General features: G+C 52.9%; 11 protein-coding genes and 2 long non-coding RNA genes across 20 annotated transcripts; 9 read left to right on the top strand and 4 right to left on the bottom strand.

Moving 5' to 3' along the window:
- Positions 1-655: 655 nt before the first annotated feature.
- On the top strand, positions 656-4,436 carry Fis1 (fission, mitochondrial 1). Its single transcript, XM_046427165.2, has 5 exons — positions 656-848; positions 1,671-1,803; positions 3,305-3,381; positions 3,774-3,879; positions 4,123-4,436. Exons 1-5 carry the CDS (start codon positions 675-677, stop codon positions 4,218-4,220), a joined length of 588 nt encoding a protein of 195 aa, XP_046283121.1. The 5' UTR covers positions 656-674; the 3' UTR covers positions 4,221-4,436.
- Positions 4,437-4,958: 522 nt separating this feature from the next.
- Positions 4,959-10,710, top strand: Cldn15 (claudin 15). Of its 2 annotated transcripts, none has more exons than XM_046427164.2 (5): positions 4,959-6,470; positions 8,983-9,147; positions 9,971-10,052; positions 10,242-10,277; positions 10,356-10,710. In XM_046427164.2, exons 1-5 carry the CDS (start codon positions 6,254-6,256, stop codon positions 10,456-10,458), a joined length of 603 nt encoding a protein of 200 aa, XP_046283120.1. In that variant the 5' UTR covers positions 4,959-6,253; the 3' UTR covers positions 10,459-10,710. The 2 variants fall into 2 exon arrangements, with proteins under 2 accessions (XP_046283120.1, XP_046283119.1); XM_046427163.2 differs by having other exon boundaries at positions 4,970-6,470; positions 10,161-10,277.
- A 3,475-nt stretch (positions 10,711-14,185) lies between these two features.
- Znhit1 (zinc finger HIT-type containing 1) lies at positions 14,186-20,275 on the bottom strand. 3 transcript variants are annotated; one of them, XM_046427168.2, is made up of 5 exons: positions 20,143-20,275; positions 15,179-15,349; positions 14,768-14,847; positions 14,488-14,657; positions 14,186-14,399 (listed from the first exon to the last, which is right to left on the bottom strand). In XM_046427168.2, the coding sequence occupies exons 1-5, from the start codon at positions 20,159-20,161 to the stop codon at positions 14,378-14,380; spliced, it is 462 nt and encodes a 153-aa protein (XP_046283124.1). In that variant the 5' UTR covers positions 20,162-20,275; the 3' UTR covers positions 14,186-14,377. The 3 variants fall into 3 exon arrangements, with proteins under 3 accessions (XP_046283124.1, XP_046283122.1, XP_058429537.1); XM_046427166.2 differs by lacking the exon at positions 20,143-20,275 and adding an exon at positions 19,405-19,877; XM_058573554.1 differs by lacking the exon at positions 20,143-20,275 and adding an exon at positions 18,890-19,364.
- A 54-nt stretch (positions 20,276-20,329) lies between these two features.
- On the top strand, positions 20,330-27,240 carry Plod3 (procollagen-lysine,2-oxoglutarate 5-dioxygenase 3). Of its 3 annotated transcripts, none has more exons than XM_046427158.2 (19): positions 20,330-20,464; positions 20,816-20,907; positions 21,029-21,165; positions 21,271-21,434; positions 21,566-21,678; positions 21,833-21,896; positions 22,364-22,461; positions 22,634-22,735; positions 22,878-23,003; positions 23,110-23,231; positions 23,434-23,538; positions 23,651-23,776; positions 24,037-24,178; positions 24,290-24,403; positions 24,564-24,632; positions 25,488-25,610; positions 26,015-26,161; positions 26,435-26,560; positions 26,803-27,240. In XM_046427158.2, exons 1-19 carry the CDS (start codon positions 20,347-20,349, stop codon positions 26,956-26,958), a joined length of 2,244 nt encoding a protein of 747 aa, XP_046283114.1. In that variant the 5' UTR covers positions 20,330-20,346; the 3' UTR covers positions 26,959-27,240. The 3 variants fall into 3 exon arrangements, with proteins under 3 accessions (XP_046283114.1, XP_046283116.1, XP_046283113.1); XM_046427160.2 differs by having other exon boundaries at positions 25,506-25,610; XM_046427157.2 differs by having other exon boundaries at positions 24,037-24,403; positions 25,506-25,610.
- Positions 27,241-29,316: 2,076 nt separating this feature from the next.
- On the top strand, positions 29,317-31,359 carry LOC124081038 (2-acylglycerol O-acyltransferase 2-B). The gene is made up of 6 exons (XM_046427162.2): positions 29,317-29,474; positions 29,665-29,843; positions 29,951-30,155; positions 30,318-30,492; positions 30,593-30,777; positions 31,118-31,359. The coding sequence occupies exons 1-6, from the start codon at positions 29,393-29,395 to the stop codon at positions 31,270-31,272; spliced, it is 981 nt and encodes a 326-aa protein (XP_046283118.1). The 5' UTR covers positions 29,317-29,392; the 3' UTR covers positions 31,273-31,359.
- A 150-nt stretch (positions 31,360-31,509) lies between these two features.
- On the top strand, positions 31,510-34,709 carry Mogat3 (monoacylglycerol O-acyltransferase 3). Its single transcript, XM_046427161.2, is given in 9 exon segments — positions 31,510-31,909; positions 32,149-32,256; positions 32,342-32,412; positions 32,655-32,859; positions 33,145-33,222; positions 33,225-33,257; positions 33,260-33,296; positions 34,167-34,369; positions 34,457-34,709. Coding segments are annotated over 9 exon segments (1,005 nt in total). The 5' UTR covers positions 31,510-31,794; the 3' UTR covers positions 34,612-34,709.
- A 2,289-nt stretch (positions 34,710-36,998) lies between these two features.
- On the top strand, positions 36,999-44,900 carry LOC131423510 (uncharacterized). The gene is made up of 3 exons (XR_009225193.1): positions 36,999-37,566; positions 38,755-38,892; positions 44,122-44,900. It is a non-coding gene; the product is annotated as an uncharacterized LOC131423510 (long non-coding RNA).
- A 141-nt stretch (positions 44,901-45,041) lies between these two features.
- On the top strand, positions 45,042-53,799 carry Nat16 (N-acetyltransferase 16 (putative)). The gene is given in 9 exon segments (XM_046427170.2): positions 45,042-46,208; positions 50,019-50,276; positions 50,278-50,448; positions 51,169-51,201; positions 51,203-51,331; positions 51,819-51,931; positions 51,934-52,246; positions 52,248-52,315; positions 52,318-53,799. Coding segments are annotated over 8 exon segments (1,071 nt in total). The 5' UTR covers positions 45,042-46,208; positions 50,019-50,100; the 3' UTR covers positions 52,386-53,799.
- A 4,968-nt stretch (positions 53,800-58,767) lies between these two features.
- On the top strand, positions 58,768-61,885 carry Vgf (VGF nerve growth factor inducible). Of its 2 annotated transcripts, none has more exons than XM_046427087.2 (2): positions 58,768-59,020; positions 59,513-61,885. In XM_046427087.2, exon 2 carries the CDS (start codon positions 59,533-59,535, stop codon positions 61,384-61,386), a length of 1,854 nt encoding a protein of 617 aa, XP_046283043.1. In that variant the 5' UTR covers positions 58,768-59,020; positions 59,513-59,532; the 3' UTR covers positions 61,387-61,885. The 2 variants fall into 2 exon arrangements, with proteins under 2 accessions (XP_046283043.1, XP_058429525.1); XM_058573542.1 differs by lacking the exon at positions 58,768-59,020 and adding an exon at positions 59,037-59,385.
- Positions 61,886-62,737: 852 nt separating this feature from the next.
- Ap1s1 (adaptor related protein complex 1 subunit sigma 1) lies at positions 62,738-68,467 on the bottom strand. The gene is made up of 5 exons (XM_046427088.2): positions 68,351-68,467; positions 66,373-66,551; positions 65,675-65,783; positions 64,647-64,784; positions 62,738-63,487 (listed from the first exon to the last, which is right to left on the bottom strand). The coding sequence occupies exons 1-5, from the start codon at positions 68,351-68,353 to the stop codon at positions 63,440-63,442; spliced, it is 477 nt and encodes a 158-aa protein (XP_046283044.1). The 5' UTR covers positions 68,354-68,467; the 3' UTR covers positions 62,738-63,439.
- A 13,193-nt stretch (positions 68,468-81,660) lies between these two features.
- On the bottom strand, positions 81,661-88,160 carry Serpine1 (serpin family E member 1). Its single transcript, XM_046427089.2, has 9 exons — positions 88,017-88,160; positions 86,903-87,174; positions 86,069-86,302; positions 85,457-85,651; positions 84,193-84,391; positions 83,004-83,104; positions 82,806-82,892; positions 82,159-82,242; positions 81,661-81,857 (listed from the first exon to the last, which is right to left on the bottom strand). Exons 2-9 carry the CDS (start codon positions 87,171-87,173, stop codon positions 81,820-81,822), a joined length of 1,209 nt encoding a protein of 402 aa, XP_046283045.1. The 5' UTR covers position 87,174; positions 88,017-88,160; the 3' UTR covers positions 81,661-81,819.
- A 14,036-nt stretch (positions 88,161-102,196) lies between these two features.
- LOC124081022 (uncharacterized) lies at positions 102,197-108,909 on the top strand. The gene is made up of 2 exons (XR_006847934.2): positions 102,197-102,395; positions 106,837-108,909. It is a non-coding gene; the product is annotated as an uncharacterized LOC124081022 (long non-coding RNA).
- Positions 108,910-109,393: 484 nt separating this feature from the next.
- On the bottom strand, positions 109,394-113,062 carry Trim56 (tripartite motif containing 56). Of its 2 annotated transcripts, XM_046427090.2 has the most exons (4): positions 112,838-113,062; positions 112,652-112,721; positions 111,788-111,887; positions 109,394-111,673 (listed from the first exon to the last, which is right to left on the bottom strand). In XM_046427090.2, the coding sequence occupies exon 4, from the start codon at positions 111,670-111,672 to the stop codon at positions 109,405-109,407; it is 2,268 nt and encodes a 755-aa protein (XP_046283046.1). In that variant the 5' UTR covers position 111,673; positions 111,788-111,887; positions 112,652-112,721; positions 112,838-113,062; the 3' UTR covers positions 109,394-109,404. The 2 variants fall into 2 exon arrangements, with proteins under 2 accessions (XP_046283046.1, XP_058429526.1); XM_058573543.1 differs by lacking the exon at positions 112,838-113,062 and having other exon boundaries at positions 112,652-112,804.
- Positions 113,063-129,914: the final 16,852 nt, after the last annotated feature.

Consider the following 129,914-nt stretch of genomic DNA (forward strand, 5'->3'; position numbering starts at 1 on the left):
GGCCTGTGCTAGTTCCTGGAAAGAAGATAGAGTCTCTGCCCTCATGGAATTATTCCACCGTGTTCTAGAGCCCTGTGGGTCAGATGAGAAGAATGGGAAGTCTCTAACTACCCATCAGTGCACAGAACACGACAGCCTGAGGACTTAGCAGCATTTGGTCTTGCTCCTCTGCTAAACTTCTTACTGCCTGTGACCCCATGTGGCAGGCTTTCCACCTCAGGCACACCCAGAGGATGGTTTACCCAAATAATATTTGAAAGTTGGACCCTGCAAGGAATGGGACAATAGCTTTTCTTTAAGTTCCCATTGGTAGTGTTTGCTGTAAATATGGACCCAGCCGCTGGGCATAGATTGACAGATTCAGGTCTCCGTCCTCTTGCGTTATAAGAACCAGCAGCGGCCCTAGGACCCTAGTCCTAGTTGTGACTCTGTTGCTGGCGGTGAAGTCACCTACCTCCAGAGTCCTAGATTTAGTTATACATACATGTATACATGTATGTGCATGTGTACATATAACCCGGGCGCCCTACCACTGAGTTCCAGCCCCAGTCCTTTTTATTTTTTAATTTGAGACGGTCTCGCTCTTAGGTACTCGCTGATTTGCCGAGGCTGGCCTCGTACTTGCAATCCTGCCTCCGGCCGCCCGCCTCGCCGACTGCGCGAGGTGGGGCCGAATGGGCGGGGCCTCCCCCTGTCGGGGGCCGCATCCGCCGGACGCCGGAAGTGCCTCTCCGCCCCTGCCACTAGACCATGGAGACTGTGGCACAGTAGAGTCCGGTGTGAGGATTGTGGGGGCAGTGGCCATGGAGGCCGTGCTGAACGAGCTGGTGTCTGTGGATGATCTAATGGTGAGGCCTGGACCCCAGGAAGGCAAAGGGGAAAGTCGGAGGGCGGGTCCTGAGGAGAATAGGGCAGGGGATAAACCCTCTCCCCAGCCTCCGCGTCGCCGAAGGAAACGAACTACGGCTCCCGGCAGCCTCTGCGGCGCCCGGCTCCTACCCCAAAGCGCTCTTTGTCCCGGAGGCTGATGGGAGTGGTAGTTCTTGGGTCTCCTCACTTCAGGACGTAGGGCCTGGAGTCTTGACGATGGAAAGGGTGACGGGTTCTGGGTTCGTGCGGAGTTGTAGCTCAGGATGCTCCTTCCCTTGCCAGGGAATACAACTTTTAACCTTGAATCCCGCATGGTGCTAAGTTCACAGCGTGCCAGGTCTCACTCTTCGTAGCTCTAGGAGATAAGCGCTGGTTTTAACCGTGTCTTGCTAATAGGATAAGGTCCAGACCCGGCAGGGTGGGGCAGTGAGGCCAGCAGCCTCGGGCTAAGACCGCGTAGGCTGTTGTTGAGCAGTTGGGACAGTGTGTTTACTGTTCAGCCACTTGGGGTCAGCTGCTCCTGGAGCGGTGCCTGGATCTGCCACCAGGTGGCATCTCCACTAGATACCAGTAGGGGGAGGGCGGAGGAAGGGGCCCCTCGTCCAAGGAGGTCGTCCACCAACCCAGAGAGCACAGTACTTGGATCATGGGTTGGGGGTGGCAGAAGCTGGGGTGCTGGGTACCAAGACCTGCGAGGGCAAAGACAGGAATGGAGTGTGACTGGGACATGGACAACAGGTCCAGATAGAGTGTGCTTGCACCCTTGGTTTTTAAACGATTCCTCTCCTCTCCTACGGCAGAAGTTTGAAAAGAAATTTCAGTCTGAGAAGGCGGCAGGCTCAGTGTCCAAAAGCACGCAGTTTGAGTATGCCTGGTGCCTGGTGCGGAGCAAGTACAATGAGGACATCCGGAAAGGCATTGCACTACTTGAGGGTGAGGCTCTGGGCGGCCGTCGCTGTTCTCTGCTGCATCGGGGCCAGCCTTGTCTGCTGCCATCGGCCTCATTCGCCTCCTTTGTCCAAGCACTGGGATCCTTTCTATCAGGGGACCCTTACCTCACAATACAGTCACTTCATAGTAATTCCCAGCAGACTCGCTGTAGCAAAGGGCTGCACAGTTGGCCCTCCATATCTGCAGGTTCCACATCATGGATTCATTCAGATCAAACATTTGATATAAAACAAAACAACAACAAAAATATTTACTAAAGTGTACAGACTTTTTTTACTTGCTGTTATTCCCAAAACAAAACAGTATACCAATTGCTAATGTAGCATTTGTATTGTATTAAATATCATAAGTAACCTAGAGAGAATTTAAAGCACGCAGGAGGATGTGTAGGTTTTATGCAAATATTACAATTAAGAAACTTTAGCATCTGTGGGTTTGGGAATCTGATGGGGCTCCTGGAACCAATCTGCCAAGAATAACAAGGGACAGCTCTACCAGTAAAGGATGCTTGTTGTAGATCTGTAAAACTAAGAGTTTTAATGCAAATACCATCATTCTACATTGTCTGTTTTGCAATTCAGATTTTTCAGGTTCACCCCACACTAGGGCACAAAGGTAGAAGTGGTCTCTGGCCATTGCTCCTGTAGTTGAGGAGACATTAGGCTCTTGAAATTTTAAGCATCTGCAGAACTACTTAGTGAGATCCTGATGCTTGAGAACAGCCACACTCGGTCCTCTGGGAAGTCACTGAATTGGGAAGTAATCAGGTGGGTTTTTCCAGGGAAGTGAGTTAAGGAGGAGGGAATACAGACTCCACACACACACACACACGGGAATTGAATCCAGGAGCACTTTACCACTGAGCTGCATCCCTAGCCCTTTTTATTTTTCATTTTAAGACGGGATCTGGCTAAGTTGCTGAAGCTGACTTTGCCTCCTAAATTGCTGGGATTACAGGCGTGTGTCACCACACCCAGCTTTATTTTACTTTTATTTTTATTTTGAGGCAGGGTCTCACTAAATTGCTTAGGGCCTTGCTAAGTTGCTGAGGCTGGCCTTGAATTTGTGATCCTCACACCTCAGCCTCGGAGTCGTTGAGATCACAGGTGTGTGCCTCCACACCCATCTGTGCAAACATTTGTTTTTAACAATAATTGGGCAGCAGGTAATGGCATTGAAAACAATGGGTGCCTGAGTTAAGTAGAGTTTCCTTTTGACTTCCTGTCCTTAGGTTCCTGTGGTTCACTCCAGTGGACCATAGTGACTGTAATATTGATTCCAGGATGTCCGTATTGGGGTGTTGTGGCAGCCTCTGCTCATGGTGCCCCAGAGCTCTGACTGGGAAGCTGAGAGTGACAGCAGCTGACATGGAGGCCCAGGACTGGGACCTTAGAGGGATCTGGAGTGTGGCAGGGTCTGTGGGATGCGGTATTAGGAAAAGAAAGAAGCCGTTTTTTCACCCTCTTTTTTCTCCCTTTCCCAGAACTACTGCCCAAAGGGAGCAAAGAGGAGCAGCGGGATTATGTCTTCTACTTGGCTGTGGGGAACTACCGGCTCAAGGTGAGCTGCCTTTCTGCCCCAGGGTAGAGCCCTGGGCCTCAGAGAGGCTGAAAAAGGCAGTAGGCAGGGGGTGGTGTGAGGTCACTGGTGCAAGTTGATACCAGGACTGTTTCAGAGGGAAGGTGAGAGAGGATCAGGGTGCCAAGGGTGTGGGGACAAGGTGACGTCATGATTGGGGTGTAGCCTCAGGCTTGGGCTGTTATCTCCCCTGGCTTATCACCCCAACACAGTTGGGGTTGTTTGTGGACTCTACTCCATCAGGTGGGGCTGGAGGGAGGATGGGGGAGGTTTAGGCAGGGCTGGGGGCGAGAGAAAGGAAGACCCTTCCTGGCAGGAGGGGTCCCGGAGCCCCAGGGTGCAGGTGACTTGCGGTGCATTTCCCCTGAGTGCAGGAGTATGAGAAGGCCCTGAGGTACGTGCGTGGGCTGCTGCAGACAGAGCCCCAGAACAGCCAGGCCAGGGAGCTGGAGCGGCTCATCGACAAGGCCATGAAGAAAGGTGAACGCCTCGCCCTGGGTTAAGTCCTCATCCTTCCCAGGGCCCCATGGAGTGTCCATAAAGGAGCCCCTCCAAGCAGTCACTCCCGAGAAGGCCCCTGTCTCCTGCCCTGGAGCTCGTAGCCTTTGACTCTGTCGGGAGGCACGCGTCTTCTGTGGAGCAGCGGGGCCAGGGCGGTCCTGGCCAGGGTCCCTGTGGGCTGCCAAGCTCTGACGGCCTCCCTTCTCCTTCTCCGTTCCCTAGATGGACTAGTGGGCATGGCCATCGTTGGAGGCATGGCCCTGGGCGTGGCAGGACTGGCTGGACTCATCGGGCTGGCCGTGTCCAAGTCCAAATCCTGAAGGAGAGCACGCCTGCTCCTCTGCCCAGGGCACTCGGGAGCTGTGGTGGACACTCAGAGCAGGGCCCCGCCATCCTCACGGGCCTTCCCTGTTCTTCCCTCGCATCCTCATCATTGTCCTTTGCGGCCTTCAACCTCTGTCTCCCCAGACCTGTTGTGTAGCCCCAAGTCATGTGCCATGTGTGAGTGTAAATAAAGCTGGGCTGTGGCTTGGGAACCTCCTTGCCTGTGTCGGGGGGGTGGCACTGTGCATAGGTGGGCTCACCCCTGGCCCTTTCCTGCCCTGTGCCCTCTTGTTCCTGCCCTCCAGGCCAATGTGGGGGTCTCCTTTGTCCACGGAGCAGCTCAGTCCACACCCTTCCTTCCTCCCCTTCCCCAAAGCCATGTCCTTGAGCAGCAGCAGACAGAACAGGACATGGCCCAGAATCCTGGGAGAAAGCAGCCACCAGCGGGAAGGGCATCCAAGGCGAGGCTGGGATTTACGGCTCAGTCTCCTCTGACCCACTCAGCTGCCTCGCAGCACGTGGACTTTTCCACTGCGGCCCTTGGGCTTCCTCCACAACCTCCGCCCTTCCCTCCCTTTGTCTTCCTGCGCCTCCCCTTCCTCCTGCCCCATCCTCCTTAGGGAAAGGGGGGCCCCAGTGGAGAAGGAAGTTCTTTTGGTATGGGGGAGGCAGGGGTTTGAGGGGAGGCTAGGGGTAGAGAGTATCTGGGTTCCAGCTTATGGAAGAGGAGACAAGCTCCGCCCCACTGGGTCTGCCCCACGCCCCCTCGTGCCAGGCTCTGCGTGGGCCTGCGCTGCTTGCCGCATACCTCTCGTTCCTCAGCCCCCGCTAGGCCAGCAGGGTGGGAGGAGGCACCTGAGGGAGCATGAGGACCTGGCGCATTGGTGGGGAACAGGGCGGACACCCCCAGGAGTGAACTAGAGCTGTCCCAACCTTGGCCTTGACTCGGGGGTTTTGATCCATCATGATTAATTGAGTTGGTAACAGCTTCTGGTAACTCTGGAGTGCTAGGAGAGATTAGCCACAGGCTCATGTCCCAGACCTGTGATCTGCTCCTGGGGCCCCTTGGCAGCAGGATCAAACTTGATGCCGAGAGTCAAAGGTCAGCTCAAAGGGGGAAATTCAAGTTCAGGAAGTTTGGAGGAAAGTTACTGCTGGCCTCACCTCAGTCCTGCGGCCCTCAGATCTGAGACGGTCCCCAAGCATGGAGCAGTTGGAGTGTGTGGGGAGCTGTGATCTCTGGTCCCCGTTCTTATTGTGACCTGCAAAGCCAGTACCGGGGCTCCAGATGGCTAGCAGAAAAAAAGTGGAGCTAAATAAACGAGCCTGGCCACTTTGGTAACCTATGGAGTCTAATTTGAATCCAGGTTGCCGGACCCCAGAGCGCTGGTCTCTCCCACTGCCTTCACGTCATCTTGGAGACCCGGGGGTCCTAGAGGTGTGGTTCTTCCCATGCAGAGGGAGTGGCCCTGCCCCCAGTCCTCCATGGAAGGCATGTCTGTCTGGGTTCACTCCACCTCTTGTCACGCTCCTGTCTCTCAGTCCCCTTTTCTCTTCTTGCCCCTCTATTCCATTCTCTGGCCCCAGATGAAAGCTGAGTCAGAGACAGCCGCTTCCCCCTTGGCTCCTGAGTCCTCCCAGGCCCCTCCTTGGCCGGATCCGTTAGTCTTCTAAGTCCTCTCCCCCCCACCCTCGAGGGGCGGGGAGTCCAGGCCAGCCTAGAGGCTGGGGGAGGGGGTGGACTTTTGGCCTGTTTATTCCCTCCATCGTCAACAGCTGCTGCCACACAGGCTTGGCTCATTCCTCTGACCTGTCAGGAAGCAGAGAGACCCAGAAAGGAGGGAGTCAGAAACCTGGAGACGGAAGGACCTGAGCCCGAGAAGAAGCGGGCAGAGGCCACGGCTGGATTCCCCTCCTTCCCCTCTGCCTGCCTTAACGCTCCTCCTTAGCCAAGCCCCTTCCACTTCCCGGGGGGCTCCACCCCTGCCCCTCTCTGGGGCCCAAGCCCCTCAGGGGCCTGCGTCCCAGGATGTCGATAGCTGTGGAGAGCCTTGGCTTCTTCATGGCAGCCCTGGGGCTGCTGATGCTGGGGGTGACCCTGCCAAACAGCTACTGGCGAGTGTCCACCGTGCACGGGAACGTTATCACCACCAACACCATCTTCGAGAACCTCTGGTACAGCTGTGCCACTGATTCCCTGGGAGTCTCCAACTGCTGGGAGTTCCCGTCCATGCTGGCCCTCTCTGGTACGGGGTGAGGAGAGCTTCAGGGAGCAGAGGGAGGTGGGCAGGCTTGGAGAGACCCCAAGGGAAGGGGTGGCTGTCTTTGGTCTGATCTTGGGTGCCATAAGGATGCAGGAAGACGGGTCAAGCTCTGGGTCCTGGGCTGCTGTAGCCAAGAACGCTGGGCACTCCAGCCTGGCTCTGCAGTGAGACCTTGTTATATTTGGCCCCTGGTCTAGTGGAATCCTCCACCAGTGGTTGTAAGAGCAGGCAGCAGAGTCATCAAGCTGCCATGTGCAACTCCTGCCCTGGCTAGCTCTGTGCCTCTGGTGAGGAGACAATGGGCTTGGTATCGGCCACCTGCAGGCTGGGACCATAACAGCACCAGCCCTCAGGTGCTGGTGAAGATCACATGCAGCAAAACCTGTAGACCCTGGCTCCCTGTTGTCACATGTGCACTCTGTACATTTTATTCTGGGTGGGATCGCTGGGTTGGCAGGGTGAGGAGGCCCCATCTTGGCCTCTGGGCAGTTGATAGGCAGCAGGTCTCAGTGACCAACCAAGCATCCACACTGGGCCGCTGGTCTCCCTGCTGTGCTGAACTGTACAGAGCCCCCAGCAAGGCCAGGTTGCAGTGGACGAGCGGCCGGGCAGTCTGAATGGAGGTGGTGGGCACACCCGGGCACGTGTCTGGGGTTCTCCACGCCATGTGTTCTGAGGTTCTTAGAAGGCTAAGCCTGCAGCTCCAAGGTAGGCCCAACCAGTTCTTTCCGATGAGTGCTCCTCCTGCTGCCTGCTCACCCTTGACTGGCCATCTTCCCACAGAGCCTCCTCTCAGTCTGCCCCCGTGCTAGAGACCAAGAGTGAACCCTCTGTGGGCACCCCCACACACACTGGGTCCTTGGGAGTCTTCTTGACCTTCCTGGCTCTGCATGGCAGGTGATGGGTGGGCAGAGAGGAACTAAGGCCAGCACTGGGCAGGAAACAGGCAGTGAGACTGCCCCAGGAATGCTGGAGAGCCTCAGCTGGGCCTGGCTGGGTCTCTTGTGCCCCTCTCTTCCCAGATTCTTGAGGCAGCTGTAGGGGCTTCATGCTTTTCAGCCATCTCCCCAGGACCTGTGTGCAGGACAGGTGTCCCCCAAAGATTCCTAAAAGCTGAGTGCAGTCTGGACCAAAAGCCCAGGGTGCTGAGTGGCCAGAAGAGACAGTGGGGGCAACTGGCCCGGAAACCCAGCCAGCCCACTGCATCCATGCCTGGCGCACTGAGCCCCGGGAGGGACCCATGGGGCACTGCTGCTCTTGGCCTGCAAGAGATCCCAGTGCAACAATGTGCAGGAGCGTCTGGAGGGGAGAGCAGAGGGCTGCGGAGCTCCGGCCTGTGCTTCCCCGTCCAGCTGTGCTGTTGCAGTGGTCTGTAGTCACCTGCTGCTGGGTGGGGCATTGACCTCATTTCACAAAGCTGAAGAAATTCTGTAGGGTATAACAGCCTAGAGCCACAGGAGGTGAGGGCAGCTGAGACTCCAACTTATGGCGCCCGAGCCAGGGCCCAGTTGATTCCTCCATGGCCCATTGTGGTCCAGAGAGGGATCCTGGCCCTCATTCAGCCACCCACCAGCTGTGCACCCCAACTTCCACTTGGCCACCAGAGCTCCCTGAGGATTGAGAGTTGGGGTGGGGAGGGAGTGGCTGGGAGTCAGAATGTCCTCTCAGAGAACTTTGTCCCTCCTCCCTGCTCCCCAACTTCAGGCCACTTACCTCTTCCTGGCAGGGACCCAGCCTTTCTCCTTCAGTACCCATGCTGCTGCCCCACCCAGGAAAGGGGAGCAAGGTCCTCAGGAGCACTTAGCAATTATGGAAGACAGAGAGGGGAGGAGGGGCTGGCAGTTTCCCTCATTTTTGCAAAAAGGGAAACTGAGGCATCAATATGAGCTAGACAAACTCGGATGATCCTGGGCCCAGGTGTCCCACCTTCCAGGTCAGAAACTGCCCTTGACCCTCTGCCATAGGCCGCTGCTGCCCCCTTCAGGTTACTCTGGGAAGAAACTCTGTTGGAGGTGTCAGGCATTGTGCTTGAGCTCTGGGTGGGACTTGGAGAGCCCTTGGATGCGGGGTGGGGATGGGGAAGGTGAATTTTCTATAATGCACAGTAGAACATGGGCCTGATCTCATAGAGTGGCAAGTCTCAGCCAGCCTGGGTCTGCACTTTGCCTCAGGTTGGGAGGAGCGGGAGTTGCTACAGCATCCTGTAGGCAGAGGTCCAGGGTGCTGCAAAATGCTCCATGATGCATAGGACATTCCCTGGGAACTAGGTCCCCAGCCCAGAGTCAGTAGTGAAACCCATGGAAAAGGTACCAACAAAGTGCACCTGGCTGGGAGGAGGAGGGCATGGGTGGGAGGGGCGTGGATGCACAGGGAATGAGGCTGGAGGACTTCGAGGGACAGCAAGGCCTGTGTCTGAGCAAAGGCCACAGGGGCTGCTGTGGGCCATGGAGGTGGGAGAGATGGGGGAAAGACTGATGCCTGTGTCCCTCCCCAGGGTATGTCCAGGGCTGCCGTGCGCTCATGATCACCGCCATCCTCCTGGGCTTCCTTGGCCTCTTTCTAGGCATCCTGGGGCTGCGCTGCACCAAAATCGGGAGCATGGAGCTCTCCAGGAAAGCCAAGGTGGCAGCCATCGCGGGAGCCCTTGACATGCTGGCTGGTAATTGGGGGAAGGTGTTGGGTGAGCTTGGGGTAGCCCTTGGCCACAGACTACAGGCTTCCTGCCCCATGTCCAGCTCCCTACTCCTGGCACATGCAGCTCCTTCCACTTTGCCTTGACACCTGCTGGGCTCTTCCCTGGCTCCCTGCCATCCCACCCTCATCTGAACCTCCAATCCCATCTACAGTTCAGTCCTTCACCAACACACACACCCATACAGTGTAGAGTAACAATGCCGAGACTCGCCACTAGTGTTCCATTTGTACATTTTCACACCTCTCATCTCATGATAAGTCTGCAAGGTAGGGTGGGCATTGTCCTGTTCCAGATGTGAAAAGCTTTGAAAGGTCAGGTGGTTTCCTGGAAGACAGGCCCCCAGCAAGTGGAGTGGTGACAGCCCAGGGCTTGGTGGGATTTGGGATTCCAAAGGAAAGGGCCATCAGGGCAGTGGGTGGGGAGACTTGGACAACTGGGCTTTGCAGGCTGGGTAGGACAGATTCCAGGTGAGGCCAGGAGTGCTGGGGCCCTCAGGTTGGGATGAACAAGGCAGCTCTGAGGCCAAGGGGGGCCGGGATTGGATGGAGAGTGCCAGGAAGGGAGGTCAGAAGTGCTGGATTGAGACCTTTACAGTTGACTGCCAGGATGGGAAAGTTTATAGGCTGGGGCGGGAGAAAGGAATTGAAGTGAAATGGTTACCCTTGGACTTGATGCCCTCCATCCTACTCAGGAAGACCCCTGCCTGACCCTTCTTAAGCCCCCACACCAACCTCCTGCCTGGGCCATGCTGACCCAGGGCACTAGTGCGGTTCTCCCGCCTCCCCAGGGGCCTGCGGGATGGTGGCCATCTCCTGGTATGCCGTCAACATCACCCAGGACTTCTTCAACCCCCTCTACGTTGGAACCAAGTGAGTGAGGAGCTCCGCCCTCTGGGACAGCTCGGGTGGAACTTGGCCCTGTCCCTCTGGCCCGCGCTCACCTCCTGGCCCCCACCCCTGCGTCGCCCTTGCGTCCAGGTATGAGCTGGGCCCCGCCCTCTACCTGGGCTGGAGCGCCTCCCTGCTCTGCATCCTTGGTGGCATCTGCCTCTGTTCCAGCTGCTGCTGTGCCTCCCAGGAGGACCCCACCGCAAGGTGAGAGAGGGGAAGGACAGGGTGGAGGGCAGGGAGCAAGGGTCGTACCTCCCTGTGACGGCCCCCTTCTCCCCACAGGGCCCAGCTTCCCTACAAGACTTCCACAGTTGTGATGCCCACCGCCACCTCAGATGAAGGTGACAGCAGCTTTGGCAAATACGGCAAAAATGCTTATGTGTAGATGAGTTTGGGCCAGCGGAACCCATCTCCCTTCCCACTGCCCCTTAAGGACCCTGGGGCCCATCTTCCCTTTAAAAACCTGCAGCAGGCCACACTCCAGGCCACGCCCCTTGCCTGGAGACCACGCCCCATCCTGGACTCTTCTAAGGCCTCTCCCGAGGCTGGGCGTGAGGGGACGGAGGTGCCCCTCGCCCTGCCCTGTTTGTGCGTTCTATATAAATACATGCATAAATAAATGTGTTTTGTGACTGTTCAGGGTTGAAGGTGTCAGGAAGTGGGGGATAAGCAAGGGGGAGAGGTGGGGCCAGAGTCAGTTCTTGGACCCCTGTCGTTCTGTCTACCACTTCTGGGCTGTCTTGTCCAGCAAAACAGAGGCGTTGCTAGTGATTTCCAGAGGGTGGTACATAATTACTACCAAGAGTCATCTTGGACCAGATATGGGAAGCCCCACCTCCAGGTTCTTGGAAATACCAGAGATTCCCAGGATCAGCTGGCAGTGATAACAAGCCACTCCTGATGATTTCTCAGAGCTGCCTTAAGGGGACAGTTGGTTTGGAGCAGTTTCTTACCTGGGCCTGAGCAGGGATATCAGGAATGGGCAGCCCCTTTGGAGCTCTGGATCAAGTTAGCTGGGTGTGGTGCCTGTACATTTCTCTGGGGGGAGGTTCCAGAAGTTTCTGCAGGTACGTGCAAGGCTAGACGGTGTCCCCCTCAGCATAGGTTGGGGGCAGGCGTGGCACAGGCCCAGCTCTACTTGGTACCCATTCAAGACAGGAAAATGAGGCCACAGGACAGAAGCCTGGCATCCAGTGACAGCAGAGAATAGGGGCCCAGCCCAACATGTATCCCCTGCCACAGGACTTGGTGATTCCTGAGTCCCCTCAGCAGTCCCCTCCCTTTCTCTTCAACCTTATCCACTCACCTGAACCGGCTCTTTCCTGCAGGTCTCTTCGCACGCACCCCTTCCTTTCAGGGAGATGCACCCAAACCAAGTTCCATAACTGAGCACTAAGTACCATGTGCCTTAATACGGTGCTAGGCTGTTTCCATTCCTCTGGCCATCACATGGTCACATGATTAAAGAAGTTAGGGACATTTTCCCTTTTTCACTATATTTGTTGAGTTTCTTCTCACTAGAAGCTGGGGTGGGCACCAAAACATGGACTTTGCCCTCAAAGAACTCAAACTTGGAGCAAAGAGGAATGTCAACCAGAAGCTGCCATCTGATGTCTAACGACAAACCACTCTGGCTCTTGGGCAGTGCAGCAATAGCTGTCAATCCTGGGTGCTCACAAGCTGCGGGCACTGGGTAAGAGTTCTCCCAGTCCTTGCAATACCCGGGAGATGGCTGCACCAAAAGCAGAGGCAAAGGCACCTGCCCAGCTGCACAAGTAGGAAGCAGTGGGGCCGGGATTTCTCCAAGACTGAGGATAGCTGATGATGCCTCCCGGAATCCTCAGCTATCCTAACGCAACTAGCAGCAGTGCTCACTAAGCTCTTTAGGAATAAGTCCCCAGTCTCCAGCCTTCCAGAAGGTGGCACCAACCTCTTCTTCCTGTGTTCCCAGGAAGGGTGGTGCTACTCCATCATGACACTAGGTTTAACTTCTAGAAACTGTTGGAATAGTGTAGATTTCCCAAAGACCAGGGGTCTCCCAAGTCAGCAAACAAGTTTCCCGTTAAAAAAAAAAAAAAAAAAAAAGCTGGCAAATCTTGTTCAGGCCTTTCCTTGAGGAGTTCTCGTTTAAAATAGGGATCCACGCTTCTTAGAGAATGTTCTTGGATGACCAGGGGAGCCAATCGGCATCAGAGCACCAAGACGCCACTGGGGTTAAGAACCATCCTCACAAGGTCACTTGGGAAGGTGCTGGGAGGAGAGATCTTACACCAAACAGAACCTACATGACTCCATTTATAATAACAAAACATGAAGCAAGGCCCTTAAGGGTGGGAATGAACCAACCAAAGAGCAGGCTGCGCTGACACACTGAGTCTGACGCAGTGTTTCTCCACCAAGAAGGGCTTTTCTGGGCTCAGGACATAGCTCAGGTGGTAGAGCACTTGCCTCGCATGAACAAGGCCCTAGGTTCAATCCCCAGCACTGCACACACACACACACAAAGGGCTTTTCTACTTTCCTTTTCTGGCCTGTGTACTTCTTGGAGAAGAGGAAAGATGAATGAAAGGTTCTGGACCCCAGAGTTTCATTTCCTGGGAGAGACAAGAGGCCCAGACAGGAGTTGCTGCCAGCAAACTGAGATTCCTGGTGTCCTTGTTACTACTACTAACAAACCATCTCAAGACTCAGCAGCATAATTCCACTATTTTATTCTGCACACAGATTCTGTAACTCAGGAATCTGAACAGGCACAGCACAGCGAGGCGGCTTCTCTCTCTCTGGATGTGAGACAGAAAGCTGAAGGTGAACTGATGCCAGGGGCACAATCACCTGTGACTGAGGCTGGGCTGGCAGGATTTGAAGGCCTGGCCCTCCTGGGTCTGCAAGTGAGGGCACCTGCCCACAGCCTTGGTGTCACCTGGGCTTCCTCACAGAATGGTGGCTTCTGCTTCAGGGTAGCTGGATTTCCTATGGACAGTCTTGGGGACCCAAAAGCAAGTGTCCTAGCCACAGGGCAGGACTGTGGGTATCATGTTGGGGGAGTCATTAGCCGGCCTAGATTCTAGGGGAACACCCCACCTTTTGATTCAAGGAAAAACAACCTCACCTCATTTCTACGATCACCACACCTGAATTCTCTCCAAACCCTATGGTCACTACCAACTCCTGTGAAGCTGTCATTAATACCATCTGGCCTGCCACAAGTTTTCAGAGAAAGGGAAAGCAGGTCCCCAGAAAACACTGTCCCAAAGAGCAGTGAAGAGCCTGAGGCAGTGCCTGGCATTGTCCTGGTTGCCATCTCATTAACATCTTATTAAGGTCATTTGCTCAACAAATACTTCCAAAGCCCCTGCCTTGCTGTGGCTTAACAATGGACTCCAAGGAGCTTATGGGATTAGGGTTTGCAATCCTCAAAATGAGGCAGAGAAGGCCTGGCACCCCCGCATGCAGCGCCACCAGGCCAGGAAGCTCTACGCTGCAATCCCCACGTCTTCCAGGAACTTCTGGAGTCAGGGCTGCCAATAATTTGACACAATTGTTGTCACAGACAACAGGGGCTTCTAAAGACAACTGCTTTCTCAGACAGGGGCAGCAGGGACAAAGGCTCTCTGGCCACTCCCACTTGGCTAAGCTCCAGATAAAGTCAGGACTGGCACCTTCACAGTAGCATCCTGTACCCCGGCTCTAGCCCTCGCCCAGTTTCTGTTACCCAGCCCTGGAACCTACATGTACTTCAAAAATAGTAAGAGGAACCAGAGAAATCAAAAGCAAAACCAAACTAAATCAGTGCTGAAGAAGGAAGGCCTGGCCCCCCCGGGTCTGCAAGTGAGGACACCTGCCCACAGCCTCGGAGTCACCTGGGCTTTCTCACAGAATGGTGGCTTCTGCTTCAAGGTAGCTGGATTTCCTATGGACTGCGAAGACACATGGATCAGTTAAGAAAGGCAGAGGCAAGACGACGGAGTGGCAGGAGAATGGGACAAAATTCCCCATGGTCAGACACAGAAGGGCAGCGGCAAGTGGCAGGTCAGAGGAAGACAGCAGTAAGTAGGAGTGACAGGTGGCCCATGACCCTCACCCCCAAACACCCCACAACCAAGCAGGGAGGCTCCGGGCACCAGGCCTTTTATTACCACAGCACTCTGCAGGCTGGGCCCACCCTGCTGGATGACCCCAGGAGCAAGACTGGCAGTCCCTGCAGGGACAACAGAGCTGTGCTAGGGGAACACGTGGCTCCTCCCTCTGTTCAGGGCGCTTCCTTGGTGGTGCATGGAGGTCCTTCCTCTCTGGAGACCCCAGGCTCAGACAGTCCACTTCAGACACCTGCAGGCAAACAGGAAGGCCAGGAAGAGGAAGAGGTCTAGGGGGCCACAGAGGGGCAGTGAGTGTGGACAGGGAGGCCACAGCTCACCTGGTCTCTTGGTGGGTGCCCAGACAGCGCACCGTGCAGTACCGCGCTCCGCAGCTGACGCAGGTGTAGGGGGAAGGGAAGCCGCACACAGCACAGAAGGGGCGCTGAGGGCGGGACGGGGGCCCTGCGCAGGCCGTCAGGTAGTTGGGGCCCTCCGCCACGCTCAGGTTCTGCAGAGACAAGGCGGGCGGGCTCTGTGAGCCCCACACAGCCAACACCTGCCAGGCAGGACCTCCAGGGGCTCCCCCTCCCCACAGTCCCCTGGCAGTGCCCCTCTCACCTGCTCCTCCAGCAAGGCCTGGAAGTTTTTTCGGAAGCGAAGTTTAAAATGATCACCTCGAGTTTTCTTTTTTTTCTTTCCTAGGAGTCCAGAGAGATGAGTCACTTGACAATTGCAGAGAAGGAGCAGCTCTCTCTGGCTCCCCACAGGGGTGCAGTCTGTTTGTCCCGCCCTATCAGCCTTTGCTCTTTACCCCACTCCCCCAGTCAGGCCCCACCAGCTCCAGGTACCCTGACTGAGGCCCAGGTCAGCTCATCCACTCTGTCCTTACTCTGTGTACAAGAGAAACCGAGACGCAGTGGCTCACAGCCACAAGGGCCAGCAGATGTCCGGGCCAGGGGCCTCGCGGCCCAGTGTCCTTTCACAGTCCTGACCTGGGCCTGTCCCTCCCTTCCTCCTCGTCCGCCTTACCAGTGTCTGCATCATCATCAAACTGAGGCAGCCTCTTGCCGAGCTGGGGGAGGCCTGCGTGGGGGTCGTCCTGGAAGTTGTCATTCTCCAAGGCCTCGAGCTGCCTGTTGATGCGGCGCTGCCGGGCAGCCCGGTCCAGCACCCGGCGCTGTCCAGGGTCCTGGGAGCGAACTAGTTGGGGCAGGGCAAGAGTTATGGCCAGAGAAGAGGGACACAGGGAGGGAGCGAGTGTGGATGGGAGGCAAGACGACCAATTCCCCCCCAGACACTGCGGGGTAACTTGACTATGGGCAGTGGGTGGAAGATGGACACAGGTGGTAGCCACGGTCCTCTGGTCTTATCCCAGGCCCCAGGCCCGTGTCCCTGTTTCCCACTGTGTCAGACCTCTGGCTCTGCTTCCTCCCCAGCCAGCAAGACTCCTTTAATTCCTCACGCTGCTTCCCACATTTTCCTAGCACTTCCTGCTTCCAGTCAGTGAAGCCTCTCACTGTGCCAAAGCCACACAACTGTGCCCACGTGGAGGCACGGAGCACCAGGGTTCCCCAGCTCCACTGGGACGTGCCCCTTGACCAGTGTCCCTCCCCACCCCTAAAGAAGCAAAGAACACACACTCCCCCTTCAGACCACCCACAAACACTCCTGCTGGGCCCACCCTCTCCACTCTCCAGGGGCCTGTGACTGAACCCAGCCCTTCTCCTCCAGCTTGAGTCCATCCCTAACCTCAGCACCCTCCACCGGCCTCAGCTGGACTTTCCCTTCAGGAGAATAAATTGCTGCCAGCGTGTCTACGCCTCCAATGGCCTAATCTTTTCCCTTCGAGAGGGTCTGAGTGATGTCCTCACCTCCCACCTATTCTTCAACCTCTAGCAACCTGACTCCTGCCTGACTTCAGTGCAGGCCACGGGTGACCGCCTGGGGCCATTCCAGAGTGCATATCTAGCTCAGTTCTTAGTCTCGCATGTCTCTGCCCTGTGACCGTGCTGCCCACCCTCTTGGGGGTAAAGAATCCCTATTTCCTTGGCAAGGCTCCAGCTTTCCTCCTCCTCCCTCTCTGGACTCTCAGTCTCCCGTCTTGGCTGCCCTCCCTGCCCCTGAGCCTTCTCTGCCCACCCCTCCTCCCTCTCAGTCTACACCCTCTTCCACAGGGCTCTGCCTATCACCCACATGCAAATAACTCCAAACATGATCGTCTTGGCCCAGAATCCTCTCCTGAGCTCCAGAATTGGCTCCAGGACATCAGCACTGACCCTCTGATTATTGCACCTCAATATGGAACATCTTCCATCCAAGTCTGCCTCTCCCTGCGGCCAGAGTGAACAGACGCACTGCGTACATCCACACAGAGCCCTAGCAGTCCGCTCATCCTTTTTGTCACCCCATCAGCTACTCGCCAGGTTCTGATAATTCTACACAAAATATCTTTGTTTATCAGACAAGTACCAAGCGTGTGTTCACCATGACAATAGCAGCAGCGCCAGCAGCCACCACTTGCCAGACACATACTCTGAGCTAGGCACCATACAGTTGGTCCTCCCTGTCCACAGTCCCACATCCATGGATTCATCCAACCCCCAGATTGACAATATTCAAAATGCACCTGCACTCAACAGGTACAGACTTATTCCCTAAACAACACAGTGTTAACAACTAGTTCAGTAGCATTTACATTGTATAAGGTATTAAAGTAGAGATGATTCAAAGTAAAGGAGAGGATACACACAAGTTATGTGAAACCATTACACCATTTTATATGTGAGACTTTAGCATCTATGGATTTTGGTATCCAGACAGAGGCGGTGTCCTGGAACCAATCCCCCATAGATACTGAGGGGTGACTTACTAAACAATTAGCATAAACTGAATCATTTAATCCTCACAACAACCCTTTGAGATAGGTATCAGTTCATCTCAACTTACTGATGTTTGGAAGTTAAAATGTTTCCAGGGCTAGGGTTGTGGCTCAGTGGTAGAGCACTTGCCTAGCATGTGTGAGGCACTGGGTTCGATTCTCAGCACTGCATATTATTTAAATAAACAAAATAAAGATCCATTGACAAGCAGAATATATATATATATATATATATATATATATATATATATATATATATATATATATATATATATTATACAACTAGAAAAATATATATATAAAGAAATATTTCCAGAGTTTGCACAACTAGTAAATGGTGGCCAGGTCAGAATTCAATCCCAGAACCAAGCAACATCAAAACACACATTTTTTTTGGTTTGTTTTGTTTTGGATTTGGTGGTATTGGGGACTAAACCCAGGGGTGCTTCACACTGAGCTACACCTTCCTCCCCACCTTTTGATTTTAGAGATAGGGTCTCATTACATTGCCCAGACTGACCTGAAATTTGCAATCTTCCTGCTTCAGCATCCTGAGTAGCTGAGATTACAGGTGTGTGTCATCATGCCTGGCTTAAAACACATGGTCTTGCCGGGCCTGGTGATGAACATCTGTAATCCCAATGGCTCAGGAGGCTGAGGCAGGAGGATCACAAGATCAAGCCAGCCTCAGCAAAAGCAAGGTGCTAAGCAACTCAGTGAGACTCTGTCTCTAAATAAAATACAAAACAGGGCTGGGGATGTGGCTCAGTGGTCAAGTGCCCCTGAGTTCAAAAACACATGGTCTTGATCACTGCATGATGCTGCTTCCCTCCGGGGTGCCGAGTGCCAGGCAGCGCCTGAGCAAGAGCATACAGTCTTGCAGGAGCACAAAGGATTTTAAAGAACAAGCATGTTTGGTTAGGAAAGTACTAAAGGCTTCGGAGCATAAGACAGAAGCCCCCACTGCGGCCCTGGGGTGGTTAGGGAAGGTAAGTCTAGCTTGAGGCCCAAGTCATCCGTAGGCTGGTTGGGGGAACCAAGAAAGCTGGGTGCCTTTAACAAACTGAGGGAAGTTCAGCAAGACCAGCATGTAAAGCAAGTGGGGTGGAAGCTGAGATGAAGGCATGCCAGGTCCTCAGAGTTCTACCTCTAGATATTTAAAGGAATTTGAACTTGGGGATTTTACAGGTGAGAATAATGGAAAGCCAGTGGGGAGGTGCAAGTTAATTTAGCAGTGTTGACGGTTACTTCCTTTCCCTCGGACTCCTCAGCATCTCTTTTTTAAGTGACCTTCCAGTCTCTAGACCTGCTTTCAACAATAAACTGATCACACGTGGTTACTTATATTTAATCTAATTATGAGAAAATAAAAATTTAAAATTCAGTTCCTTGGTTGTACTAGCCACATTTCATGTGGCCAATAGCCACATGTAGTGAAAGTCCTACTGTGGATTGAACTCCAGAGACACTTTGCCACTGAGGTACATCCCCAGCTCTTTTTATTTTGAGACAGAGTCTCAGTAAGTTGCTTAGGGCCTTACTAAATTGCTGAGGCTGCCCTCCTCGAGCTTGCAATTCTCCCACCTCAGCCTCCTGAGTCCCTGGGCTTACAGGCAGGCCACCACCAAGCCTGGTGGAACACCCCACACTCAACAGCACAGATTAAGAACATTCTCATCATCACATAAAGTCCTACTGGACACTATTGCAATCCATCTGCCTCGCTGAAGCCAGAACTGCCTTTCTAAAAGATAAACCTGCTTGGTCACGCCCCTGCCTTAAAAGCTTTTGATGGCTCTCCACTGCCTCTCCATGGAGTTCAACTTCCTCGGTGGTGTATGGAATGCTTTTCAAAACTTCACCTTTTCCCATTCCTCTGGCCACTGTTTGCTTGTAAGTTCCAAACTTTGAACAGGCTTCCTAAGCGACTTGCTTTTTCTTGCTCCTCTGCCTTTGCTCGCGGAGTGCCCGGCACCTCTGCGGTGCGAAACCTTAACCCGCCTTTCAAGGCTCAATTCAAGCGTTTCTGTTTCCTTCCAAGCCTTCCAGGTCTCCCTTTCCTAGGAGTTGGGGCGGGTGCCTGTGCCCAGGCGCCGTGCGCCGCTCTGCCATGGCACCTATCACTCTGAAGGGCAATGCAGGTCCGGGTGTCCGTCCCGCTTACAGAAAGCCAGTTCTGGGGTAACAGGGCTCTTTCTCCTCTCCATCCTCAGCGCCAGGCTTAGGGCAGGCATCAATAAAACTGAATGAACGGTTTAGGGGGCTGCCCAAAAGACCTGAGAGTCGGTGAAGAGATTTGAGACAAATAACTGAAAAAGTCCCAAGTCGGGTTTGGACTTGGGAGGCCAAGGGGTCTAACCGCCGGGGGCTCACATACCCGAAGTTTTTTTCTCCACCATTTGCGCAACACAGCAGCCGGATGAGCCTACTGCGCACGCGTACTAAATCGGCAGCAGTGGTTTAAAAAAGAAAATCCTACCACTTCCGGCAGCGTGCGTTTGTGCGCGTGCGCAGAACCAGCCCCCACCGCTTGTAGACATTACGTGGTGTTCCCTTGGAGACAAGAAAGCTTTCCGCCATGTTTTATAGGGGCAAAGCTACTTCCGGTCTCAGTGTACTTGTGCAAATTTAGTGAAAGACCCGAAATCGGAGTCTTTCGAGAAATATTATTGTCCTTGGGTCCTTCAGAAGATGCTACCATCCCAAGGACATCCCCTGAAGTATTTCCCCGGGGCAGTAGATGGGGCGGCCTGGACTGCGGAGGAAAGCGGCCTGGCTTGAGTGGGCCGACTGAGAGGTCCTTGCTGACCGTCTGCCCCAAATCAGCCTCCAGCTTCCCAGGGCCGCAGTCTCGCCGCGGACTCCCCGGCCTTCTCCCTCCTTGCCGCCCTTGCGCCTCGCTGCCCCCGTCTTCCGCCCGACGGCCGCGCCCGCGTCCCGCCGGACCCTCCGCGCCGGGTCACTTCCCCTCCGCGGTTTCGGCTCCCCCGGCTGTCGGGCGGGAGGAGAGCGCGGCGGGCTCGGGCCGCAGCCTCCCCCCCTCCCCGCCCCGCGGCCGGCCGCCCCCTGCGCGCGCCCCGCTCGCCCCGCGCCCCGCGCCCCGGACAATCCTCGCCTTGTCTCGGCGCCTGCATCTCCAGTTCTCCGGGGCCTCGGGTTACGCCTTTTTTCCAGGGCGGAGCCCCAGCCCCGCTCCTCCTCGAAGCGGGCGGCTCCGCAACCCGGGTTCCCCGTTCCCAGAACCTTCTCCCGAGTTGGGATCCAGACGCGCAGCCCAGCCTGGTGCGGGCCCGCGTGCGGCCCCGGCCTGCTCCCCGCCATGGCCTCGACCGGCCCTGGCCCCCGGCTCCTGCTGCTGCTGCTGCTCCTGCTGCTGCCGCCGCCTCCTGCGGCCTCCGCCTCCGACCAGCCTCGGGGCAACAAGCCGGTCAACCCAGGTGAGGACCCCGGAGCGCCAGCGGGCCGAGCGGGCGCTGGATGGACAGTGTCAGCCAACCTGGCTGGGGAGGGTCGGGCCTCCAGCCCCGCACGCGCCTGGGGGCGGTGTCACGCGGCCCCTTGCCCACTCCCCACCCTGAACTGGAGTTTTCAGCCTCTCCAGGCAAACTGACCCCGAATACCTGGGTCTCACTAGGGTAAAAAATGTACCTGGGTGGGAAGAATTTAGAGGGAACTGGAAAGAAGAGGAAAAGGCCGAAGTGGAGTTAGGAAAAGGGATAGATGGGGTCCTGCAGAGAGCCAGGCACGTGGCTGGGAAGTCTCAAGTACGCATTCCTGGCTGACCTTAGAGAAGCTGCTGGTGATCACCGTGGCCACCGCGGAAACAGAGGGATACCGGCGTTTCTTGCAGTCTGCTGAGTACTTCAACTATACTGTGCGGGTGAGGAGGGGACCCTGGGTGAGGAGTGGGCTGAGAACTGGTGCCGGGCCCCCACGGTGAGCCTGGGCAGCCCTCAGTCCTTGTTGATTGGATTCCTCCCTGGTATGTGGATCTCCCACAGACCCTGGGCCTGGGAGAGGACTGGAGAGGGGGTGATGTGGCTCGAACAGTTGGTGGAGGACAGAAGGTCAGATGGCTAAAGAAAGAAATGGAAAAGTATGCAGACCAGGAAGACATGGTCATCATGTTTGTAGACAGGTAAAAGAGCCAGGAACTGGGAGAAAGGAGAGGGTGAACATGAGGAGGGATAAAGATGCTGAGGTTCCCAGCGGCCTCCTGTTCATCCTCCCTTTCCTTGCTCAGCTATGATGTGATTCTGGCTGGCAGCCCCTCAGAGCTGCTAAAGAAGTTCGTCCAGAGTGGCAGCCGATTGCTGTTCTCTGCAGAAGGCTTCTGCTGGCCTGAGTGGGGGCTGGCAGAGCAGTATCCTGAGGTGGGCACGGGCAAGCGCTTCCTCAACTCCGGTGGTGAGTGGCAGAGTGCCTGAGATAGAGGGGCTAAGAGTGTTCCAGGTGCCTGGGGGCTGGAGGGACAGTGGGGCCAGGCCTATAGGGACTTTGGATTTTGAAATCACCACCTCCCCTGCCCCCTCCACCAGGATTCATTGGCTTCGCCCCCACCATCCACCAAATCGTCCGCCGGTGGAAGTACAAGGACGATGATGATGATCAGCTCTTCTACACGAGGCTCTATCTGGACCCCGGGCTGAGGGTAGGTGGGGCCGGAGAGGGGAACTCAGCCTTGTGCCTGTGGGAGGCCTCTGCCTGGGGGAGGCAGACGGAAGGGGGTTTGGAGGTGTAAAGAGAAGAGGGTGGGAAATGATGTCATCCCACCTCCCGTTCATCTCCCTGCTCATCCCATCCAGGAGAAACTCAGCCTTAATCTGGATCATAAGTCCCGGATCTTCCAGAACCTCAATGGGGCTTTAGGTGAGGAGGAAGGCACTGGACGGTGGGCAACGAGGGGCCTACTGCTCGGGGTCCTGATTGGGAGGGGCTCCTGGTGGCCTGTGGCTCCCCTGAGTAAACCGCACTGGGCCAGCCTCGGTAACGAAGCAGCAGTGGGGCTTGTGCCGAGGTACCAGCCTCCGAGATCCCACAGGGGAAGGTGCCTGGCTGTCCACCCTGTACCGATCCTCGGCCATGTGGACACTGGATCCTGAGGGCTAGTGGCTCACCCCAGGTCACACAGGGAGCAGGTGGAGCTCCAAGGGTGGCAGCGCCTGGTCAGAGCTCTGGGGAGAGCAGAGGTTCCTGTCTAAGTGGAGCCACCGTCTGGGGGCCTTGCCGCCCAGGCACCCTCATCCCCTTGAGAAATTGGGACCCCACATTTAGAAGAAGCCATTGTTTGGCAACTCCCAGAGAAAGGGTGTGTAAAACCTGGCTTTCCTCCCCAGACGAGGTGGTTCTGAAGTTCGATCGGAATCGTGTGCGCATCAGGAACGTAGCCTACGACACGCTCCCCGTCGTGGTCCATGGAAATGGTCCCACTAAGGTGCCCTTGTCTGCCCCATGCCCTGGGCACCCCCAGCCCCCTCCAAGTCCCTGAGCAGCAGAGGTGCCGGGAGAGCTTCCTCCATACCCTGCTGCCCCGTCCTCTGGGCCGACCTCCCTCACATCGCCCCTGCACTCCTCCACCCCAGCCGCTCCCCGTCTCTCCCTCACAGCTGCAGCTGAACTACCTGGGAAACTATGTCCCCAATGGCTGGACTCCCCAGGGAGGCTGTGGATTCTGCAACCGGGACCGGAGGACACTCCCGGGGGGGCAGGTGAGGAAGGGAACCAGGTTGGGGTCCCAGAGCACCCTGAAGTGTGTCAGGCAGGGGAGCTCTTGGGAACCCACTGGCCGGCAAGGGCTGAGGGGCAGAGAGGCCTGGGCTCTCCTCTGAGTTCCGCTGTTTGCGCCCCCAGCCTCCCCCCCGGGTGCTGCTGGCCGTGTTCGTGGAACAGCCCACCCCGTTCCTGCCCCGCTTCCTGCAGCGGCTGCTGCTCCTGGACTACCCCTCCGACAGGGTCACCCTCTTTCTGCACAACAACGTGAGAGCCCCAGCCTCTCCCCGGGCCCTGCCCTGCCTGCAGCCCGCTCCCCTTCCCGCCTCGCCCACCCCAGCAAGCGCTCAGCCCGCCTCTTTGCCCGCTGCAGGAGGTGTACCATGAGCCGCACATCGCGGACTCCTGGCATCAGCTCCAGGACCACTTCTCAGCTGTGAAGCTGGTGGGGCCAGAAGAGGCCCTGAGCCCAGGCGAGGCCAGGGACATGGCCATGTGAGTGAGACCTGGTGGGGAGGGTGCGGGCCGCCATCCTGGACCACTCCATGGCCACCTCCACAGACAGCAGAGACCCTGGGTGGGGACAGGACCATCCCTTTTCTTCCCCTTGGGGGTAAAGAGGGGCCCCACACACCCCCTAGTCCCCTCCCCTCTCTGCTCCCTGTTGGGCTCATCTGTGTGGGTGTGTCTCCTCCAGGGACACTTGTCGGCAGGACCCTGAGTGTGAATTCTACTTCAGTCTGGATGCCGATGCCGTCCTCACCAACATGCAGACCCTGCGCATCCTCATTGAGCAGAACAGGTGGTCCCGCCCGGCTGGGCACCCCACATGCCCTGGCACCCCCAGCCACCCCATCCCTTCCCCCTCAAGGCTCCCCAGGCCTCTGCCCAGCCCTCACCCCACCTGTCCATAGGAAGGTGATCGCCCCCATGCTGTCCCGCCATGGCAAGCTGTGGTCCAACTTCTGGGGGGCCCTGAGCCCCGATGAGTACTACGCCCGCTCTGAGGACTACGTGGAGCTTGTGCAGCGGAAGCGCGTGTGAGTCTTCCGGGGCAGGGATCCCTCCTCCCATCTGCAGAGATCGGACCCTCGCCCTGGCCCCCACTCTCAGGTCCATTGTGGCGACTAGGCAGCTGTGTCGTGGCTGCGGGGTAGGTCCCAGCTGTGGATCAGGTGGCTGAGACCAGCAGTGCTTGGCAGGTTCCAGGGCTAGGGTGTCCCGAGGAAGGAGCCTCTGGGATGGACTGGGCAAAATTTGGGGTCTCCCACCTCGCTGACCCTGGTATCACCACCTGCAGGGGCGTGTGGAATGTGCCCTACATATCACAGGCATATGTGATCCGTGGGGAAACCCTGAGGACAGAGCTGCCCCAGAGGGAGGTGTTTTCGGGCAGTGACACTGACCCGGACATGGCCTTCTGTAAGAGCCTGCGAGACAAGGTGAGCAAGCAGGGCCTGGGGTGCAGGGCCTGGGGCTGGGCGCTGGGAGGCCAAGGGCAGCCACCTAGCGTCACCTCTGCCCCCTCTCACACCCACCCCACCCTGCACCAGGGCATCTTCCTCCACCTCAGCAATCAGCACGAGTTCGGCCGGCTCCTGGCCACCTCCCGCTACGACACAGACCACCTGCATCCCGACCTCTGGCAGATTTTCGACAACCCCGTCGTGAGTGGCCCTCCCTCGGGGAATGCTCCTTCCCTGCCCTTGGCTAAGGAGATCACCCACACACGGGGGCTCCCGGGAGGGTCCCATGTTGCCGGGGTGGTGGGGTGGCCCAGGGAGGGTGGGAGGAAGGCTCCTCTCAGGCACCCCAACATTCCCCCAGGACTGGAGGGAGCAGTACATTCACGAGAACTACAGCCGGGCGCTGGACGGGGAGGGGCTGGTGGAACAGGTGAGCTGCTCGGGACTGCCCACCTGGAGGCCCTGCTCCTGGGTCCTCCACTAGGACTGGCAGTTCTCAAACTGAGTTCCCAGGGACCTGGGGGTGCTCTGCTCAGACAGGAGGGAGGCAAAGGCTGAGCAGGTGGGGCTCTAGCCCCAATCCGGGTGTCAATCACAGTGATTCTCCTTTCATCTTTTAAATACATAGATGTTTCTCAACTTAGGATGGGGCTGCGTTCCCTTAAGCCCATCGTAAAGTCCTCCGTCGTGAGTTGAGGACCCTCCATGTTGGTGTAATCATACCTTTAGAGAGGGCTGCACTGCTGGGCACAGTGGCACAAGCCTGTACTCCCAGCGACTCGGAAGGCTGAGGCAGGAAGATTGCGGGTTCAAAGCCAGCCTCAGCAACTTGGTGAGGTCCTAAGAAAATTAGTGAGACCCTGTCTCAAGATAAAAATCTAAAAATAAGGGCTGGGCTTGTAGCTCAGTGGTGGAGTGCTTGCCTGGCATGTGTGAGGCCCTGGGTTCGATTCTCAGCACCTCATATAAATGAATGTATGAAAAATAAAGGTCCATCAACAACTAAGCAAAAAAAAAAATTAATAAACATGCCTGTGAAGGCTGGGGAGCTCCGTGGTGAAGTACCCTGGGTATGACCCCAGTACCAAAGAAAGAGGAGGGGACATGCTGCTGGGAGCCACTGTGCCAGTGTCGGTGGGGGGCTGGTCCCTCTTGCCATCTGTGCCCTGCTCCTCCCCCCTCTCTGCTGACCTTTCTTCTGGCCTGGCCCCCACTCAGGTGGCCCTCCCTGCCCCTCTGCCTTTGCTCGCCTGTGTGCTGCATGTCCCCCACGCGCATATCCCAGCCCCGTCCCCCTCTGCAGCCATGCCCAGATGTCTACTGGTTCCCGCTGCTGTCAGAGCAAATGTGTGACGAGCTGGTGGAGGAGATGGAGAGCTACGGCCAGTGGTCTGGAGGCCGGCACGAGGTGAGGGGAGAGAGGCCGGGCTCCCGCAGGCGGACACTGGGTCTGACAGAGAGACTGTGAAATCGGGAGTGGGTGCAGTGAGGGGGCCCAACTGGGAGGGAGGCCCAGAGGCACCGTGGCGTCCACTCAAGGCATATTCAGTGAGCTGCTGGCCCAGGTGGCTCAGTGCAGGGGCCAAGCCCACAGGCTGGAGCCAAGCAGGGGCCCTTGGCCATCCGTGGGAGGAATCTGGGGCCTTCATTGCAGAGGCCACAGCTTCCTGAGACTCCGGGCATCAGCGAGTCAAGCTGAGAGAGAGACGAGAAAACTGTTCAGGTGGAGGGGACATGAGCGTCAAGGCCTGGGGACAAGGGAAGGAAGGAGGCCGGCGCTGCCCCCAGGTGCTCAGTGCCCACCGCCCACAGGATTCAAGGCTGGCTGGGGGCTATGAGAACGTCCCCACCGTGGACATCCACATGAAGCAGGTGGGCTACGAGGACCAGTGGCTGCAGCTGCTGAGGACGTACGTGGGACCCATGACTGAGAGCCTGTTCCCGGGCTACCACACCAAGGTGGGCCCCGCTGTCTCCCCCAGTTGGGGGTCTCCTGGCAGGGCACTCAGCCCCTGTAGCCCCTGGAACCCCATGGACTTGGGTCCCAGCAAGGAGCTGCTACAGGAGGCAGCCCAGGGCGGGAAGCGGCCAGGCGGAGCCCCAGGGCTGGCCTTGATACTGGTCAGCATCGGGCCCTTCCTGGCCCCTCCTGGACAGGAGCTCCTGTCGTCCTGTCAGAAGAGTCTGTAGACCCCCAGCCCTCCCTGCAGCCTCTCCCTCGTGTCCCCACAGACCCGGGCAGTAATGAACTTCGTGGTCCGCTACCGGCCAGATGAGCAGCCCTCTCTGCGGCCACACCACGACTCGTCCACCTTCACTCTCAATGTCGCCCTCAACCACAAGGGCCTGGACTATGAGGTAAGCCGCAGCCAGCCCCCCACATACCCGCACTTTACCCTGGGCCTCCTGCCCCTGCCTGGGCCTTTGGGCAGTTCCCCAGGTGTTTTGTGAGTGTCGTCTCCTGGATCCCTTCTGGGGGCGCCTCCCTCTGTCCCCCTGGCCTGTATCACAGCCCTGCCTGCCAGGCCCCCTCGGACCTGCTCACCCCTCCATCCCCCATGGCTGCTCACCGCTCATTCTCTGTCCCCTTCCCTCCCCAGGGAGGTGGCTGCCGCTTCCTGCGCTATGACTGTGTGATCTCATCCCCGAGAAAAGGCTGGGGGCTCCTGCACCCTGGCCGCCTCACCCACTACCACGAGGGACTGCCCACGACGCGCGGCACTCGCTACATCATGGTGTCCTTCGTTGACCCCTGACGCTCAGCCACTCTGCCAAGTCTTCCCTGCCACCGTGCCTTGGGGGGCCTGCCCCCCCATCCTTGGAGAGGCGGCTCTGCCCATCTCCTCTCTTCCTGAGTATGTCCCTTGTGCCTGGGACGGAATGTGTCACCTCACCCCACCCAAGGCCCTCTCAGGAAGCCCCTGGAGCCCCCACTCCACTCTGCAGCCCCCGGGGCTCATGGGAAAGGGTTCCTGGGGTCCCCATGTGATAAATTATTAAGGTTTCTCAGCCCCCTCCCAGTAAAGGAGGATTTGTAACTCTCGGGTCCATGTGTCATCTTTCTTCTACCTGTTGACCTCGTCCCCCTTCCTGGCACCCAGAGGAGAGGGGAGACCCCTGATTTCCTCCAGAGGGAGGAAGAGAAGCGGGGTGTTCTGCCTGTGGAGGGGCCTGGCAGCTTCCCAGGGGACCACATCCTCTGTCCCCTTTGCTGCCTGAGCTGGAGAGTGCTTGAGAAGGCTGCAGCACCAGAGGACACAGGGTCAGACTCAGGGTCAGGCGCAGATGAGAGCCCTGAAGAGGGAGGGGTGGCGAGCACTGAGCCAGGCTCCAGGGACAGTGCTGGGGAAGCAGATCTCTCCAGAAGCTGGTCTCCAATAAGGAAGGACAGGGTGGAATCCTGCCTGCCACCTGCCAACAGCTGGGACCTACGCTTTTACTGGGACAAGATCTGGAGAGCCCTCTGGAGGGAGCCCCAGGAAGCTTCCTGGAATAGGGGAACTTGGAGCACACTCAGGGAGGGGAGACTCCTGAGAGCAGGTCCCCAGTCCAGCCTTCAATCCTTAATCCTCACAGCCAGCCCAACACTAAATCCTCTAGATTTATCTCCCTTTGAAGCCTTTTCAAACTCAACAGGCTTGTTTACCTATTCTGGGACCTTCCTGCCTCTGGACCTCTCCCCACCCAAAGCTAGGATCCTCCCCTCCCTCCCCCTGCCCAGCCTCCCTCCCCCTGCCCAGCCTCCCTGAAAACCTCACTACTGACACCTTCCTTACTGGTAGGGGGGCTGGTCATCGCTCCCCATGGGTGAACATCTTTCTGGCCAGACTTCCAAGTCCCTCTCACTTCATCTGCCACCACCCTCATGCTGTGACCTGTGGGTGAAAGTGGGCTGGGCAGGGACAGGAGAAAACACTCCTGGAAGGGTCCCTGGATGGGGAGGCCTGCAGGAGAGTGAGGCAGGCAGGGACAGGGACTGAAGGAGTACACCCAGGCTTTGTGACAGGGCCTGATCACCGGAAGCTGGCTGTGTCTGTCTTCTCCATTCATTTATTGACACCTGAACTCTAGGTGCTGAGTGAGTCACATGATGGGCATGATAGCTGTCCTGTCCTCTCCTCACTTAACAGTCTGGAGGAGATGACCTTAATCGGAGAATTGCCCCAGAGATGGGAAAGTATTTTATGGTACAAGAGCATGTAACAAAGGCACCTGTGGGGGTGGGGATGATCAGCCATCCCTAAAGAAATGACATTCAGCAGGATGCCTGGTACATCCCAGCAGCTTGGGGGCTGAGAAAGGAGGATTGTGAGTTGAAGGGTAGCCTCAGCAATGGCGAGGCGCTAAGCAATTCAGTGAGACCCTGACTCTAAATAGCATACAAAATAGGGCTGGGGATGTGACTCATTGGTCAAGCGCCCTGAATTCAATCCCCAGTACCAAAAAAAAAAAAAAAAAGAGAGAGAGAGAGAGAGAGAGAGAGAGAGAGAGAAGTGACATTCATACTAGCAGATCAGGAGGCTGAGGCAGGAGGATTGCAAGGTCAAAGCCAGGCTCAGCCCAGTCCAAAAAAATTAAAGTGACATTCCCTCACTCATCTCCGCAGGCCTCTGGTCAATATTGGGGATAGGTCAATACTCTCATGGTGATAGGATGCTCAAGAGCATGTCCCACTGTTTAGAAGGCCCTGTCTCCAGGGGTTCACCAATCTTTAGCCATTCCCACAAAGCCCTCCTCTCTGGAGTGACTCCCCCAACTGCCCCAGAGGCCTGAGCTGCTCCTTAAGGAATAGGCCCTCCACAGCCCTGCCCCCAGGATCAGGGCTGGTGACTATAAGATTTTCAAGTTGTTCTCCCTGGTGTCCAGAGCTCTGCCCTTAACAGCATGCCGGGATCTCTACCGGCCTGGCTCCTGCAGAGGCCTGGGCTCTGACCACCAGGACACTCAAGGCCTTTCTCCAGGCTCCTGGCCACACCCCCAGTCATTTAGGTGTGGTCCTATTGGTCATAGCCTGTGGGCTCAGGGACTGATATTCCTTCTCATTCAGGCTCCAGAGGCTCAGGGGGCAGGTCAGCAACAAGGGCGGAACTTGGGGCGGAACCAGGACCAGGGGTCAAGGTCAGTGGACTGAGCCAAAAAGGAGGTCGGTAAGCGTTTGTACATTGTCCCTATGTGACTCCCCTCTGCGGAATGGAGGCCTCTCCCAGCCTCCTTTGCCAGAGTCTCCAAGCATTCGCCGTCCTGCAGTGGGTCTTCTCCTTCTTGGGACTGGGTGAGTCCCCAGAGCCTGAGGATACAGGCAAACCTGGCACTTGGGCTCTGCTTCCCCGTTCTCCAGAGGAAGACAATGTAGGGCTCTTTGGGCTCCTGAGGGGAGTCTGAATGCAGCGGAACTAGGAAAGGGCTGACGGGAGGCTGGGCTTGAACACCTGAGCCCTGAGTGCGCCTCCCTTGTTCTCCAGGCTCCGTGTGCCTGGTGGCCCTGCTCCTGGCTCTCCTAGGCCGGGCCTGGGTCCTGGTTGTCCTTTACCTGATCTGGCTCTATGGAGACAGAAGCACACCCAGGGCTGGCGGCCGGCGCTCTGCCTGGGTCCGCAACTGGGCCATCTGGAGACATTTCCGAGACTACTTCCCCATATCGGTGAGGCCTGGGAAGGTGTAGTGGGGATGGGGCTTCAGGACACTCTTGGGACAGTCATCCCCAAAGCCCAGTCTCACCTGCTGGATGGGGTGCCCTCTGCTCCCCAGCTAGTCAAAACCGCAGAGTTGGATCCCTCCCGGAACTACCTCTTTGGCTTCCACCCTCACGGCGTCCTGGTGGTAGGGGCCTTCGGCAACTTCTGCACCGAGGCCACCGGTTTCTCCCGCCTCTTCCCTGGCCTCAGGCCACACCTGCTCATGCTGCCCTGCTGGTTCCAAATCCCTATCTTCCGGGACTACATCATGACCAGCGGTAAGGAGGAGGAAGTCCAGGCTCAGAAGCCTGAACCCAGGCCCCTGCTGTCATTTACCATTTTCTCCCCTCCTCTCCGGGCTACTAGGCCCAGCTCCGCCTTCCCAGTGTCTTCCCCTGAAAACCCAGGCGTCGGGTCCCCTAACCTCTGCCCTCCTCCAGGATTGGTCTCCTCTGACAAGACCAGTGTTTCCTATCTGTTGTCCCGTCCTGGGGGCGGCCAGGTGGCCGTCCTGGCCGTGGGAGGGCCCCTGGAGGCGCTGGAGGCAAAACCCGGAGCCTTGAGCTTGCGGATCCGGAATCAGAAGGGATTCGTCAAGGTGGCCCTGGAACACGGGTGAGGAGCGTCGGGTGGCTGGGGGGTCCACCCGGGCTGCCCACGGGGAGGAGCACCGCGCGCCCCGCGGCCGGGGTCAGCGGTGCGCCTGCCCCTCCAGGGCCTCGCTGGTGCCTGTCTTCTCGTTTGGGGAGAACGAGCTCTTCCGGCAGTTCCCGAACCCCCGGGGCTCGTGGGTGCGGAGGGCGCAGGAAGCGCTGCAGTCACTGCTGAGCGTGGCCCTGCCGCTGTTCCACGGCCGCCTGGGCCTCCTGATGCCCTTCCGCTCGCCCATCCACACCGTCGGTGAGCCCGGCCCCTGCGCTCCCGGCCCGGCGCCTGCTCCCTGCTCCCCTGCTCCCCAGTTCCCCGGCGCCTGCTCCCTGCTCCCAGCTCCCCGGCTCCTCTGCTTCCCAGCTCCCTGGCTCCCTGCTCCCTGCTCCCTGCCCGCCACGCGCGGGTTAGGCCCTGGTGTCCCGGCTGGCTCTGCCCCACGCGTCTGGCACGTCGATCTCGTCCTCCGGGCCGGCCTTTTGCAATCGCCCCAGGCCTGAACTCTGTCCTGGCCCATCCCCGTGGCCAGCGGCGGGGGCGGCGGGCCAAGCATCCTAGCGACCGGCCCTGTCGCCTCGGGTTCCTCCCGCAGTGGGCGCAGCGATCCCAGTGCAGCGAAGCCCGCGGCCCAGCCGGACGCAGGTGGACGCGCTGCACGCGCTCTACGTGGAGCGCCTCACGCAGTTGTTCGAGGAGCACAAGGAGCGCTACGGAGTCCCAGCAGACAGGCACCTCGTCCTCACTTAGGCGCCCTCACTTAGGCGCGCCCTGCTGGCCCTGCCCTTTCCCCTCGGTGACCGCAGGTGGGGGAGTGGAATTAAAGATCGGAACAGACCCGCGCGTTTGTGGTGTTTGTGCCCGGTGGGGAGGTCCAGCGCGTGCCAGCTCTCCTGGGGAGCCTTGACTCCCCTAGGGACCTGCAAACAAGTCTTGCCAGGGGCCCCTGCTCGGCTGCAGTGGAGATCAAAGTCTCAGCTGGGATCCAGGCTCCCCACTGGGACCCAATGAGGGGGCTGGCCAGCTCCTACCTGCCCCCTGCCCACCTCACCTCCTCAGGCACCGGGTGCCGCTCCTCCCCCTGCATACCCACTTCCCCGACTCCCAGCCCCACCCAGAGTCCTGCCCAGACCAACTGACCGGAAGAAGTTCAAAGATTAGACCAAAAAGCCTAGAGACTGCTGAGGCTCCAGGTCCAGAGATCTCCCCACACCCCGAGGGGTAACTGCTAGCAGCCAGAGTGCCCAAACCTTCATCATCGGTCCTGCTGGGATGGGCCGCTCCCAGGTCCTTCAGTCCTCACCCTCCCTCCAGGGGAAAACCCTGCAGAAGCAGGCGCTAGAAGTAGCGGGTGCCTACCAATATGTGCTGACCTTCATCTTCATGGGTGAGTGGGCAGGGTGGGGCATTGCTGCAGGGAACCAGGGCACAAGGGCACTGAGGGTGGATGGCTAGGGCCAGGCCTGGATGCCCTGGGGCCAAAGGACAGGGCCAGGGCCAGAGGAGAAGGCCAGGGCTTGGTGTTGGAAGCTGGGACTGTGGGTGGGAGCGGTGGGGAGGGGAGAGGCTGGACTTCATGACAGAATTGCAGAAGTCAGTCTGGTTTTCTGGGTCACCTCCCCCCAGGCCTGTTCTTCACCCTTCTCATGGTCTACCTCCTCTTCACGTCTCTCTGGGCCTTCTCTGTCCTCTACTTGGTGTGGCTCTACCTGGACTGGGACACACCTAACCGAGGTGAGCTCTGGACAGGGTCCCCGGTGGTGACAGAAGGTAAGCAGGTGCTGCCAGGGACCCTTCCACCCCCATCTCTGCCCTGCAGGTGGAAGGCGCTACATGTGGATGAGGAACTGGACGATTTGGAAACACCAAAGAGATTATTTTCCAATCAAGGTGATGGGTCACCACCCAGAGAGATGGTCACCTCCCCCGCCACATGCCTCCTCACCCCTCCCCATCCTGGATCCTGTACCCTGCTGCCAAAGCTCAGGCAGTGGCTAAGAGAGTGGGCTCTCCGAGTCCTTGACCCCATCCTAGGACCTTGACCTCTGAAGCCTGTTGGGGCAGAGGACACCTCTTCTTAGCTGGTGACTTACCTGCTGTGCCCCCTCCTCATCTTGCCCAATACCCTGCAGCTAGCGAAAACAGCAGAGCTGCCCCCCAACCGGAACTACGTGCTGAGCTCCCACCCACATGGGATCATGGCCAACGGCATCTTCTGTAATTTCTGCACCGACAGCAACAACTTCTGCCAGCTCTTTCCTGGGCTTCGGCCCCACCTGGCCACGCTGGCTGGCCTATTCTGCCTCCCAGTCTTCCGAGAATACATCATGTTCCATGGTGAGCTTGAAGCTCAACGGGAGGAGGCACACAGAGGCCAGAGGGCTCTCCCCGGCCCCAGAACTCCCCCCACACCAGGACCCCCACTCAGGACAGGGACCCGGCCTGAGCATTGGCATGAGGTCAAAGTGGGCCCCAGTTGGGGATGCTGGTGCGGGGACGGGGAAGGTGGGGTTTTGAAGGAACGGAATGTGGGGCTCACTCTTCCGGTACTAAAGGGTGGGGCTGAGGGGCTGGGGAGTCTTGGGGGAGGTGGTGACTGCCCCCCGCTGCTCATGTCCACAGGATTGTGTTCCGTGAGCCGCCAGAGCCTGGATTTCATCCTTTCACAGCCCCAGCTTGGGCAGGCCGTGGTCATCCTGATTGGGGTGCCCAGGAGGCCCTGTATGCAGTCCCAGGAGACGCAAAGGCTTCGTACGCCTGGCCCTGAGGCACCGGTGAGTGGAGGAGCAGGAGCTGGTGGCTGGCTGAGGGACCTGTGCTTCCTCAGCCCCTGATATAGGGGTCCCTGTAGCTGGGAGTCGTGTCCCACATCTGGAAGCTCCTGTCAGCCCTGGAGTATCTTTCTCTCTGACCAGCGCTGTCCTGATTCCCCCAGGCCCCCCTGCTGCGAGTCAGGCTGGGTCAGAGTGCAAGTGGCAGGGCCCTGCAGCTCAGAAGCCCTGACCCTCTCTCAAAGGTCAGACCTGGGACTGAGCAGGGACATTCTCTTGCTGTAGGTTGTCAATATAAAGACCAAATGAGAGAAGGAATATGGGAAGGTCACATGCCACACGACCACATGCCAAGAAATGCGAGCCCTTTCTTCTAACTCATGTGCTTCGAAAGGCCCTGGAATGTGGCGTCAAGAGGCCTGGGGAGGCCTTGCTGCCCCTCAGGGTGCTTGTGTGGCGGCTGTCCAGGAGCTCAGTCACCCACCCTGTGTCAGTCAGCTATCCGTTGCTATGACAAATTATCACTGAGATAATCAATGTATTAAGAGAAAAGGTTAATTTGGCTCACAGTTTTGGAGTTTTCAGCCCAGTATTGGTTGACTCCATTGCTGGGGGCCACTGGCGAGGTAGCACATCATGGCAGAAATATGTAGAGGAATAATCCACTTGCCTTATGGCCAGACACGAAAAAGAGGAAGGAAGAGGAAGAGTTTAGAGTCTATCTCCTTCAAGGCCATTGCCCCAAGACCCAAGACTTCCCACCAGGCCCCACCTCCTGAAGGCTCCCCTGCCACTCAATAGCACACTCTGGGGATGGAGCCTGCCACACATGGGCCCTTGGAGACACCTTTCCTCTCTTGCCCACCTTCCCAGGGCCTCCCTGGTCCCCGTGTATTCCTTTGGGGAGAATGACATCTTCAAATTGAAGACCTTTGCCGAGGACTCCTGGCAGCATCTGTGCCAGGTCACCTTCAAGAAGCTCATGGGTTTTTCTCCTTGCATCTTCTGGGGCCGAGGCCTCTTCTCGGCCAACTCCTGGGGTCTGCTGCCATTCGCCGTGCCCATCACCACGGTGGGTGAGTGCCATGTCCCGGGAAGAGAGTCACCCGTGGCTGCGTGGGCAGCGGAGGCCTCTTGCTCACCGGGGTCCCCTTTCCCTGTAGTGGGCCACCCCATCCCTGTGCCCCGGTGCCTCAGCCCCACGGAGGAACAGGTCGACCACTACCACGCACTCTACATGAGGGCTCTGGAGCAACTGTTTGAGGACCACAAGGAGAGCTACGGTGTCCCTGCGTCTACCTGCCTCACCTTCCTCTAGACCTGGCCTTGGACTCCCAGCTGAGCCCTGAGCCCAGGGTGCAAACACCTCTACTTCCTGCCACTCCATCCTCTAATAAACGCCAGTTCTAGAAGCAAGCTTGTCTAGCTTTGTTGACCCCTCGCCTCCCGATAAGCCGCAGAGCTGCTGTGTGACCTTGGATAGGTCTCTCAACTTTGCTGAGCCCCTCTGTAAATAAAGACAATGGCTCAGCTAAGAGCTGCCAGGCATCAGGACAGAGTTGGAGCAGGTCGCTGCACGGAGAGGTATCTTCGAAGAGTGAGCAGGATTTAGGGAGAGGGAGAAGTTAGGGTGGGTGGTGGGACCCCATGGGCAAAACCGAGCGTGATCAAGGACGCTTGGAAGATGGAGGGATGGAATGATCCCCGGGGTTGAAGAGAGAGAATTAAATACGAAGCTGGCTTCTGCCCCTCCCCCTCGGCTTTTAGATTTCCTGGGGGGCCAAGGATCAAGTGGAGACAGGATTTAATTTCCAGGGTGCTTCCTTTTCCTGCAGAGCCTGGGGCTCAGCAATTTGTGGACTCTGAAGATTATACCAATTAAGGTTTAAGGACCTGGAACAGAGAGGGGCCTACAGGAGGAGCCAGTTCTCCTCCTCGTGACTGTCCTCATTAAGACTTTATGGCCTAGCCAGGCATGGTGAGTCACATCTGTACCCCAGCAACACCGGAGACTGGGGCAGGAGGACCACAAGTTCAAGGTCAGCCTGGGCAATTTAGTGAAATCCTGACTCCAAATAAAAAAGCAGCCTGGGATGCAGCTCAGTGGTAAAGTGCCCCTGGGTTCAGTCCCCAGAGCCCCCCAAACAAACAAGCAAACAAAAAACCTTCAGGGTTTAAGATGCTGTGTGGCCTCAGCATCTGCTAATTTTTTTTTTCTTTTACTAGGGATTTAATGTAGGGGTGCTTAACTGCTGGGAGCCATTAGCCAAGTAGGTATGACAATTTCCTTGCCAGCGTACCCCATGTTGCAGTGACATTGAATGTACGTGACCTTGCTCAAGGACCAAGGCAGATTAGGGTGTTCCCGGTTTTAAGATAATCGTGTTTAGGGTGTTCCCAGTTTAGGTTCCAGGTTTAAGGTTTAAGATTATTCCTGCTGGGAATAGGGCGTATCCTGCTGCCTGAGTTCCCCTTAAGTTCTCACGGGATTCAGACAGTATATTTTGGAGATAGAAGCCCAGTGGAGGTGGATTTGGGCAGAGAACGTGGATTTGGGCAGAGAACGTGGATTTCTCCAGAACGTGATTGTAGACGGCTGGTGTGAGTTCGGGAATAAAGAGTTGCTGTTTGAATCTACAAGCTGTGCGGTGGCTCGTGATTGTGTGCCCAGCCAGACTGCGGCATTTGTGCCCAGCCAGACTGCGGCACTTAACCACTGAGCCACCTCCCCAGCTCAGTGATTAATTTTGAAACAGAGTCTCAGTAAATTGCTGAAGGTCTTTCTAAATTGCCTTGACTGGCCTCAACTTGCAATCCTCCTGCCTCAGACTCCCAAATTGCTGGGATTATAGGTGTGAGCCATCACCCTGGCTACCCTCTAACTTGTATCATTTTTTTTTTAAAAGAGAGAGAGAGAGAGAGAGAATTTTAATATTTATTTTTTAGTTTTCGGCAGACACAACATCTCTGTTTGTATGTGGTGCTGAGGATCGAACCCGGGCTGCACGCATGCCAGGCGAGCGTGCTACCGCTTGAGCCACATCCCCAGTCCTTGTATCATTCTTATATGCCGACTGGCTTTGTGTTTGTAGCCAGGTCTAGAACAAGAATAAACTTGTCAGGATGTAATTGGAACTGTACCTTCGCTTGCCTTCCATTGACCCATAACTTGTGGAAGAACTTCCCCTTGTCCCTGGAGGAGGATCTAGCAGTTCCCTGACTCTTCTGCTCAGCCTCAGATACCAAGTTCTACGTTCACTTTAAGTTGGTGCAAAGAAATGGTCAGTGGATGTGGTCACCCGCACACTGATCTTTTTTTTTTTTTAAGAGAGAGAGAATTTTTTAAATATTTATTTTTTAATTTTCGGCGGACACAACATCTTTGTTTGTATGTGGTGCTGAGGATCGAACCTGGGCCGCAAGCATGCCAGGCGAGCTCGCTACCTCTTGAGCCACATCCCCAGCCCCGCATGCTGATCTTCACCCCAGGAATTGTCCCCTGGCTCACTAGGGCTGGTTGCCAGGAGGGACAGCTGGGGAGGATAGAGTGGAAAGGGGTGGAGCTGACCTCTTGACCTCTTTCCTCCTTTCCCTTGCAAACTGCCCTTACCCAGCCCCCTGGGGTCGGCATGTGGGGGGAGATGGAGAAAGTTCTTAGCAAACACCAACAAGATCGCAGGTCTGCTCCGGGCCTCCAGATCTTGAAGGATGATTGTTTTTCTTTGTGGTTCCTTTCTTTTCTTTTCCTCCTCTTTTGGGTGTGGTCCTGGGGGTTGAACCCAGGGCCTCAGACATCCCAGGCAAGCCCTCTACCTCTGAGCTGTGCTCCCAGCCCCTTCCTGGGGACTTGCATGGGACACTCTTCAAAGGTGTCCCTTTATGCTCCCTCTGGTGGCTCTGGGGCTTTCTGGGCCACATCCCCTCTCCCTGGTCTTCCACCTACATGGGAATCCCGTTATTCTTCTAAACTAGGAGGGATGGAGAGAACCAGCTCTGGGCTTCAGTGCTCTTGGTCTGGAGGCCCTTGGAACTCAGGCCGGTTTGAACCCAGGGGCACTCAATCACTGAGCCCCATCCCAACCCTTTCTTATATTTTATTTAGAGACAGGGTCTCGCTGAGTTGCTTAGGCCCTCGCCAAGTTGCTGAGGCTGGCCTTGAACTGGTGATCCTCCTGCCTCAGCCTCCTGAGCCTCTGGGATTACAGGCGTGTGCTACTGGCCCTGGCTGGACCAACCTGCTTGAGTCTTGGGGCAGTTTCTGGTTCTTGTCAAGGTAAGCAGGACCCTGCTGGGATGTGGTGACAATGGCTATTTATTGGGAAAGGACATAGGGACAGTGAAGGGAAGGCGCAGAAGCCCAGGAGAGACAAGCAACGCGTCAGAGAAAAGGTTTATTTCGGCTCACGTTTTTGGGGGTTCCAAACTTGTCCCCTGTGATGAGTCAGCTCACCGTCCCAGAGCACCGGGGTGGGGTCCCCAGTGGCCTAAGGGCCTCCCACCAGGCTCTCTCTCAAAGCCTCCACACCCAGCATGTCCCTGTGCATGCAGTCGGGGGGCTGCACCCACCCAGAGGTGGTCTTTGGACAAATTAGAAAAAGAACGCTGTAGTTGGGCACAGTGGCACACTCCTATGATCCCAGAGGCTCAGGAGGCTGAGACAGGAGGATTGTGAGTTCAAAGCCAGCTTTGCAATTTAGCGAGGCCCTAAGCAACTTAGTGAGACCCTGTCTCTAAATTAAAAAAAAAAAAAAAAAAAAATTCTTAAAGGGCTGAGGATGTGGTTCAGTGGTCAACTGCCCCTGGGTTCAATCCCTGGTACCAAAAAAGAAAAGAAAGAAAGGGAAGAAATCTCCTCCCTGGGGAAGTGCAGAGAGGAGGCCAGGCTGGAGTCCAGATTGCCCCAAGGGCACTGAGAAGGCCTGGGCCCCACAGTTCAGGACTATTAAGGAGCTTCCTGCATGGCTCTCCTCCCATGGAGACGGACAGTACCTCCCAGGACTGTGATTCCTCCTTGCAATCCGGAAGAGTCTAACTTGAGTAGCAGGAAAGAAGCCTTAGGAGCTTGTCCCCCCACCCCACCCCCCCCTTCCTCAGGGCTTGTTCTCTCCTGCCATCCTCCACGTGGCCACCGGAGGGCGCTCTCTATGCACAAGGCAACTCGGTCCCAGGAGGGGTTCAGGGTGCAGCCCCAGGCCCCCGCAGGCAGCTACCACTGCTTGCTCTTGGGGAGCAGGCTACTGCTCAGCCCTGGGCATTGCTCAGGCTGTTCTTCCTGCCCCTCTGCATCTAGGTTCAATTCATCTGCCACCCCCCCACACACACCTTCCCTGACCTTCCAACATGCCTGGTGGGTCAAGGCCTCTGCTGCATCTTCACAGCTCTTCCTAAAGCTCTCTCTTGGTACTTCTGTGCTGCTTTCAAACCCTAACGAAAAGTTGGATAACTTGGGCCTTAACAACAGGACCCGCCGTGGATCGCAGTGCATTAAACACAGCTCAATCCAGGACTTCGTAGTGCTGCTGAAAAGAACAATTGATGGCCCCGAGAGCGCCAAGCAGCATACACGTGACTCCGAAAACTAACAAAAGGAAGCATTTAGGTATTTAAGTATTTATTTTGTCTTTCCTTCTCAACTATGTCTCAGGGTAGTTATAGAAAAGGAGGACAAGTTTTCTTTCTGGAAATATCACAGCTAGTAATAAATAAAAGAAAGCATAATGATAGAATAAGAATATTACCACTTTTCAAGCACTGATAAATTGAAGAAAAAAGAAAAGGGCTGGGGATGGAGCTCAGTGGTACAATACCTCTGCTTTTGATCCCCAATACTGAAAAAAAAGTGTAATATAAATAATGTGATATACTTATAGATTTCTGTGCCAAAAATGCTATATATATATATATATATATATATATATATATATATATACACACACACACACACACACACACACACACACATATAGCATAAATATATATGTTTGGAGTTAAGTCTTGAGAATCCATGTCTGATAAGATTCCATCAAGATAATTAGCCCCTGATTTTTAAAAAAAAAAAAAGTGCAACACCACCTATAAAAGTCTTTCCCCAAAAATGTGAGGCCCAACTCAGCAAACAATGTAATGTGAGCCACATGTATAATTTAAACTTTACTGGTAGTCACCACTTAAAAAGAATAAAAAGAAACAGGTGGGCAGGGCGTGGTGGCGCATGCCTGTAATCTCAGTGGCTCTGGAGGCTGAGGCAGGAGGATCCTGAGCCTCAGCAACAGGGAGGCACTGAGCAACTCAGTGAGACCCTGCCTCTAAATAAAATACAAAATAGGGCTGGGGATGTGGCTCAGTGGTTGGGTGCCCCTGAGTTCAATCACTGGTACGAAAGAAAGAAAGAGAGAGAGAGAGAGAGAGAGAGAGAGGGGGGGGGGAAGGGAGAGAGAGAAAGAAAGAAAGAGGAATTGATTTTAGTAAAATGTTTTGTTTAGCCCAATGTATCTAAAATATATTTCAATATGTTATAAATATAAAAATAGTAATAGAGATATTTTATGTTCTTTTTTATTTTTTTTATCCCCAGTCCTTTTAATTTTTTTAGTTTGAGACAGGGTCTTGCTAAGCTGCTGAGGCTGGCCTCAAACTTGTGATCCTCCTGCCCCACCCTCCCAAGTTTCTGGAATTATAGGTGTGTGCCACTACACCCATCTTTTACATTCTTTTTAAACCAGGTGAAATCTGATGTGTAATTTACACTGCCAATATATTTCAGTTTAGATGCTAAACATCCATTGGAAACATTTGATCCCTCCGTGTCTTAGTCTACTTGGGCTTCTATAACAAAATACCACACAATAGACAGTTCATGAACAACAGAACTTGACTTCTTATGGTTCTGGAGTCTGGAAGTTGAAGATCAGGGGACACCAGATTCAGTGTCTGGTGAGGGTCCAAACACTTTCTCACTTAACCTTCAGTAGTGGGAGGGACAAGCGTGTCTCTTGGGTCTTTTTAATCAGGGCACTAATCCCATTCACGAGGGCTCCATCCACAGGACCTGGTCACCTCAAAGCCCTCTCCCGACATCCTCTCCAGAATGAGGATTTCTGCATGAATCTGGGGAGGGCATAAACATTCATACCACTTCAATATGTACACAGAATATGTCAAATGCACAATTAAAAGAAAAGATTCACAATTGAGGAAGTTATCCTGAACATTCCTAAGTTTTCCAATTACCGAAATCAATGACTTTTAAAAAAATCTATATTAATTAAAGTTAGCTTAAAGATTCAGTCCGTTGGTTGCACCACACATTTCAGAGACTCAGTAGTCATATGTGGCTAATGGCCACCTTAATGGACAGGGCAGTCCACAGGACAAGCAGGACAGAGGAATGTGCTAGCAACACCCTGAGGCTGTGGCCAGTACAGGGCCCTTGGTGGGGGGCTGGGGTGTAGCTAAGTGCTCACCTAGTGTAGCCCCAGCACTACGAAAAAAGAAAAAACGATCCAGATGGAGGAAAATTGTATAGGAGGACAAACAATCTTATTTCTTCAACAAATAAATTGCAAAAAGAGAGACAGGGAATGGGGGTAGAGCTCAGTGGTACAGTATATGATTAGCTGTGGGTTTAATGCCCCAGAATGGGGGGGGGGAGAGAAAATAAATATCAACTGAGTCAATTGCCTGTTAATTTGTAACAACTTCCAATCTAAAAGCTCACAGCAATAAACATATATTGCTGCAGTTTCTGAGAGTCAGGAATTGGGGGGGGCTTCACCCTGAGTTCTGACACTAGGGTTAAGGTCAGGGATAGGGTTAGGGTTAGGTTAGGGATAGTGTTTGGGAGATGGCAGAAAGCTGTGATGGTCTGCAGGATCTCCAAGCTCAACCAGGGCTAAAGGCTCCACTTCCAAGTTCACTTATGTAGCTGCTGCCAAGCTGAGTTCTTACAATTGGACTGCGACCTCAGTTCCTTGACAGAGGGGCCTCCTCACAGGCTGTTTCTCAAGACAAAGAAGATGGTTCCCCCCCAGAGCCAAATGGACAGAGACAGAGAGGCAGAGATAGAAAAAGACACACAGTCATAGACAGAGATGGATGCTATCTTATTTTGTGTTGCTATGACAAAATATAGGAGGCTGGCTACTATGTAAAGAAAAAAAAAAGGTTTATTTAGCTCATAGTTCTGGAGGTTTAAGATCATGGTGCCAACAACTTATCCACGCTGGTGAGGGTCACGTGGAGAATAGCATGACGATGGTGGGAACATGTGCAGAAAATTCAGGGGAGGTGTTGGGGATACTTAACTCCTCATTCTCCAGGGTTCTAATGCAGACCCAGGAGAACAACCTACTCCCTTGAGACAGCATTAGCCCATTCATGAAGAGCCAATGACCTAATGACCTTCCATGAGGCCCCACCTCTTAAAAAGCCTAGCTGCTCTAGAGGAACACACTGGGGACCACGCTTCCCACACAGGGACCTTCAGGAGACAAGCCACATGCAAACCAAGGCAGAGTCCAACAAGAAACGACAGCCTTTCAATCTAGAATCCCATCTGCCTGATGCTGCAGGTCTCGCAGACCAACCCAGGTACCATGTGGAGCTTAAGAGCTGAGTCTGGGCAGAGGGGGTGGAGCTTAAGAGCTGAGTCTGGGCAGAGGGGGTGGAGCTCGAGAGCTGAGCTTGGGGAGAGGGGTGGAGCTTGAGAGCTGGGCCGGGCAGAGAGACGACCTTCAGCAATGCCTTTGGGGGACTCACACCTGAGTCCCGACTGCAGAATAAAGAAGAGAGAGGCCTCTACTCTTCCAAAGCACAAGCTGCAAGGTATCCCCCTAGAGAATTACAGCTCCAGTTGGCTAGATGATAATTCCTACCATTAACTGAATTTCTGTGCCAGAAACGCTACACCAAGCACTTCACATACATATCTTACTCAGTCCTTACTGGAAGTTAGGTGCCACGTCCTCTTTACAGCTAAGGAAAGAAACTGTGTCCCCATGACTCACCGGCCGGTGTGTAGCATCTGTGACACCCTGCTTTCTGGGATGATCTGGATGATCCCTTTAAGTGCTATAATTCTGAGTCAGACTTCTAGCCACTCGCCCACCAGCTCTGTCTTGGGGCCAGCTATTTAACCCTTTGAACTTTGGTCCCCTGTGTTAACCCTTTGAACTTTGGTCCCCTGTGTTATCTGCAAAATCAAATGCTTGTGAAGATCTTAAGGAGATGAACTGTCTGGCTCAGTTCCTGTAAAGCATCCTCGTCTTTTATTTTGTTACTTTTTCTAAGTGCGCATGTGCCGTGGAGAGCTGAAGACAGCCTGGGAGGTCAGGATTTGACTCATGGGCCGGGAATAGCCCAGTCAGAGGGATCACTTGATGAAGAGAGCATAGGTGTCACAGAGAGTGGAAGGAGAACCAAATATCTGGAGAAGAAAACCCTGGTCCCCAGAATCTCAGGATGCAGGGGTCTTCAGGAGACTGGGGAGGACTATTCAAGATGGTCTAATGGAGGGAGGGGACAATGGGAGTCAAAGTGGGGATGAAGAGGGCATGTACAGAGGGCAGGCCAAATTCAAATGACAGGGCTGGGGCTGGGGGTGCAGCTCTGTGATGGGAGCACTCACCTAGCATGCATGAGGCCCTGGGTTTGACCCTCAGTCTTGGGGAGGGGTGGAGAGAAAGGGGAAGAGAGAGAGAGAAAGAGAAGAGGAGCAGGGAGGTGACAGGGATCAACTGTTCCATCTACTGATGATAAAGTACATCTGATCAAGAAAGGGGACAAACCATTAGCTCTCCCAAATAAAAGACTGAAATAAACCAGCACCAAGGGTAAAATCCACATGCAGGACCCAACGGTAAAGAGCAAAGAGCATTTACAAAACCCAGAGAAGCCAAAGGATATTTCCAGTATTAATAGCACCAATGTTCACTTGATGGTTTCAAAGTACTTTCCCATCGCTTGTCCCATGGGACCTCTAATGGGTGAGAAGACAGTGAGATCTGAATATGCAGTCAGGGGACCTGATCATGCCCCTTACCAGCTTCAGGATTGTGGTCGTCAGATTTCCATGGCTGTTTTTTAACAAAATACCCAAGATAAACAACTTAAAAAGAGGAAAGGTTTGTTTGTGCTCACGGTTTCAAAGCGGTTTCAAAGTTTTCTCTCTATGGTTGCTTGGCCCTGTTGCTTTGGGTCTGTGGCAGCACCGTATAACATGGCAGGAGCACATGCTCTCCTATGGTGACTGGAAGCAAAGGAAAAGAGGAAGAAAATGGGGTCCCCATATCCCCCTTCAAAGGTGTGTCCCTAATGACATAACTTCTTTCCAATGGGCTCCACCTTCTAAAGGTTCTACCATCTCCCAGTAGCACCCCAGGCTGGAGACCAAGGGGGTGGAGCTTGGGAGCTGGGCCTGGGGAGAGGGGGTGGAGCTTGAGAGCTGGGCCTGGGGAGAGGGGGTGGAGCTTGAGAGCTGGGCCTGGGGAGAGGGGGTGGAGCTTGAGAGCTGGGCCAGGCAGAGGGACGACCTTCAGCAATGCCTTTGGGGGACATTTCAGATAGGGCAGGGATCTGGCCCAAGTCGGCGAACCTCTCAGAATTTACTTTCCCCTGTAAAGTGCCTAAATACTCACACCTACCCTCATCTCCCCAGCCAGATCCTGTTCCCATCCCACACTCCACCGTGGCCAATCTACAAAATGCAGCAGCCACTTGGCTGCATCCTCTGGACACTTAAGGATGCTGAAAACCACTGTTTTTCTCTGCCTGGCAGGGACATCCAGGAGTAAAGTCATCTTTTAACTCTTCACGCCCCCTCATCCTCCAGGGAGATCTAGATGCCAGAATCTACTCTGGAAGTCTCAGAATGGAGACTGGAACCAGTCGACTGGCCTTGTGAGTAGCCTGGAGGTGGGACTTATGGTGACACCTGGCTTCTCCGTGGTTTGGACATAAGGAGGAGTTGGAACTTTGGGAAACTTTCAGTTCTGATCATCTGTGGAGACCAGAAATGGGTGAGTGTTACACCAATCCAGGTGGCCAAGGGTGAGGCTCCCGATGAAATGGGTGAGATTAGAGTGTGATTGGTCTCCCCCTGTTGCCACTAGTGCCCTTTTTCCTGGAAACTTAACTTTTATAATGCTTTTCTGCAATGGGGTATAGGCCATCTTTTTTTTTTTTTAATTTAAGTTGTAGATGTACACATACCTTCATTTTATTTATTTATTTTTTTATGTGGTGCTGAGGATAGAACCCAGTACCCCACAAGTGGAAGGCAAGCGCTCTGCCAACGAGCCACAAGCCCAGCCCCAAGACCATCTTAACCATACCTTTGTGGCACACCAAGTGGTAGCAGTACAGAAAACAGAAATGGGGGATGTTCTATGTTGAATGACTTATCAGTTACTTTGGGGCCCATGCAAGCTCCATTTCCACCCCATCCTCATCCCTTTAGCCCTTGGTGGGGTTGTGTTTGCCTCTAGGACCACAGGCCTCCACCTTATCACATGAGCATAGCCAATGGAATCAGGTCGCCAGGTTATGGAGTTATCCCCTTGCAAAGTACAAAAATGGAATGAGTCGGGTGAGCCATAAACCTTGGTGGGAAGAGGGGGTGGAGCTTGAGAGCTGGGCCTGGGAAGAGGGGGTGGAGCTTGAGAGCTGGGCCTGGGGAGAGGGGGTGGGGAGCTTGGGAGCTGGGCCTGGGGAGAGGGGGTGGAGCTTGGGAGCTGGGCCTGGGGAGAAGGGGTGGAGCTTGAGAGCTGGGCCTGGCAGAAGGACCACCTTCAGCAGGCCTCGGGATTCTTCCACATCCCCCACATCTTTGCACGGAGGAGGGTCTTGTCCTTCACTTTCCTGGCTCCTTCTAGGATGGAACTGCAGACATGCTAATCTCACTTTATAGATGAGATACTGAGCCTCTCAGGAGTTAGGAGCTGGGTCCCCAGGTTATGAGTCAGGGGCTCAGGCTGTACTAGCTCCTGGATGCACAGGTCCATGCTTCATATTTCCTCCCACGCTTCTTCCCACCCACCCAGGTCGCTGGGGGTGAGGCCTGGTGGGTGCGCTTGGTCTAGTTTCCACGGTGCACCTGGCAGTCTTTATGGTGCTGCCCTAAGAGGGCCTAGGCCTGAGCCAGGGAGAGAAGAGATGGGGACAGGGTCTACTAGGGCCCTGTGCACCTAGGGGGACAGGGCTGCTCCCCACCGCCACCCCGCAGTGCTGAGAGGATCCAGAAGTCTTGGCCCTGCTCAGCTCTCATCAGCCTCACAACTTCTGCCTCTTCAGGTCTCTTGTTTCAGGGCTTTTCAGCTTTTTCTGATCCCTTTGCAGCCTTTCTGTAGAGAGGGTGGCCCCTGGAGGAGCGCGACTTTGGGGCCCTTGGGGACTCCTGGACCCACATAGAGATGCTGTGGGGCGGGGTGACCACTAAGTCAGAAACCAACTCTCCGCGCAAACCCAAGTCACCCCACGCCCCCTGTCCCGTTCCTCAGGCGGACCTGAGGCGGGGTCTGGTGGGCACTCTGCACCGCCACCCCCGGCACCGGCTGCCGCGGCCACACTGCCCCTGGTCTCCCCGCTTCGCGAGTCCCCGGCCGGACTGGAGTCCGCTCCAGATCCGTCCCGGGTTTCCTCCGCGGCGCTGGGATCTCCGCCCCTCGGAGCCGCCGGGCCGCGGCGGCCGCGGCGGAGCGTCGCCCCGGGAGACGCACGCGCCACCTGAACCCTGATCAGCCGTCCGGCGCTGAACTGCGGCCCAGACCCGGCGTCTGCACTCGAAGTCCCAGTCGGGATCCGACGGCGCGGCCCAGTCCCGGCTCGTCCTCCGCCCTTGACTCTCGGGGCGCCTAGTGGCCCCCACTCCGCGCCGCGGGCCACCTGCGCTTCTCACCACCGCGCCCCGGGCTCCCGCAGGTAGGGCAGCACTGCGCCGGGGCCAGGGGGCTGGCCTGCTCCTCGACCGCTGAATAGGGCCAGCAGAAGGCCACCGCCCTCCAGGGGACAAAGCGACCGCCTCCCCTGCGGCCCAACCCCTCCCTGTCAGGTGACCTAGATAACTAGAGGAAGACTTCTCCTCAGGTGTCCCAAGGCTGTGTGCCCTCATCCCTCCCAACTGTCCTCCGTCGCCATTCCGCTCCCACCTGTCCTTAGGGTCCAATGCCAGGGGGATCCCTGCCAAGTAGACCGCTTCCCTCGGAATCTCCCTCCCACCTGCTCCACTTCAAGTTCTCCCTCCCGGAAAGGGGAGGAGGCCAGACCCTCCCCCGAGAAGACTCTCCAGCCCGGCCTCCTCCTCTCGGATTGCCGCCCCCCTGGGACAAACCCCTCCCCCACTCGCTGAGCTGTCGTTCTGGTCCCCTGCCTCTGCCCCGGGCGCTTTCCAGACCTCCCCGCTTCGTGCTGTCCCCCCTCTCGGTTTTCCGTGTGTTCTCTCCCAGCCTCTTCTGACTTTATCCTCCTCTTGACTCGTACCCTCTCTCCCCCCAGCCACCCTGGGAAGAAGTGGGTGTGTCACGATTTCTATTTATGGTCCCCCTGGGAAGGCAATGCCCTGCTAAGAGTTTTTTCTTTTCTCCTTACCGGGAATCAGGTGTCACGTTTGATTCCCGGTGGAAACCTCCTCCGGCTCCCTCTCTCGTCCCCTCCAGCCCCGCATCTCCTGGCGCCCTTTGTCTCCTATCTGCTTCCCTTCCTGTCCCTTTGCTCTCATCTTTGGGCTCTTTGTGTAGCTGCCTTCTTTGTCTCCGCCTTGCTGCATCTTTCCTCCCTTCCCTCGGACACCTTCCTCCCATAGTTCTGAAAAGCCATCAGCTTCAAGGGCACCAATATTTCAGGTGGGGAGGGGGCGGTGAAAGTGGAGTGGAGGGTGAGCTCCCAGCATGCCCAGTACTGACTCCCATCACCCACTTCCTTGGAGCAATCATTTATATTTTTGAGATTAAAAGAATGCCCCCAAGGAGGTGGGATGAGGGAGGATGCCCCCCTTCCTGGAGTTTGGTTCAGGACTTTCCTGAACTACATTTCCCACAGTGCCTTGGGGGCATGGGATTGCCTCTGCCTCTGCCTCTGCCTGGACACCTTATGGAAGTTAGTTTCAGAGTACCAGATTACAGGGTGTTGTGCTAGGGGGTGGAAAGAGAAGGGAGCAAGATTTATGGGACCAGCTGCGTGTGGTGGTGCACACCTATAATCCTAGTGGCTTAGGAGGCTCAGGCAGGAGGATTGTGAGTTCAAGGCCAGTCTCAGCAATTTAGTGAGGCCCTAAGCAAGTCAGCCAGACCCTGTATTAACAGAAAATATTTAAAAAAATATTTTGAACTCAGTGGTTAATTCCCCCTGAGTTTAATTCCCAGTAAAAAAGAAAGAAAGAAAGAAAGAATTATGGGGCCAGCCCACAGTTTGGTTTGTCCTGAAACCCCTGATCCACCTTGCTCTCAGTATTCACCTCAAGGTCTAGGGACCTTGAAACCTTTGTTTATGTCCCCCACAAAGGAACAAGGGTAGAGGGAGGGTCTGGAAAGAAAGAAGAGGGAAGAATTGGAAAGTCTTCCTTGTTCCCTGTGACCTCAGGAGCTCCCCACCCTCACTTCTCACTTTCCCACTCTCACCCAAACCGCCTGATCTGAGATGTAGAACAGTCATTTACAGGAGGCTCTTCCGCCCCTGGAGTCTCTCCATTCTGAAAGCAAGAGAGGGAATGGAGCCTAATGTCTTGAATTAGGCAGACGGGTTCCAGGTACAGGTTGCTCAAGATTTTCCCCCTAGTGGACAGTGGAGTATTGCTGGTGTCACCCTGGAATCAGCAGCTTGTACTTCCCAAGGACCCAGGGATGACTAGCTCAGGTTGTCTGGAGATGCAAATAGGAGCCAGGAACTAACCTGTGCATCTCCAGGACCCGTGTCCTCAGAGCCTGGCACTTAGGTGGTTCCTGGGTGTGTAGGTCTGTGTGCTGGTATAGAGTTGCTGGCAGTGGGTAGGGGAGCAAGTGTTGCCCCCTGCCCCCACAATCCCATCTCTGCATCTAGATCAGTTTAGACCACTTGGGACCTCTGACTCCTGGTATTTCCTCTCCTCACTCTCTGTGTAGGTTTTGTGACCCAGTTACACCAAAAGAGGTCTCCTCGGCTGGCCTAGGAGCCTGGAAATTTTAACTTTTAGTGTGGTTTTACCCAAGCCAAGTCACCTTGGGCAAGCCTCAGTTTGCTTATTAAGGAAAGGAAAGTGTTGAGCCTCCTGGTCAGTAATGGCCCTTGCAGGTGCTTTAAAACCTCTGAATCTGGATTCCCCTTCCCTCTGAATTCTGGCCTGATGTTTCGGGAGAGCCTTAAGCACTGAAATCAGATTAGAAAGAACTGGAAAAGAAAGAGGAATGCAGAGATCTCCCTTTTGAAGCTCTGTGTGTATAGCAAGTGTTTACATAGGCTGTATCTATGGCATAGGAGCTTAAAGCCACCCCCCAATTACCCCATAGTTCCCCAAACATGTTTTTTTTTGTTTTATTTTTAGTACTAAAAATTGAACCAAGAGCCCTTTGCCATTAAGGTGCATCCCCAGTCCTTTCTATTTTTTAATTTTGAGACAGAGCCTCCCTAAGTTGCTGAGAGTCTCGCCAAATAGATGAAGATGGCCTTGAACTTGCCATCCTTCTGCCTCAGCCTCCCAGTTCACTGGGATTACAGGCATGCATGAGCCACCACACTTGGTTGGCTATGCTTTGTTTTAAAAAAATCCAGCCAAGCCTATCATTATTCCCAACAGAGTAGCTGGTCTATGTCCCCTGGTAGGTTGGTTAATGGAGCTTTTATTTAGGTTATATGAGAGAGTGTTATAATTGGCTGAAAGTGAGAGGAGGGAGGATTTGATTGGTTGGCTTGATTTGGAGAAGACAGATCTAGAATCAGGAGTCATCAGGACATGGGCAGGGGGTTTTCTCTTTCGCTCTGTCTCCAGGCAAGGAAAATAGAAGAGAGTGTTGGATCCACAAGGGGTTGACCCAAATGAAGGACTTTGAGGAATGGAAAGGGCAAAGAAATTCCTGGGTGGGAGATGATGCCAGGGATTTTTAAAAGGGGGGGGGGAGGGGCTCTGCCCTTCTGTCTTTGGAGGGGAAGTGAATAGGCAGAGGGTCTGATCATGGTGAGTGTTTTGTTTGCTGGACCTACACTGCCTATTTCAAAATCACCATTGAGCCCTGGACTGGAGCCAAAGTCACACCATGGGGAGGTGGAATAATTTCAAACAGGAAAAAGTAAAGGTGGCAGGGTTGATTGGCCTGAGAGAAACGGCATTGATTCTAAAGCAGCTGTCCGTCTGTACACTTCGGTTGTCAGGTTCACATGTGTATGTCAGGGGGATAGGGTAGTTCACTGGAGCAGTACTGTGAAGGAGATCTGGGGTCTCCAACCTCCTGACCTTTTGCCCAGGTCTCCCTAGGAGCTGACTGGGCACAGAGGGGATCTGGGGCTAGTCTCTGGGGAACTCACTAGGGATTCCTGAGTTTGTGACTATTAAGGACATCCTGGTAAGAGTGGATCAGGTAGAACTGAGACTGGGAGCTAGTGGGAAGAGGGAAGGATTTGAAAGTCCTCCATGACCAGGATCAATGCAGGGAGCAGAAAAAAAAAAATGAGTATGTGTGTAGGAAGGGGTTATTGGGACATTGTGTAGGGAATCTGATATGGGAAACATGGGTCTCTGATCCTGTGCTGGGTTCTCTCCTGTAGTGCCGTGAAGCTGGAAGCCAACTGGGCCATAGGCACATTGGAGGTCCTTAACCCAGAAAAAGATTCTGCTTCAGATGTGAAGATGATCTCCAATGTCCAGCCACAGGAGACCCAGGCCAACTCCAGGTCCGGATTAGGGCTTGAGGTTGAGACCAAGCCTCCAAGGACTGATCCAGGGCATGAAGCCCAGGCCAAGTTCTTGCAGGCCGAGCCCAGGACCAGATCATGACCGGAGGCAGAGGCTGACCAGTTGGACTTCCGGTAGCTACAGAACGGAGTTTGAGGAGGTGCCGGCCATCTGGAGGGGCGGGGCGGGGCGAGTAAGGGGGTGCATCTGTGGGGGCTTGAACTACCTCCTGAATGGCTATCACAGCTGGCCCCAGGATCTGTCTCGCCTGGAGGTGCAAGCCAAGGGAAACAGGGGTGTGATGAAAGGGGCAGGGCCTGGATGAAAAGAGGTGAAGCCAGGTTTCGGGGTTTGGATCTTAGGCCAGCTTTTCCTCGTCCCTCATCCGTTTACTGAGAAAATATAGCCAGTTTGGGGACCAAGGCCTAGGACATGCGGGTCTAGGGGCTAGGTCAGTGAGGGTACCGTGGGGAAGAAGTCCATACAGCAAAGGAACCAAAGGGACCCGTGACACTTTCGGAGTTTGAGGATCCCATTGAGACTTTCTGGGGACAGGAACACAAAAGGAAGGGGGCAAACAAGAGAAAGTAGCCTACAGGTGGGAGCAGCTAGACTGGGACCAGGACCTGTGAATAGACGGAATCTGGCCTAAATGATCTACTTGGAAGCTCAGGGCAGCACCAACTGAGTTGGGGCTGTAGAGCCGTGAAGGGGAAGCAGTATTCGAGCTAAGGGCTAAGGGACGTGACAAGCTCTTGGGGATGGAGCCAAGAAAAGGGAGTGGTGAGCCGTCTGGGACCTTTTGCAAGCGGAGTTGGAGCGTCTCTCCAGCGGTGGAAGAGCCCCGGTTGTTCTACCTTCTTAGGAATCTGAAACCTAAGTGCTCAGGAGAGTTCCCAGGGCCTCCCGGGTCTGGCCTGGTACTGGGGCCGTGACGAAGGAAGAGTGAGTGTGCAAGTCCTGTAGCGAGAGGCCTGGCGGAGACAGGATTGGGATACCCCCTGACGACCTTGGTCTGCAGACCCCGCTGGAGTCGGTGAACTTGATCGACGCTGGTGGAGGGGCTGCGCTTGGCGCCCTGGGAGCGCAGCAAGAGCGTGGCCCGGCTTCTGCAGAGCTTCTGCTCACAGCTGGTCAAACGACAGCAGCTGGGGGTCAAGGTGGCCCAGGAGCTGAAGGAATACCGCTAATCACCAAGCAGGTGAGAAGGACTGAGGAGCGTGGAGCGCAGGACCTCAGCTGGGGTGCGTTTCCAGTCCACTCCCCACTCCCAGCCCCAAACCGTTAGTCCTTACTTCCCGACTTCCGTGACCCGGCCACCCCTACGGGGATCCTGACACCCTTCACGGGCCCAAACATCCCAATTAGAGCCCTTTCCCTCCCTCTTGGCCGCTCTCATTTTACTTATTGATTTGCTTTCCTTGGCTTCACTCCCCTCGGGTATCCAAAGACCCATACCCCAGGTCTCAGGGCTACTCCATACTGATCCCGCCTCTCGCTGGGGATCCAGGTATTCAAAGCCATTGCCTCTGGCCATCCCTGCTACCTGCCTGGACCCAGTCGGTCCTCCCAAAGGGCCCAGCTGGGAGCCGGTAGGCGCGAGTGTGGAGTGAAGATGCAGAGAAGCCTGACTCTCCAGCGACCCCCGCCCGCCCCACCTCTGCCACGCGCTCACTCGTGACCCCGCAGGGGATCCTTTTGCTTTGGTTCAACGCGTTGGCGCTGCTGGCGGGCCTGGGCGCCCGGCTGGCGGTTCTGCAGGCCTCTGGCACCTTGTCGCCGCTGCCACAGAGGCCGTGTCCGAGGCAGGCGTTGAAGTGGCACGTCTTCTGCTATCGCCTTCCGTGCAACGCGACGTGCTCCGGGAGGGACTGGACCCGCAGCCCTACCATCCCCAAAGAAGCAACCTGCGCCTTCTGGCGGCGAAAGGCCTGGAGTGTCGCGTGGACAGCCTCGCGCGCCTGTGCGTGCTCACGCTGTGCACGAGCCCCTTCCCTACCCCGCAAGGCGGCGACCGCCGGTGGCGCTCCCTCAACATCTACTGCTTTGGCAGCGACATTGCGCAGGTGCAGAGCCAGCTGCTGGGGCACCTGCAGCGCCTGTCTCACCGGCCTCTACGTCTTGTGCCAACTCTTCCTGACGCCCCAGCTGTGGTCACAGCTGGCTTATTTCTACCAGGCCTGGGGCTTGGGCTGGTCCAGAGTTATATGGAACAATACCAGCTGGAGGCCGACACGTGAGGCTTCTCTTCCCAGAGAAAAGCGGAAAAGCACTCAGTGTTGCTTCCTTCCTCAAATCCCCAGCCAGCCCGTGCCTACCATTTCCAAGCTCCACCCCCTCAGAAGTTGGCTCTGTCCCCCTACCTTAAGGCATGTAGGTCCTCCCCTTTCCCTTTTCTCAACTGGGCCATCTCCTAGCTCCCCCAAATGCCCTTTCCCACTCCAGACTTGACCTCTGAAGATGGGGGAGCCCCTTTGCTCCCTATTACCCACTCCCTTCTCTTCCAAGAATGATGGATCCCTTCAGAGCCCTGTCCATCTTCCCATGATTCCTGGCTTCTCCCTTCTGTACCCATCAGATGGAAATGGCAGCATTGTGTGTGTGATGCCCAGGTCCCAGCGGGGGACACAGCCAACCCAATCCATGTTCTTTCTCTTCCTCTTCCCCTTCTGAAGCTTCAGAACTGGCCCAGGGTGCTCTTCCTCACTGGCCCCTCAGTCTTCTAGATTAGTGTCCTTTTTCTGCTTCTTATTCACCCCCATTTTCTTCCTCCCTGGACATTCCTGTCACTTAGCTCCTAAACACCAGTTTTTCTGCTCCTCCCCCCTTTTTCTTCTGTTCCCTTCCCCATTACCAGAGAGAGAGGTTGTAAATAAAATATATTTATAATGATCCCCCACTTGGGATCCTGTTTACTTTTGGTGGTGTGCTTTCCTCAGCTTGCCACACTGGCTGGGTTTTGCTCCAAACTGGAATGATGTTGTTTTTCTCGAGGGTTGTTTCCTAAGGTCCCCATCTAACTAGAGGGTCCAGCCAGAAACTGGTGCAACCAAACCTGGCCTAGGGGCTGTCCCTCAACCTGGCATAGGGTTTTTCAGGTTCCAACCAGTCTACCTTCTAGGAGAACAGGAACCCCCACCTCCCTGTACTTCTGCACACTGTTCCTCTGGATTATGTATGCTATTTAGACTTTGAGAGTCTTCTATATAAATGCAAGTATTAACCACTGCATTTGTACAGTGCTGTCTCCTATACTGGATCCCACACCAAAGTCAAAAGAAGGAAACAGGCTTAGAAGGGTCCAAGTGACTTCTTTGAAGTCCCTGTTAATAGCTGGACCTAGAACTAGGTGTGCCAAGGCCACAGCATGCCCAGAACCTCGCTCTGTGTGTTGGTATTAGCTTTGGACTTCTTGTTGGACAGTGGACAGTTGCTAGGGAAGTGTGGATCCAGCTCGGGGTTTGCTGGGGATGGAATCCAAGATGTGGGCAGAGGAGGGCGCCAGTGGGTGGGAAAAGGTGGGCAAAGGGAACAGCTACTGTCACTATTCACAGCTCCAGCTCTGTGGCTACGCTGCTCTGCCTTGGCTGCCTCCTGCCCCTTCCTTGCCATTTCCACCATGGCCGTATGGCAATAAAATGGACCTTTTGCCCACCCCTTGTGTGTGTTTCACTTCTTCTTAGTGGGGAGGGATGTAACATATTATCTTCCCCCCTTCCCCAGCAGCCTGTATTAGAGAGGATCTCTAAGCCCCGTGGCAATGGGGCTAATGACTTCCTGGTGTGTGGGGGGGAGCTGGGGAGGGCTGCTGGCCATTGTGCGCCCCCACCTCCACCAAGCGGAGGAAAGAAGCGGTTGCTCAGAACCCAGGCGGGCTGCGACGCGGCGCCCGGATTAAGCCGGGGCTTCGTTTTCGCCTAGACCTGGAAGTCGGCTGTTACCCAAATTCTGTGGGATCGTCTCCCAAGTTCATCTTGGCATCCAGGAACGGCCTCTCTCAACACCAGGATCCAAGCGCCTAACTCCCATCCCTCGACTCGTTTTCCAGCCGCTCTCGCTTTCCCCATTTCTGGGTGGACAACGCGTGGTTGGGGGAGGAGGTGGAAGGAGCCTGGGTACCGCCCCCACTCCCCCGGGAGGGAGCGGAGCTCCAGAGCGGCGGAGACTGCGATCCCGAAAAGTAACACACGGGGGCGCCAGGACCAGTGCGGACGCGGGCGAGGCATCGCAAGGTGGTTTCCGTCCGTGTGAGTGTGTCCATGGGCGTCTTTGTGTGTCTGCGTTTCTGTACCTATGTATACAAGTCAGGGGGTGTCTGGGTGGATGCATTCGGGACAACATACCTGGTGTACCCCCAGAAACAGGTACCCCAGGTGGCTTCTTGATGTAGACAATGCTTGATATGTTACTATGTATGTGTAGACGGGGAGGCAGGCGACTTGTGTATATTGTCACGTGTGTACAGTGCAGACTGTAAGTCCCTGAAAATGCGTCTTCGATTTTTGAAGTCACATTTCTTGAGGGTTTTGATCCCCTTCCTGCCACTCTGTAAGAGGAATGAGGGCTCTCAATTGCTCTGGACAAACCCTCAGCATTAAGTCTGAGTGACTGTGCTAAGCTAGGTGTGACATTGTGTTTGTTAAGTGGGTGTGTCTCAGAATTTTAGTGTAACTCTATATGACAGTGTGTTGTGTGTGTGACAGGTGGACTTTGGAGGGGGCTGGATCATGATTATGGACGTGCACAATTTCTTTTCTCTTGTTAGTTTGTGGATGCCACCTTCGTGATGTTTGTGTTTGTATGTTAGTGTGTGTGTGTGTGTGTCCTTTTCTCATTCTCTCCAGGAGTTGTCTCTCTTTGTGTCTCTCCCCATCTCTGTCTCTTTCTCTTTTTCCTTTTCTTGGTGACTCATCTCTGCGGCGTTGCCTCCCCCGGTTTGCAGGGCCTCCCCTCCCCCATTCAGAAGTGGGTGGGGGTCTGAAGCAATGAGACCCTGGGATTAAAAATCAGGGTGAGAATCCCCTTCCCATTGCTCATCATTCCAGACCCTCCAGTGGCCTCCAGCCCCTTCCCTGGACTTCCCACCCCTGGAGTGACTAGGGAGTAGGGCAATAATGTATGTATTCTAAATGGGGCCATTATCAGGGGGTCTTCAGCACCTCCTTTCACTTCAAAGTGGAGACCCCTGCCCTCTCATAAATGCCCCCTCTATGACTGTCCCCCCATATGGCTGACGCAATGAAAGGCTGCAGAGGTGAGTCACCGGTTGAGGGAGGGGGAGGGGAAGAAGGGGATGATGAACTGCGGGGGCCCTGAGCCCCTGCCCTTTCTTTCTCTCCCAGATTTTTCAGGGAAAAGACTCAATGCTCTGCCCCAACCCCCTGGTTTTCCAAACCTTCAGCTTTGGATCACTACTTTACTGAACCCTATCTTCTCCTTCTACCCTCCTGGGGAGTATGGCAGAATCAGAAACAAAGATAAAGAGAGATGGATTCATACAAACCACTCAGAGCAAACACCAGGCATCCATCCCCATCTCAGCTCTGCCCTTTCTAGCTTTCTCTCCATTTCTCTTTCTTTCCTGCCATCTTCTCCTTTCCCTGATCCCAGGAACCTGTCCCTAATCCATATCTCTTCCAGAAGCTCCTAGAGGGAGCTCATTCCAGGGAGGTGAAGATGTGTGAATGAGGTGAGCCAGGTCAGAAACCTGGGGGAGAGAGGCAGACCCACAGTCCATAGACCCAACCATCAATATTCAGATAATGGAATCACCAAGCCTATTGCCTTTGGTGCCCTGAGTTTCCACCTTGTCTCCTCCATACCTTACCCCACGATGGCTGAGGCTCTGGGATATTGATATCTGAGAGAGTTCCTGTTGAGAACCCTGGGAGTAAGTGGAGGCATGCAGGGGTGTGGGGTTGGGTGAAATGGAGGAGTGGGGAATGCTCTGAAAACCAGGGACAAGGACCCACAACTTGGGGACAGCAGATAAGTAACTTGGATTCTGAAGCTTTATGGCATAGAGATCTAGAAACAAATAGGGGGAGGAGCAAGAAAGAACAAGGCACATGGAAGTCCACATAATCACCAGCATATACCAGTAGGCATGAAAGAACCCAGATAAATGCACAAAGACACACATACATATATACACATTCTGGGGCACCACCAAGCCAGGCATACCTTTCAGACACCAACAGGTACTCAGAATTGGGTGCAAAGACTCAAAGTTGCCCAGGTGGACAGACATCCCAAAGAAATCAGAACCTACGCAGATATCTGGAAACAGGCAGAAACAGTCACATGCCTTGGAAGAGAAGAGCCCCTGTTTAAATAGAAAACAGTGCCATGACCATCCACTCTCAATCTGATGCAACACACAATTTGTTTCCCTCATGCCCTTTCTTTTTCTTCCCCACTATGGGTCTTTCTAATTTCTGTACACATATACAGAAAGAAGCTGAGAGGCATATCAGGAGCCTTGACACATATGTATACACATACACACACACACACACACACACACACACAGGTGCCATGTACACACATATACAAACCCAGGGGTTTACAGAATGTGTCTAGGTGCTTGTCTCCCCTCTTCTTGCATTTAAATTCTTATTCCCGTCAGTCAGCCCTCTTGGCTCCCCCCGCCCCAGATGTCTGACACATCTCTCTGATTCATTCAAGGTGACATGACCCACTCCCCATCCCACTACTGCCTGTAATGCAACAGTCTGAGAAGATGAAGGCAAGGGATCTGAGGGGAATCCAGAGGGCCAGGGGAGGCCCTGGAGAGTTGTGGGAGGGGGTATGTGAAGCACTGCCAAGAGGGTCTCTTGATCCCTTTTCCTTCCTTCCTTTGGGTTCTCCAGTCACCTTGGTTCTCAGTAGTTTTTTTTTTTTTTCCCTCTTCTCCTTCAGCCTGCTTCTTCCACCTGCTCCAGGTTCCTTCCTTCTTTCCCTCTCCCTGCCCCCATCTCTTTTCTCTCTCCACTCCTCCCCACTTCTTTCCCCGCAGAGCTGATGGGCTCTCTTCTGGGAAAGTCGAGCCACTGATGGAAGCGAGAAGCCTCTGCTGGCTATAGAGGGAAAGCACGTGAGTGTGCAAGTGTGCGAATGTGTGTGTTGGGGGGACACAGAATGAAGGTCAGTACTAGGAACAGATGAGGAGGGGGGCTCGGACTGGCTCCAAAAGGGGCTATGAGCCCCCACAGACAGCTCGGATCCTGGTTTCCAGAGTCTCGGGATGCCTTGCGTGTGCCCACGAACACCCCTGTGTCCGCAGTTCTTGTGTGTCTGGTGTGTGTCATTGTCACTCCCCCCTTTCCCTGCCCACGCCCCCGCACTGCTCCTCTCTGCCTGCACCGCAGCCCCCTCCTGTCTCCCTCCCTCTCCTTCATTCCTGCAGTGGCTGCTCCCCTGGCCACCTTTCCCTCTCCCCAATCCCCTCCCCATTTCCGTCCTCCCCCCACCCCCGCCCACGCCTGGTCTCCCTTCACCGGACCCAGCTTGCTGATGGATTCTCTCTGCGCAATCCGTGCGTCATCGCCCCCAACTCCCGGAACCTCTAACTATCCAAGCCCCCAGCCCCAACCCCTCTGGCAGGAGATACGGTCCAAGGGTCTGGTGGCAGAGAGGGTCTAACTGTGACGTCGCAGCCCCCCTCCCATTGCGTTCAAACCTTCCCTTTAAGTGGTGGAGAGAGAAGGAGTTGAGTCACCCCCCTACCTGCGCAACCCCCTCCCCACCTGGTCTGGTCTCGCCCTCCAAACGTCCTTGGGTAGGGGGAGCCGCGGGAGGGAAAGAAGCTGGAGGAGGGTGGGAAGTGGACTGAGGAAGAGGTACAGCGTGGGGCCTTGACAAGCACGGTAGTCAGCCGGACAGAAGGACAGACACACCTTTTTCTCCAGACAAGAGCCGGTTGTGAACAGACACGACTCAGAGGCACACATCCTCAGTCTTTCCCTTTTCTCTTCTGACTCGACTCGGACCCTTTCCAATGTGTACAAAAACCGCAAGATCCACCCATCTGCGGGGGACCTGAGCCAGCACCCCGCACCGCAGATCCGTGGACAGCGCCCTCAGGAGAGCAGATCCGCCCCTCTTCTCAGGTTCACGCCGTCCTTGGGCGTGTTCCCCAAGGACCATGAGGTCGAGGGGTAGGGAGTCCAGACCCCTTCGTAGCTTTCAAATCCTTATTCTCCCCCTCCCCAGTATTAATCTCCTACTGATGCCCAGTCAGACGCTGGGGGTGCCCCCTTCCTATTCAGCTCAGCAACGCAAGCTTGGCAGCTGCAAGTTGTTTTGTAACCCACCCTCCCGCCTTCTAGCGCCTCTGCATCCACCCTTCCATTCATTCTCCCATTCATTCATTCATCCTTTTCTCCTCGTCCCTCCTTCATTCATTCATAGCCCCTTGCCCCGCCCTTCTCAGCATTCATTCATTCATTCATTCATTCATTTCCCGGAGCTTGGCTAGCGCACGCCCCTCCAGCTGAGGCCCTCAGTGCGCAGGCGCAGGCCGGGAGAGTCACGCACTCTCCAATCGCTGGGCGTCCTCCCTCCACCAGGCGCCCGCCCGCTTCCCCATGAATGAACATTGACGTCAATGGGGCGGGGCGCACCCACGTGACCCCGCACGCTCCCCTTTATAAGGCGGCAGAGGCGCGGGCGCTGTCCAGCGTGCTGAAGCCCTAGAGAGCGAGCAGTCCGGAGCTGTGCCGATCCTGCTGAGCCCAGCCTACTGGACGTCAGACCTCGACCGTCGCTCAAAGCCCAGCCACCACTCGAAGCCAAGGCGGACGGGTCCCGATCTTCCCTTGTCCCTACCCTGCCCCGACCCTCCTCTCCACCTCCCTCATCGTGACACCGGCTGGTAAATACTCCGCTGTCCGCCCCCCAAACCCTTAGCAACCGTGGGTGTGAGGGAGGATTCTCTCTCCTCCCGGATGGGGGTGTAGAAAACACAGCGGGGAGCCCCTGGTAAGGGTCCCTGGTAAATGGGGGAGTCGCAGCTTTTCTCTTGCTGCTGAAGTCGCCCACGCACCATCCGGGGAGTCCTGTGGGGAGGGAGCAGAGATTTTTCCCCCTGCTTAGTACGTGGGCGCTGGCAGTGAGATGGCTCAGGGAAGGGGGTGAGGAGTACTGGGTGAGAGGGTTGCAGGCATCCTTTTCCCATTTTCACGACTTCAGAGAGATCAGCACATCTTCCTCCTTTGCTTCTAAACGTCCCTCTTCTGGGTAAGGTTAGGGGAATGAGGGAAGCCCCGGATTTCCTGCTTAAAGATGGGGGGAAGGGAACGTAGAACTAGAGAGCGGGGAATTCTTACAGAAATCCCCTCTTTATTTGGTTCCTTCTATTTTTCAGTCTCCAGCAGCCCCTTGGTCATGAAATCCCTCAGGTTGCCGGCTTCCGCCCTCTTCTGCTTCCTTCTACTGATCAAGGGGTTAGGAGCAGCGCCCCCGGGGCGCCCCGAGGCGCAGCCTCCTCCCCTCAGCTCCGACCATAAAGAGCCAGTAGCTGGGGTCGCAACGCCCGGGCAAAAGGATGATAGCGCCCCAGATGTCCGAGCCGCTAGAAATTCTGAGCCGCAGGACGAGGGAGAGCTTTTCCAGGGCGTGGATCCCCGGGCGCTGGCCGCGGTGCTGCTGCAGGCACTCGACCGCCCGGCGTCGTCCCCGGCGTCGGGTGGCTCCCAGCAGCGGCCAGCTGAAGACACAGCAGAAGCTCTGCTCACCGAGACCGTGCGCAGCCAGACCCACAGCCTACCGGCCCCAGAGACCCAGGCACCCGCGGTCCCGCCTCGCCCTCAGACGCAGGAGAACGGTCTGGAAGCGGGAGACCCCTCTGAGGAGCTCGAGGCGCTAGCGTCACTGCTCCAAGAACTTCGAGATTTCAGTCCGAGCAGTGCCAAGCGCCAGCAAGAGACGGCGGCAGCAGAGACCGAAACCCGCACGCACACGCTGACCCGAGTCAATCTGGAGAGCCCTGGGCCAGAGCGCGTATGGCGCGCTTCCTGGGGAGAGTTCCAGGCGCGCGTCCCAGAGCGCGCGCCTCTGCCGCCCCCAGCTCCTTCGCAATTCCAGGCGCGTGTGCCTGAGAACGGGCCCCTTCCCGAAGCCCACCAGTTCGGGGAAGGAGTGTCCTCCCCCAAAACACACCTGGGAGAGGCTTTGGCACCCTTATCCAAGGCGTACCAAGGCCTGGGCGCCCCCTTCCCCAAGGCGCGCCGGCCGGAGAGCTCACTCTTGGGCGGCTCCGAGGCGGGGGAACGCCTACTACAGCAAGGGCTGGCGCAGGTAGAGGCCGGGCGGCGGCAGGCAGAAGCCACAAGGCAGGCCGCGGCGCAGGAAGAGCGGCTGGCCGACCTCGCCTCGGACCTGCTGCTCCAGTATTTGCTGCAGGGCGGGGCCCGGCAGCGCGGCCTGGGGGGTCGGGGGCTGCAGGAGACGCAGGAGCAGCGAGAGAGCGAGAGGGAGGAGGCGGAGCAGGAGAGACGCGGTGGGGAGGAGAGGGTGGGGGAAGAGGATGAGGAGGCGGCGGAGGCGGAGGCCGAGGCGGAGGAGGCAGAGAGGGCGCGGCAGAACGCGCTACTGTTTGCCGAGGAGGAGGACGGGGAAGCCGGAGCAGAGGACAAGCGCTCCCAGGAGGAGACGCCAGGCCACCGGCCGAAGGAGGCTGAGGGGGCAGAGGAGGGCGGGGAGGAGGAGGACGACGACGAGGAGATGGACCCGCAGACGATCGATAGCCTCATTGAGCTGTCCACTAAACTCCACCTGCCAGCCGACGATGTGGTCAGCATCATCGAGGAGGTGGAGGAGAAGCGGAAGCGGAAGAAGAACGCCCCTCCAGAGCCAGTGCCGCCCCCCCGGGCCGCCCCCGCCCCAGCCCCCACCCACGTCCGCTCCCCGCAGCCCCCGCCTCCCGCCCCCGCCCCCGCTCGGGACGAGCTGCCGGACTGGAACGAAGTGCTCCCGCCCTGGGATCGGGAGGAGGACGAGGTGTTTCCCCCTGGGCCCTACCACCCTTTTCCCAACTACATTCGGCCGCGGACACTGCAGCCGCCTTCGGCCTCGCGCCGCCGCCACTATCACCACGCCCTGCCGCCTTCGCGCCACTATCCCGACCAGGAGGCCCAGGCGCAGCGCGCGCAGGAGGCGGCGGAGGCGGAGGAGCGCCGGCTGCAGGAGCAGGAGGAGCTGGAGAATTACATCGAGCACGTGCTTCTCCGGCGCCCGTGACCCGCCCCGGCCCCGCCCCCGCGCGTCCCCGCCGCGCGCCGCCACTCCCCCTCCGTGTCGCTCCTCCGCCCTCTCGGTGTTTGCATGCGCCCCGGCCCCGCCCCTCGGTCGCCTCCTGGCCCCGCCCCCGCCCGCGGGCAGCTGTGTCTCCGGGCTGTTCCGGGACCTGCCAGACCTCTTCTCGGGACCGAAGCCCGAACTCCCAAAACTCTCGGGTTACCCGGGGCCCGCCCAGGTGGGCGGGTGGTTTGTGCGAGTTCCCTCCCCTCGGCGGGGCCCTGTCCCTAACGAGTCTCTCTAGGGACGTCCCCGTCCGAAACCGGAAAAAGCAGTTCCAATTAATTGTGTGAAAATGTGTCTGTCTCTCGCCCTTTGGGAGTCCCTAGAGCCTGTCCGCTCTCTCCAAATCGCTCTGAATTTACCTCTCCTTTCCTCTCACTGTTGTAAATACCCCCCACGGAGGAAATAGTTTTGCTAAGAAATAAAAGTGACTATTTTATTAGGACTTTGTTCTCCATTATTCACCCGTCCCCTTGGGCCTGTAAGGTCCTTTCCAAGGGGCGGTGAGGGAAGCGCCGGCTATGAAACCCATCACTTTCTGCTATCCCCAGACCAAAGCGAGGGTCGTGTGGGAGAACAGGTGAAATCATATTTGGAGGGTAAATGTTTCCCGCTTCAAGCTTGGGGATAGGGCAGGTTAAAGTCATCAAGTATGAAGCCACAAGCTTCCAGTCCAAGACACCACAGCAGCCCTGTAGGTACCTGGGAAACTCTCCGTGGTCCTGGGTGGTACCCCACCTCTCCCTTAACTGCCCCATGAATTCCTTGGTCCTATGTACTTCACAGGAAATGTGGGGGAAAGGGGTTGGCAGCGCAGAGACACCCTGCTGTTAGCTGTTTCTCAATCCTTCCTAAGCACAGACACCCTTGAACTCCTGATTCCTTGCCAAATGAAACTAAACCGGGAAAACGAAATCTTCCATAAGAAAATTGTAGCTGAGTGGACATTTGTCCCTAGGAGTTGCTTCTGCCTGGGTGAAGACAGTGGTCAGGCGCTGAGCACCCAAAACTGTTTGGGCAAGGCTGTCAGATGAAGCATGGAACTCCTAGCTAAATTTCAATTCCAGATAAACAATGAGTATGTTTTTAGAACACGTGTGTCCCCAATGACTGCGTGGGTTACATTTCTAAAATATGTGCTGACTGTCTGATATTAGAACTTAGTTGGGTATCCTGTATTTTTTCTTAAGTCTGGCAACACCCATTCTGAAAAAGGCTAACAGGTAGTGTACTCTTGGCCTTCCAATGAATGCAGCAGCCCTGCCTTTCTTCAGAGTACAGGCAAACCAAGTCCAGAAACACTTTTTCCTTTTATTTCAGAAGAAAGGAAATAAAGGTGGACACTTGCCCACCCGTCCCACTTAGCTCTTGCCTCACCCAGAACAGAATGGAGGAGGCACAGGGCCAGTGTCCCAGAAAGCTTGCCCTTCCCCCAGCCCTTCCTTCCCTCAAAGTGGCAAGGTTAGAAAAAAATTAACTAAGTAGTTCCTGCCCTGGTGCTGGACAGGGGCCCCACTAAAGCCAAGGAGGAAGTGGGGGCAGGTGAGGGAAAAGGCCCCCTCCCAGGCAGAGAAGCTGCCCTGACTGGCTAGGGGGAGGGTGGAGGTAGGTTTTGGGGCAGAGGGGAGAGAAGAGCCCTGAAAACCTTTTCCCTTTAACCTGACATATTTATATATTTACAGTGGTAAGTGGGGGGAGGATTTCTGGGTGACATTGGTTCTTCAAAGGCAGGGAATAACAGCCAAATAGCACCCCAACTTGGTCACATTTTCCTGCCTCCTAGCTCCGAAAGCCTTCAGTGGGAAAGGGAGGGTGGAGGAAGGGAATGTTTGAAGGGCCGGAGCCCACGGCTCCCTCCAAAGAAGGTGAGGTGGCAGAGGAGGGGCAACTGGGTCCCACCAAGAGAAGGGCCCTGAGGGACGCGGGAGAAGCAGCCACCATGCCCTGCCTCTCCACCAGCTCCCCTAGCTCCACGGGGCCCGGCCGGCAGGGGCTATGCCAGACCCATCTCCTCCAGCACACTGCGTGGCGACTCATCCTCCTGAGGCAGAGACAGACAGGGTGACGCAGACACCAGGAGAGCAGGGTGGGTAAAACAACCGGCAACCACAAGGAAGGTGGCAGAGTTGGGGAGCACAGAGAGACACAGGGAGGGGGAGAGAAACCATCATGAGCCCAAGGCTGGGGTGGCTGCGAGCACTCAGAGGTGCTCACTAGCCTCGCAGCACCACCCCAGCACCCACAGTGGCATGGAGGGGACCAGGCTGGGCCCATCACCACCCAGAAAACCTACAGCCAAGAACTGGGTGAGCAGGAAGCTTGGCTTCAGGGAACCTGGGACCAGAGCTGGAAACGTGCTTTCCTGGGGCTGGTGGATATAGAGAGTAGGGTCCTATTTTGGGGGGTTGGGGGAGGTAGTAAGAGGTTGTCACCAAGTCCCTGAGGGAAGGTAAACTAGACTGCAGAGAGATGAGTCACTAGGGTCTCAGCAGAGCACTAGTAATCAGGGTAGGGGTGCACCAGGGCCTGTGTGTATGGTGTGTGTGTGTGTGTGAGAGACATAGACACACACACAGACACACACTGGACCATGACGTGGTGAGTTCAGTTTTACCCTTTTTCCTTGTGTAGGGATGAACCCCCCTCTGCCCCTTTTCTCCCCCTCCTCAGAGCCAGCTCAGGTCGGCTTGCTCGTCACTGCAGATTCCGGTGACTCATCTCCCTGCACCAAAGCTCAGCAGTGGCACAGCAGAGAGGGGGCAGGCAGCAATGGGGTGAGGGCGGGGGTGCTGGATAGCAGGGAACCAACATCCAGGCACCCTCCACCCCAGCTCCAATCCCCATGGCCGTCTGCTCCTGAGAAGCAAAGGCTTCTGAATGTGTGTGTTTCAAAAAACCAGGGAAGAGAAGACTGATCTCTGGGTGCCCCTCTCCAGTTCTGAGAAACCCTTGACAGCAAGAGAAGCACTAGGTGGGGAAAGAGCTTGCAATGAGGGGACAATTGGCATAGATGTGTGATGGGCCCTTCCGCCTCCCACCGCATGGGGTCAGGGCTTGAGGGAAAGCTGGACAGATGGGCGTGATGGCGGCCAGACACCACAGGGAAGGGGGCCCCCTTGGTGGCGGGCAGGGTGTCCAGGGGAGGAAGGGTCCCTTCTGCTGTGATGCTCTTCCTCTTCCTCACTGTCCCTGGCCCGTACCTCCTGCAGCAGGTCTGCCTGCTCAATAGCCTTCAGCACACTCTTCTTAGAGGTGTCCTGGACGTCCCCTCCCATCAAAAACTCATCCAGGATGAAGTAGGCCTTCTCAAAGTTGAAGATGATGTCCAGTTCGCACACCTGGGAGGGGGAGGAGAAGGCAGAGTTGCCCATCAAGGTGCGCCCAGTCCCTATTTCCCCATGACCATTCCCCTCGTAGTGGGTTCTTGCTCTGGGTCTCAGTTCTTCCACCCTGAGCCTCAGGACTTGGGTTTTGCTTCTTCTTCCCTCCTTCTTGACTCTTGGCCTCCAACCAGGAAATACGAACTGCCTTTGTCTATCCTTGTCGGTGGTTCCTATTGCACTGCCTCTAATATCTGTGACACTGTTCCCACCAGAGGCTGTGTGAGCCTCCCTCTGTGGCACAGTGGACAGAGACACTGGCCCATGGGGTAGAAGACTTGAGTCCCAAGCAGGGCTCTGCCAAGACCCAGCTAGCTGTACGTCATGGAGTGTCTCAGCCTCAGTTTTCTCATCTGAAAATGGGGATATCGACACCTCTTTATAGGATAGAATGAGGAGCAAACAAGAGAACCCCAAAGGGCTTTGTGGAGTGGGATACAGAATTGTCTGGCACAAGACTCAAGCTCTCCCCCATAAGTGACTTGGATCTCTGGGGGTGGGGCCCTGGGCATTACTATTTTTAAAACTCTCTACAGGATTCCAATACAAAGCCAAGGTCAGAACCACTGAGGAAATGTGAACTTGTTTCTGTCCTAGCACAAGAAGTCTGAGCTGAGGAGATTAAGTGCCAGATTCTGTCCCTTCCCCACCCCACCTCAGCCCAGGGCTTATTAAGGGGCACAGCTAATAGGCTTAAAGCTTAAAAAGGGAGATTAATTACTGTTCTCATTGCTCCAACTGCATCTCTCCCCTGAGACTGGAAGAGTAGAGATGACTTAGATGGACCTTGGAGTTGAGCAGAAAGGGGGATTTCTGAGTATAGAACCGGGGTGAGAGGGGAGACTTACGCTGCCGAAGTATTTGTCCAGGAGCTCCACATACCGATGGATCAGCTCCAGCGTGATGAGCTCATTGTCTTGGCCCTCAATGGCGCAGCAGAAATAGAGGCTGGCATATCTGTGGAGGGGACACGAGAGACAGCTTGGAACTGGCTTTGGAACCCAGGTATTCTGAGCTTAAATCTCCCATCAGTCCAAGATCTGCGCCCCAGCTGGACACAGGCAAGTGGCCCTTGGGTACACAAAGAGTAACAACCTCTCAGAAATAAGTAAGGATGCGTGTGCTCTTTCCTTCTTGACCTCTGATCTGCTCAGTTTTGACTCAGCAAAAGCCCAAGCCAACTAACTGACCTGCTCAGAGAAGGAATTGGAAAGGGTATGTGGGGGTGTGTGCACCTATATGCTGGGAAAAGTGGGGCAAGGCCTCTGAATGGTGAGAGACAGTAAGGGACACGTACAGTGGACAAGATAGAGCCTATAGGGACAGAAGTATGTGTGTGGCAAGTGCCAGGCTTGAGCAACACTAAGCAGGGAACAAGAATTTCTTCAAGGGGAGTTTGGAAAGTACAGGAGGCTGGTGTTCATTGCTGTCCTGGGCTCACGGTTCTCCCTGACCTAGGAGGCACCTATTTCTCTGCCATTTCAATTCTTTGCCAAACTTCAATCCAGCAGGATGCAGGCGGGTCTGAAAGCAGGTGGGGAGTCACCTCTTATAGACAACTTTGAGGTCCCTCCACTCCAGGAAGCTGCACATCTTGGGTTTTCGAGCCAGAACAACCTGCATAAGCTCCCGAACCATCTTCTTCCGTTCCTTATCTGACGTGGCCAGGTACCATTTTTGCAGCCGCAGCTTTCCCTGACGGCTGAACAGCAGCATGAATCGCATCTGGAGGACATGGACAGAGCGGAGGGTCCGAGATTTTGTTCTGAACCTCTTTCCTCCATACACACAGGCCCAAATTCAGCCCCTTGCTTCTCTAATTACGGCTGCCTGCTACTTTCTTAAAAAAATCTACCCGCTGGATGTCAACTCTAGGTGTTCCCACCAGCAGGTGACTTTCCTTCTGGCAGAAGCTATTGCTTTGGTGTGTCTGTCATTTGGGTTCAAGTTCTGATTCTAGTCTATGGCCTTCAGTAACTTGATTTATGTCTCTGGATCTCAGTTTCCCTGTTTGTAAGATGAAGATGATCAAACAACTTCCCTTTCAGAGCTGTTAGAAGGATTAAATGAGTTGATATATGTAACAGTGCCTGGCACATAGGAGGCATTATAACATGTTAGGTATTATTTTTATTCCCTGATGCCCATTTCCTAACCCTGCTTTCTAAAGGAAGTAAAATGCCTAACACAGTGACAAGCGGTACATAGTTAATGCAAAGAGATACCAGTTCCCTTCCATCCTCCTGTATCCACCACCATGCTGAAGTGGGGTACTTGACTCAAGCTACCTCAGTTTTCCACCCCATCCTATTCATAAGCCCTTGCTGATGTCCCTAAGTGTCTTCCATGGACAGTCGTATGCTCAGGGGTATCCTTCTCCGGATGTATACATGTGTCCAACACTGGACTTGGTGTCAGGATGATCAAACTCCATCCTCCAATCATCTGATCCCTAGCTCTTCTCTTCCTTTTAGGGTGCCTCCCACTAAGACCCACACTTCCCCAGACATCAGATGACCAATCTCCCTTTCAGTCCCTTGCTTAGGACAGGGTCATACAGGGTGGCTCCCTTAGGGAATGTCTGTGGAACAAAGAGCAAGCTGGGTGAAGTGGGATGGAGTGCAGAGCCCTCACTACCTCGTGCACCCTAGCTTCCCAATTCCAGGTGTCCCTTCCTGGACTCATTTGCTCCCAGCAACTCCCTTCTCCGTGGACATGAGCAGAGCTGGAATCCCCGGGTGTGTACAACAGTACTAGTTTAGTAGGTTAAAAATCAGGATTTGGATAACTGTTTTGTTTTTTTTTGTGGGGGGGGGATGGGGAAGGGGGAGAACCGAGGGGCCCCACGGAGCTCCCGTGCAGCCAAAACAGGGGGTGGGGAGCCAGCAGGAAGACGGAAGGCCTGGGTTCCGGAAAGAGAACAGAATGGGGGGCGGAGAACCAGAGGTGCTGGAGCCGGGGAACCCCAAACCTGGGTCCCCAGCGCCAACCCTCCAGCCCACTCGCCTCCCCACCCCAGCCCAGCCTGGGCGCGCATGGCCGGGAACCGAGGCGGGACGTACACGCCGGGACCCGGAAACAACGCCCTCCCACAGCCCGCTTTCCCGCGGGTCCTATCCTGTCTGGGCCTCAGGGGGAGAGCGTTCAGGTGACCCGCGACCCCCGCTCGCTCCCTCCGCGAACAGACCCCTCGCCCCTCGCCTTCGGGTGCTTCCCTGCGGCCAGGGTCGGGGCTCGCTGGACCGAACTCCGAGCCCTGAGAGCTTCTGCTGGCTTGGGACGGTCCCGCCGCCCCTAGACTGTCCCCTCTCGTCGCACAAACGCGCCCCCTCCCCGCCCCTCTCCCGAGTGCCATTTCCAGCTCTTCCTCCCCAGGCCCGGTAGCCCACCCGCTCAGAGAAGTGGGTCATCGGAGGACCAGAGGGAGGAAAGAGCGGCTCCCAACGAGGGCGGCCCCCAAGGACCCCCGCAGGTGCAGCCCACGCCCCTCGGTTCCCCCTCCCCTCCCTCTTCGCACAGCCTACCATCCTGCAGCCTCCGGCTCGGCGCGTCCCTCTTCGGCCACCGTAGGTGCCAGCTCCACTCCCTTTCTATCCTTTCTCTTCCTTCCCTCCCTCCCTCTCCGCCAAAGCCCCGCCCCGTCCCGCCCCGACGCGGAGACCCATCTCACGGCGCACTGCGCAGGCGCCAATGCTGCGGGGCGCGCGGGCGGGGCTGGAGGCGGAGAAACGGAAGCCATGGCAACCAGGTCCTTGACTTCAGCTTTGAGAAGCTCAGTCGTCATGGTAACAAGGCTATCTTGTGGGTGGGTTGGAGGATGGGGGAAGAGGACAATGAGGTCCTCGAGCTTTGGAGCCTTGGGAGAAAAAGGCGGGAAAAGGGGTGAGAGGTGTCTTTGGGGTTTTTGAGGAAGCAGGGAGGGCTAATGGGAGGGAGGCAGGCAGTTAAGAGGGAATTAGATGAGGAGAGGAGAAATTATATGGAAAAGAGGAAGACAAAGGGGTAGTGGGGGGCATGAGGAAAGTATGGAGCTCAAGTATGTATTGAGAATCTACTAGAACAACAGTCTATTAAAGAGAAATATATAGGAAGCCAGAGGAGTGAGAAAAGAAAAGGGAAGGGCTGGTATAAAAGGGATGTAAGGAAAAGGGGGAGAGAAAAAGAATCTTAAAAGGATAGCGTGGGTCAGAACTAAACAAGTAGGTGTAAAGATGAAGACAATGTAAATTGTAATGTAAGCCTTCAGTGGTGTGTGTGTGTGTGTGTGTGTGTAGTAAAGTGAAGGAGTATGGATTTAAGAGAAAACTTATATTTTGTTAGGTTGAAAAATTAATAACTATAGTCCCCATTATTCTCAGGGGGTTGCATTTCAAGACCCCAGTGGATTACTGAAACCTTAGACAATTCCAGACCCTATATAAAGTATGTTTTTTTTTTCCTACACATACATACATACCTACCTATGATAAAGTTCAGTTTACAAATTAGGCACAGTAAACGATTAATAATAATAACAGAAAGGGGAACAGCTGGGTATGGTGGCATACTCCTGTAATCCCAGCAATCCTGGAGGCTGAGGCAGGAGTATCCCAGATTTGAGGTAACTTGGTGAGACCCTAAGTAACTTAGCAAGACTCTGTCTCAAAAAAATAAAAAGGACTGGGGATGTAGCTCAGTGGTAAAGCACCCCTTATACAAAAAGGGGGGGCAATTATAACAATATACTGTAATAAAATTGCCACTATGCTTATGCTTTGGAGCAGTTATTCAATAAGATATAGGTTACTTGAACCCAAGCTTTGCAGTACTGCCACAGTCTATCAGCTATTAAGCGGCTGATGGGTGGGTAGCTTGTTCAGTGTGAATACACTGGACAAAGAGATAGATTTGGGATGGAGCTAGATTACATCAGAATGGTGTGCAATTTTAAGAATTTATAAATTGCTTATTTCTAGAAAATATCTATTAATAATTTTGGACTATAGTTGATTGCAGGAAATTGAAACCACAGAAACTATGGATAAAGGGAACTACTATATCTATCTCTAGCTTCTTGTTAGCAACAAATGATGTTTTATTATTATTACTTTATTTTTATCTTTTGGTACTGGGGATTGAACTCAAGGGCGCTTAACCACTGAGTCACATCCCCAACCCTTTTTAATATTTTATTTAGAGACAGGGTCTCGCTGAATTGCTTAGGGTCTCGCTAAGTTGCTGAGGCTGGCTTTGAACTCATGATCCGCCTGCCTCTACCTCTCGAGCTGCTGGGATTATAGGCATGTGCCTCCGTGCCTGGCCAATGTTATTATTTTTTGAATAGCCTTTGAAGAACTTTTTGGTAAAATCTTATGTCTTCATTTTTCTTGTTCTTTGTTAACAGCAATTGTTACTAATAAAGTGGGTATAAGAGCATACTGTAATAAAATTGCTACTTTTGCACTTTAGAGCAGTTATTAAAAAAATACAGGTTACTTGAACACAAGGCAGTACTGTCACAGTCTACCTGATAATTGAGGCCATTACTACATTGTTGGTGAATGATGAATATAGAGAATCTGTGCACTAGAAGTAACTAGAGGTCAGATGTTCTGGTGACAAGAGGGAAGGCCTAGTTCACCTGGTGTGGAAGCTTGTCTCTAACCCCTACTAAAACGTATGGCCTCAAGGGAGTCATTGAACCCTCTATCTTCTTGTTTTGAAAACTAAGAAAGTGGTGGGAAATCTTGGAAGGTGATTTTGAGGATAAAGATAAGATATAGAAAATATTTGCCACATTGTAAATACTTGATAATAGTAGCTATTATTTCCCCCTCTCAACTTGTTTCATTTTTTATTCCTTTCTTTTTCATTTCCCTTCCTCCTCTGTCTATCCCTTATTGCTTGCTAGTGGCCTAATCTAAGGCAGGTGATATATACCAAGGAGATCTTGGTGATGGCCCAGAGAGTTGACTGAATGATCCTGGCATTACTTATTAGGTAAAGCATAAGATCAATAAAGCAAGTTGTTAGAATCAGAAAGGGTGAATCATGAAGGAGTTAAAATAAGGAAAAGGACAGAAGGCAAAACAAATGAACAGAAGTGTGTCCCTGAGAGAGAGAAGGTGGCTACATATAGGGAGCGAGGTGAAGAGGCAGCACCTTCCCACATTGGGAAACGCTAGCGACGTCAGCTCCATACTCCTTGGATAGCTGACACTTTCTAGAGTTCCTCGTCTCAGTGGGACATGCCTAATTGCAGAAAAGATAAGATTAATGAGGGAACTGTTAGAAGATTTTGCTCATGTGGAATAACAGAATTCAAGTGGCTGAGGCGAGTTAGAAAATGGTGGACTGAGTTTCTTCATTGTTAGTGAACCTATGAGTTAATAGAGCTGGTGCGCGGAGATGAGTTGACTTGCTGCAGTGGGCAGATGGGTGCAGAGTCATTATGGTGTCTGAGCTGGTGAATCACTTGGTGAAAGCAGTGTTAAGGACATTAATCACATAGTAATGTGTGGGACAATTTGAAAGGACAAAATGGAAGGCTAGAAGATCATTGAAGAGGCCGTTTTGGGAACCTAGGTGCAAGGATGAAACGGAGAGGGGCAAATCAAGAGAGATGCCTGTGATGGGCCCACCAGCATCCAAGTGGGGAAGCAGGGAGAGGACTCTGGGATGAGCCTGGAGGCTTGGTGACTCCCTCAGAATACCTGGAAGAGGTGAGATTCTCCTGCATAGCTTGGGAGGGTGTTTGTACTGTCACTCTCCAAACCACACTGACAGCTCCCCTTGCCGTCCCTCATGTGGCTGTAGAATGGTTCCTGCAGCTTTTGGAAGGATGGCTCAGCTGGTTTCAGAAGCCCAGCATCCTTTGAGCCTAGGATCTGCATTTTCCCCTCTTTTGATGCCCTTTGAACCCACTTTGGGTCCATTCTTTAAGTCATTACCTGAGTCAATATGTGCTACTCTAATAAAATGCCTCCAACTGAGTGGTTTATAAAGAACAGCAATTTATTTCTCAAAATTCTGGGGGCTGGAAAGTCCAAGATCAGCTAGTTTGATGTATAAGAGTTGCTCTCTGTTTTTCAAGATGGTGGCTTCTTCCTGTGTCCTCACATGTTGAACGAAACCAAAGGGGCTATGTGGAGGGCAGGCTGTGCTCTGCTCTGAGTCACTTCATGAAGTGTGGAAAAGCAGTTTCAGGCTGTGCCTAAACCTGAATTGCTCCATGTTGTAAAGCAATCGTTTTACAAAAGGTAGTTTGCCATAAGCGTCTTCATTTTCAGTGCCCAAGCAGAATGACTGTGCACCTTGTTTGTACAAGTAATGACACCATCTGCCTGGCACAACCATAAGGCACAAACTGACGAATGAATTAACCATGCTAATAAGAGTAACCACCTGTGGACTGATGGAATTAATTGGAAGCACACGGATGTGCAGGTGTATCAAATTCATCTCAGAAAAACCAGACCACTGAATGATGCAGCCCACGCACCAGAGGCCGGTAAAAGGAAGGGCACTCTCAGACTGGACATGGTGGCACCCTGACCCCATCACCTGGTCACTGGTTTTGAGCTTTGCCCAGGAAAATTGCCATAGTGATGAACTTCTGATTTCCTGTCCCGTTGGGCTTCAGCAGAACATGGTTCCTTCTGCCTGTGATGACCCTGTATGGCCCACTCCAAGCTGACATCTCAAGCTGATATTCTAGAACTGCCATCCATCTGGACCTTGGCCTAGAATAAGTTCTTGCATGTTGAACAAGCTCTTGGTTGGTTCCTAATCTTATTTGATCACCTACAGGGACCCTGCGTTAGAATCTGCCCTCTGCCTTCCCTCTCAGTTCTGAATCCCTGTGGCTGTCTTAACCCTTTTTTAGTCTTTCTGTGACACACACTTGAGTATAAAACTATTAGAAATTAAGATTGGAACTTGCATTTGCCCAACTTTTGATACCAGATAACCCATGAATATTCAGTAAACTGCCACTTATGAAAATGGGAGAGCACATGAATTTACTGTCATTTGTTGAATTCTGACATTGTGGAAAGACACAGACATGCTTGGTCTATGTTAGTGACAGCATGCTCCCAACAGGCTAAATAAATAAATTTAAATAAGAGGATGGAATCCCTCAAGCTCTTTTATAAGGACACCTAATCCTCTGCATGAGGATTGCTCAGTCACCTCCCAGAGGCCACCTGCTTAATACTGTTGCATTGGGGATTAAGTCTCAACTTGAACTTGAAAGCAGACTGACTCCATTATTCAAACCATCTTGGGCGCAATGGTGGTGTGATTAGCAATTCCGGAGGATGAGGCAGGAGCATGGCAAGTTCGAGGCCATCCTGGGCAACTTAGTGAGAGTGTGTCTCAAAATAGAAATACGCCCGTAAAGAAAAAGGTTTGGGTATGTAGCTTAGTGGTAGACCACCCCTGGATTCAATCTCCCAATACTGCAAAACAAAAATAAATAAATAAAAATTTAAGACGATGGAATCCCTCAAGCTCTCTCTCTCTCTTTTTTTAATTTTTATTTTTTTTAGTTTTAGGTGGACACAATATATTTTGTTTCTATGTGGTGCTGAGAATTGAACCCAGTGCCTCACGCATGCTAGGCGAGTGTGCTACCACTTGAGCCAAATCCCCAGCCCCTCAAGCTCTCTTATAGGGACACCTAATCCTATGCAAAACATAACAGCAATAGTTCATAATTCCCTGATGATGTCGTTTGCAGTTTCTCTTTAAACTCTTTTTAGTGATAATTCATACGGAACCTTACATGCTCTTACCCTCAGTCCTGAACATATGTATACTTTCTGTGGTAGTTTTGTCATTCTTTTTTGTCTCCTAGACTCTAGACCCCCTTCTTGCAGTTTGGTACTACCCCATCTTGAGTCTCCAGAGACATAGACCAACCATCCCACTATAGCATTCGAAATTTCCAGATATGCTGTTTTGTAACCTCTTTTGTGGGCACAGCATGGCCGTGTCTGGTGGCCTCTTCCCAACTGTGTACCTACCTGGACTTTGGTCTAGGAGTGGATGAGGGGATGGAGGGTAGGTTAGACTCTGTGAAGGGGCAGAGGGTAAAGTTTCTGGGATGGCAGTGCAGTCTTGTTGGGGACTGCCCTGGGTCTAGTGAGGGGATGGGTGTGTTGTGGGGGGCTCAGCTGAGATTTGGGGTTTTGTTTCTAGTATGAGACTTGGAGACTTGGGTCCCTGGAAGTTCCCTAAGCTCCCTAATCTCCTTTTGAGCTTCAGTTAGGGTTGGTTTATATCCGGGCTTGGTGGTGCACACCTGTAATTGTAATCCCAGTGACTCGGGAGGCTGGGGTAGGAGGATCACAAGTTCAAAGCCAGTATCAGCAACTAAGCGAGGCCCTAAGCAACTTAGCAAGACCCTATCTCAAAAAAATAAAAAAGGGCTGGGAATGTGGCTCACTGGTTAAACGTCCCTGGGTTTAATCTCTAATACCAACAAAAAAAAGAAAAAAAAAAAAGAGTCTGTTTCTGTTGCACCCGAGAACTGACTGGCAAACTTCCTTATCAGGCCGTGTCATCCACTGACCTCCTCTGTGAGTAGCCTCATCTCTTCAGCTCAACTGCAAGCTCCTGTGGGATGGTATCATACACATCCTTAATTTCTTCCCATCACCGGGCACAGTTTGTTAGTTGGCTTCAGCTGTGGTCTGTATAGATTTTTGCTGTGGTTTGAGGGTACCCCCAACGTTCATGTGCTGGCACCCTAATTCCTCACTGTGTTGGGAGGTGGCACCTTGAAGAGGTGATCAGGTCGTTCAAGGGGATCGATGGCTTTCTCATTCTATCTAGAGAGGCTTGTCAGAAACCAAGTTCACCTTCCTGCTTCCTTGCTTCTGCCCTTTGGTTTTCCTCCATGAGTCAGAGCAGCCCAAGGCCCTCACCAGAAGCCACACAGATGCCAGAGCCATGCTTCTGGACGTCCCAGCTGCCAGAACTGTGAGTTCAAATAAACCTCTATTCAGTATAAATTACCCAGTCTTAGGTATTTCATGGTAGCAACAGAGAATGGACTAAGTCATCAAATATAAATATTTAAATCTTACTTCTTACCCCAAATAGTCTAAATTCTAATTTCTTATTTAACACTGTACATTTTATATCTGCTGTTTCTGCTGTATGATAGATGGCCTTCTCCAGCTGTTCCAGTACAGAGCAGACACGGCTCAGTCACCTGCTGTTTAGACTGATACGCATCCCCATGTAAAGGTCCTGCTGTCACCTCAAACTTCCCTTGCTGCAAACAAGTTGCTACCTCCTTCCACCTTCCTGTGAAGCCACCCCATCTTTTGATTTCCTATGTGACTACTGTCACTGACTAACTCTACACTCAAAAGTTATAAGCCTGGAACGCAAAGGTTAATAAGAAAGGACACATGACAGAGACAGGGAACACAGACTGGGTTATCAGAGGAGAGAGAGAGCAGCAGGAGCTAATCCAGCAACTCGGGACTTCATCCTCACCTGTGTCTTTGGAACCTGTTTTTTGCCATGATTTTTCCTTTGTGATTTTGCTGACACTGTCTTCTAGAATATTCTACTCCCCTGACCCAAATCGATCATATTCAGCCTTTAAGGTTTCAATCAAACGTCTGCCCTCTGATGGACTTATGTTCTAGTCTGGACTAGAGGGATTGTATCTAGAATGTTCCTTTGATCAATCTTTCAATGGCATGCATTGTTTTTCAGCTTTCTGGTGTCTCTTCTCCTTGGGAACCTGATGTTAAGAAGCATCACTTATTCTTTTTCTCATTGCTTCTTAGTACCTAATGTGAAGTTTGGCTTTCAAATAAATTTTTGTTCCATTGGATGGAGTTCAGACTTGGCAAGATTTTGGTTGAAGCCACAGCTGCTGTTTTGGAGAAGAATTTTCCATTAGAGTCAAAGCGACATCTGGTGGCTGGGGGACAAAAGGCCATGTTTAGGAAGCTGGTGTTGTGGCTGATGCGGTAGCATGTGTAAGTGCACAAGGTCCTGGTGACTGGCATGCTAGGGCAGCACTCTCTGAGTCCTTCTTTGTTTCCAGGGAGACTTGTTGCTGCTGATAGATGCCACAGAGAGAAGCAATCCAATGCCACGACAAGCACAGAGATGCTCACTACCTGGGGCTGTTAAGTAATAATGATAGTAATGGCAGGAGCTAGGCACAGTGGCATCTGTAGTCCCAGTTGCTCAGAAACCTGAGGCAAAAGGATCTCTTGAACCCAGTAGTTGGAGGCAAGCCTAGGCAACATAGCAAGAGCCTGTCTCAAAAAAATATAATAATAATAGTAATAGTAGTAGTAGTAGTAGTAGTAGTAGCAGCAGCAAGTTTCTTAACCTCTCTGTGTCTTAGGTCTCCTCATCTCTACATAGAAGTTTGCCACTATTATTACAACAAAACTTACTTCAGGAGCCATTTCAAAACAGGGTTTGGAAAACAGGTAGTATCTCCTGGATCAATTTTATTCTGATAGAATATTTTTACATCAAGGGACTTCTGACATTCATGTCCATTGCCCTCCATGGTCAGGTTCATCATCTCCCTGGGTGAGATTAATAAGAAATCTGCAGAAATGGTGGCTGGAGGCAGGTCTTGTTAGTTTTTCATCCGTAAAGAAATAGAGAAAGGAAGAAAAACTTTGAACAGCCAAGGAAGGGGGCCAGGGCAAAGTCAAATAGGGTGTCAGGCCTCGCGCTGTGACACCGCGTGCTCTTCTTTATCCTCGCAGTATCAGAGAAGCTGAGCACGCTGTTAAATGGGGCAGTTCCCAGTGCAAACTTCCCCTGTTGATAAGGGGGCCTTTTGAAGAATTCTTGTCTCTTGAACCTTCTCAGCATGTATGGATGGTTTTTGAACTGTATACTACAGAATTAGAGCTAACTTGTCCTGGTTTTTGAAGCATTTTGTGCAAAAAGATTTTCTTAGAATTCTAAGAAAATATGTTACAAATGGGTTCCTCTTCGGTCCCCAGCCCAAGCCCTGGAATTGGTCATATTTTCAGGTTATAAAGAGGTCAAAGGATATACCTGGGTTTCAGTGTCCCTGAGTTCTTAGACTGTCACCTTCGGGACCCTAGCTACCCCTATGAGCTCAAAGTAGGATCTGTGAAGAGAGGAAGGCAGGAAGAGGGATACTTGCTACCAGCTGAAATTATGGTCAGAAATCCCAAGTGGAACTATCTTGTGAATCGGATGGGGCCAGTGTTTGTGTCTCTGGGTTAAGCTAGCCCAAAGTAGGCCCAGTGCCTCTAGGCTCTTTGATTCTCTGGTCCATAACTGTATTTTCTCCCTAGAAAGCTTGCCAGTTACACGTGAGGACAGCACAGGAAAGATGTAGACTTGTGAGATTCAAAGACAGCCTCTCTGATTCTTCAGAAAACTTGGAATGGAACCATCCGTTGCCCCAGTTATTCTACTCCTTGACATATACCCAAAGGACTTATAATCATACAATAGTGAAACAGCCACATCAATGTTTATAGCAGCTCAATTCACAATTGCTAAGCTATGGAACCAACCAAGGTGCCCTTTAACAGATGAATGGATTAAAAAATGTGGTATATATACACAATGGAATATTGCTCAGCCATAAAGAAGAGTGAAATTATGGACTTTGCCAGTAAATAGATGGAATTGGAGACTGTCACGCTAAGTGAAATAAGCCAATCCCCCAAAAACCAAAGGCTAAATGTTCTCTCTGATTTGAGGATGCTAACACACAATAAATGGCAGGGGAAAGAAGAATAGAAATTCAGTGGATTAGACAAAAGAGAATGAAGGAAAGGGAGGGGGATGGGAATAGGAAAGACAGTAGAATGAATCAGCCATCAGTTTCCGATGTTCATATATGAATACACAACCAGTGCATTCATCATGTACAACCCCAAGAATTAATTAGAATAAGTTATACTCCATCTATGTATAATATGTCAAAATACATTCTAGTGTCATGTATATAAAAATAAAAAATAAAAATAAATAAATGACAGCCTTCTCTCTAAAGTGGGGAGAACTTTCATGAGCCACCCATCTTGTCTCTTGCCTTGGTTTCCTCTGGCTTTCTAGGGGAGAAGACCCTTCCTTTCAAGCTTGGTTAGACTTTGGGGACCCTCTCACTACATTAGTCTCATGGGAAAAGAAAAAGGTGAATTGAAAGGGAGGAACCCATAAGGAAGGTGTGCCCACCAACCAGATAGCCTTAGAACATCTGAGCACACCACACTGGAGGTTCCCAAGAATGCCCCCACTGGCCCTTCAGAGGGGTGGGGCCAGGCAGAGGCCTTTGGTACTGTTGAAATGATTGAGGAGTCAATGATTGAGTACCTTGCCAGGTTTACTCTCAAACACATCATGATCAGAATTTGCCTCAAGGAAGCCCAACAGCATTTAAGAGAGACAGGAAAAAAAAGATAACGTGAGGGTTCTTTTTGTTCACAGAATAAAATCTCTCTTTATTCACAGCAGTAGGTTTATGTGGGAGTCGTGAAGTCTTATTCAAGCTTGAGAAAAGGTAACACTCTCATCGGGCAAAATGGCCACTTTTGATTGTTTTGCATCATTTGAGAATGTTTGTATCACCAGAATCACACAATTTTAGGAATGGAAATTTCCTAAAGGAGACAGTCACATCATGAGAAGTCACTCTGCAGATACACGAGTCCCTGGTAAACGTGACAGGGTGTCTCCCACAGCACTATTGGTAACAACACCACCAGTGACAAAACCAGGCAACAGCCACCCTTGGCGGATCAGGACATCTATGGTGCATCTACATAGGCAGCTGGCAGAGCGAACCCGGGAGAGGCCTCTAGCAGCGATCATCAGGTGATGAAGCCGTGTATCTGTGTGTACCATGATTTTATTTGAGTGAAAGAAACGAATTTTTAATATGCTTCTAAATGCTTAGCAAAGCTCTAAAAGAATACCCCAAACTGGGGGACTCTTACATTTCTACTTCTATCTTTTAAACCGTTTGTATATCTTCCTATAAGCATGTTGGGTTTTTGTTTTTGTAATTTGAAAAAGTCACTTAATCTGCACCTTGATCACTGACACATCTACATCAAACAGTCATCTGGCTGTCCTTGAATCCTGCCAGGGACAGAGAACTCACTACCTCTTAACCACAAGACAGTGCTTTGACGCAGAACGCATAGGTGCTTAGTTCCTATTTAGAAATGAGTTGGGCATCCAGAGGGCTGGACCTATCAATCCTATCTTTAGAGTTCTGGAGTTGGGTGTCACACAATGTTGATAGTCAATGTTTTTTGTTGTTCTTTTTTTTTAGTTAAAAAAATAGTTTTGAATATGTGAACAGAAACTATTTGGGGGAAGTGTGTCCTCTGCCAAGAGGCTTCCAACTACGAGGGGGGCTGGGAGCGTATCTCAGTGGTAGAGCCCCTTCTTAACATGCAGTGAGGCCCTGGGTTCCTGGGTTCCATCTCCAACATTGAAACACACACACACGCACACACACACACACAACCCTGGAGGAAAAGAATAAGAGACTCTTGGGAAGATGTTTTAAGGAGGTTATTAAGAATATGCTAACAAAAGAGCTTTGTTTTCAAAGAACCTGATTTCTAGATGCAGCTGTGGAGTAGGAAGCATCATCGCCTGGGAGTAGAGCTTTGGTTCTTAGCAGGAAGGCTGTCTAGAGAGTGTCGGATCCAGGGTGGTGTGGCTGGATTGATTCAAGGGCAATCGTAGGCAAAAGAAGGATGACTTGATCTGGGCTGGAGAGATGAGGAGCAGGGGCAGGTGGCTGGGGAGGCTTTGGTGGTGGAAGGAAATACACTTGAGAACCTGCAGGGATGGGGCTATCAGGCCCGCCTGGACTGGTGGGAAATGTCTAAGGAACCTTTCACTTTTCTTTCTCTTGATGCTGGGGTTTGAACCATGGGCTTCTACCACTGAGCTACACCACCAGCCCAAGACTTTTAGCAATTTTGTGAATATGCTAGGGATTGAACTCCGGCCTTGTAAGTGCTAAGCATGTGCTTGTCACTGACTACCCCAGTCCCTTCTTTCCTTTTTGAGGATGGTTCCCAGGGGAGAATCAATATCTCTCTCTCTCTCTCTCTCTCTCTCTCTCTCTCTCTCTCTCTCTCTCTCTCTCTGTCTCACACACACACACACACACACACACACACACACACACACACTTTTGGAGTCTTGCCTTGCTGCAGACCTGGGTGACCCATCTTGGAGACCCACCCACAGCAGGTCAACAAGCCTGTGCCTGTAATATGTATCTCACCCAGATCCCTGCCACCTGAGAAGTCTGCCAGCCAGCAGGGTCCCAGTTCCTTGCACCATGCGAAACATAGAAGCTAAGAGCAGGGACTTTCTTGGCATATTCCTTGTACTTATTTTATTTTTTAAATAATTTTTTTTCTCATTTATATATCAAAAGTGAAAAAGCATATAAGTCAACACAACTTCGAGAACATTCAGCCCCACATTTGGGGACTCCTGTGGTGACCATGTGTGGCTGTCACTGTCCAGTGCATAATGAATTCAGAAACAAACAAACAAACAAAAAACAGTGAATGAGGCTATTTCGGGAGAGAGGGTGTCAGGGTGACTCAGCTTCCATGAGATGACACTCGTTTTGCATCCACGCGCAGTTCTGCAGTAAGCGGGTCTTGGTGCAGTACCCCAGCTGGTCGGTTTTCAAAAAGATGAATTAAGTGGGGTGGTTGAGTCCGAGCTAGCTGTCTCCTCCATCCGCCCCCCCTCACGTGTCCACTGCTCACACACAGCAGCCGGAAATGACACATTGAAGTGAGTCACCACTGCGGCTGTGAGTCACCCTGTAATTGGGGAAAGTTCTGTCCTGGTAGGTCATTCAGCCCCTTGCATTTCTGCTCCTAAATATATTGTAAAAATCTGAAACCATCCTGTCCTCCCTCAGGCCTCTCTCACCCACCCCATCCTTTTGGTGTCTAATGAGGGCTGCAATTGGACCACCTTGGCAGGGGCCCTAAATCCATCAGGTGGAAAGAGAGGTGCTGTGGGGTCAAGCAGCCACAAGGTGGCAGTGTGCGCACCACCTCGCTTGAGCCCATGGGGGGATGAGGGTGGAGTGCCAGGCTCTGAGGTGCATGACACAGCCCACGAAGAAACATTCTGAGCAAGTTTAAATAACACTTTCCCCTTAACAGCCCTCACCCTCTCTAACACGCACACAGGGCAAGGCTGAGATAAATACTCAAACACACCCCTGGCCTCCCCCTCCCCACCAGAAGATCTGGGGTGGGGGGCCAGGCACACATCTGACCTTTCTTCCTCAATTCCTACAAAAATAAAGTTTATGGGAAGCAAAAATCTGCTTCTATAAGTAAACAAGTCACCTACACTCCAAAATAATATATGCGGGATGCTTCTGGGGCGGGCGGGGGCGGGGAGGCTGGGCACGGGGTGGGCATTGGATCCGCCCATCTGCAGCCAGAGTGGACTTTGAGATGAAAGAGCGTTTCTTCCATGGCCTTCTCTGGCCTGTCGCCAGCCTCGGCAGGGGTGGCAGACAGCGCAAGAGTGACAGCAGCGTGACTGGAACACAAATGGTCTCTAGCAAGCACACAGAAGCTCCTGCAGGCCCTGTGGTTCCATTCTGCCAGGGCCTCCACGGGAAGCAGGTCCAAAGGCCGAGCGGGCAGGGAGATAGATGGGCACGGGCAGCTGTGCCCGCCATTCCTTCCGCGGGTTTTCAGGTCTGGCTTGGAGATCTTTGTGCTCAGGGGTCTCTCCCGGGCTGGGCTCTCTAGCTGGGCAGTTACCCTGCAAGATCCTCCCACCTCCGAAAGAGGCCAAGGTCATAGAGTCGACTGGAAAGAATTTACCATTGGGGAAAAAGAGACAAATGCCTTCTCTCTCCCCAGAAAGAGTCATCACAACAAAAATTCCTTTCTCCAGAGTTTGCTTCTTCCCTTCACGACACATCTCCAGTTTTGGTCCCTGATGAGAGCTTCTTTTCCTCTGGTTAGGGCTCCATCACTTGGCCCATGAAAAGCACTGCCCCTGAGGGGGAAGAACAGAAAGTGGAAGTTGAGAACAGGAAGCCTGAAATTTACAGATCAACTGAGACCTGAGCAGGTGGGTGAGTGTCTGGGGTCACAGGTGCTTAGATGACTGAGTTAGGACTGCATGGTCTACCCTGGAGCACCATCTCCACCAAGGGGGGGAGTGGAACCAAGTTCTATATTCTTTGCCCAGAGTCCTTGGTGGGAGGCGGTGGAGGGGCATCTACCTCTGCATGGGCTGGTGTACCCCAGGCAAGGATGTTGGGAGGATAGGGTATACTGTGGGGTTCCGTGCTCACCTGTGGGGTTGTGTCGAACCACAAAGAGGAAGGGCCGGTCCATGACAATCTCCTCAGGTGCCATGCGGGCTGAGACCAGGATGGCTAGGAGAGAAGGGACAATGTCTTAGGACAGAGGGACCTCTGTACCAGTGCCTGGATGGATCCCGGGGATTCTGGTGTCACCAGTCTTCCATCTGACAGCAGCATGGGGAGGTGACTTTGCCTCTCTGAATATGGGTCTTGGGGGTTGGGGGATGTCTTCTCTGGTTTCCTCCAGAGGTTGGGTTGACACCTCTCAGGTGTTCTCTCAAACACTTTTAGGGCTTTTAGGGCTTACTGATCAGCAAGCTCCTTACATTTAGGTCACACTGTGAGACCAACCTGGGCTTTCATTTGGAGGACTTTTCCACATTCAGGGGCCTTAGGAGTCCCAGGGAAAGTGGGCCCCTTTCCAGGTTGAGAAACATGTGGGGGAGTGGCATGACAGGACCACTGTCCCCGGCACAGGAAGTGTGCTCTGGGCAAAGAGGCCCATGTGGAACTGGGCAGGGGGGTCCATTTGGGATCTAGGACTAGTTATCCTGCAGGGTGAGTGAGGCACTGGCTGGTGGCCCCTCCTAGTACCCTTGGGCTGAGACTGGTGGAGCCTCTCCTGCCAGACTCACCTGTGGAGGAGGATGCTACTGTGCCACTCTCGTTCACCTCGATCTTGACTTTTTGCAACGCTTGTGATACGTAGAGAAGCTCTTGGACTGAAACAGAGAGGAATACAGGGTGGATCAGCCACTGGTCTCAGAGCAGCTCCTTTGTCCTCTATAGGGGCCCATGACCCATGGGGATTAGGAAGCAGGAAAACCTCTCACCTGAAAGACTCGTGAAGTCCGCCTGGACGGGGCTAAACATGTCGGTCATCCCCAAGTTCTCCAGGGGCTTCCTGAGGTCAACTTCAGTTTCCAGGGAGAACCTGCAGGCGGCAGGGAGAGGGGAGACAGCTCAAGCCCTGCTTCCTGTTACTGGCAGCATCTGCCTCTCCCTGTCCCCCATCAGGTGCAACGGGGGCAGAGCAACAGGATAGGAAGTCATGGGAACATGGAAGAGGACTGTTTTTTTTTTTTCAAATCTGTTTGCAAAGCCTCTCTCTTTGCTGGAGGTTTCTAATATTAATGAACATTCTTCTTCAATCTCCTCACCCCCTTGAATCTGTGACTAATTACTTTCCTCAAATAAGGCAGTATTTTAAGCATAATTTTATGCAATCTGACTAGGGGGCCAAGGGAGAGTTCTCCTGCCAGGATGTTTGAATAAAAATCTGGTCTGTAGATTGTGTTTCAGAGAGCTAACCCTGAAGAGGACTCAAGCAGTGAGGTTTGGGGGCACTCTGCTTCCCACCAGGGCACAACTAATCACCTCGATTTTTTTGTGTGTGGTGTGTGAGAGAAACAGAACCAGCTACCCAGCTAAATTCTCCTCTTTCCCCAAGGCTGTCATTTTAGCATCTGGAAGTTGGGAATAAGCCTGTAGGAGTGTCCCGGCAATTCTGGAATTACCCAGCCTCAGCCATCTCCACCCGCCTTGCTTTGTAGAAGGATTGAGAAAATCTGCTCTCCTGAAACTCCAGCCAGAAGCCATAGCTCAGGCTGCCCCATCTTGAAATGATTCCTTTTGTTCCACTGTTAGGATGTTGATTCAAGGAGGTGGGGGTGGGAGTACTGGTCCTTCCTGCTCTTGTGCATGTAAACCCATTCAGCATCTCTCCCCCACATCGTTTTTCCAGCTCTCCCTTTAGCTGGCTGTCACTGGGTATTTCTGGGGGTGGTCAGTATGGGGGCATAGTCTGGAAATTTCCCTCCAGAGGAGACAAACAGAGGGATGATTCAAGGGATCATAATGGAGCCCAGGCCAGAGCACTTCCCTCCAGCCTCCCACACATGCCCCCTCTTGGCAGGCATTAGAGATATGGGAAACTCAATACGGGGGCAGTAATTTCAGGGAACTGGGAGACAGGGAAGATCAAGACATTGGCAAGCATGGCGAGAGCCTAGAATAGCTTACTTGGGCAGAACCAGGAGGCGGGGCAGCCTGGTCATGTTGCCTTTCCACTGGCTGATGAGCTCGGCATCCAGAATATTGGTGAGGGCAGAGAGGGGCACATCTTTCTCATAGGGAGCTGCGATGAACATGCTGAGGGTCTCCCCATGGTAGGGCAATTCCAAGATGTCATAGTAGTGGCCATCAGGGGTGGTGAACTCAGCTATGAAGATAACCAAGATGGCGGGTTAGAAATGGCTCCAGCCTTTATTAAAATATCCCAGCCCTGGGTTTTCAGCTATTTCTCCTGTCTTCTCTACTCTTTCTGGAAGCCAAGCACCATTCCAGTTTGTTTGTTTGGTATTAGAATCTCTCTACCACTGAGCCACATCCCTGGTCCTTTTTTGCTTTTTTAAATTTTAAGACAGGGTCTCACTAAATTGCCTGGGCTGAATTGCTGGGATTATAGGTATGCCCCGCCATGCTCAGCTTCCATTTCCACTTTTGAGGCTTCCCTTCCCACTGTCCCCATTCAATGTTTGTTTATTTGTTGTCCCCCTGGCCACTGATGCTGGGGCATTGAATCCAGGGCCTCACACAGGTTTGGTGAGTGCTCTACCACCGAGCTACATCCCAGTCCACAGTCCATGTTTTGAGTGGCATTTGTTTGTTTTTGCAGCACTGGGGAGGGAACCCAGGGTCTCCTGCACACTAGGCCACCACTCTCGGGCCCTTGGTATAGAGCCCCAGCCCCTATTCAATGGTTTGATTTGCATTTCCCTACTCTTCTGCCAATTCAATGTAATCTGGTTTCTCTCCTTTTTGACCTTCTTGACCTTCTTTGGCCTCCTTCCAACACCCAGTCACTATTTCATTCCAATCCTCATCCTTTTAATCCCAAGTCCCATGTAGCCCTCCTCCCAGCAGGATTTTCCTCATCCTTTTAATCCCAAGTCCCATGTAGCCCTCCTCCCAGCAGGATTTATCAGCCCTATATAATCATGCCACACACCCTGAAGTGAAGAGATGGGGTCAGGTGGTTGATCAGATGTGGGCCTGAGGGAATTTCTAGATTTTGGCTTCATCCGCATGAGAAAAAAAACTCCTTTCTTCTGCTCTCATTATCCAAGTGGGAATATTTGTCAAAATTGGGGTGAATACTAAGGTTAAACAGAAATGCTCCCTATGATCCTTCTCCCCAAGAAGGCGACATTTTGGATGTTCTCTAGGAGACCTTGGGGAAGAGGGGCCCTCGTTGTGAGATTGAGAAGGGGGGTCTTGTACTTACTGTAGTTAAACTTGTTGGTCTGAGACATCATGGGCACGAAGACAGTGCTGCCATCAGACTTGTGGAAGAGGCGGCGGTGGGTGGCCAACTCTGGGAAGGGCGTCTTCCACTGGCCATTGAAGTAGAGGGCGTTCACCAGCACCAGGCGTGTCAGCTGGTCCACAGCCTCTTTGCCAAGTAAGTCACTGATCATACCTGTGGACAGCCAATTGTCAAAGGGATGTCCATTGAGGGGACTCAGTTAGAGGGTGAGGTGGAATGGGGTGAGTGGATCATCCTAACTGCTTCCAATTTGTTCCATCTTCCTGAGTCCCAGGAAGTCTTTTCTCACCACGCTTTCCTGATGCTAGGATCCTGTTCAGGATCAGGGTTGGAAACTTGACCCTGTCCATTGCCCCGATACTAACATCTGGTCATTGTGTGTACCAATGTTACTGCTGCTCTTACTAAATCTCATACTTTAGAGGGATGCCTTTGGTGTTGGTTCTTGAGAAAGTCTAATTAAGGAAAATATTAGCTACTGCACTCTGTTCTAAAGCACCTGTGTCTCCAGGGAAGAGCGTGCTGAGGGGAGGCCCCTGGTGTCATGGCTCCCTTTCCCTGCCTGCTCACCTTTCGTGTGTCTCTTCACCCAGTCATTGATGATGAATCTGGCTCTGTCCACCTCTGAGAAGTCCACCTGCTTGACTGTGCTCCGGAACAGCCTGAAGAAGTGGGGCATGAAGCCCTGGACCAGCTTCACATCGCGCTGGACAAAGATGGCGTCTGTGCTGCTGATCTCGTCCTTGTTCCATGGTCCTATGAGCTCCTTGTACAGCTGACGGAGGGCCAGGGCCATGCCCTTCTCTGTGCCGAGGCAAGGACAGGGCATGTTACATTCATGCTGGGCCAAGGACTCCCAGATGGCCAGCCTTCCTCAGGAAGGCCAGACCCTACTTGGATGCACATGGTTCTTCTGCCCCCTCAGAGGTCTCTGGAGGGAGATTTCATTCCAAACCCTAATCTTGACATCTCCCTTCTTTTCTTATAAGTCTTAGGACATACCCCTTTCTTTGGTTTAGAATATTTTTCTCTTTTCTTAAGTTACAAACCCTAATTTTTATAATAATGTTTATGCCAAATATTTCAGATGATTCTGTTTAATACTGACATAGCCCTGTGTAGTGGGCCTTTTTAGTATCCTCATTCTGTAGAGGAGGAATTCATGGTTTAGAGGAGTTAAGGAGCCACAGTTAATAAGGGTCAGTTCCACTGGTCTGTACACCCTGGGCAAGTCAAGGGCCCAGTGGTATAAGGTATGTGGGAAGAAGACGGGGCAGTCCCTCTATTGCACAAGGGTGGACCTGGCTGGGCTGGAGCCAGCCTGTCCCCAGTTTCTGCTAGATTCAGCCCCTACTCTATGAAGCCCACCTGACTCCCCACCTCCCGCTCTGTCCTGTCTCTCACCATTAATGTTGAATCCCATCGCTGCTTGAATCTGCTTCTGGGTCTCTCCTCCAGTGGTTGCCTGCAGCATGGCCAGCACTGAGGCCACCCCGTAGGGCGAGAAGACCACATTGCGGTCCTTGGAGGCCCGGGCCACCTGCTGAAACACCTTCACTCCGAAGTCTGTGGCCAGATGGGTGGCCTGGTACTCATGCCGGTGCAGGGTGGACCCTTCAACAAAGAGGAGGGCCAGGCCCAGAGCCAGGCAGGCAAAGACTGGAGACAGCTGCATCCTAGAGCAAATGGAAGAAGGTCACATGAGGGAATGTTCTAGAGGATGGCTGAATGGACAGCCGTGGGCCAGCCTCCTCTTTCTTGTTGCCACCTGGGGATAGATGAACAGGGCAGCTTCTGATTCATTAAAGGATCACAAACAGTGCTGAGCCTGTCAAACTTGGCCTCCATCTGATTCTTTTCACTGGTCAGCCCCAGGGAGTCTTAAGCAATTTTTTTTTTTTTTGTATCGGGGACTGACGCTTAACTGATGAGCCACATTCCCAGCCCTTTATCTATATATTTTAAATTTAGAGTCAGGGTCTCGCTGAGTTACTTAGGGTCTTAATAAATTGCTGAGACTGGACTTGAACTCACAATCCTCCTGCCTCAGCCTCTCAAGCCACCGGGATTACAGGCGTGCACCAGTGCCCCCGGCTTAATCCCATTTTTTACCTGTGAGAATCTTGCAAAATACCCAGCGTGTCTCCCAACCCCTCCAAGGGGCTGAAAGGCTAAATTACAATGACATCTTTGAACTGTGCAACGTTTTCCAATTCTCTTATCACATGTCCCCAACTACAGCTTCATTCGAGTTAGCAGCATGAAAACCCCCTCTCCTGAGGTGGGGAAGCAGCAAGCACCTTGCAGGAGAGGGACAGAGTAAGGTCCTTGTTTCTGGGTGACAGGGTTGTTGGTGGGGCCTGACTACCCTCAGCACTCTCCTGCTGCCAAGCCAAGGTGCCAAGGCAGGATTGGCTCAGAGCTACAGGGGTCTGGGGAAAGAATACAGAGGAAAAGTGGGGATTGTGGACGGAGGAAGCCCCCGGGTGAGAGGTGAGGGAATTTGCTTTTCTCCTACCTGAAGTTCTCAGAGGAGCCTTGTGACTGGCCGTTTGTCCTGCAGGAGCTGCAGCTGTCTAGTGGCTGCTGGAGGAGGGGGTGTGGCCTTCCTTCTTGACAGCGCTCTTGGCCTTGCAACCAGCCACAGCTGTGCTCCTCCTGGGCCGCTGCTTCCCTTTATACCAGATGTGGGCAGGAAATAGATGAACTCATGTTCCAGCCCCACCCACTTTCTGGCTCTGGAAGTTTGAACCGCCAGCCAGGCCCCCCTTGCACCTCCCTCTCCAGGGCTTGCCAAGGCGTGTGTGCGTGTCACTGTGTGTGTACGTGTGTAAGAGAGGGCTTGGGAACAATTGAGCAAGTCCTGATTGCCCGAGTCCCAGGGCCTCCCTTGATCTGACCACCCTGATGCCTGTGTTCCTCTCTCTTTGGTCAGCTTGACCCCTGGCTGTGCCAGATGGTCCATGATGACTAGGGTTCAGGATCACCTTCCCTGGTGCTCAGCTTGGGCAGAAGCAGCCCATGTACTCCCTTCCCGCTGGAGAAACAGGTAGCTGTGGAGGATCCAAGAACCCAATGGACTTTGTGCACTTCTCTCTGCCAGCGCGCTCTACCCAGCACCCTGGCTAAGCTCCTGGCTAAGCTCCTCCCTCTTCTGGGTCTCAGCCCAGTGGCCGCAGGCATGTGGTGTGCCAGGAGGTTGTCTGGGTTCTGACTGTTCTGTACTGGGCCTCCACAGAGGACTGCGGGTCCCTGCCTCGTCCCCACCATGTGCCCGCCCAGCTCCTGATGATGCACAGTTAGGTCCCTCCACGTGTCCAGACTCTCTTGGTGCCCTCGAGGACTCTCCTTGTGCCAACAGCACTCTGACTGGAGTTTGAGGAGTGCTGGGTGGGGTAGAGGTGGTAACCAGGGGTTACCAGGGTAAATCTTTGGCAAGAATGGACCTTTCATTTCTTCGAGCTGCCTTTGGTGGCTGGGAGGGGCAGTGCCTTCTCCTCCTTTACCCATAACACTGAAGGCTGGAGCCACAGGAGGAGGGACAAGAGAAAGCAGAGTGTCAGTTCATGGTGGCTTTGCGGGATGTGCTTTTAGGGCCTTGGGCTTAAAGGAGGAAGAGTGACACTGAGTTCTTCAAGGGTGGGCGTTGGCTAGTGTGAGCCTGTAGGACCAGGGGAGTTTGGAGGATCAGGAGCCCTAAGCCATGTAGCCTGGATGCTGAGGGTGGAGGGGCCACAGGGGAAGGCCGGAGGCTTCCTGCAGGGAGAAAAATGGAGTTGTCTTCTTCAGGGTCCATGCGCTGTCATGTTCCTTGTAGGGGATGGGTTTCAACAGGCGGTCTCCATAGAGACAGCTGATGGCAGAGTCACAGGAAGTTTAAGTGGGTGGTAGCATCAGGATATTTGTTATGGATTTTTCTGTAAACAGATGCCAAGGGCAACCGCAGCTGAGTGGCTTTCCCATCTTGACTTTGCCTCCACTTTTGTTTCCTCCGTCGGTTCTTGGAGTCGGGTGGGGGTGGGGGCAGGGAATGAGGGAAACCTCAGTCGGAAAGTTAGGATCACAGACACAAGAGAGAACTGTTCCTGTGCATCTGTCTCTTGTTTATGTCTTTTTCCTTTTCTCAGTTGTGGTTTGAAGGACCTCAGAGGGTGGTTAGTGGTGAGGGAGAGGCAGTGCCCTTGACCTCTCCGAGGGAGGAGACCGAAGCCCCTCTCCAGCCCTACCTCCTACCCTCCATCCTTAGGGATCAGAGGGGAATCCTGAGAGTCTGGGTTGGGAGTGCCAAACCCCAAGGATTCAGAAAACAGTGAATGTGGTCATTTTTAGAAGTGGACCCTCCAGGTGCCCTGGTCCAGCCTCTTGATCACCTTAGTGGAGACTCCTTCCCTTCCCCTGAGTCATTGCCACAACCTGCCTGGCTCAACCATGAAGGCCTCTGCTGTGATCTGTGGATGGCCTGGGCCTGGCCAGGCAGAGGCCAGTTCCACCCCCGTCATGGACCCCATGCCATTCCAGAAAAGACACTCTGTTCTGTGGCACAGGAGAGTTGGGGAGCAGCTCTATGTCCTGATTGGGGAGGGGTGGGGGTGTACATCGTCCTTTGGAAAAAAGATTGACTCACAGGGAGACTTTTCCCAAACTGGAGGGAATCTGTAGGCATCTGTAGGTGGATGTTAGGAACTAAGGCGAGACCGGGCGGGCGGGGTGCCATGCTGGTTTGCTGACTTCTCCTTTGACCCCGGTCAGCTGGGCTGATGGTCCAGAACCCAGACTTGACCTTGGTCCCTGCCTGTCCTCTGCACGCACATGGCCTTGTCAACCCTTGGCGAGGTAGAAGAGCTGGCCTTCCGCGCACAGGGTGCAGCTTCCTGCAGGCTGCTGGGGGGCTGCTGCCCCAAAGCCTCCCCACAACACCCTTCTGGGAATCTAGCCCGACTCACTGTGTTGTCACTTTTGCTTTTTATCCTGAGCCCCAAACAACTCTGACCCAATCTCTCAAGCTCTGGCTGTTTTGTAAGGGGTCAAATGGACAGAGAGAGACAGAAAAGTCCCTGCTGTTGAAATAAGTGGATCTATGATTTCCGGAGGGTTGGAGATAAGAGACTCAATGACAGGGCCGTGAATTTCTGGGGGAGTTCCAGAACTAATTGGGAAAGAGAGCGCTATCTGACCCGCAGCAGGTGGTTCATGACCAGGCCAGTGTCACATTTTCCGCCACCATCTCCCACCCTCACGTAGGCCCTGACTCCTCTGGGCCCAGATCGCCATCCTCCTGGCGCCCCTTCACCCCTTCACCCCTTCACCGCTGCCCTCTTGCCCTCTTTTCTGCTCTCTTGCTCTCTCACACCAGCCTCCAGTTCACTCCCTCTCTTTCACTTTCCCTTTGTCCCTGTCTCCTCTCCTCTTCCTGCATGTGATCTCTCCCAGGCTCCCACCTCCTCCTTTCTGCTCTCTGACTCAATCTCTCTTTCCCTCTCTTCCACCTTCCAGAATCCCTTTTACAGGCAAACACTGCTCTCAGGAGCCCTTCCTGTGGGAAGAGAGCTCTGCCTCCCCCAGTTACACAGACTCCCTGGAATGCTGGGCCTGGGCCCTGATGGCTGCTGATTTCAGTGGGAGAGCTGGGGGTGGGAGAAGGGCAAGGTCCTGCTAACTCATGGCGCTATTTCTGGACTGGTGGCTCTCCAAACAACACAACTCCCAAAATAGCCTGTGTTTGGGCTTGGCCCCCTCTGTCCCTCTCTAGGAGTGAGCCGAGCCGAGCATCCTAAGTCTCCACTTCTGTTCATTGAGGATCCTGGCTAGATGAGCCCAGCATGCAGAGTGTTGGCTTGTTCGGTTCCTCCTCCCCAACTAGTTCCTGACTTGCCCGTCTCTGTAGCACCCGACCTTTCTGTCCTCTCCAGCCCCTGTCCAACCTTGCTCCCTAAATTCTTTCTTTCTTTTTTTCCTTTCTTTGGTACCCAGGATTGAATCCAGGGGCACTTAACCACTGAGCCACATCCCCAGCCCTTTTTTATATTTTATTTAGAGTCAGGGTCTCACTGAGTTGCTTAGGCTGGCTTTGAACTCTCAATCCTTCTGCCTCAGCCTCCCGAGCTGCTGGGATTCCAGGCATGCGCCACTGCGCCTGGCTCCTTAAACTCTTACAGCACTCAAACCCATGCTGTTCCTCTGTGTAGCCCTTGCTTGTCACCTTTTCCTCCAATTCATAAAGTTCCATCTAACCCAGGAGGAGCCATCTCACCCAGTCCTGGGGTTCAGAGAGGCCGCACAGTGACAATACCACAAATGGAAGAATGGTGACCATGGAATTGGACCCAGTCTGCAGGCAGGGATGTGACCCTTAGTGACTCTGTGTCTCAAGGCAAAACTTAGCTTTTCGCGCCTCAGTTTTCTCTTTGTTTCTTTATTCTATGCCTCAACCCAGGGTCTCGGGCCTGCTAGGCAAGCACTATACCAGACCTCAGTAAAACAGATTCCCATCCTTCGGGGTTGTTGTGAGGTTTGCTTGAAACAGCATCTGTCCCCATGTTGAGAATTCTTAGATTCTCACCAAGTGTCCGCCACTCTCGGTGGGTGGCAACACCAGGACGGAAGCCCAGACAGCCTAAGCCGTTAATTTTGATATAAAGCAAGCTCCCTGAGGGAGGAATGCTTGGGCCTTCTTTTTAGCTTCGCTCGGTGGTTTGGCAGAGTGTTGGCATGAAGTGCCCGGGCAGGGGATTGGCAGGTTGCCAAGAGGGTGGCTGCCAGCCCCACTCGTCCCTTTCAGGCCAGATCTGCCTGTTTCCACTCCAGCCCTGTCACTCGCGCTGGCCCAATTTTCTGGCTTTCACTTCTTCTCTGGGCTTCAAGATCCTGTACGGATGCTACTCACGTTCCTGGCACATTCTGATTTCTTGAACATTCCAGGGACGAGGGCGCCTTGTTTCACCAACAGGTAAAACTGGAGCTGGGTTTGACTGGGCCTTTGGAGCCATCCTTTGCCACCACACTACCCCGGCATGTTAGTTCACTCTTATCCCTTGGCACCCCTTGTCTGGAAGTCATTTCTGCACTGGAATCCAACATGGCCCTCCACGTGTCTTAGGTACCTAATTTCCTGAGGGCGGTTAGTGCCGTTAATGTGCAATGGGAGCAAAGGATCTTCTTGGACCTCAGGCAAGAAGGAGGTTCCTCAGGCCCAGTGTGGCCACCAAGAGGAAGTCTGATGGACAGGGAAGGGTGGAGTGGTGCATGTAGATGTGACCACAGAGCCTGCCCATGTCAGCAAGATAGACTGCAGGGCACCTCGGGGCCTTCCTGGCTGGATTCCGTCCCCCTCGTCCACTTCTCTAATCACATCTCTGGATCACCCAGCTCTGATTCACTCCTTCATCCTGACCAGCCTGGTTCCGCATTCCCTGCATGCCTAAGTCTCCCTTTACATCATTCTGTGGACACATCCTGTTTTTATTAGACCCTGGTAATGTACGAATCTTGGCTTCCCCGACGTGGCCAACTATTCCTTGACAGTGTGAAACTCAGAAATGTGAACTTCTCCCTTCCCTGAAAGGGCATCATAGACACATGGGAGACAAAGACCAACGTGCATGACAGGATCATAAAAAGAGCATAAAACCGTCTGAAGGAATTTTAAATGTTAAGACTTAGGGAGTTAAGGGTGGAGACGTGGAGGCTGTGGAATATGGAGGGGACGTTTCATGGAGGAAGTGAGGCTGATGCTGAGCTGGGAGGGAGGCCCAGATGACTTCAGCAGAAGACCAGAGAGGCCAATATGGATGGGGTGGGTTGGGGAGGCACAACGTACAGAACGTTCCCTCCTCCTCCACAAGTCTTCTTCTCTAGGGACCAACCTGTCCGCAGTCTGTCTTGTCCTCTTGGTGGGCTTTCATGCGGTGGGTCTCTTTCTGGACTCTTCTACCCATCTGGTTGAGTTGGATGTCTGGATCCTGGCTGTGAACATGAGTCTTGTCCTGAGCTCCCACTGAGCTGGACAGACAGGGAGACAGTGATGGGGGTCAGTGGGGTCTTTGTGGGTGGTGGAGTTCCCAGGGACGAAGCAGCTCCTGAGGTGATATAGCACAGATGGAATTTGCCATGGGGCTCCAGGGACACACCGAGTCACTGACCAGTCCTTTCTTCCCGGCTTTCTTGCCAGATAAGACTCCCTCATGTCTCTTCATCTGAGTCACCCTAGACCCCCTCAAGCTGTCCCTGTCATCTGAACGTGACGGGGCTGTAGCTGCTTGGCTTGGCTTGAGCCTGGGCCCAGAGCCCTTCCCCGAGCTCCTGGTGCAGTTTTTCAGTTCTAAGTGCTGGGATGGCAGGTGCTGTGCGAGGGGAAGGACAGAGACCCCAGCATGTCTGTCTTCCTTTTTCTCCGACACAGCTGATTTGGGGGCCCAGCGGGAACCTCAGGATCTTCCCTGAGATGGGCTTTGGGGCCCCCCCAGCACAGACAGGGCGAGTGCGTTCTCGTCCACAGGAGCTGATTCTCTTGCCTCTGTTCTGAGCAGTACCCTCTACCCCAGAGCAAGCTGGGCGTCAAAGGCTTCTCCGCTCCAACAGGTCCAAAGCAGACCCTCCAGGTTGTCATCCCGGCTGCGCCCCTTATTCCCAGGACTCGAGGCCAACCTGGGAATAACGGCACGCTCTCCTCCGAGGCCCCTTGTCAGGGGCTCTGCTGCATCCCTGCTGGCCCCCGCCTCTGTCAGGAACTGGCAGGGCTGAGTGAGTAAGGCTGATATGGCCCAGACAGTAACTGTCATTCAGATGGCAGCGTGGCCTTCCTGGGGCCGTGGGAGAGGGGAGGGGGCTGCCAGGTAGAGGAGGTGAGGTGGCAGGTATGAGGCAGCTCAAACCCACAAAGGGCCCCAGGGCCTGCTGCTCCACGGCTGGAAGGGCGGGCTGGTCCAGGCGCCTCCAACAGCACAGGAGTCAGACTTGGGCTGTCTTCTGGAACCGGCACACGGCCAAGGCCCAGGAAGCCAGGAGAGAGACCTGGGCCATTCCCCTGCCTCTCCCACTTCTCTCCAGCCTTGCAGAATCCCACAGGAAGTGCCATGGGCAGGGGGGCTTCCTCTTGAGCCACTGTTGCCAAAAGCTTGGCCTTGTCCCTGATGCCAATCCAATAATGAGGACATGGGTATTTTTTTTTTTTTTTGGTACTGGGGATTGAACTCAGGGGCCCTTGGGGCCCTGGACCACTGAGCCACAGCAGGGTCTCATTGAGTTGCTTAACACCTCTCCATTGCCAAGGCTGGCTTTGAACTAGAGATCCTCCAGCCAAGGGCTTCCTTCTGAGGGTCCAGCGGGGACAGCTTCTCCATCCTTCAGGGCCCAGACCCAGCCAGGCATTAGGAAGCCAGGGTGACAGCAGAGGGACATGAGGCAAAGCTCGAGGCTGGAGGAGAAGCCCACATTTGTAATCCCACATAATCCCACACACCTGGAATTACAGGCATACGCCATCACGCCCTGTGAAGGCACAGTTTTGAGAAAAAGGGAAAAAGATGGTTTATTGCTTTGCTAGCAAAGGAGAAACACAGGGGACTCATGTCCCAAAGGATATGATTCTGTCCCTCGGCAGGAATAGCCGTCTTTTTAAAGAGGTGATTCAGAGAAAATGAGGTTAGGGAGGAGAGGTCAGGGAAAACAAGATCAGGGAGGAGAAAATCAGGAAGGAGAAGATTAGGGAAAAAGAAAAACACACGTTTCATGGTGACAAGGGATTAGTCAGAGCATCAAGTGAACCCCTGTTCCACCAGGAGTGTCTTGCACCAAATCCAGATCCAGAATTGAGGATATGAAGTCCATGCAGATTTGAGAATATGTCCTCTATCTGGGTGGAACCTCCTCATCTGTCCACCTGGGCTTTCTCCCTGGGCTCACACTGCCCCGCTGCATAAGGGACAGCTTGCTGTCCATGGTGGACCCCACAGGCCACTGAAGAGGAGGACCCAACCAAGGAAGAACTTCCATTTCCTGCTTCCTCCTGCTCCAGTCCTTTGCTCTTCATGGCCCTTGGGCTCTCCATGAATGGTCAAGCTTCTGGCTGGCGGCCAGCCCTGTCTGGACAGGAGGAAACCAAGAGGTGAGGAAGAGAACACTGAGTCCTCAAGACCAGAAATTCCACCGGAAAGCAGACAATGCACAGGGGAGACTCACCCTCTAGAGATCAGGGGGCAAGGAGCCGGACAGGCCCTTCCTGCTCCGGCGGGGTAAACAACCCAGGCTGGGCGGCCTCTGCTGCTCCTTCTCTTCCCAGTGTGAGTGCCAGCATCCAGGCAGGAGGGCTGGGCAGGGCCCCTGCACACCTGGGAGAAGCAGGCCCCTGAACATCAGGAAGCCAGTGTGACAGCAGAGGGACTTGAGGCAAAGCTCAAGGCTGGAGGAGAAGCCCACACCTCTAAGGGACAGAAGAAATGCCCCCAGCAGGCTAGAGTGCCCCTAGGTCCCCAACCCAGCCTCCCACACCCCCAAGACTAGAAGAAGGATTGATGCCAAATCCAAAGACTTCTGCCTGGCAAAGTCTGGATTCGTGGTTGCCCCTGTTCATCTATTTAGGGAACTTTCCAATCTGCGTATTGATTCATTTTTAGGATTCAGAGCTCCGCTTGCCTTTTCTTCCGAGTGTTAGAAGTTCCTGTCCCCAAAATGCAGCAATGATGACAGCTAAAATACGAGTTGCGGTTGCTGTTTGCCAGGGCTTTTTGCTTGCTCATTATTTTATTTCATTTTCATGAAACTCAAAACTGTGTGCGATAGCCCGGTGGAGCGCATGCCTGGAATCCCAGTCAGCCCGGGAGGCTGGGCTGAGGCAGGAGGATTTCGAGTTTGAAGCCAGCCTCAGCAACTTAGCTTGGCCCTAAGCAAGCAAAGGAGGGGGCAGCCGGCGTGAGCTGAGGAGAGGGGCTGGCTCCAGCTCCCCCAGCCCCAGCCTGGTTCTCAGTGCCTCGGTGGCTCCCTACCTGTCCCTTGCCTGTCTGTCCCCCAAAACTCCTTCCCCTATGGTGTGTCACTGGGCTCCCTGCATCCCTACCCCTAGAGCTGCAGAACTGAGGACTGATTGCAACTCAGGTATCCCAGAGTCAATCGCTTTTGAATTGTCATTCTGTGCCTTGGTCCAGTTGTTCCCAACCCCATCATCAGCTCACACACACCCAGGAGCTTTGCAAATCTCCTGAATCTGGGCCACCTCTGATGGTTGGAACCTGAATCCTAGAATCTGGGAATCCTGGAATCTTGGTGTTTGGGTGTTTCTGTTCTGTTGTTATTTTTTTCTGTTTATCAGCTGCCCAGATGTCTCTGGGATGGAGATAGTGGCCTTAGCCCAGATGAGGGAGTGGAGGGGCAGATGTTGGAGGTAGGGGTCATCTCATCACCCTGCAAGGAGCTGCCAACTGGCTGAGGGTTGGCCAGTCTTTCCAGAGGCCCTGAGGCTGGGTAACAAGGAGCCAGGGCCAATGAAAGGGGCAGGGACGATGGGCGTGTCACCTTGTCCCTTGACACCCCCCCCCCCCCCCCCCCCGCTGTCCTTTGCCCCATTCATGTTTGTGGGATGGTTTTGTGGACTTCAGACCAGACCTTGAGGTGAGAAGAGAAGGGAGAGAGAAGACAAGGAGCTGGTGGTGGTGGTGGGGGGGGGTTGGGGGATCTTCACCCTCAGGGTGGAAGGCCAGTGGGTCCCTCAAGTGCCTGGAAAGAGCTACTAGTGAAATGCCCGGGAAGGGCCCTGTGGGAAATGGCTTGTGAGGCAGCCCTTGAAGATAGAGGGTCACTACCATAATTGTCATCCACAAGCATTTCTGGGGCACTGCTTTCTTCTGCCCTGGAACATAAAAAGATGGAGGGATCTGTTGGGGAAAAAGGCAGGCGTTTATAAAGACCAGAGGCTTCCAGGGAGTCATGCCAGATGCCCCTTGAGGGACGCCAGGTGAGGAAATCAGCAAGGGGATGTCTGGGGCTTGGGGAAGGCAGACAGGAATCCGGGGACCTGACCTATGGCAGAGAGCAGGGAGTGTGGGGGGAAGAGGAGCAATATGGAGTCTGTCACACCATTTCTTGAAGAAAAAAAAAAAAATGAGACCAGTTCCAGGAGTCTCAATTGAGACAATTTCATGTGGAGCGCCGGGACTCCTGGTAGAAGGGCCTGGAAGTGCAGAGCCCCAGTGGGAGGCTCTGCTCATGTGCAAGGGCCTGGAAGAGCCTCCCTGTTCCCGCTCTTCCTCCTGCCTGGACCTGCTCTCTTAGTCAGCACCTGTGCCAGGTGCTCTGTCTCCCCTACAGCTCTGGGGTGTGATGAGGCCCCCGTTATTCACAGCCTGAATGACTCCCTTGGGCACCCTCCCATCCTCCACAGCCCGGCCTGCCAGCTCACCATCCCCCTGGGGCTAGCTCCAGACCCAGACAACCCGACGTCAGTGGAGGCCTAAGGCCCCGCTGGGCGTGGTGGCCCACGTCTGAAGTCCCAGCAGCTGGGGAGGCTGAGGCAGGAGGATGGAGAGTTCAAAGCCAGCCTCAGCAAAAGTGAGGTGCTAAGCAACTCGGTGAGACCCTGTCTCTAAATAAAATTAAAAAAATAGGGCTGGGAATGTGGCTCAGTGGTTGAGTGCCCCTGATTCAATCTCTGGGACCCCTACCTGCCCGGAAAAAGAAGCCTGGGGCCCTGCAGGGGACAACTCTCCCTCCTCCAGAGCCCCTGAGCCCTGGACTGGCCAGCTTCTTGGAGGGATCAGGCTGTCTCAGGAAGCAGAGAGGCAACCATCACGTTTGTAAGGCCTACCTCCTTCAGAGGGGACCCACGTCTCCTCCTGAGCCCTGGTTAGGGTTCATACTCATAGAAACCATTCCACTTTGGGTCTATCAAGTGCCTATTCTGTCCCTCAATTGAGACTCCTGGAACTGGGCTCATTTTTTTCCAAGAAATGGCGTGACAGACTCCATATTGCTCTTGTGTGCCTTGGGTGGTAACTTGTTTGCTCAGGGAAAGGGAGGTGATGGTGGGAGACAGGGACTGAGCCCGGATGGAAAGCCCCAGTTATTCCTGTTATTTCTGAGAATCCCGAGGGACTTGTAGGTGAGAAGTCGTGTTGTGTCTGAAGCACGAGGCTGGATTTCCGGACTGATTCAGGGCCATGGCAATGGCCTCACACCAGGTGCAGAGCCGCGGGGACATCCCTCCTGGCCGGGGCGGGATTCCCCTGCCCTCCCTCTTGGACAGGGCTTTCCTGCCTGGCGTCCCGCTAGACCCAGCGTCTGGATGGACGGAAGTGTATGTGTGTGATTGGCATCTGCTGGGGCTCTGATAATTGCGGGGCTTCCCTTGGACTTTCTGAGTTTGTTGACAAACCCAGTGTATTGACCAGGGAAGGTCTGCAGGATCTGTGTGGGTGAAAGCCGGAAGCCAGGCACGCATTCATGAACAAGGGACATCACCTGCCACCTCTGTGCCCTCCCCCTCCCCCTCCCCCCACATCTGATTTCCATTTCCCCATCATCCATCTCCCGCATTTAGGCCAGAGGGCTCGCTGGCCTCTCCATGCCACTTCGTACACCTGGGGGTCATCTCAGCCACTCCCCTGGACACCCGCCCCTCCAGATGTTCTGCCTCCTCTGCTTTTCCTAAACCTGCTGTCCACAGCTCCTCTCAAGGCTGGCTGCTCAGAGCCCACCTTTTCCCAAAGCCACCCTCCCCTGTCTATCCCTCCTTTGAACTTGGAGGCTCTTACAACCAGGTGTGCACAAGGTCGCACGCTGACCTGGTTTTCGATGGCACCGAACATGTTCATCTAATTTTCCTGCTGGATGGTAGGCCACCGGGGGGAGAGGAACCATTGGGCGACAGACAGCCTTCCTCCCATGCCCCTCGGTGCTGCACAATGTGGCCATGCTTGGGCCTGACAGCCGTGCACCTACAAGCTCACAGCGCCTTCTGAGAATTCAATCAGGAAGAAACAGTTTAGGAGAGGACATTAGCCCTTGCTGGAAATTACCTAGGAGACAGTCTGTCTGCGGACATCCCAAATCCAATTAGGGAGACCTGGGCGAAACCTCAGAGCAGCAACAAGAAGCTGCCGGCATCCCTGTCCTCTGTTAGAGGGTAGCGCTGGGGCCAGAGGCGGGTTCTGGGGAAAGAGGGTCCAGAGACCAGATTTGGTGCTGGATCACCAGGCTGTCCAGGGGAGTTGTTGCCTGGCCTTGCAAACATTGGTGGCCAGGCCACAGCATAGGTGTGTGGATGTCACAGGCTGTCATTTGATGACAGCAGCCATGGAGACCATCCAGCATCCTGGCCTCGTTCGAATCCCAGGCTCAGAAACTCTCCTGAGGCCTCCGGAGAGATGTGTGTGTCTGGGCCCCTGGGGACCGGGGCTCTGTCTGCACTGGCACAGCTGGCCCTCCAGCTCCCTACGCTGCTCTTTCGTGGGTCCGTCCACGTTGGCTGGCTCCTGGGTTTGGTTCATTTCAGAGTTCACACGTCAGCCAAGGACCAGCTGCTGGACTATTGATAAAGTCACCACAATCAAGTGATCTCATCTGGGTCACCAGCCACCTTCCTTGGCTAGCAGTGTCTTCCCTCCACAATTCTGCACTTGCTGTTTGCATTGGTTCCTTAGAGGCAGGGCCCTATAGATCCTGCAGCATGGTGGACTGTCTGGTGCATGAGCAGATGGAAAGTAGCTCAGACCATGTGTTTTGTCTCCAAAAGGGAAGGGGAGGGCACAAGGTCCCAAGGGGCAGGGGAGGAACGAATAACTGTACGTTGATGGCACATCTTCCATGTGCCAGGCACTGGCTGGGTACGTTTACCTTCCCCCTCTCCCTCTCTCCCTCTCTGTTTTTTTGGTACCAGGGATTGAACCCAGGGTGCTTAGCTAGTGAGCCACATCCCCGGCCCTTTTTTATATTTTATTTAGAGACAGGGTCTCACTGAGTTGCTTAGGGCCTCGCTAAATTACTGAGGCTGGCTTTGAACTGGTGATCCTCCTACCTCAGCCTCCTGAGCCACTGGGATTACAGGTGTGTGCCACTCACCTGGCTTACATTTACCTTTTTAATCTCATTTATTTATCCCCAGAGCTCATGGGATATTTAACCGTGTTCATTTTGTATAAGAAGAACAGAGGTTCAGAGAAGTTAGTAACCCACGCAGAGGTCCCTCAGCTACTGTGTGGGGGGAGCTGGGATTCAACACAAGTCTCCTTGCCCTGACCACCCTTCTTGGGTAGGAAGGAGGAGGGACACAAGGTGGTGAGGATGTACCTTCTGGATGGAGGGCTGGACAGGGCGTGGAGGGCTGTGCTTGTCACCCACACCCAGCATTTGCCCTTGATAGCCAGACTTGGCAACTGTGATCCCCAAGTGAGGATTAAATGGTAGGAAATGAGCCTTGGGAATTTCCATTCTGGATTATTTGAAGAGGTGAGATCATGGTGTCCTTCCTGGGAACCTTGATGGACCAGGGGTACACCCCTTTTCCCCTCTGAACCCTGATGAGGATGCCCCTCCCCAGCCACGTGAAGGAGCCCATACGTGAAGCGCTGCCCCGCTTTCTCCAGCACCCAGACCCCAGCTGTCCCTAGAATGGCATGTGGCACTGTGCCTCCCTGAGCCAGGGCGTGAACCCTCCAGGCCTCACCTTGCCCCCCATTGCTGATCTCCTTGCATTTCCTGTTCTTTTCCCCAGGGACCACGTAGGAGCAAGAGAGGCCAAAGCCCATCAGCTTCCCATGTGACCCCAACCCACCACTTAAAACACCTGTCTTCCCTGCAGCACAACTTTTTAACTGGTCTGATTTTCTTCCTGGCAGGAAAATAGAAGTTGATAGAGGGCATGGGGGTTGCGATGCTTTGAATGTGTTGCCAAATGTCATATGTGGGAAACAACCTCCAAACTCATACGCCAATGGCATTTGGAAGTGAGGTGGTAATTAGGCCCCCTCCTCTGTGAAGGGACTAGTGGCTTTGTAGGGAGAGACAGCAGAGCCGACAGAAGCTTTCTGTCTCACCATGTGATACCTTCTGCCATGTTAGGACATTGCGAGAAGTGCCCTCACCTGATATGGGCACCATGTTCTTGAACATCCAGGTCTCCAGAACCGTAAGCCCAATCAACCTCTATTATGTATAAATGACTCAGTCTCTGGTGTTTTGTTATAGCAACAGAAGACAGACTAATACAAGGGCAGAAAGGCGAACTGGTAGGTGAGGTAGAAGGAGTACGGGCCTATATGTAAGTTGGCTCTTGGGCCTGATGATTTCTTTGTCCTTGATCTGCAAAACTGGGGCGAGATGTACTGTTCCCGCGGCTTACTCCCTAACACTCATCCCTGCCTTCCACAGACTGTGTGGGAAGCTCCCAGGGCTGAATCCAGATCACTTTCCTGAGGGTTTCTTGCTGCCTGCGGCTGAGCTTGAGCCCAGGGAAGTCCCTGAAACACCAGTGCTCCAAGATGCCATCTCCTCTCAAGACCAGTTCTGCAGGTGGAGGGCAGGGAAGCCAGGCCCCAGAGCCTCAGGCCAGCTTGAAGACCGGTCCACTCCTCCATCACATCCACCAGCCTCCCTCCTGCCTGTGCTTCTATCCACTCTGATTTCCTCCCAGTTGAGTGTACATCACAGAGTTATTTTGGGAGGTCATGGGAAGGTCGGTGGGGATTAAAGTGATTCCTGGGGTGTGTCTTCACCAGGGCAGGAAGAGTTGGCGCAGGTAGGCCTGGGCAGCTTTGGCCTCTGCCCTGCTCCCTGCATGGCTCTTGGCCATCTTTCACGTGTTACATAAGCCCTCTAACCACACCTTCCTGAGTTCTGGAGCAGGCACCAGAGCAACACCTGCTTCCTGGAGAGGTGCGGACGACTAGAAGGAGGAACTTGGGCAGCACCCACAGTAGGTAGAATGGGGCCTGACTCTGTGTGAGCACTCTCAGGGTCCTTCGCTTATTTATTCTTTTTTTTTTTTTTTGGTACTTGGTATGAAGCCCAGGGGCGCTTAACCACTGAGCTACCTTCCCAGCCCTTTTTATGTTTTATTTGGAGAGGGGGTCTCACTAAGCTGCTTAGAGCCACAGCACTGGGCTGCTTTCATTCATTCGTGTCCACTGTAGCTCTAGCACGGTTCTAAGGGTTAGGATCCGTGCACAAAATAGACAAAGTCCCCTGGTTGTAGGGGGCTTGCATCTTCAGGGGCAAGAAGTGTCAGCGGGAGGCAAGAAATAAACCATTTCGTTATTTCAGATGAGATAATGAAAAGTCAGAGTGGATCCTTAAAGTGCCATGGGAGGTGGGTGGGGGTGGGGGAAGTTCCTCAGAATGAGATTTTTATCTTTTCTCCCAGACTTTGGATAATGTCACTCTTATTCAGGATTTCCTTTTAAGGAAAAGGAGTCCATCTCTTTGGCCTCAGGGCCTCACCCCAGGCATGGGGCTGCCCACTCCTCCCTGGTCAGATCCAACTTGAATGAAGTGACTGGGTGGGCCACCAAGGGCAGCAATTTCGGAAAGTGAAGAACTGTTTTCCGTGTAGATCCCAGAGCACAAACCCAGAGCCCCATTCCCTAGGCCCCCCGCGGGAGAGCTGAGAGGGGTTGCGACCATCTGTCCAGTGTGTGCCCAGCCCGTGAGGCGCCTGCCTGGCCCAGGCAGAGATGAGGGGGCTGCGTCCATAGCCTCTGGCTGCAGCCATGGCTGCTCACCAGGGCTGTGGGCAGCAGAGGTGCCTGTGCCTCTCGCATGCACAGGAGGAGAGACAGACCAGGTCAGAGGGAGGGGGCACGGCCACATGGCCGGGAGCATGAGGCCCGAGTGGGTCTGACCACAGAGGCAGACACTCCGCCTTGGGGTTTGGGCTGGGAACAGGCTGTTCTGCTCACAGTCACCGCTCGGCTCACATGGACAGCGGCAGGCAGCAGCGTCTCCTGCCACCGGCCCCCTCGGCAGCTGAGTCACGCTCCCCGGGGTTCACCGGGGCGCCTGGTCCAGAGCGGGCTGAGTCATCCGGGATGAATTGCGGGATTCTTGGGCAGGCCTGTCAGCTCGGCAGCGGCAGCGAGGCCCTGCTCCCTCCCCAAGCCACTCAGAGCACTCCCTCCTTGGCTGTCCTTCCTTCTCCAGCTTGGGGGCCCTGGCGGTGAGATCAAGACCGTAAGGAGGGCCTGGGGCCACTGCAGCTCCTTTTCATGCTTAAGATTCCAGACGGGTGACAGGGACAGGCCTGATCTGTCAGCTCAGGGACCTCCAGTCCCCTTTCTTTCACTCTCTCATTTTGTAATGGAGATAGGAACACAGCTGGGCTCAAGTGACAGAGATGCTTAGGAAAGCAGGGGACCCCGTGATGAATACTGGGAAGGGCAGCTTTGGAATCAGAGGAAACTTGGTCTGAGTTTAAGTCCTGAGCGAGCTGCGGCAAGCCTGGTTTCCTTATCTATAGAATAACTGAGTGATGCCTACACTGGGGGAATCCAGGGTCCTCAGAGGCGCGGGCTGTAAAGTGCACTAGGCAGCCCTGCCACTGCTCTGTGGCCTCCTGTGTTGGACAGGGAGGCCGAGAGCCGAGGTCTTTCCTCTTCTTGCTCAGGAAAACTCAGAGGGGAGAGGGATGAAGTGCCTGGAGGGGATCCTGGAGACTAGGCTAGGGGTGTGGGTTTGGCGGATGGGCAGATATTCCTAGAACCCCGATACCCTTCAACCCTGCAGGAAGGATCACAAATGAATGTGCTGGCTCCAAAGTATCCAGAAGTACTTGCTTGGTTCCCTCAAACCATAAAATAGGTAAAGACCAATGTATGGGTGCAACCATGGTCCCCCGGGGGGGCCACCTCCAACGTGTCAGACTCTGACCTTGTTCCTGAATGGACTGGGTCCCTGCTGGCTTCCTCCCAGGCGTAGTGTACAGGAACACATCTCTCCCCAGAGGACCCATCTGTCCTGCAGGAGGGAGCAAGCTGGGACAAGATGGGATCACAGATGGTGACTGTGCCAGTTTCTGCAATGTCACCCGAGAATCTGCCTGGCCATCCCGGGTGCTGCCACCAGGTGGCGACAGTCATCTGATTCCCTCTGCTTTGGGAGCCTAGGTGTTGAAGGTTCCCCATACCCACAAACCCATCCGAGAAAGGCTTCCAATTTTTCAAAACAACTTTATTAAGAAACAGAGGAAGATACAAAATAAACCACCAAAAGAATTCACAGCACAGACACTAGATCCCCCCCGGCCACCCAGAGAAACAGGCTGGGCTGACACTATGTAGGGGACTAGGGTCCTGTTTCATTGTTCTCAACTCAGCCTTTCTTGGTCACTAAATCAACCAGCTTACACTTTCTCTGGAGACACCTCGGGCTGCCTCTCCCAAGCCCCCCAATCCCACTTCCTAAACTGCCTTTTCACACAGGCCTTTCTCCACCTGGTCCCAAGATTCCTCACCCAGCACCTTAGGTGAGGCCTTACCTGACCTCTCTGTGCTTTCTTCACCCTTCCAATCCTAGGAGTCTGTGATTCCCCAGATGATCTATTTTTCCTCCCGTCATGACGCATGTGATTAAACTATGTTTGTGAGCCAGCTGGGTGGGCTGGTTCTGCTCCCTTGGATCAAATTACCTATCTTCCCAAGCTTGCATCTGAACTTGGTTTCTCTCCTGCTACGAACAACTTCTTGGGTGCTCTCTCTGCCAGTGTAAGACTGCGTGCTCCCCAATACAGAAGTCTGCACCCCTCTCCCATCACCCACTTATTTCACAGAACAGCTCAAGTTCTCAGCTTTCCTGCCAAGAAGAGTGGTCAAACACCTTGACCTTGCCACCCGTGGATCAAACCCTGCCCATCTCAGGTCCCCAACATCACCGATTTCCTCTGAAAGATTCTCACTTCTCTCTTGGTCTTCTTCTCCTTTGGAATTTTATCTCTGTAGATTCAGAAAATGACATCACTTTATAGATATAGTAAGACTACAGTTACAGGAAGGCTATTCCTTCCCAAATTATATTTTCTCTGAATTATCAAAAATTTTATCTAAATTATCTCTAAATTATCACTCTTGCCATTTTTTATCTTTCTCTCAACGTCTAGGTAATCAGTCCTTAATTAGCATAGTCTGATTCTCAGCTGGCTTTTGGGAATGGCATGGAATCTTAGCAAGCTGGTCATTGGTCCCTTCTTCTGCAGTCACCGCTGTGTCTTTCATGTGGTTTCTGCACAAAACAGCTGGAATGCAAAACAAGACAGCCTCCTCCAAAGGAGAGGACAGTTTGTAGGTAGCAGCCCTACCCAGAGATTCTCGAGCTTTTATGTCAATACGTGCACGTCAAATCCCCATTCACACTAACACCGATGGAGAACAGGTCCGCTGAACTTCTTTCTAACCAATATCACCGAGCTGAGCTTCATGGTGTACAAAATACTTCCCTATATGTCTCACTCCGATCCTCACTGCAACCTGGAGATGGGCATTCAATTCTCATTTTACCCATGGACAAACTGAGGTTCAGAGAGGTTAGGGAACCAGAGCAAGTTGACACACCTATCAAGCAAAAGAACCAGCACTCACTCGATCCAGATCTCTGCTGCCCCATTCTCCCCCTTTTTTCTGCACAAACATTGTGAAAGAGGTTTCTAGTCTTCTCCTCCAGACCCAGATGGCATTCAGTCCACACACAGCCTGGACAGACCTCATGGGGAAAAGGACAACTGATGAAACTAATTGTCACGGTCCAAAGTGGGATGGAGTGGGGATGTTTGTGGATACCAAAGAACGCTTCCCTCAGTGCTGGATGTGCTGGACGATGCCTCTCACTGGGCTTTCCAGGTCACAACTAAGGTGCTGAGGATTTGACTTGCAAATTAAGCTTGATGCTGCCCACCCTATTCATCTTTCACATTTTACCAGGGTTCTGTGCCTTCCTACCCTCCCTCTTATGAGGAAAATTCAGGATTTTCCTCCGTCTTCCAATGTCCCTGGGAAGCCATGTGTCACTTTGATCTCTTGAATTTTTCTGGGACTTTTCTGCGGGACATTTGCCATCTCACCAGTCAGGCTGTCTGCCCAGTGTCTCTATGCATTTCTGGAGAACTACTGTTCCAATCAGGGGAGAGGACATTAGCCCCCCATTCTACAAACATAGAAGCAAGATCTCCCAATCTTATCTGTTTTTTGACACAGAATCCAGTCTTGGGAAGCAAATGGTGGACTGTGTCCACAGTGCCCCCTACTGGAGATTTCCCGCCAGTGATGGTGTTTGCACAGCTTGACTGACTAGGGCTTTAGCATTTTGAGGTGGGAGATCTCTGGAGTCAGACCACTGTCTTAATCCTTTATAAACATTAATTCATTTCACAGATGTTATTGAGCACCTGCAATGAGCAATCACTGGGTGAGTTCTGCAGACAGAGCTACAACCAGGACAGACACCGTCTCGGCCTTCATACGACCCATCTCATACAGTGGGGTCTGTAGAACTGTTCCTTGGTTCCCAGATGGTCTGAGTAAGTGGGGGAACCCGACAAGACTTCTGCATTCTGGACATTCCACAATCATCCCATCACCCTCAGGAATTGCCTGGACTCTTTGAACCTTCCCAGGGTGGTACCTTAGTCCATCCCCATGCCCAGACAGGCCCAGCTCTGGTGGACCTTCCTCGCTGCTGGCCTGCTGGGATTCCCCTTCCTGGCTTCTCTCTTTAAGGATAATCTCATTTGTTCTAACCGACACATTCATTCTGGAATTCAGTAGTTACTTTGGAATATCACAGAAAAAGGCGTTATTTTCTAGAAGTAAATGTTCAAGCATATGTTATGTCATGGATGACGTTAACTGAAGTAGAAATGTGCATATGTGGATGATAGCACAAATAACTCAAAGAGAACTCGGTCTCCCAGATCACTGACTATTTACAAAGTTGGCCCTATTTCCACTCGGTCATTTTTCAGACATATTTTACCTTGATGCTATGACTATGTGATCCCAATTCCAAATTCTCCTCTCTCTCTCTCTTTTTTTAATTGGCTTGTGATTGCATCACATAACTATTTCTTCCACATAGTCTTCATAGTTGCCATACGTGAAGGCAGTAGCTCATTCCCCTAACAGACCACAATCTCCTGAGCTGTCACCCTCCAGCCGAGAAGCTTCCAGTTAATGACTCTAACACTGAAGGCAGCCATGAATGTCTTGGCGCTAACATTTTTTTCTATTGAATTTTTTTTCCAGAATATATTCCCCAAAGTGAGGTAAAGTATTCTTACAATTGTTTTTGCTTTTTTTTTTTTTTCTCTTGGGTCAAATATTGCCAAATTGTTCTACAGGAAGTAATATTTATAGTGCCAAGAGTCTACATATTTCTCCGGAATGTATTTTTGAAATTTATTATTGACAAATGCAAGTGGTTTTTATTACTTGCTGGATGCATGGTCTATCTGGTTCTTTGTCCAAATCGTTCTCTTAGTCATTTCATATACTGAGCTTCTTCTCATCAAATCAATCCTATATAGTTTTCTTATCTTATTGGTTTTCTTTGAATCTCTGTTATTCTTTGCTGTGAGCACATTTTTAATTTTTATATCACCAAAATTGTCCACCTGGACATTGATGATTCCCCCCACCGTTTCAATAATAAGAACTGTTCTCTCTGGAAAAGGATTTTCTTTTCCCTGACCCTAATACAATCCACTTTCCACCTGAATTTGTTCCAAATCCCTCTAGTTTTCATGCACATTCCACCGTCTGTGATCCCTACATGACGATTCCCTTCTCCGTCCACCTCTCCACAGCCCTGGCTAAACACATTCGCAGCCAACTCAACTACCTCAGCTCTATCACTGCCACCATACATAAAAAGGACCAGTGGCCATGGCTCACCTCTGACTGGATCCTTCCCTTGGTTTTCGCACCTCCCTCCCATCCCCATTGCTGAATTCTCAGGTTCCTAAGCTGGCCTGGCACCCACCCCAGTACCACCCTTGGCCGCCATATTGGCCTATGGAAAAGGACAAATTCCTTTACCTGTGTGTGCAGCCTAGCGAAGGCTGACGTCTCCTAAAGGGTATGTTGCTGAATAATGAAGGGGAAACCAAAAAACAGACCCCGGGAAATATAAAGAAAGCCTAACAGAAACGTTGCCTCGTGGAGATCTTACAACCCCACCAAGGCCTTGCCTCAGAATGGCTCTGGTGGGGGGCGTGGAGGGCTCCCCTTCTCTGATACCCAAACACTTTTTCCAAACAACTCTGCCAGGGATGCTTTCCTGGGAGCCTATTTCCTCCACAGGCTTCAAGACTAACACCTATGGCCTCTGCTTATGTCTGCATCTGGGCCCACAGGAAGCCCATACCATACTCTTCTGAGACCGCCTTCACTTCCCATGTCTGTCTGTGTCAGGCAAAGCATGTCACTGTCATTTACTTCAAGATCTCAGGCCTCTTCTGACCCCAGCTCCTCCTGTGTCCAGCTGACCGCAGCCCGTCCGTGACTCTATTTCATAATGCCCATGTCTGGCCTCCTCTGGCTCCTTCTCGACTCAGACGGCGATGACGTGACCTCCACCTCCCCTGGACTCTCCCCCGGCCTCTCCGCCAGGAATGGTTTTGAAGAATACAAATCAGGACACCTCTATACAAATCTCAGAAACCTCAACCACACGGTAGCAGCTACAGCAGCAGCAGTCACCCATGAAAGGAAGAGGTTCTATTGGCTTCTAGAACCTTCCCCGCCCCAGTGCTTCTGAGAGCTATGCACGCACCACTACCCTTGGTCCCTGCACATCAGAAGAGGGGTTGGCAGTTTGGCATTCGTGCTGAAAAGCTGCCAACCACTGCCCTTTGGGGAAATGTCCTTGGCCACCATACCCCACGTGGCTCTACTTCCCACCTGCCCCCCCCACGGCCCCCCACCACCCCCATCTCAGCCCCTTTAATTGTCAGGAGAACGAACCCGAAAGACATGGATGGTCCCATTACTGAGGGACACCACCAGGTACCTGCCATCCACCATGGTGGTCACCCGGGGCTTTTCCAGACCGTGGTAGGCTGTTAGGAAGTCACCAAGAAGTGACCCCTTGGGATCCAGGATCACCACCTTGTTGACTTCTCGAAGGGTCAGAAAGATGTAGCCCTTCTTATCCACGGACAGGGAGCCCGGCTGGCAGCCATGCAAGCCCGGCCCCTTGTATTCCCCAATCACCTGGCCCAGCCCGTCGCAGACCACCACGCTGTTCTGCTGCCAATCTGACCCCACAAAATTGCCCTGAGGGCTGGTGGTCAGGAACACCAGTGCCCGCTGGCCCCGGCTGGCCTTGCCCCCGGGGATGAACCGGGTGGCCAGGCTGCCTTCCATGTTATACACCTCCACGTGGCCTGCCACACTGACAGCCACCCGGTCCCCACTGGGCAGCGCGGCCACGGCATGGCTGGCCTGGGTGAGGCTCAGGGCCCGGCGCCACTGCACCTCACCATCAGGGCTGATGAGATAGAGCCTCGCGCCAGCCGAGAAGGCCACTGTGCTCTGCAGAGCTGCCACGCTGCACGGGGAGCAGCCCTCGGGGACCGGCACGGTGCCCTTGTAGTCGCCGTTGAGCGAGAAGCGTTTCAGAGCCCTGTTCTGCTCATCTGCCACCAGGATTTCCCGGGGACCAAAGGGACAGAGCCCAGTGATTCGGGGAGACCGCCTGTCCCCAGGCATGCGCGTGGGGAAGCTGCAGAAAAAGATGGGTCTGGGGAGGAGGCCGGAGCCTTCCAGGTTTGGCCCCAGGGCGGGGCTGGGCTCCCGGGACATGGACTTGCCCCTGCCTTTGAACTTCCTCTTCTTGTTGGACCTGCAGCCCCTCTCGACCTGGACTCCTCCCTCTTCTTGGCCTGGCTGGGTACTGTCTCCTTTGGGGGCTTGGGCTCCATCTTCTTGGGGTGTCTTGGCTTTGTCCTCTTTGGGGGCAGGAGCTCCATCCTTACCCTGGGGCTGGCCTCCACCCTGCCGCTCGGCCTTGGCTCCATGCTCCCTCTGGCTCTGGGTTTCTTCCTCCCCCTGGGGTCCTGCCGCACCTCTCCCATCCTCCTGCAGGGGCTGCTCCTCCTCAAAAGAGAGCTGGAGCAGGTGGCAGTTTTTGTCCAGCAGCCCAGGGTAGAGTTCCAGCTGGGGCAGCAGGCAGGGCACTGGCCCCGGGGTCCAGGGGCTGCTCTGCAGCTGTCGGAGCCTCTGGGCAATGGCCCCCTCCAGGGAAAGGATCTCAGCCTCCCGACCCAGGCTGAGCACCCGCCGAGCAAAAGCAGCTGCCGCCCTGGCCACCTGCTCCCGGCCTTCTAGCTTGGCCAGCCTCTCCCGGGCAGCCTCTTCGGCAGCCTCCACGTGGGCCCGAAGCTGCCCCAGCACCTCCTGCTTCTGGGCCAGGAGGGCCCTGAGGACGCCCTCGGCTGCCTCCTCCACCTGAGTCCCCACCCTGGCAGCCTGCTCCCGCAGCCGGGTCAGTGCTTCCTTTTCGGCCACCCGAGTGGCTTCCAGCTCAACTAGGCTGCTGTCCACGCCGGCCAGAAGCTCCTCAAGGCCCGGCCTCCGGGCCCGCACTGCCTCAGCCAGGGGCAGGCAGGGGTGGTCCAGGTGGGGGTCCAGGCGGCACTCTCGGCACAGCAGCTGGGAGCAGGGCTGGCACAGGAAGCGCAGGGCCTCCCCTGGGTGCTGGGGACACTGGGCTGCTTGGCGCTCCCGGGCCTCCTCGTCATACCACCCGGCCCTGTAGCCCACCAGGTCCACCACGCGATGGCTGTGGGTCTGGCGGGTGCAGCGGTGCCCGTCGGCACAGGCCTGACACAAGTCGTCGGCACAGTCCAGGCACCGGGCTGTGGCCGGTCCCCCGGCACTGGTGCCCCCTACCAGGGGACACAGGGCACAGGCTGGCTTCCCTGCACGCAGGTCTCCACAGGCCCGGGCCTTTACCAGGTCCAGGAGCCCATTGACGAAGAAGTTGGTCTTGAAGGCGGCCACCCCGGCGGGTGGCACGGGCACTGTCTCGCGGCACTCTGGGCAGCGGACGTGGCTGCCGTCGGCCAGCTGGGCCAGACAGTCCTGGCAGTAGGTGTGCAGGCAGGGCAGCGTCTTGGGTGTGTGCAGCTGCTCCAGGCAGATTTTGCAGGCCAGGAAGTCGCTGCTCAGGGCCTCCAGCAGGGAGGGCGAGGAGCCCTGGGAAAACATGCTGCAGGCAGGGGCAGGGTCAGGGATGGAGTGGCCTCTCAACAGGGCCTCCAGCCCAGTCCCCCTTTCTTCCCACCCTCCAGCACCACAAAAATTCCCTGGCCTGGGGTCTCACCTGATGGTCAGCAATTTCCTTCTGGCTTCCTGGGGCCTTGGCCAGTGGTGGAGCTTGGGAGCCTCCCTCTTCCTCTTCCCTTTCCTCCTCCTCTTCCTCCCTAGATACATTCAGCAAATGTAAACAAGTCAGTGCTGGGGGTGGTGACAAGCCAGGAGAGGGCCTCCCAGAGCAAAAATCGAATCATCAGTGTTCCAGGCTCCAGGCCTGGGGCAGGTGTGGTGCAAGCCCTCCTGGTGACTCAGTGGGGGGTGGGGGGGTCTGCCTGGACTGGGTGCTGGGTGGGAGGGGCAGGCAGTGAGGACACAGGAGAGTCGGGTGAGCACAGACACCTGGGTGCTGGCAGCTGGGGTAGGGACTTGCAGTGGGACAAGGGCCCCAACTGCCCCCAGGACCATTCCCCAGGGAAAGGGGTCCCACTTCCTGCCCTGACTTTTTCCTGAAATCCATTCTGGGACAGATCTCCGCCTGCTGGACCTCGGGATCTCCCCCGTCCTGACCTCCTCTCCTAGGGTCCTGCATTCTAGAAACCTCTGAAGGGTGGGACTGGTGAGCTCCCAGCACAGTGACAGAGAGGCCCTTCATGCTGGGACTTGGTGGCCTTTCCCCTTTGCCTACTGGGGGGTGGGAAGGGAGCTCAGAGAGTGGGAGGGGGTCTTTCTTGGGGATCCTGAGCCCTCTGGCCATGGAGGGGGCGTGTGGGGACAGTGCTGCCTCCCAGCTACCCCCTCCTGCGGCCTTCCGGGTCCCTCTTTCCCTCTCTCCCCTCCCTTCCTCTTCCTCTGGAGCCTTCTCTCTCTCCCTCCCTCTGTCCCCCACCGCTGCCCCCCACCCTGCTGGCTCAGCCCCTGCACCCCTCCTTACCCAGCCAGAGGGGACCTCAGGCTCCAGGAATGGCAGGGGGCCGAGGCCCGCACAGCGCTGTTTCTGGGGCCTGAAAGAGAAACAAAACTGAAACTAATTGGACTTGTGGTGCAACTTCCGTCCCCGGCCCGGGACACCGGCTCGCACCGGCGCAGGCCCCGCCCTCCTCCCCTCCCCTGCCCAGACCTCGCTCTCCAGGCCCCCGGCCCAGCAGGGCCGCCCCTCCGGCTGCAGGCCCCGGGCTCGGTCCGCCTGTCAGTCCCAGCCTCGCGCTGCCAGCTGAGCGTGTGTGTCGTAAACAAGGCATTGCCTGGGGACCTGCTCTCCGGAGTGCTGGTGCACAGGGTCAGAAGGTTTATTTGTGGAAATAAATGAGAGATCATCGGTGATGCAGAGACCGGGGCAGCTAGAAGCCAGTTCCCCGGGCCAGATCCACAGCATTGTGGACGCCCCAGCCTCCCCCGCCCAGACCCTTGACCACATAGACCTTTGCCCAGAGACAGGAGAGCAGCGCAGACCCAAGGAGGACCTCTCCTAGGGGTCAGCCAAAGCTTCCTGGAGGAGGCAGAAGCAGAGGTGCATTTATGGAGGATACACAGGTTTGGGGTTCAGGGAGTCAATCAATGAGCATTCTGGGAATTGGAAGCTATGGTGAATGAAATATCGCACTCTCCTGAGAGGCTCCAGGTCATTTAGGATGGTTTGTGGGAAGGGGATATGTGAGCCATGGCAGATGGCGTAATAGAGGGAGGAAGCAGTCGGATCAAGAGGCCTCCAGTTCACTGGGAAGGAGTCCACGTTATATAGAAAAAGCCAAAAGAATCATTGAAGGATAGTTTCCCCAACATCTTAAGAAAAATTTGCAGCACAAAGAGGTTGGAAGGAGGGCATCAAACACTCACAGACCCACAGTGAACACTCACAGACCCACTACACGTGACTCTATAATTGTCAGTTGACAGCTGGGTCCTCATGGATTCGTCCATGTTAGCACCCCTCCCTGTGCCCCAATGACAGAATTTAAGTAAGAAACTGGACTGATGAGAACACACTCTATCAATAACAGAAGATCGAGGGAGGTGAATAGTGGGGTGGGGTGGGGGCTCTGAGATATAGTAGCCAGAGCAGGAAGTAGAAACCCAGGAGTGAGGGTCACAGCAGCCATGTGGGAAAGCAGGAAGGAGGAGATAGCCTGCGCATTGGATGCCACAGACCAGACAGTCAACCAGGATGAGGTCCGAAGAACACAGGTGGCCCCCAACTTAAGACGGTTCCACTTCCCTGCTTGATAAAGGCGGGTCAGCTACACACCTTCAAGAGAAGCCAAACTTTGTATTCTGAATCATGATCTTGTTGAGGATCAGAAAACAGTATCCTAAAGCAAAGGGCTGAGAAGTGATGTCAGCAGAAACGCCAATCCTCCCCGCCCTCTGTGTCCTGTTCTCCTTTCCCCCAGGCAAGCTACGGAAACTGGAAATTCCTCTTCCCCAAGGAGGGCACAGAAATTAGAATTTCTTTTCTCCAACTTAAGCCATAAAGCCTACTTTATGTAATCTTCCCCCCTCATTTTTATCTTGGATCTGGCCGTAAAGAAATTCTCTGCCATGCTTTGTCTGACCCCAAATCATAAGACCCTCATTCTGGAGGGGCCCTGCTCCGTACCTAGAACTAAAGAATGCTGCCCAGAGGCCAAGGAGAATCTGAGCAGCCAGGCCCTGCTGGACTTCCCCAGGCCATCTTTTTGCATTAGGTCGTATGTTTTTGTTCCATGATGTCCTACACGGTTGTCCATACTTCATCAAACCTAAGTGGAAAGATGGGCAGTGTACCCTGGAGCTTTGGGTCTTCAGTCTGAAGTGCCATGTAAGACTGTGGTCAAATACATTTGTTATATTTTTCTCTTGTTAAACTGTCTTCTGGAAGCGGGGTGTTGGCCATGACCCTTGATGATGGGCAGAAATGTGATCCATGCCCTTTCTGGCACCTACCATCTTGCCCCAGGCTAGCAGCTGGTGGTGTGATATTCTCTTGAGATGCTGGGACCACAGGGACGAATAACCAGCATTCCCTAGTGTGCTAGGCTAGAACCTTTGGTGGGTTGGGTGTGTGCAGTGCATTTTTTACTTATAACAGTTTCAACTTGAAAAAACAGCCTCTACCTCAGAGCAAAGCCTGTCCAAGGAAGGGACATGACCTTTGTCCTTAGAAAGACCCACAGAGCACTCCTAGGCACATTCCCACCCTGCTAAGTTGTTTATCTACGAATGAGATCTGCAGCTCCAGGTGTCCCTGACTCAGTCAGGCTAGGTGGGGACCCATAGCATCCCAGCAGCCACCAATCAGCATGAGACAGGGAAATACCTGGGATGCCAGATGACCCTCCCAGTAGTTTATGGTGGTTGATAACGTGTTGGGAAACCATGTAGTTCAGCACGAACACCCCTCTAGGTTTAAACCAATCAGTTCAAATGAATACCCCTCTTGTACTAACCAATCACCCCTACCCAACCTGTTCCCTCCAGTGAATGTGCTAATCATGTTTTAGAGTTGTTATTTGATTTTCCTGCGGTGTGTCATGATTTGCTAAGAGATGCTATGACGTATGTGGGAGGTCCCTGCCTTCTCCAAAGAATGTATAAAACTGCTGCAAACCCTGGGCTGGGGGCCTCTCAGCGTCACCAGTTGCTGTGTGTGCGCGGAGGACCGAGCTAGCTCGCAATTAACACCTCTTTGCTGTTTACATCGATCTTGGTCTCTGGTGATCTTTTGGGGTCCCGAATTCGAGCATAACAAACTCATGATGGGCTTATCTGGATTATAATTCCCCATTGTAAATGGAGGAACATCTGTGTTGGTGCTTGTGTGTCCATAATTCTAGGCACACACCTACTTGCACACGCCACTGGCCTCCCTGTGGGCTAGTCTGTGCACACTCAGGAAGGATTTGTTGAAGGCTGCCTGTGGTCTAAGAGTGTGGGGCGGGTCCTGTGGAATATACAAAGATAAGACATATTCCCTAGCTGTCAGAGGTGGCAATCTCATAGGTCCTGTGAAGGACACGCTGCAAAATGAGGTGGAAAGACGATGCTTTGATGGAGGTTTTACCATGATGCTTGGTGTGGGGTGTGGTAAACACACCCCAACTGAATCCTCCTACGACCTGGTGAGATCTGGGATGATAATTGCCTCATGCAACAGATGAGGAGACCTAAGGAAGTTCCCCAAAGTCATACAAATGCTAGGGGAACTCGGAAGAGGGAGTGACCTCTCCTATATAGGGCCAGGTATGGGATTCCGGAAGGCTTTGTGGAAGGGGCAACATCAGGATGGCCCCCCACCCCTGCCACCCACCAACAATTGCTTAAAGCGCCTACAGTGTGTGTCAGGCCCCAGGGAGACAGTTTCCCCTGGAGACCGGAATTCTAAGTCCTCACCTACAGCCTGGTGATAAGCGTTACCATGGATACACAGAGATAGCACTAGAAGCCCAGGGGAGGAGGGGAGGGTGGTGCTGCTGGGAAGTGGGGGTGGGGAGAGGTTGTTGCTGGATTCTGGGGTTCCTGGGGGTGACCCAGGGGATGTTTTTCAGCAGAGGGACCACAGGTCTGATGGATTGGATGGGTGCGGGGAGGTGGTAGGAGAAGGGAGAGGGCTTCCAGAACAAACGTTAAAGTTCCCAGTTGAGAAAGCTATAATGCCTTAAGGTAACCGGAAGCCAAGCTCGCCATCCTCTGTGTCCCGGGATTCCACATTCTCAGGTGTTGAGTCCATGGAATCAACCAATCTTTGGTGGAAAGTATTCAGAAAAAAAAATTGTCTCTGTCTTAAACATAAGCAGATATATTTCTTGTCATGATTCCGTAAACAATACCTTATAACACCTCCCCTTCCCCCATCCCTAGGCCCTGACAGTTCTCCATTTCTTTCTTTCATTTTTTTTTAAAGAGAGAGAGATAGAGAGAGAGAGAGCTTTTTAATGTTTTATTGTTTAGTTTTCGGGGAACACAACACCTTTATTTGTGGTGCTGAGGTTTGAACCCAGGCCGCTCGCATGCCAGGCGAGCGCGCTACCGCTTGAGCCACATCCCCAGCCCCTCTCCATTTCTTTAGTTTTGTCATTTCAAGAATTTATATAAATGGCCGGTCATGATGTCGCATGCCTGTAATCCCAGTGGCTCAGGAGGCTGAGACGGGAGGATCCTGAGTTCAGAGCCAGCCTCAGCAACTGTGAAGCACTAAGCAACTCAGGGAGACCCTGTCTCTAAATAAAATATAAAATAGGGCTGGGGATATGGCTCAGTGGTCGAGTGTCCCTGAGTTTAATCCCCGGTAAACCGCCCTCCACAAAAAAAGAATTTAGTATAAATGGGACCGGGGTGCTCATTGGTAGAGCACTTGCCTAAAATGTGTGAGGCACTGGGTTTGATCCTTGGCACCACATAAAAACAAATAAGTAAATAAAGTAGAGGTATAAAAGATGACGTTAAAGACCTTAAAAATAATTTTTATGAATGGAATTATAAAATATGAAACCTTTGGAGACTGGCTTTTGTCACTCAGTGTAGCATCCATCCAAGTTTTTATGTACGTTAGGGGTTCCTTCTTTTTACTTGCTGAGTGGTATTCCATTATTTGGATGTACTGCAGTTTGTTTATCCACTGACCTGTAGGAAGATGCTCAGATTGAGTCCAGCTTTTGATTATTACAAATACAGTTACTACGAATATTCATACACAGGTTTTTGTGTGAGCCTAAGCTTTTATTTCCCTGGGATAAATATACAAGAGCATGATTATTGAGTTGTGTGTTTTAGTTTTATAAGAAATTGCTAACTTCTTTTTTTAATAATTATTTTTTAGTTGTTACACACAATACCTTTATTTATATGTGGTGCTGAGGATCGAACCCAGGGCCTTGCACATGTTAGGCGAGCGCTCTCCCGCTGAGCCACATCCCCAACCCCAGAAATTGCTAACTTCTCTTCCATTCCCTCACTAATGTATACTATCTGGATTCTCCACATCATTGCCAGAATTTAGTATTGTCAGTATTTTTAATTTATTTAAAATTTTTATCCATATATTACCCACTTCCCCAGCCATATATCTTCTTTGGTGAAGTGTCTGCTATTCTTTCTGCCAATATTCAACTGGGTTTTAAAAGTTAATGTTGATTTTGAAAAAAAAAAATCACATATTTTGGATACAAGTAATTTGTTGGTGATTTTCAAGTATTTTCTCCCAGCCTATAACTTATATTTCCATTTTGTTAACAATGCTATTTGTAGGATGGAGTTTTTAATTTTATGCTGTCCATTTTATCAATTTTTTTATTTTATAGTTCATTTTTTAGTGTCATGTCTAACAAATCTTTGCATGACTCAAGGTCACAATGATGTTCTCCTATGTTTCTGTTAGAAGATTCATAGTTTTAGCACTTACACATGGGCTCTAATCCACTTTGAGTTAGTTTTGCATATACTTTGTGACTGGGGCTTTGGTTTTATTGATTGGACATGAATATTCTAGTGCTACATATCGAAAAAAAAATTCTTCCAATTTTGGATTTTCTTAGTACCTTGGTCAAAAATTAACTGACCATTAGTCTTTCCAAAACAGGCTTTCGTTGTTTATTTCTGAACGTCTTATTCTACTCTATCAGTCTATGTGGCTCTTCCTAGGCCAATACCACACTGTTGTGGTTACTGTGGCCTCCTGGTAAACTTTGAATCAGATGGAGCAAGCCCTCAAAGCTTGTTCTTCCATATCTAAACGACTTTGGCTACTCTAGGTCCTTTGCATTTCCATATGTTTTAGGATCACCTTGTTAATTACTTACAAAAGCTTCCTGGAATTTTGATGGGAATTTAATTGAATCTACAGATCAATTTGAAAAGAATTGCCCATCTTAATACTATTGAGCCTTCTAATTCATGAACACAACATATGGTTTCATTGCTTTGAGTCTTTAAATCAGCAATGTTTTATAGTTTTCAGTGTGACAGTTTTAGCACTTCCTTGGCTAAATTTGTTTTGTTTTTTTGAGAATTTTAATATTTATTTATGTATTTATTTATTTATTTTTAGTTTTCGGCAGATACAACATCTTTTGTTTGTATGTGGTGCTAAGGATCGAACCCAGGCCGCTCGCATGCCAGGTGAGCACGCTACCGCTTGAGCCACATCCCCAGCCCCAAATTTGTTTTGTATTATGTTTTTATTTTTACTTTATTGTGAATGAATTTTTTTCAATCTCATTTTGTGATTGTTACTTGCTAATATATGAAAATACAACAAAGTTCTATGTATTGATCTAGTAGCCAATGACCTTGCTAAAAACACTTATTTGTTCTAGTAGTTTTTATTTTATTTATATGTTATTTTTTGTAGGTTCCTTAGGATTTTCTGCACACAAGGTCATGTCATCTGTGAATAAAGACAGGAGAAAACAGGCACAGTGGCTCATGCTTGCAACAGGCTCATGCCTGTCTCTCTCTCTCTCTCTCTCTATATATATATATATATATTTTAGAGACAGGGTCTCATTAAATTGCTTAGGGCCTCACTAAGTTGCTGAGGCTGGCTTTGAACTCTCGATCCTCCTGCCTCAGCTTCCCAAGCCTCTGGGATGACAGGCCTGCACCACCACACTCGGCCCATCAATCTTGATATTTGTATTTTTATTTTCATTAAAGTCGAGATATTTTCTAATTTCTTTTGTGATTTCTTCTTTAACTCATGAATTATTTAGAACTGTGTTGTTTAGTTTCCAATATTTGGGAAATATTCTTTCTGTTGTGGATTACTAATTTAATTTTGTAGTCATTTGCATGATTTCAAACATTTTAAATTTATTGAGCATCACATTATGTCCTACCATATGCTCTCTCCTGGACAATATTCTGTGTGTGCTTAAAAAATGTAGCTTGCTGTTTTTTGTTTTTGTTGTTGTTGTTGTTATTGTTGTTGTTTGTACCAAGGATTGAACTCAGGGGCCCTCCACCCCTGAGCCACACCCCCAACCCTATTTTGTATTTTATTTAGAGACAGGGTCTCACTGAGTTGCTTAGTGTCTCACCATTGCTGAGGCTGCCCTTCAACTCAGGATCCTCCTGTCTCCCCTCCTGAGCTGCTGGGTTTGCAGGCATGAGTCACTGTACTTGTTTTCTCCTGCTGTTTTTAAGCAGTGTTGTATGTCTACTAGGTCAAATGGTTACGGTTGTTCCAGTATTCTATATTCTAATTGATTATCCAACTGTTCTATTCAGTACTGGTGTTTCTATAATAATGAATGGTTGAACTGTTCATCTGTTATTTCATTTTTGCCTATTTTTACTTCATGGATTTGGGGGCTCTGTTGTTAGATGCTTACACATTTATAATGTTTATATCTTCCTTTTTCATTATGAAATGTCCCACTTTGTGTCTAATAATATCTTAAATATTGTCATATATGTGTGTGTATATATATATATGTGTGTGTGTGTGTGTGTGTGTGTGTGTATCCATACTAGGGATTGAACTTGAACCCCAGGGCCTTCTACCATTGAGCCACATCCTCAGTCCTTTTTACTTTTTTACTTTTTATTTTGAGACAAGGTCTTGCTTAGGACCTTGCTAAATTGCCAAGGCTGGCCTCAAACTTGCAATCCTCCTGTCTCAGCCTCCCAAATTTCTGGATTGCAGGCATGAGCCACTATAGCTGGCTCCAGTTTTCTTATTACTGTTTGCATGGTATATATTTTTCCACAATTTTACTATTAACCTATTTGTGTCTTTGATTCTTAAAATGTGCTTCTTATAGACAGATATAGTTGGATATTAGGTTTTGTATCCAGTCAGATAATCTCTGCCTTTTGAGTGTTTAATCCACTTAAATTTAATGTTATTATTGACATGATTGAACTGCTTTTGTTTGTTTTATTTTGATGCTGGGGATTGAACCCAGGGCTTTTCAAATGCTAAACATACAATCTACCACTGAACTATACCCCCAACCAATGTCTATCATTTTGATATTTGATTTCTGTCTCATATATTTCTGTTACTTTAAAAAAATTGCCCTACCTGGTGTTAAAAATGCTATTAGTGTATTCTTTTATTTATTTATTTTTAAAGTATTTTGTTGTTGTTAGACTTCTATCTTATTAATTTATTTATATGTGGTGCTGAGAATTGAACCCAGTGCCTCACACATGCCAGGCAAGTGCTCTACCACTGAGCAACAACCTCAGTCCAGTGTATTCATTTAATTCCACCATTGCAATATTTTAAAAATGATTTCTCAGGTTTCCCTAAATTTTATAGCATGTATCTTTAATTTATCAACACAGATTTCAGGTAAATACTGTCTTACATTCAATATACCCACATAGCATTATGTTCTCCCTTTGTTATTTTGCTTTACGTTTGCAAATGGGAATATATACTTAATACACATAATACCAATGTAACACCAACGATGCAGCATTTTAATAATTACTTAAATAGTTCCATTTTAAAAAGCAAATGAAGGGAAGACAACATCTAGGTCCATCTTTCGTCTCTTGCCACATGTTTACCGTTCCTCCTGCTGCTCATTGCTTCCTGAGACTTGGAGCTGCCATCTGGTACCCTTTGTTTGCAATCTGAGGACTTCCTGTGGCACTTCTTGTTGGATGGGTTTTTCCAGCCACAAGTTCCCTCGGTTTGTATTTTTCTCGGAATGTCCTTATTTTTGCCTTTAGTTAAAAAATTTAAATGAGAAATTTACTTACACAGGATGCCTGACAGGAAGAGAACATTACCTAGGATACATTTCTTCTTTTTTTAAAGCGATTTACCACTAAAGACAAGATGGCTCTACGTGCAACAGCTACGTACAAAGAAAAAATTACAGAAATTGTCCTTGACTTCACCATAAACAATGAAAAAAATGGAAATTATGTAGACACGGTATACAGGAGTCTTCTTATTGTTCTTTTTGTTAACAGCTAACATAAATAACTTATTGGATTATTGAAATAAGAGTTCAATAGGAATGTTCCCAATGGAAAAAGAGGTCTTTGTTTTGTTTTGTTTTTTAGTAAAAATAATACTTTTCCCTACCCTATCTCCATTTTTAAAAAATATTTTTTAGTTTTAGGTAGACACACTATCTTTATTTTGTTTTTATGTGGTGCTGGGAATCGGACCCAGTGCCTCACGCATGCTAGGCGAGGGCGCTACCACTGGAGCCACGTCCCCAGCCCCTGTCTCCATTTGATGTTGGGGAAAATATATCATTGACCATTAAAAAACAGAAATCAAGGAACTTGGGTGTAGATACCGGTGTGTTCAGGTACAGTAAAGGAATGGGAAGGCTGAAGTGGAACCAGATTACAGTTTTCTCCTTGAGAATGTCATTCTTGGTCTGTGCAAATGAAATCCTGGGATAAAACAGCAGTTTCTCTGTTTAGTAGGCACTTCCTGTCGGCCACAGGAACACGTCAGCTGCATCTTTGCCCTTTGCTTCCACCTGTACAGGTGTGTCTGTGTCATCGATGGACCACCCAGCAAGAGCAGAACCTGACCTTCCTCGTGGACAAATCTTGTCTTTCCAAAACAGGCTTTCATTAGTTTGCTACGTGGTATTTGCTTCTTAATCTTTTTTTTTTTTTTTTTTTTACTTTATGCTTTATAGGTTTTTAAATGACAAATAATGATTGCATATATTTATGGGACACAGCATGATGGTTGTGTAAGGGTAAAAGAAATTGAAGTTAAAGCGTAAAAGTTAAAGGGTAAAAGACTGGGTATTGTAAAGTTTCTAAGCTGCAAGGTCTGAGTTAAAATGTAAAGGATTAGGTATTGTTAGGTTTCTACGCTACCTGTAAAACCTGAAATCCCTGTAGCTGTTAGGACAATACTGGAACTGCCCAGTAAATATTCCCACTGACTCCCTGGTTGTCTAATAACCTGGGACTCTGTGTAACTTGTCACGTAGTCATTTAGGCCCTAAAACCAATCAGTTTGAATGTGTACCCCACTTAGAAGTGACCAATCACCCCCGTCCGACCTGTTCCCGCCAATGAATGAACTAATCATGTTTAGGAGTTGTTGTTCAATTTTCCCACGCCTCATGATGATTTGTTCTGATGTATACAAAGCCCCCCGCCCTCCCCCAAAAAAGTATACTTAAGCACTGCTTGACCTCTGCTCTGGGCTCTGGGCTGCCCTCCCTTCTTGAGCGAGCCTGCCTGGAGCCTCAGCGCGCTAAATTGGATCCTCAATAAACTCCCTCCTGCTTATTGCATGAAGCCAGTCTCTTGTGGTCTCTTCCTCCGACGCTTCGCCGGACCCTTACAGTTGGATATGTGTGTACATTATGGAATGACTAAATCAAATGAATTAACATTGATAATCACCATTCCACCCTCTATTTCTATGAATTCAAAGGCCTCTTCATCTTAAATTGCACTGTAGAGCCATCCTGCCCCACCACCGTCTAATTCACATAATTATTCTTCATCAGGACTCCTTCCTTGCATTTTTCATCATAGCAAGTGCTACAGTCTCATTAGCTGCTGTCATAAAAAAGGCTCCAGAATCACTCCTCCCCCCAAGGGTACATACACAAGTGAGCAAAGTCATTTTTATTTTTGAAGGATATTTCTTCTGCCCCATCTCTTCCCCACCCCACTCCTTCATTCTCTGGATTCTCCTTTATACATACTTTGTACTGAACATTGACCCATAGGTCTATGATACTCTGTTCATTTTCTTCAATCATTTTCCTCCATGTTCTTTGGATTGTATAATTTTTATTAACCTGTCTGAGTTCACTGATTCTTTTGCCACCTTAAATTTGCTGTTGAGCCCTTCCAATGAATTCTTCAATTCAGTTATTGCATTCTCCAATTATTGAATTTCCATTTGGTTCTCCTCTCTTGCTTCCTTCTCCTCCCCCTTCTCCTCCTGGTTGCCCTAGGGTCTCCTTGCACACATAGGTGTAATAGGACACTTAGCAATATTTGCACCCCAGGCAAGTATTGTTAAAAAGGAATCATTACTTTCTGAAGGTAGCAATGCTACAAAATAGTTTATAATGTTTGTTTATGTAGAGTACAATTGAACAGGGTGAAGTGGTGTACACCTGTAATCCCAGTGACTTGGAGGCTGAGGCAGGAGGACCTCAAGTTTGAGGCTAGTCTCAGCAACTTACCCAAACCTGCCTCAAAAATAAATAAAAAAGAGTTGGGGATGCAGCTCAGTGGTAAAGCTCCCCTCAGTTCAATATCCAATATTAAAAAAAAAGTACAATTGAGATTAGGAGGTGTATTGGTCAGATTTTCATCATTGTAACAAAATTGCTGAGATAAACAACTTACAAAAAAGAAAAGGTTTACTTTGGTTCACAGTTTTGAATATTCAAGTTCATGGTCAGTTAGGGCATTGCTCTTGGGCCTACAGTGAGGGAGCATATCATGACGTCATGGCAGGAGCTCATGGCAGAGGAGGCTGCTCACCTCCTGATGGCCAGACAGACAGAAAGAGATGGAGGCACCGAGGCTGTGGTCCCAATATCCCTTCAAAGGCAGGCCCCAGGTGACCTCACTTCTTCCCACGAGGACCCCATAGGCTGGGGACCAGACCTTCCACACATGGGGCCTTTGGGGAAAATGCAGGAGGGAGGGGGAGGGGGAAAGATGGACGGATGGATGGATACTAAGTTTAGCTGGGTAGGAAGAAGCTGTGGAGTTCTGTCCCGAGGTAGGGCGACTATAGACAATGAAAACGTACTGCGTGTTTCAAAAAGTTGGAAGAGAGTCTCAACGTTTTCACCATGAAGGAGTGATAAGATTTAAAGGGGATAGGTACGTTGACCCCGATTGCAACATTATTCAGCATGTATGTGCTTGGAAACATCATAGGGCTCCCCACACATAGGACAATTTAATGTTTTTATGCATCAGTTCAAATAAATTGAACTTTAGAGAAGTACATGAGAGTCCTAGGCGCAGCCTGTGGTCCTCCTCAGGACTTGCTCCAGGCCAGAGGTGGCCCCTTATGCTGAGAAGCCGTTGGGGCGATGGCTCTGATGGGTCTGCCAGACTTTGTCTCAGTATTCTCGTTGGTGTGAAGCTGGAATTCCGTCATTTTAGAGTAACCAGTTTCTCTGTGTCACTCTGATTTTGGAGGCCTCAAGAATCCATTGGATAACCGGTGGCCAGTTGTCATGGCGCAGTGCCAGGGCCCCCAAATCTATGTTGTAGGCCATCTGGCAGTAGACCGTTTCTAGCCCCCTCGGCCTCTCTGACAGTTGATACGCTGATTACTTCCTTCTCAAACCTCGCTGATTACTTCCTTCTCAAACCTCGCTCCTCTCCAGGCCGTCACTTTCCTCCTCCTCTAACCATTCCCCTCTGTCACTTCTCCTCCTGCTCACAGGACACACCTGCCGTCCCCATGCCACGACCTCCTCCTCTCCAAGCTGTCTTTGCCACCTACGGCCACCAGAGGGCGCTCGGTTCCCTGCTAAACCTGACCGCCAAGTGGGAAATGGTGAATTACCCAATCGTGCAGAAAACCCACCTCTGCCTCATCTCCAACCCGTCCTCATTTCTGCCCCTCCTCCGGATTTACAGCCTTTCATCTGGCAAACCCTAACGTTGCCATAACAACTGCCTCTTTCATTGTCTTTTCCTCCTTAGTCAATTCTGGAATTGGCTAATTCTAGAATTACTCTCCTGTATGGGGCTTCTGTATGGTCACTCTCTCAGCAGAGCCCATGGCGACTCTTCAAAGATTTCAAGGCAACCCCGTGCCCCTGCATGTCAGCAGCACAAGAGAGCCGAGGAGAGGACCGGAGGCCAGAGCCCCTGAGGGTCCTTTTGGCCTGTGGGTTGCTCCTGCCAATCATCAGAGGCCTTTCCGGTAATGCCTGACCCAGGGCCCCGCCCCCACCTCCCTTTCACATTAGGAAATCTCCCTCAAAGATCCTATTTCCTCCTTTAACTGCTCTTCCCACCAGGGCCTCAGATGTACAATCTATAGAAGCATCAAAAATATCAGTCATTAACATAAATGTTAATAGATATGCTTAATAATAAAAGCCTTTCATGTGATATTTAAAAAATCTAAAGGACTGCCCCAACTCCATAACTAACATGATTTCTCAGTTGTAAGTAAGGATAGGATGGCCGTTAGTGATTCTTCCTCTAGCCCCAGGCTTTAACATGGCTGGCTGGGCACGGCCGGGCTTCACCTCCTGCCACACACGGAAAGACCTCTCTTCTGTATTTTTCTCTCTCTTGCAACATCCCCTTGCCTCTGTTCCCGGGATCCTTCCTTTAGAAAGCCGGTCCCCTGCTTGACCTCTCACCCTCTCCTTTGTCAGCACTCCATGGAAGCCGCTCTGACCAAGGTCAACAACAACCTCTACCTTCTTCTCTGTGCTCCTCTCATTTGACTCTAGGGTTTTACAGAGACCTTGAATACCTTTCTCTTAACGTCTTGTCCTCCTGTCTCTCTTGATCCTCTTCCTGCCTGCCTGTCTTCTCTGTTTCTGGGTTCTCCTAACATTCTGACCCTAAACATAAGAGTGTCGTCGGACTTCCTGTCTATCCATCCTTCCTCCCTGGGTGATCTCATCCAGTTCTGTGGCTTTCAATTATGTTGTGTTTTTCTTTAATAGGATGATGAATTAGTCTATTTTGTGTTACTATAACAAAATACCCAAGGCTAGGTATATTTATAACGACAGTTTATTTTGACTGGGTATGGTGACACATACCTGTAATCCCAGCTATTCAGGTGGTGGAGGCAGGAGGATTACAAATTTGAGGGCAGTCTTGGCAACTTAGCAAGACCCTGGGGACATAACTTGGTGGTAGAGCAGCCCTGGGCTCCATTACAAATACCAATAATGTGGGGGACACCTTTCTCTCCATCATCATCGGGAAGTGGAATCTCTACAAAACCATGGGTGAACATGGACGAAGAACAATTAGTAGAGAGTATTTTTCTGGTAAGAAACAGAGACTGCCTATGTTTTAAGAGCCCGAGTTCTCTTCAACAGTCCCTTAGAGAGTCGTCCCAACACTCGGGTGGTCTCCCGATTCCCTGTGTGCACAAGCTTGGGCCCTGGGGTCCTCTGTTAGTGCTCAGGTGGTTCCATCCTCACCATCTTGAGAGTCACTGTTCTAGAAGAAGTGAGTTGGGGGTTGTCATTTATATGAGGTGCTCCCCAAAAGCACTTGTCAACGCAGGAACACTCAGAAGCGAGATCGTTGGATTACGAGAGCTGTGATGTCATCAGTCCATCCCAGTTTGAATGGTCTGACTGGGTGGTAACCACAGGCGGGTGGGATGTGGCTGGAGGAGGGGGGTCATGGGGCATGCCCTGGAAGGCTGTGTCCTCTCTGTGTCCCCTTCCCTTTCATTGTCTCTGTGCTTTCTGACCCAGCCAAGAGCTGAGCAGCCTTCCTCCATGGGCCCTTCCCCTATGGTGGGCTGCCTCACCCAGGATCAGCCTGCCTTGAGGTTCAAGCAGAGAAACCCCTGGGACTTGCAGGGCGCATCAGGGCAGTGACACTCCTGGGCATCCCTGACTTATCAGACCACATCCCGGGTCTGGAGAGAGTCAACCCAAGTCTCTGCAAAGCACAGTCCATTCTGGAAAAAGAGGGAGGTGAGGCAAAAACAGCCTCCCAGGAAGGTTTTAGCTCAGCCTGGGACACAGGAAGAGCAGGCGAGTGGTCCCCTCTCCGACCATCTGGTCTACCCTGGTGGCGCAGAAAGAGATCCTTCCCAGGCGGTTGAAAGAGGGCTCCTCTGTACCCTGGGGAGAGAACCTCCCTGCTCCTGCATGTGTTAGGAGAAAGCTGGCTCTGCTAGCCATGGATGCCCTGGGGCCCAGCCTGGGACTGGAGAAAGCTGTGTGCTTGCTTGAGTCTGTCCCCAGCACAGGCCTTGGTATGTCCTCGCCTGGTGAAGCTCCACCCAGCAGGCTGCTTCCCTCCTTCCTGGGTGCTCACTGGTGCAAAGGGGCTGGTGGGCTGCCTCACCATGGGTCCAGAGCAATGGGGTCAGATCAAATGGAGTGATGCTGAGGTCTCCACCCTTCCTAACACAAGGCACGTGTGAAATGTCATGGTAATAGAAAGGCCAGAGGCCGGGAGTTCCCCAGGGCGGTGTGACAGTTGTTGACCAGCCTTGCTGGGGGGGCCCGAGGGCTGGGAGGTCCCTTCCCTTCCTTCCTCTGCACAGCAGGTTGGGTGCCTGGGGTGGGGAGCTAGGGGTTGACAGAGGAGCGCATGGCTTGGCACAGGCCTGGCATCCACAGTGGGTTCATAAGTGGATGGGCTCTTGCTGCAATTAGGACAGTTTGGAAGCCTGGAGATGCCACCCTGAAGGGACCTGTCGGTGGCCTGTTTCTCAGTCCTCACCGGGCACTGTGGATCTTCTTTGCCCACAGACTCCATTTCATCTTACATAAACAGGTGCCGGTGCCTTACACAACCAGGGGGCTATGGCTGCATCTCAGGTCAGGGGCTCCTGTGGCCACCCTCTGAGAATGGTGGCCTATCCCAGAATTAAGGCTGGGGACTCCTGCCTCCTACCCAGTGTCACCTGGCAGAGGCCAAGTCCCTGAGGGACCTGAAGACGAGGATGCTGGCAGCAGATCTTGAGATTTTCATGAGGCCAGCACCAGAAGAGGTGCCATGGGCCCGGAACTCTGCCCTTAGTCAATCTCCTGGCTCCTGGCTGCCTCACTGTTTATACCTGCATTTACCTGTCACCAGACTCTATCCGAGTCGCTGCTCTGGACCCACCCTGGCTCCCAGCACTGTGTGTCTCCTCTGGATTTGCCCCTTCCTATGCTCTCCTGAGGCCCAGTGATTCCTGACCTCAGCAAACCCCAGCTCCTGAACCTCCTCCACCTTGATGCTGGCTGACCCGGCTCCCCCCCCCCACCCCCCCCCGCATCCCCTCCCTAGCTCTGCCTCCCGCCCTCAGCTCCCTCCAGGAGGCACAAAGCTAATCAGGCTGATTATTGCCTAAGTTCAATTCCACTTTCCCTGGCTCCAACACGCAGTAAATTTCCTTAGCTGCTTGGCTCCCCGGTGAGCTCTGCCTCTTGTCAGGCAGCCCAGCCTAGGAAGCCGCCAGCACCCCCACCTGCTGTACCATCACGGTGAATCAGGCCCGCCCGACGTGGGGGTGTCATTTAAACGCCATCTACGGAGTCACATCGCACGATCGATCAGGTCCTCCGAGGTCTAAATGCCAAGACCTTCCTGTTCTCTAAAACACCACAATATAATCTGACGCAGGAGGTCTGGATCAGACAAGATGCTTTTGGAAAATGATTTTTCCTCCTCCACACATTTTGAGGGTAGGCAAGTGGCATTGGGGTCATTGATTTGTCAGGAGGTGGTCCTTGAACTTCCAGCCCCATTTCCTACTTGTCCCACTCCCCAAGGTCTCTGGGTGACTGAGGGTGACCTGAATCAACCTGAGAAGGAGAGGAAGGATCAGGATGCTGTTTATTCTCAAACCAGGGCCCCCTGGGAGGGAGAGAAAAAGCTATGCAGGCTTTTCCTTTAGCCTTGATCCCTTCCAGACAGGGGGAGGCTTGGCTGTGGGAGGGAAGCCGAAAATCTGGCAGAGATGAGTTTTGACTCAATTAACTTTAATGAGCATTAATAGCCTCTTCTATGCACAAGGCACTGTTAGGCTCTGTGGAGTCCAGAGGGGAACAAAACCCCGTCCTCACCCTCGAACAGGGTGGAGAGTGGGATGCGCCAAGTATACATAGCAATGTCATGGAGACCCAGACGAGAGAGGTTAATTGAGAAGGATCCTATCCAAGAGGGCTTCTTGGAGGAAGCAGAATGGGAGTTGCAGTTTCTAGAGAGGAAGCTGTGGGCGGAGAATCTGCTGAAGGGAGAGGGTGGCATTCCAGTAGTCTGTGTGACTGGGATGTGGGGTGGAGGGAAAGACGGAGTCCTAATTCCAGGGACCTTGAAAACCATGCTGGGGAATGTGGAATTTGCTTTAATAAGAGAGTGAAGCTTCTGTGCTTTGGGCAGGTGAGTGGCCTCATTGGAAGGAACCATGGGCTGCAATAGGTCAGGCTATGGGGATGGGGGGGGGGCAGCTGTGAGGCTGTTGGATGCTACCAGCTGGGTCTGAGCTAATGCACCAAAGGGCAGGCAGGCTGTGCACATAGCCAGGGGCGCCGGTGAGCCCCACTTCACCCCCTCCAGGCCCCCACCAGAACCTCCTCCGTGTGCCTTGG

Source organism: Marmota monax, unplaced genomic scaffold (assembly GCF_021218885.2).
Source record: "Marmota monax isolate L192 unplaced genomic scaffold, Marmota_monax_Labrador192_F-V1.1 WCK01_AAM20220418_F8-fsc00341, whole genome shotgun sequence".
NCBI lineage: Eukaryota > Metazoa > Chordata > Mammalia > Rodentia > Sciuridae > Marmota > Marmota monax.

What these genes read in the sequence shown, in the direction of transcription:
- Fis1 (XM_046427165.2), top strand. Translation starts at nt 675, where the DNA reads ATGGGCGGGGCCTCCCCCTGTCGGGGGCCGCATCCGCCGGACGCCGGA. An exon ending in TGTCTGTGGATGATCTAATG is followed by an intron (nt 849 to 1,670) that starts GTGAGGCCTGGA and finishes CTCCTACGGCAG; the next exon opens with AAGTTTGAAAAGAAATTTCA. An exon ending in AGGCATTGCACTACTTGAGG is followed by an intron (nt 1,804 to 3,304) that starts GTGAGGCTCTGG and finishes TCCCTTTCCCAG; the next exon opens with AACTACTGCCCAAAGGGAGC.
- Vgf (XM_046427087.2), top strand. Translation starts at nt 59,533, where the DNA reads ATGAAATCCCTCAGGTTGCCGGCTTCCGCCCTCTTCTGCTTCCTTCTA.
- Znhit1 (XM_046427166.2), bottom strand. Translation starts at nt 19,426, where the DNA reads ATGGTGGAGAAAAAAACTTCGG. An exon ending in TGATGATGATGCAGACACTG is followed by an intron (nt 14,848 to 15,178) that starts GTAAGGCGGACG and finishes CTGGACTCCTAG; the next exon opens with GAAAGAAAAAAAAGAAAACT. An exon ending in GGCACCCACCAAGAGACCAG is followed by an intron (nt 14,400 to 14,487) that starts GTGAGCTGTGGC and finishes GTTTGCCTGCAG; the next exon opens with GTGTCTGAAGTGGACTGTCT.
- Serpine1 (XM_046427089.2), bottom strand. Translation starts at nt 87,173, where the DNA reads ATGCAGCTGTCTCCAGTCTTTGCCTGCCTGGCTCTGGGCCTGGCCCTC. An exon ending in GACCAACAAGTTTAACTACA is followed by an intron (nt 84,392 to 85,456) that starts GTAAGTACAAGA and finishes TTATCTTCATAG; the next exon opens with CTGAGTTCACCACCCCTGAT. An exon ending in GGACTTCACGAGTCTTTCAG is followed by an intron (nt 82,893 to 83,003) that starts GTGAGAGGTTTT and finishes TCTCTGTTTCAG; the next exon opens with TCCAAGAGCTTCTCTACGTA.
- LOC124081038 (XM_046427162.2), top strand. Translation starts at nt 29,393, where the DNA reads ATGGAGGCCTCTCCCAGCCTCCTTTGCCAGAGTCTCCAAGCATTCGCC. An exon ending in GGACTACATCATGACCAGCG is followed by an intron (nt 30,156 to 30,317) that starts GTAAGGAGGAGG and finishes GCCCTCCTCCAG; the next exon opens with GATTGGTCTCCTCTGACAAG. An exon ending in CTCGCCCATCCACACCGTCG is followed by an intron (nt 30,778 to 31,117) that starts GTGAGCCCGGCC and finishes TTCCTCCCGCAG; the next exon opens with TGGGCGCAGCGATCCCAGTG.
- Trim56 (XM_046427090.2), bottom strand. Translation starts at nt 111,672, where the DNA reads ATGTTTTCCCAGGGCTCCTCGCCCTCCCTGCTGGAGGCCCTGAGCAGC.
- Ap1s1 (XM_046427088.2), bottom strand. An exon ending in TGGACAAATACTTCGGCAGC is followed by an intron (nt 64,785 to 65,674) that starts GTAAGTCTCCCC and finishes TCCCCCTCCCAG; the next exon opens with GTGTGCGAACTGGACATCAT. An exon ending in AGGCAGACCTGCTGCAGGAG is followed by an intron (nt 63,488 to 64,646) that starts GTACGGGCCAGG and finishes TCTCTGCCTCAG; the next exon opens with GAGGATGAGTCGCCACGCAG.
- Plod3 (XM_046427157.2), top strand. Translation starts at nt 20,347, where the DNA reads ATGGCCTCGACCGGCCCTGGCCCCCGGCTCCTGCTGCTGCTGCTGCTC. An exon ending in ACTTCAACTATACTGTGCGG is followed by an intron (nt 20,908 to 21,028) that starts GTGAGGAGGGGA and finishes GATCTCCCACAG; the next exon opens with ACCCTGGGCCTGGGAGAGGA. An exon ending in GTCATCATGTTTGTAGACAG is followed by an intron (nt 21,166 to 21,270) that starts GTAAAAGAGCCA and finishes TTCCTTGCTCAG; the next exon opens with CTATGATGTGATTCTGGCTG.
- Cldn15 (XM_046427163.2), top strand. Translation starts at nt 6,254, where the DNA reads ATGTCGATAGCTGTGGAGAGCCTTGGCTTCTTCATGGCAGCCCTGGGG. An exon ending in GTCCATGCTGGCCCTCTCTG is followed by an intron (nt 6,471 to 8,982) that starts GTACGGGGTGAG and finishes GTCCCTCCCCAG; the next exon opens with GGTATGTCCAGGGCTGCCGT. An exon ending in CAGGAGGACCCCACCGCAAG is followed by an intron (nt 10,278 to 10,355) that starts GTGAGAGAGGGG and finishes TTCTCCCCACAG; the next exon opens with GGCCCAGCTTCCCTACAAGA.